This window comes from Leopardus geoffroyi, chromosome E2 (assembly GCF_018350155.1).
Source record: "Leopardus geoffroyi isolate Oge1 chromosome E2, O.geoffroyi_Oge1_pat1.0, whole genome shotgun sequence".
Taxonomy (NCBI): Eukaryota; Metazoa; Chordata; class Mammalia; order Carnivora; family Felidae; genus Leopardus; species Leopardus geoffroyi.
Window position 1 is genome coordinate 9,419,494 of NC_059335.1, and position 112,554 is coordinate 9,532,047.

General features: G+C 53.4%; 4 protein-coding genes across 13 annotated transcripts; 2 read left to right on the top strand and 2 right to left on the bottom strand.

Moving 5' to 3' along the window:
• Positions 1-5,793: 5,793 nt before the first annotated feature.
• On the bottom strand, positions 5,794-28,000 carry ZSWIM9 (zinc finger SWIM-type containing 9). Of its 5 annotated transcripts, none has more exons than XM_045440743.1 (4): positions 27,833-28,000; positions 26,483-26,755; positions 19,314-19,626; positions 5,794-9,097 (listed from the first exon to the last, which is right to left on the bottom strand). In XM_045440743.1, exons 2-4 carry the CDS (start codon positions 26,743-26,745, stop codon positions 6,968-6,970), a joined length of 2,706 nt encoding a protein of 901 aa, XP_045296699.1. In that variant the 5' UTR covers positions 26,746-26,755; positions 27,833-28,000; the 3' UTR covers positions 5,794-6,967. The 5 variants fall into 5 exon arrangements, with proteins under 5 accessions (XP_045296699.1, XP_045296700.1, XP_045296697.1 ...); XM_045440744.1 differs by having other exon boundaries at positions 27,837-27,977; XM_045440741.1 differs by lacking the exon at positions 27,833-28,000 and adding an exon at positions 27,305-27,782 and having other exon boundaries at positions 5,795-9,097; positions 19,183-19,626.
• A 168-nt stretch (positions 28,001-28,168) lies between these two features.
• Positions 28,169-72,394, top strand: LIG1 (DNA ligase 1). 4 transcript variants are annotated; one of them, XM_045440748.1, is made up of 28 exons: positions 28,169-28,306; positions 33,471-33,545; positions 35,509-35,592; positions 36,243-36,378; positions 38,513-38,639; positions 41,073-41,165; positions 42,926-43,027; positions 43,930-44,046; positions 44,240-44,315; positions 47,842-47,922; positions 48,133-48,189; positions 50,835-51,007; positions 51,403-51,569; positions 51,957-52,033; positions 52,777-52,868; positions 53,063-53,162; positions 53,908-53,993; positions 54,746-54,861; positions 57,400-57,495; positions 59,771-59,881; positions 60,444-60,515; positions 62,892-63,036; positions 63,160-63,242; positions 64,452-64,604; positions 66,859-66,912; positions 67,757-67,900; positions 71,920-72,012; positions 72,139-72,394. In XM_045440748.1, exons 2-28 carry the CDS (start codon positions 33,529-33,531, stop codon positions 72,220-72,222), a joined length of 2,736 nt encoding a protein of 911 aa, XP_045296704.1. In that variant the 5' UTR covers positions 28,169-28,306; positions 33,471-33,528; the 3' UTR covers positions 72,223-72,394. The 4 variants fall into 4 exon arrangements, with proteins under 4 accessions (XP_045296704.1, XP_045296705.1, XP_045296702.1 ...); XM_045440749.1 differs by having other exon boundaries at positions 42,929-43,027; XM_045440746.1 differs by having other exon boundaries at positions 28,170-28,306; positions 43,927-44,046.
• Positions 72,395-74,536: 2,142 nt separating this feature from the next.
• CABP5 (calcium binding protein 5) lies at positions 74,537-84,450 on the top strand. Its single transcript, XM_045440751.1, has 6 exons — positions 74,537-74,792; positions 75,707-75,737; positions 76,988-77,131; positions 78,068-78,177; positions 82,134-82,281; positions 83,905-84,450. Exons 1-6 carry the CDS (start codon positions 74,730-74,732, stop codon positions 83,928-83,930), a joined length of 522 nt encoding a protein of 173 aa, XP_045296707.1. The 5' UTR covers positions 74,537-74,729; the 3' UTR covers positions 83,931-84,450.
• Positions 84,451-87,417: 2,967 nt separating this feature from the next.
• ELSPBP1 (epididymal sperm binding protein 1) lies at positions 87,418-108,718 on the bottom strand. Of its 3 annotated transcripts, none has more exons than XM_045440753.1 (7): positions 108,631-108,718; positions 102,631-102,721; positions 96,621-96,758; positions 93,038-93,184; positions 91,158-91,316; positions 89,011-89,175; positions 87,418-87,908 (listed from the first exon to the last, which is right to left on the bottom strand). In XM_045440753.1, exons 2-6 carry the CDS (start codon positions 102,695-102,697, stop codon positions 89,018-89,020), a joined length of 669 nt encoding a protein of 222 aa, XP_045296709.1. In that variant the 5' UTR covers positions 102,698-102,721; positions 108,631-108,718; the 3' UTR covers positions 87,418-87,908; positions 89,011-89,017. The 3 variants fall into 3 exon arrangements, with proteins under 3 accessions (XP_045296709.1, XP_045296708.1, XP_045296710.1); XM_045440752.1 differs by having other exon boundaries at positions 108,569-108,716; XM_045440754.1 differs by having other exon boundaries at positions 102,631-102,716; positions 108,569-108,710.
• Positions 108,719-112,554: the final 3,836 nt, after the last annotated feature.

Sequence of the window (112,554 nt, forward strand, 5' to 3'; positions counted from 1 at the left end):
CTATGTATGTATCTATGGGATTGGGCATGGGTCTCCCCATTACCTCAGTTCTCAAAGTTCTCAGGATGCTAAATAGGGCCAGATCTATGTATACACAGGTTAAGCTTGAGCATAGGAATTCATATGACTATGAGTCCTCATTCCAGAGCCTGTCTCTCTTCATTATTGTGCTAGTGGGAACAATGGTAATTTGTAATTTTTTGTATCTTTAACTTGAAGTTGAAGCAAACTTTAATTTGAATTTTAACTTTAAAATTTTCCCAACAAAACCGGAAAAATCTTAATTAGAAAAAATTCAAAAGCACAAAATGATGAGTCAGATAGATACATCTGAGTGTGTTAAGATTCAGAATCAGAGTCAGGTAATCCGCAAACTAAAAGATGTGAACAGCAGATTATTGTTATAATATACAAAACAAGCATTGGGCATCAATATCCAAAAATAAAACCCCTGGTTCAAAACAGGCAAAAGTTGTGAAGTAACGTTTTGCAGAACATGAACCACAAGGGGCCATGAATCAATGAAAAACATTTCAACTTCTAGGTACGCCCACCTCGGATTCACCGCCCGGCCCTTTTCCATCAGGCCCCGCCCACCTCCGGCCCACGGCCCGGCCTCTTTCCCGCAGGCCCCGCCCACCTCAGATTCACCGTCCGCCCCTTTCCCCCAGGCCCCGCCCACCTCCGATCCACCGTCCGGCCCCTTTCCACCAGGCCCCGCCCACCTCCGGCCCACGGCCCGGCCTCTTTCCCGCAGGCCCCACCCACCTCAGATTCACCGTCCGCCCCTTTCCCCCAGGCCCCGCCCACCTCCGATCCACCGCCCGGCCCCTTTCTACCAGGCTCCGCCCGCCCCGCATCCACTGTGCGGCCCCTTTCCCTCAGGCCCCTCCCACCTTCGCTTCCCGCCCGGCCCCTTTCCTTCAGGTCCCGCCTCTCCCCGGCCCACCCACTCCTGTCTCCGCCCCTAGCCCCGCCCACCGCTCCCGCCTACACATTGCGGGCCCCGCGTAAAGCACTTGCCGCAGGCAGCGCAGCGCTAGCCGCGCTTCCCCGTGCACCTTGCAGTCGAGTGGCGCTTGAAGGCGCGGCCGTGTGCACCACCTCGTGGCTCAGCAGCTTCCACGCGCGCTTGAAGGCTTTCCCGCAGGCCTCGCGGCCAAACCACCCGGCGCGGACCTCAGAGCCGGGGACGAGAGAGCCGGGCGCCTTCACTTTGGCGGAGGCGCGCCTCGGCCGCGGCGTCGGGGACCCGGCGAGGGATCGAGTACGCCCGGTGTTCGTGGCGAGCTGCACCAGGGCCGGAGCCTCCGCCCCGCCTCCTCCGGGCGCCTGGGAGAGGAGAGAGGGCTCAGTCCCTGGTCATCTCCATCCCACACCTGCAGGGCAGAAACCTGCTCCTCCCGCCCATACCCTTTCATCGAATCCCTCCGATGTTGGCTCTATCCGGAAAGTACGTCCAGAATCCGGCTACTTCTCACTCTCTCCCCGGCCGCCTCCCCTAAGCTCAAATCCTCTCTGACCCCAAGCGAGGACGCCTGTTGCCTGTCTGGACCTCCCGCCTCAGTCCTCGACCCCCAGGTAGGCTCCCCAGAGTGTGCCTGTTAACACCTAGATCAGTTCACGTCCCTCCTCAGCCCAGAGCCCTCCCTCATTGTCCCCTCTAACTCAGAGAAATGCCCAAGTCCTCAGCAGGACTCAGGAGGCCCTGCGTGACCCCCCTGTGTTCCCTCTGGGATCTCTCCTCTCTCCCCCTCTCCTGCTGGCTCACTAGGCTCTGGCCACATTGGCTTCAAGGCTCTTCAACGGACTCATTGTCTGGAACCCTCTTCCCCAAGACAGCGGCCTGGCTTCCCCCTCATCTGGGTCAGGTCCTTGTTCAAATGTCACTTCTCACTAGAGGCCTTTCCTCACCACCTATTTCAAATGGAAACTCACGCTACCCTTCTGTCTTGCCCTGCCTGCTTCCTGGCTTTACTTTTCTCCACGGCACTTATCTTTGGATGTGAACCTGGGGCTGCCCGCGTCCACCTTTCGCATCCACGGGGAGTAGAGTCAGCCTGGCAATGAAATTGTCATAGACACAAACAGCTCCCAGAGAAGGCAGGGACAGCTTCTGGATGAACACCTAGATCTAGCTGTGCCTGAAGCATCCCCTCCTTAACTTTTTGGTTGCGTGAGGCAATACATTACCTCTTGTTGCTTCAGCAAGCTTGGCTTGGGTTTTCTGCCACGTGGTAGGCTGAATGATGGCCTCCAACTATATTCAGGTGCTTGTGACTTCGGAAACAAGACTATGCACGTAGGATGAAATTAAGCGTCTTGACATGGGGAGATTATCCTGGATCATCTCGGTGGCTCTAAATGTCTACAAGTGTTCTTATAAGAGGGAGATTCGATGCAGTGAAGGCGACGGGATCAAGGAACCGAGATGCTCCGCTGTTGACTCTGAAGGTGGAAGAAGGGGCCGGAGCCAAGGGTTGTGAGGGATGAAGTTCTAGAAGCTGAGAAGGGAAGCAGACGGCCTCTCCCCTAGAGATTCAAAGGGCGCACAGCCCTGCGAACATCTTGGTTTCGGCCCTAGGGAAACGGATTTCAAACCTCTGAAGTTTGTCGTCATTTATTACAGCAGCCATAAGGAACTAATACATGCCGTTTGCAGCGAGACTCTGAACACAGAGGGATACATACTTGGCATTTATTTGGCGCTTTCTGTATACCTAGGTACCTACTGCGTGCTTACAATAACCCAGCCATCTGCAGGGTAACGGCAGCTCAGAGAGGGCAATTCACGTGCCCGAGGTCACAGAGTTTGGAAGTGAGTCGAGATCTGAATCCGGGAAACTCGGGCTCTAAAGCCGGCCCTCACAAATTCACCCTCACCCGCCTATGGGGGATATTCGCACACCTCTTGCGGCAGTGTTGGAGATAATGCGACTGGCTAGTATTTATTGGATACTTACGAGGCTGTAGGAACGTTCTGAGCAATTCATGGGTATTAACTCACCGAACTCAGCCTATGAGGTGGGGACTTTTATTACCCCCATCTGACAGATGAGCAAACTGAGGCACAGGGTTTAAGAAATATCTACATAAGATCGCACAGCTAGTAAGAGGGAGGGGCAAAACGTGACCCCATGATGTCCCGCCCCTCTGTGATGATGAACCCTCCTCATTTGCCAGATGGAGACCCGAGGGCCCAGGGAGGTGCAGGAATGACTCCTGCACTTAGCAATGACCGGCCTCTCCTGGGCTGGAACCCAGGCCAGGCTGCTTCCTCTGTTGTCAACGTGCTGCCTGACCTCAGGCAAGTCAAGATGTCTCTTGGACCTCAATTTCTTCACTCGAGAAACGAGGGGGTTGGTCTGGATCAAAATGTGATGCTCAGAGCGCCCCCATCGGCATCGTGGGGAAAGGCGGGTGAAGCAGGCTCAAATTTGCGCGTCACCCACAATTCCCGAGTCAGGAGCTCTGGGGGAGGGGACACCCCTCACCATTCAACAGCCTGACTGCCGGCCATGTGCCGTGCACTGCCCTAGATTCTGGTAATAGAGCAGTGACCTCCCTCCCCTCTACTGTGGCCCAGCAGAAAATAAACAAGTAAAATACTAAGTATGTCGGATGAGGGTTCATCAAAACCAGTTGAAATGCACCCGTGTTCATGAACACACCTCGCGCACAAGAATTTAAAATGCGCTATATCCAACAGTTTTTCTTTTGGAGAGGGAGAGGGAGCGTGAGCGGGCGAGGGGGGCCAGAATCTTTTTTTTTTTTTTTTTAATTTATTTTTTTAATGTTTTATTGATTTTTGAGACAGAGAGACAGAGCATGAGCGGGGGAGGGGCAGAGAGAGAGAGGGAGACGCACCATCCGAAGCAGGTTCCAGGCTCCGAGCTGTCAGCACACAGCCCGATGCGGGGCTCGAACTCACGAGCCGTGAGGTCATGACCTGAGCTCAAGCCGGACTCTTAACCCACTGAGCCACTGAGCCACCCGGGTGCTCCAAGAAGGGTGGGAGAAGCTTAAGAGCGCCTGTCTAGTGTCCCCACTCCAGTCCACCCCCCACACGGCCCCAGAAGGCCGTCTTCACCCCAGGCTGATCTTGCCCCTCTCCTGCTCGTGGCTCCCCGGCAGCCGACGCCAGCGACAGCCCCCTTGATAGGCTCCCCGCACCCGCTCCAGCATAACTCTCGAGATACTTGCCGGTGGTCCTTACATTCCAAGGGCAGCCTCTCCTTCTGCAAGTGGGTGCTTAACTCTTCCACCAAGGGGCGCTAGCACCTGTTGTTATGCCCTCTCAGAGCCTCGGTCAGAATCCAACTCCTGCTACAAGGCACAGTTCAAACCTGCTCCGGAGGCACACACTCAACCTGGACCCTGCCCCCTCTTACACACGCAGAGGTCACCCCCAAGCACGGCCCGGATCCCCCCCATACAAACGATGGTCTCTCCCAACCAACTTCACCCCCCTCACCCGGACTCACAATGAACCCGCCCACTCCAACCGCGCGCCTCCCCGCACGGTGAACTCGCCCAGCCAGAGGTCCCGCCTTCTTTCCTTAGCAAAGGTCTTTTAAGCCCCGCCCCGCCCTTCGAACCTGGGTCCCCCGAAGGCCTCCCCTCTTCCAATTGTTTCGACCCGTTTGTCTCCTCCCCCTTTTCCCCCCAGCATTCACCCTCGGCCTCCGCGACAAAGGTCCCGCCCGCCCAAACGTCCCTTCAGTACCCAGGCCCACTTCTCCCACCCCTCTGCTGGAAACTTGGTGTGTCCCGGAGTGGCAGAAGGGAACGGGAATCGGGCGAGACCATTACCCGAAGAGGGGGTGACACAGGAAGGGCGTCCCTGTTTAGGGACCGACCGCGCCGCTGGCTCCCCTGGTGCCTTTCAGATTCGAGCGGTGTCTCCCCAGACTTCGCCACCTCCCTATCGCTGTCCCCTCCCCACTTAGTGCTGCGATCCTCATCCTTCGGGCCAGACGCCCAGCGGTTCGCGGGTCCATTCACGCGCTTCCGACCGCCTCAAGCGCATGCGTGGTGCATTTTCGGAAGAATTCGCTGGCATTTATCGTGATGTTGATCTGGTCTAACAAATAATGGGAGACCCTCCCCATGCAGCGTCACCAAATGTCAACCCACATCTTCTGTCTCTCAAAAAGAGAACGGGAGAGTCGGTATATAACGACAACCAATCACCGGGGTTCTTGGCACGCACTAGAGAGAATAAGGGCGTTATTTTCAATTCTCCAACCAGCTTTGGTAGAGTTAGTATTTAGCCCCATTTTCCACATCAAGAAACTGAGGGCTTGGGGTTCCTGGGTGGCTCCGTTGGTTAAGCATCGGACCCTTGATTTCGGCTCAGGTCACGATCTCATGGTTTGTGGGCTTGGGCCCCGTGTCCAGCTCTGCACTGAAATGGGGGAGGCTGCTTAGGGTTCTTTTTCCCTCCCTCTCTCTCTCTCTCTCTCTCTCTGCCCCTCCCCTGCTCTCTGTCTTTTTCTCTCTCAATAAATAAACATTTTCAAAAAAACAAATGGGAGCCATTGTAAGTGCAGAGGTGGAGGTTTGGCTCGGGGGACGGGGGACTCTCCGCTGTGTGTCCATTGGCAAGTCACTGCAATTCTGTGACTTAATATCCACAGCTGGAAAATGGGCACGATGTCCACCTCCCAGGGTGTTGGGAGGGGGGCGGATCATAGAGGGCATCTCTTAGCTGTCACCCTCAGCGCTGGCTTCATTCCCAGGCTCTATCGAGAGGCTGGCAAGCAGGTCTAGGCCTGACCCCCTCATCCTGGGGCCTCTTCCTAGGACTGAGAGAACCTTCAGTAGCCTCCCACCCTGAGCAGACCCATTGGCCAGGATTCAGTCACGTGCCCCTTCTTAAACCAATCGCTGGCACCGTGGCTGAGATTGGCCTGGGCTAGTCATTTGAGGGTAGACTCCACAGATGTTGGCCAAGTTGTCACCTTGGCATACTGGTCCAGATGAGGGAGGAAGAGGCCCGAGCTGCCAGGGGGAATCCACTCATTTCCGGCCCCTCCATGCCATCTGGCCCCGGGAGGTCTTGTCGATAGAATGGACCGCTGGACCACCTGACTTTCTCTCCAGGTCTGGGCCTCCCCGCCTCCCCCGAGAAGCCAGGAACTCAGTACAGAAACCAAAATAATACTGTTTTATTCCGATCTTGAAGCACAATAGTCCAGACTGTTCCCTTCTCCCACTGGAGAGCCTCCGCCCCTCCCCCCATACCCCTTCCCCCATTCAGTCTCTTCTGGAAATGACCAACCAGAAGGCCAAGGGGATCCAAGCGTCCAGGCTTTGGGGACTCTCAAATCACTCCCCTCTTCCTCCTTCTCTCCCTACCTCCTCTACCTTTCCTTTCCATGAGTCTTTTTTTTTTTTTTTTTTTTTTCCCCTCTGTCCTCCACCCTGGCCTCCTTCTCTCCTGCCTCCCTCTGCTTTCCCCCATTTCTGCCTCTCTTGTCCTCTCTCTGCGGGTCTCCCTGCTAGCTTCTCTCCTCTTTCCTCCCCCCTTCCGTTTGTCTGACACTCCCCTTTGCTTTCTCCTTCACCCCTGCACTCTCTGGACGGACCATCTGCTCCTGCCTGGGCTCTCCCCGTATCCTCGTGTCCTCCCCTCCCCCAGCTTTGTCCCCTCCTTCCTTCTGCCCCCCGTCTGACCCCCCCCTTCTATCCCCTGTCTCATCACACATCTCCTCTCCTGAGGGAGGCCCTCAGGAGCCGTCCTAGCTGCCACCCTCTTCCACACTGTGCCTCCAGGACCTCAGAGACCACTGTCAGCTTCCCCTAGGGCCCAGAGAGGCAAACGGCCAAGGTGAGGTCCCTGGATGACACAGGAAGTGGCCAGAGGGACTGAGGTGGCCTCCTTGGCCTCAGCTCTGTTATCTTTGGGATCGAAGAGCGCCCTCCTGCCCTCACAGCGGAGGGTGGCAGGCGGGGGCCCGATGGGTCAGGGCTCTGGGGCTCTCCCCCAGCAGTCCCTGAGCAGGTCCATGTGGAATAAGGCTGCCCCCGTGAGGAGGCGCGCCGCAAAGAGGTGGCGGCAGGGCAGACGACGGGCGGCGTGGATAGAGCAGCTGCAGCGGGTCAGGGCCCTGTCCAGGAAGAAGTCCGAGGTTCCGTCCTTAAGGGCAAACCCAGCTCCAGTCCAGTGGAAACCCCGGGTCCCGTGCTGCCTGGCGAAGGCCAGCTCTTCGGCCACCAGTTCCGCCAGCTCTGGCCCGCAGGCCGCTCGGAACTTGGCCAGGGGCTCCCAGTCCACCTCCTCCTCTGCGGAGGGGCAGCAAGGCCTCTTTGGTTCCCGTGGACCTTCTTCTTGACCCCCTTCCTGCGGGCTCTCCCCAGCGGCCAGGCACACTCTCCGCGTCCCTGCCCATTCTGGATCGCCTTCACACACAGTTCCCACGGCGGGCCCACACGGGACTCCGTTCCCCAGCCCTAGACACCTCCCTCCTGCACCCCCACACCCCATCCCTTGTTCTCCTCGGCCCTTGGGGCCCACAGACCGGGCTCCCTCTCCGTTCTCCAGGCCTGTCACCCTCGTGTCCCCCAGATGGACCAGAACTACATCTCCCAGATCCCTTCTTCTTTTGACCCCCAACCTCACTTCCCTCTCTTCTCCAACCTCTGGCCCTCTCTGCCTCTCATCTCCCCACTGGGGCCCCCTTTGGTCTCCATTCTCAGGGACCAACTCCCTGGGCTTCTCCACACGGTGCCCCCTCCGGGTCCTGACCTCCAGCCCCCTTCCCTTCTCAGCTTCCAGCTGGGGCCCCTTCCAGTCTCTGGCTTTCAGTCCGTGTGTCCTCTCGTCGTGCAGCTGGGCCCCCCGCCAGGAGCTCCCTTCGAGACTCTTGGCCCTCTCAGGATCAAACGGGGCCCCCCTCCGCTCTGTGGTCTCCAGCACCCTAATGCTGTCACCCTCCAGCTGGGCCGTCCTCCAGGTACACCCTTCCAATGCTCTCGGCCCACCGTCCTCCAACCAGGCCCCTCTCCCTACGTAACCTTCTGGTCCCCAATCTTTCTCGGCCTCCAGCGGGGCCCCCCTCCAGTCTCTGATCTCTGGCCCTCTCCAGTGCTCGTTCTCCGACTGGGACCCTCTCCAGTCTTGGACCTGCAACCCTCTCCCCGAGTCACTTTCGAACTGAGCCCCTCCCCGGTCTCTGGCCTCCACTCCTCGGGCCCACTCCTTCTCCAACTGGGCGCCTCGCCAAATACTTCCTTCTCTCGGGGTCCCTGCCCAGTCCCCGCTCTCCAGGCCCTTCATCCTTTCCTTCTCCACGTGGGCTCCCCTCCCCGGCTCGCCCTCTGGCCAAGGCCCCCCGCCGTCGGGGCCCTCGGGCGCCGCCTCCCCGGCCGCATCGGCCCACTGCATGGCCACCAGGTCGCGGAGGCACTGCGCCACGCTGCGCGAGGGGCTCAGGCGGCGCAGCAGGCGCCGGCGGTGGCCGCGCACCAGGGCGCACGCGTCCAGGTCCCGGGCCGCCTCGAAGGCTCGGAAGCGCACCCACATGTCGCGGCGCGGGGCCCAGTTGCGCTCGAAGTAGTCGACGAAGGCGGCCGGGCCGTGGGCGCGCAGCTCGGCCAGCGCCTCGGCGTAGGCGGCGGGCGACGAGGCGCCGGCCAGGCGGCACAGGCGCGGCCACAGGCCCGGGTCCTCGCGGCCGGCGCCGCCCAGCTCCTGGGCCTTGCTGAAGAGCGTCTCCAGGCCCTGCGCGCGGCAGATCTGCACGCGCGCGCCCGGCAGCAGCTGGCGCACGGCCGGCAGCTGCGCCGCCACCTCGGGCCCGGCCGTCAGGCAGCGCACGCGGCCCTTGACGTCGGGCGCGCTCTGCAGCAGCGAGGCCAGCGCGAAGCGCAGCAGGCTCGGCGTGCCCGGGCGCGCCACGCAGCAGGCGGCCTGGCGCGCGCGCCCCGCGCCGTCCACGCACAGCACGGCCAGCAGGTCCAGCGCGCCCTGCAGCCCGGGCAGCCGGTCCACCAGGAGGATGCGCGGGAAGCGCCGCAGCAGCGCCCGGGTGCGCGACGTCAGGAAGAACACGGTCTCCACCACCGCCTGGTCCTCCACGAACACCAGCTTCACCTGCGGGTGGGGCGGGGAGGCAGGGAAAGCGGTCAGGGATCGCGCGGGGGGCAGGGAGCCCGGCGGCCCCCGGAGCTCGGTGTCCCCGACGGGGAAATGGGAATGCATTCATTCCCGCGTGCAGGCATTTCTTCCTCCGACCGGCAGGCGGCGGTGCGGCGGGGGGGGGGGGGGGGGGGGAATGGTGTAAAAAGGCGACCTCTGGAGGCGGACTGCCCCGGCTCGAGGTCCGGCACCGCCATCTAATAGCTGTGGGGTTTCTGCCCACGGGCCAGCCTCTCTGAGCCTCAGTGTACCTACTGGGGGCTGGGTATTCATTCCTTCCTGCGCTGAGAGGCAGGCTGGGGCAAAGGTTCTCAAAGTGTAGGGCTGGGAGCAGCGGCGCCCGCTGGGACCTTGACCGAAATGCATATTCTTGGGTCCACCCCAGACCTGCTGAGTCAGAAACTCTGACGGCCCCACCATCCGTGTTTGACAAGCCCTCCAGGGGATCCCCACGCGCGCTCCGGGTTGAGAGCCACCGGTCTATCTAGCAATGAAGCCGTAGGCTGCGCAGAAAGATCGCCTGATTTTGAGTCCCGGCCCCATCACTTTCTAACCTTGTGACGTAACCTCTCCGAGCCTCAGTTTCCTCCTTAACCTCGTCGTTCCCTCCATTTCCGCGTCTGGGAACTGCAGACGCGTTCCTTCTTGCTCAGGGGGGCAGGTCCAGCGTGGGGTCTAGAGCCCGCGCAAGGCTGAGACCCTGGGGCCCCCACTTCCTGGCTGTGTGTGGCTCCCGGCCACTTCCCTGACCAACACCCCCTTGGAAGAATGTTACGAGATACTCCTCGCGACGGGAAGGATGAAATGAACGGAAACATTTCGAACACTGCCTGGCACAAATGATACATTCGGCGATACGCGCTCCAGAAATTGGAAGGGCTCTCCAAGTGTTCGCAGTCGCTACGATTATCGCCCCTGCCCCCAAAACCGTGTCCTCCTAAAGGCCCGCTCCGGCCCTCCCTTCTTAGCAAGTACCCCGGCTCTCTCTAGCCACCGTTGGCCGTGGCACTTAATCACCCCGAAGCACGTCACATCTCGACTTGCTTGTTGCCCGTTCACCCTTCCGGAGATGGGAGCCCCACGAGGTGAGGGATGTTGTGTTTTGCATTCCTGATAGTTGAATGGCGCCCATGGCATCAGCTTGCTACCTCCCCGGGGTGGACGAAGGCACAAAGCGTGCAGCGATATCCACAGGCCACGTCTCTGGAGTTCAGGGAAGAGTCTAATCTTGAATCCTGGCTTCGGCTCTTACTGGTGTGGGACCCTGGGCTGAGTTGCACTTTCCTTGACTGCAAAACTGAGGCGATGTCTATAGAATAGGGTCGTGGAGAGGCCAAAATGAGATCATTTGTGTCCAAGGCTTGATGCGGATCTAATCCCGCTATTGTTTCTGTGTCACTTGATTCACCGCAGCACTCAGAGGACGGGGACGCTGCCCCCCTTTCTGGAACACGAATCTCTCTTGGCTTCTGTCACCCTGAAAACTCCTGGCTGTCCTCCTTCTTCCCAGGCGTCTCCTGTTCTGTCTCCTTCGCTTGCCTCGCCCCTCTTCCACTCCCCACTTCTAAATGTTGCTGAGCTGCCTTCCTGTCCTCTCCTCTGCTCTTTCCCGTCTCTAGGCTCTGCCCAGGCGATCGCCTCTGGTCACCCGGCCTTTTATCATCTCTCGGTTGATAAGTCTCAGTTCTGTATCTCCAGGCTCCAGATCCATCCACTGGATTGCCTCTGCAGGAACATGGCCCCTTGGACGTCTCCAGCGCCCTCCAGAAGTGGGCAGCCCCAAGCCACACTCGATGCTCGTTGACCACCCCCACCGCCCCACCCTCGCCCCAACCTGCCCCATCTCTGTTTCATTTTCAAAACTTCAGATCAGATCACCCCCTCCCCTGCTTGAAAGCTTTTCCTTTCCCAGGACTCCCCAATCCCACTACAGGTACCCCCCCCCCACCCCCAGAGTTCACGCCACACTGTGGGCTGGGCGATCTGACCCTTGGACCTCATCTTCTGGTCCCTCTTGTCCTCCTCGGCCTTAGTCACTCTGGGCATCGTCATCGCACAAAAGCCACTGAATGGGGCAGAGGGTTGACGGTCAGCCTCGTCCTGCAGGTCCCTGTCGGTGCCAACCCCCAGCCGCAGGGCCAGGATCTGAATAACTTAGGCACAGATCTCTCCACAAACCGTTCCGCCATCATCCAACCTCTTCCTACAGGGTGGTTACAAAGCACTGCATTGTTCTTAGCTTTCAAGGGGAAAGAAAAAATATCCTCTAATTGAAAAAAAAAAAAAAAAAAGTCTGGTAGAGTCCCAAGGGGGAAAAAAAAATTTGTCTTCCCGACCCAGAAGCCTTATAGTCAGCATCTTAACCAGTGTTCTAATTCAATAAATGTTATGAAAAAGCCTTGTAATCTTACAGCTGATTAGTTACTATCCCCCTACGGTCGTTTTCAACCTACCCTGAGTTTTGACATCATTGCTTGACGATTTATCTCAGCCAATGTTTCAATCTAGAACTGCGCTCTGTCCAACCTGTATAGCCACCTGTAACTATTTAAATTTAAGTGAATTAATATTTGACAACCTATAAAAACTCAGTTCATCAGTCACACTAGACATATTTCACCCTAGCCACACGAGGCTAGTGACTGCTCTCCTGAATGCTGCAGGACATTTGCACCATCATGGAAAGTTGTGTCAGGGGCGCCCGGGGGGCTCAGTCAGTTAAGCATCCGACTCTCGATTTCGGCTCATGTCATGATCTCACAGGTTCATGAGTTGGAGTTCCGCGTCGGGCTCTGCGTTGACAGCTCAGAGCCTGCTTGGGATTCTCTCTCTCCCTCTCTTTCTCTGCCCCTCCCCTGCACTCTCTCTCTCTCTCTCTCTCTCTCAAACTAAATAAAATAAACTTAAAAAAAAAAATTCCTGTCAGACAGCGCTGGTGTAGAAATTAATGCAAAGACAAAGTTGCCCTAAGTGGAACGGGTTTAAAAGAGTGATGTGTTTCTATAGTCTTGAGTTCTTGTCCATCTCTCCTCCGGAGTCAGGAGTAACAGAAAAGTAAATAAAGCGAAATGTATTTGCCAAGAGGCTTTCCCAGAGCAGGCAGGCACTTGGCGAGTTTGAACCTGATCTCCATTCTTCAAGGGATAACTCAGATTTCTGATCTTGGGTTTTCTTTCTAAAGAGGGCACGGAGGCTTTCCTTCCACCCCTGTTTGTTCATCAAATGGCGTTGATGGAGAGTCTACTGTGGGCCCGGCACACGGGCATAAATGAACCCAGGGCGGCTAAGGGTTCCGGACCCTGGAGCCAGGCTGTGGTGCTTCCTCTGACCAGCTGTGCGAGCTTCCTCACCGGCTGTGTGGCTCAGGGCAAGTGTCTGAACTTCTCTGGGCCTCCGCTGCTCGCGCCTGCAAAGGTGGGGCGCACCATCACGTGGGCTCATTTGCACGAAGCATGAAGAGCAGTGCCTGGTCCCAGATCAGTATGTGCTGAGTGTCAGCTGTTCTTATGGGTCCCCGCGCACGGACAGCGTGCTCAAGAGAAAGGCTGATGGGACCGAGGCTGGTGCGGGGACCTCCGAGTGAGCGAGGGCCACTGCTGAGAGGGGACGATCATTTTCCTTCTATTGAAGATAGGGCAACCGAGGCAGTGAAGGATTACCTCAACCCGTCTGGGCTGTCTGAGCTCAGCATATTCCAAAGAAAGGTCTGGCTCTTGCCCAGCTGCTGGGAGATAAGAACGTCCTGCCGGATAAGAGTGTCTGGGCGCCTTGGACCACTTCTAGATAGTCTATGCGAAGACGGGAATGATTTATGATGGGGGGGGGGGCGGACTTGAGCCACACAGTATCATCCTGACCTCCAGAGGGGCTGGAGACCCAGGGCGGCCACTCAGGCAGTCAGGCGCGTCTATGTGGCCGAACCCCAGCAAAATGTCTGGACGCCGGGGCTCCTCGGTTGGCAATACTCCAAGCCCGTAACACATTGTTGCTGGCAGAGCTGAACGCCAGGAGAACAAATGGAAACTCACGCCTGGTGTCCTCCCGCCTCCACCCCACGCGCCTTTTTCCCTTTGCTGATTCTTAATCTGTGTCCTTTTCGCTGTAATAAGCTGTAGCTGGGAGTGTAACAGCGTTGCTGAGCTCTGTGAGTCCTCGTGGCAACTGAGGGCGGCCTTAGGGTCCCCAACTACACCGGGGGAGGGGGGTGACTTGCCCAGGGCCACGGAGCTAACAGGTAACGGGGCTGGGGATCCAAGTCCAGATCCCTGAAATTGTTGGGGGAGAAAAAAAGCAAGGAGCCGAGGGAGACGTGTGGGGGACGCTGCGGAGGGGGGGGTGTGTGTGGCGGCCTTTGCCAAAGGTGGGGGGTACCTCAGTTTCCCCCAAATATGAGTTTCGCTACCAAATATTTACGGAACAAATCTGATGTGCCAAGTGCCAGTTCGGGCACTGAGGGGGGGGGGCCATCAGGACATCTTAAGAGTAGGAGGAGGTGAGGGGCACCTAGGTGGTTCAGTCAGTTGGGCGTCTGACTTCAGCTCAGGTCATGATCTCGCGGTCCGTGGGTTCGAGCCCCCGCGTCGGCACCACACAGGACGGGGGTTTTTCTCTGCCGAGGCCTCACCTCCTCCAATGCTCACACCAGTCCTGTGAAACAGCTACCATTATTACCGCCCCCATTTTCCAGATGGCAAAACTGAGGCACAGAGAGCTTCCGCTGCTTGCCCGGGGTCCCGCAGGCAGTGAGCGGCAGAGCAGGAATTCGCACCCAAGGCGGCGGCTGGGGCCTCGAGTCCCTGTTCCTGCCCACGCTACCCCCTCGGCCTTCACGAAAGCGATCCCGCGGGCCTGGTTCAAGGGCGCGCGGCCGACAGGTGTGAGGACTCAGGTGCGGCCAGGGCGTCATCTCAGACACACAAACAGGTAGGACAGGGATGCGGCCGCCGTAGACGGTGGGTTCCACAGACGTGAATCCCAGAAACCACGGCTCGCGACACCTGCCACCCACACCCCTTCCTCCATGTGAGCACGCGCCCCCTTTTCACACGATCGGAACAGCCCTGGTCTCTAGACTATTCCCGACCTGAGGGAATAAAGATAATAGCTCAATAGCCGAACGTACAGGGCCTCCTGGCTTTCGGGCAGTGTTGTTGCCGGGACGCACACATCCACACGTCCTACGAAGGGGTGTGTGCACTGTTACCCCCGTTCTACGGATGAACACGCGGAGGCCCCGGGGAGCAAGCCGTTTGCACCACAGGGGATGTCCCACAGCTGGCAAGGGGCCCGGCTGGAAGGTGCCTACAGCTCTTGGCACCTAACGGCATCGACAAAGTCAGCGTCTAGCTCTTCGCAGAGCACCCAGAAAGCGGCTGGTCTGGTGTGCCAAGGCTGTGGGGCTCAGGGGACAGGCCCTGGGGGAGCGCTGACCAGAGGCTAAGACGAGCCGCGAGCGGCTCGGTCCGGGAAACACGAGCCTGGGTCCGGGCAGGGCTCTGGAGGACCCCGGGCGCGACGGCCCTCTCTCCGCCCTCGGTCGCCGTGCCAAGTCACGGTGTCCTGGGCACGGGGGCAGGAACGCACCTCCCTGCCACCTTGCAGTCGGGCAGGGTCATGTGACTGGCTTTGGCCAAGGAAGCGGGAGTGGAAGCGACCTGACCTGGCGTGTCCCTTCCTGATACATACGCGGACCGTGCTAGGATGACTCAGTGGGCAGAACTATTACCAAAAAACCATAGCGGGCGCACGGCGTGAGCAGGGAATAAACGTCGGGGCTGCTGCTACTCGAGGTCCGGTCATTGTCACCGCGAACTCCGGGCCGTCCCGACTGACCCAGGTTTAAGATACTCTATCGCTCACCCCCTGATTTTTCTTTTCTACATAGAAACAGATCAGTATGGTACATTGGGACCCTGGCCTATTTTCACTTCTCTCTCGCTCTCTCTTTTAATGTTTATTTATTTTTGAGAGAGAGAGAGAGCAGGGGAGGGGCAGAGAGAGAGAGAGAGAGGGGGGGGGGAGACAGAGGATCTGAAGCAGGCTCTGGGCTGACAGCAGAGAGCCCGACGTGGGGCTCGAAGTCACGAACCATGAGCTCATGACCTGAGCCAAAGTCAGACGCTTAATTGAGCCGCCCGGGCGCCCCTCACCTTCTCTTCTAAAATGAACCATTTGAACGTGCAAAAAGCCCACAGGGTCCAGGGGTGTCTGGGTGGCTCAGTCAGTTGAGCGACCGACTCTTGGTTTTGGCTCATGATCCCAGGGTCATAGGATCGAGCCCCCGTGTCGGGCTCAGCATGGAGCACGGAGCCTGCTTGGGATTCTCTCTTGTGCGCGCTCTCTCTCTCTCTCTCTGTGTGTCTCTCGCTCTCTGCCTCTCTCAAACGTGCACTCTCTCTAAAAATAAAATTAAATTAAGAAGTTTAAAAAGAAAAAAAGTCCACAGGGTCCAGAAATCGAATCATATGAAGCTACACAGCCACAGCCTTCTTCCTCTGCTTTTCCACCCACGCCAACCCACTCGCTGTTCCTGCGTCTGTTCCACCTCCCGGGTGTCTTCTGCAGCTTCCTTCTGTGAACACAAGCCAGCATAGCCATATAGTCTCATTCTCTCCCTGCCGCGCGCAAGACAGCACGTTACGCGCAGTTTTGCACCTTGCTTCGCGGTGTCGTTAACCTCAAAACCGTATCCGAGCGACCTGTTCGGATCGGCTGCCAGAGTCGTTTGCGGCATAAATTCCCACCCGTGGGACAGGGGCCAACACGGTCGTGTGGACAGACATTGTCCAGTTGTCCTCCACTGTGCCCGTAGTGGTTGACCTTTTAGCGTACGTACAAGTAGCACACTCAGATCAACATTCACCTTTCTCAGAAGGCAGGGCACGGGGCGCCTGGGTGGCGCAGTCGGTTAAGCGTCCGACTTCAGCCAGGTCACGATCTCGCGGTCCATGAGTTCGAGCCCCGCGTCAGGCTCTGGGCTCATGGCTCGGAGCCTGGAGCCTGTTTCCGATTCTGTGTCTCCCTCTCTCTCTGCCCCTCCCCCGTTCATGCTCTGTCTCTCTCTGTCCCAAAAATAAATAAATGTTGAGAAGGCAGGGCATACCTGTGAGAGAAGATACCACGTTTCTGTTCCAGCTCCCTCTCTGCCCAGAAAGCCAGTTGGCCTGCTGGTTACCCTAGAGCCTGCCAGAAATGAGGTAATGGAGATGTGACGGAACACCTCAGCCCATCATCGCTGCCTTGGGGCAGATCATAAAAGGTCTTAGCACCTCCCCGGATGAAGCGGCTACGGAAGTCTTGCCCACGAACCGTGGCAGTGGCTTTTGGGCACGCTACTCTTGTCCGGTCCGCTCCCCAGACCGAGCTGGCCACGGCCACTCAGGGGGTCCCAGGCATTTGGCTTTGCAAAGTAATCCCTCCAACAGACAAACAAAACAAAAACAAACCAAAAAAAAGTAATCTCTCCCACAGGAGCTGGCTGGGAGGAGCTACAGAAAAGGAAACAGCAGGAACCAAACTCAGGAGGCTGGAAAACAGATGGACAAGCCGATCGCTCCCCACTCCCCGCAAAATAAAGCCCAAACCCCAAACCTCGTGATTCCTGAACGAGCAACTGGAAAATGCTGAGGACCGACAGCAGCATCTTCAAAAGCAATTGGCAGCGCGAGGCAGGGTGGGGGGTCAAAAAAGACAAATTGGTGGCCGTTTAAGAAGCAGTTAGACCTCTCAAGGTCAAGTTGCCTCTCATCCCCAGGTGGCTGGAGGTTTCTTTTGCGAAGAGCGTAGAACAGAAAGGGCCCCTGGCCTTGCGGACCACGGGGCCATCTGATGAGGGACAGGGCGTCCCAAAGCCCTCTTCCCCCATTTGGTTCCTGGAAGCTGGCAGCCTGACTTTTACCCATCCTCCTCCCTTCTTCACTTTCAAAAAAGAAAGACTTAAAAAAAAAAAAAAAAAAAAAAAGGAATAACCCATTCACTAGTCTGTCTCTTGGTGTTCCAGAACATCTTCCTCATTTCTTTTACAAGTATTAAGGTGGGGGTGCCTGGGTGGCTCAGTGGGTTAGCATCAGACCCCCGGTTTTGGCTCAGGTCACGATCTCGTGGTTCGTGGGTTTGAACCCTGCATGGGACTCTCTGCTGTCTGCATGAAGTCTGCTTCAGATCCTCTGTCCCCCACTCTCTCTGCCCCTCCCCTGCTCGTTCTCTCCCTCTCTCTCTTTCTCTCTCTCTCTCAATAAATTTTTAAAAAATAATAAAAAATAAGCATCAAAGCCAAACCATAGACTCGGGAGCCGACCCTGGTTTAGCCGGGGTCTATGGCAGCTTCCAAACTGGAAGTTAAAAGGACAATCCCTTGACCTTGAAGGCTTTCATCTGTCAGTAAGCTGCTTCTCATGGAGGCAGCCCTACGCAGCACAGGTGTTTCCAGAAAAGACAGCCGAGGCTGATTTATTTGATGGTGGACCGTGGAGGACGGAATAGCTCGGCAAAGACCAGTGGGGTGGGGAGCGCATGTGTGCAAAGCCCCATTTGACAGAGCAGCAAACCGACTTGGGCGCGACCCTCAACTCTCCGGAGGCTAGAACTGATGGGAGGGGGCCCGAGCCTCATTTCCAAACTGGGGAGTAGCCGAGCAGTGAAGAGAACATCCCCGCATCTCAGACGGTGTAGGGCTGAAGTCCAGCTCCCTCATTAGGTAGCGGTGTGGCCTCGGGCCACGCGCTTGCCCTCTCGGTGCTTCAGTTTCCTCGTCTGTGAAACGGAGGTAAGAACGGTGACGTCCTTCCTCCACACGCTCTGGTGAGCTTTCAATGTACAGCCGCTTAGGGTCGTGCTTAGCCCACGGTTAAGTGCCTGACAAATGTTAACTAACGTTAGCACCAGTATCAGGTGTGGGTAGAGCGAGCCCATGCGCACTCCAGTGCAAGCAGGGGAGGGGAAGAGGGAGGGAGGGAGGGAGAATCCCTAGCAGGCTCCGCACGGTTGGCGTAGACCCCGTCGCGGGGCTCGATCATCACGGCTTGGCTCTTGAGCTTAGGATCAAAGCCAAGATCAAGAGCCAGACGCTTAACCGACTGAGCCGCCCAGGTGCCCTGACTTGGGACCTCTTCCCTGCACGAGAGAAAAGAACGGTCAGGGGCAGTACGTCGTCCCCCCCACCCCCACCCCCTTCCTTCACACGTCCACCTCAGCTCTTAAAGCAGCAGAAAGATTTCTCTTGGACAAACAGCTCGCATGCTCCAGCCTCTGAAACTTTACGCGGGCTATTCCTTCTGCCTGGAACTCCCCTGCCTCTGCAGATCGAGTGGGGGAGGGGGGGGGGGGTCCCCGGGAGGGGGGGTCCCCTGCCTCCGTTGTCTCCCCTGTTTCGCCAGCATTTCCTTAGAGAGACCTTCGGCGACCGCTCAAACTAAAACCGCGCGCGCCCTTCCAACTAACCGTCCCTCTCCATGTCCTCACCTGATGCTCCCCGACCCTACTCCTCACTCTGTCACCTCCCTCCGTCACCTTCGGTGAGGAAGCCCCCTCCCTTCTGAGCCTTGATCTGGATGTTTCCACTCTGCGGGCATTCGTCAGACTACGTGCTTCGCGTCTGTGCGTTTTCTACGCGTGTCGTCCAGATTTGCAAAATGTCTTTTAAAGGGCACTTCCTGCCCTTCTGACTCGTCTTCTTCCTAGCCCCAACCCTACTGACATCTGATCACCTTTGGGTGCGACTCAGGACGCGAGGCGAGGGAATTCTAGCCCGTTCCTCTGCAAGGCAGCCCCAGGGCCAGGCGCGGCTATTTCAATCGCAATTAGTTAAAAAGAAACGTAACTTAAAGCTCGGTTCCTCGGTCCTACTGGCCACATTTCAAGTGCCCAATAGCCACGCGTGGCCGGGGGCTACCGTTCCGGGCAGTGGAGAATCCCGCTCCCCCGCATTTCCTTGGGGGCAGGGAGCTCTTCCGGCCCAGCGTCGCGCGGGCGGGCCAGGTCCCCGCGGCCGGGGACCGCGCGTCTTGCGGGCTGCGGCCTCCCCAGCACCTAGCAATAAGCACCTGGCGAATGACCGGCGCGGAGGAATGGATGAAAGGAGCGAATGGAGGAGTGGGCGGATGGATGAATGAATGACCCGCGAGGCTCCGGCGTGGCTGTCCCCCGCCCCCGGCTGCCTCTCCCGAGACCCCACCTTGGCCTCGGGGTCGGTGCGGAAGAGCCCCTCGAGCACGTGCAGGGCGTCCAGGACGCCGTGGTCGCGGCCCTTGCAGTAGGAGAGCAGGCGGTGCACGTCGGCGGGGGCCACGAACTGCTTGGAGATCTTGTTGGTGGTGCGCACGGGCAGGCAGGCGTTGGCCAGCAGGTGGCCCGGGCGGAAGTAGTAGGCGAACTCGAGCGGGCAGGCCGGGTGCGAGTGGGTCAGCTGGCACTCTGTCACCACGAGGCGGTCCCGCAGCGGGCTCAGCTTGACGATGATGAAGGCCGGGCAGCCGGGCTGGGGGGGCCTGCGGGAGGAACGACCACCGCCGCCGTCACATCACCCTCTGCCCTTGTCCTCCTTCTCTGTCTCTCTCTCTCTGTCTCCTTTTTTAAATTTTCATTTTATATACTTTTTTTTTTCTAATTTATTTTTTGAGAGAGAGAGAGAGAGAGCGTGCGCGCGTGCGCGCGCAAATGGGGGAGGGGCAAAGGGCGAGGGAGGGAGAGAATCTTAAGCAGGTTCCACACTCAGCGCAGAGCCCCACGCTGGGCTCCGGCTGGATCTCACAGCCCTGAGATCATGACCTGAGCCGAAATCAAGAGTCGGACACCTCACCCCCCCCCCCCCCCCCCGGAGCCACCCAGGCGCCCCTGACTGTTTTCTAAAATTAAGAATTGTTTCCAGCACAGAGAAGAGAGAGGGCCTCACGATTCCGCCGGTCGTGTGACCTGGGGCGAGTCGCTTCCAGCCTCTGTGCCTCAGTTTCCTCTTGAGTTGAAAGGCAGATAATATGCATGGTGCCTTTCTCCTAGGCTTGTTGTCAGGGTTGAAAGAGTTGATGTATGGGAAGCACTTGGCTTCCCGTGCGCTCAGGGTTTGCCGCGTCTCTACCTACCACGGCACCTCGAGAACCATTTAGCTTATCATCTTTAATCTCAATTTTAAGAAAGGAAACACTGCCATTTCCCATTTAGCAGTAACAACATCGCCAGTGCAGGGCCCCTGTGCACCTGCCCTCCCCCAACAAGGACCCCTCCCTCCTCTGCCCCCCAAAGTAGCCACCTCCCAAAGTGGGTATTTTGCCTTCCTGCGTATGTTTTTAGGTACCCGTAAGCAGCAGGAGGTAGGTTCTTAGGTTCGGAAACTTTGTCTACGTGACGAGGCGCTCCAGCTCACCAGGCATCGAGGGAATGCAAACAGCAACCCGCAAGGACATGCCACTACACGCTGCCAGAAGGACGAAATAAACATGGGCCAGGAGGCGGGGCAGGCCCGATTCGTACTTCTAGACCACGGGCGCGTAAAACCTAAGTCACTTGTGGGACACTGCGTGACACGATCTGGTAACGTTGATCACGGATGTGCCCCTCCGGGCCCCAGGATTTCCACTCAAGCGTGGGGAAGTAAGCAGGGATATATTCCTCAAACGCAGCACTAACCAACAGTAAGAGGGACCAAATCGTTACCGTCCCCGGCAACGTGGATCATCTCCCGAACCCGCCGAGGGAAGGAAGCCCGATGTGAAGGATGATAAAGCACCACGCGTCCCGTTTATCGCGAGTTCAGGGACGCCTGGGTGGCTCAGGTGGGTAGGCGTGCGACTCTTGATTTTGGCTCAGGTCGCGATCTCTTAGGTTCGTGAGTTCAAGCCCCACCTCAGGCTTTCTGCAATTAGAGGGGAGCCTGCTTCAGATCCTCGGTCTCCCTCTCTCTCTGCCCCTTCCCCGCTCCTTGTCTCTCTTTCTCTCAGTCTCTCTCTCAAAAAGTAAACATTAAAAAAAAAAAAAAAAGAAAGAGGGGCGCCTGGGTGGCTCAGTCGGTTAAGCGTCCGACTTCGGCTCAGGTCATGATCTCGTGGTCCGTGAGTTCGAGCCCTGCGTCGGGTTCTGTGCTGACAGCTAAGAGCCTGGAGCCTGTTTCAGACTCTGTGTCTCCCTGTCTCTGACCCTCCCCCATTCATGCTTTGTCTCTCTCTGTCTCAAAAATAAACGTTAAAAAAAAAAAAAAAAGAAATTTCAAGAGGAAAGCCAGACTCTGCTGTGGAGAGATCAGAGAGAGGTCACGACCTCGAGTGGTTAACCCTAACAGGGGGGAGCGTGAGGGGGTTCTTGGCACTGGACGCGTGTATTCCCTTGTTCTGGGTACTGGTTACATATGCATCTTATTTCCGGGAAATTCACTGGGTTGCATACATACGCTGCGTGTGCTTTTTTAAACATGTGATGAAATTAAGGGTCTTGCGATGGGGACGTGATCCTGGCTTATCCAGGTGGGTCCTGTGTACTGACAAGGGTCTTTGTAAGGGGAAGAGAGAAGCAAGAGAGGCAAATCAGAGAGAGAGAAAGAGAGAGAGAGAGAGAGAGAGAGAGAGAGAAATGCTTCTCTGCTGGAGGAGCGGCAAACCCAGAAGAGGCTGGAAGCCCAGGATCACAGGTGCTTCTAGAAGCTGGAAAAAGGAAGGCAGCAGATTCTCCCCAGGAACATCCAGCTCTGCGGACACCTTGATTTTTTAGCCCCGGGAGTCCCGTGCTGGACTTGCGCCCCCTCAGAGCTGTAAAAGCACAGATGTGCATTGTTTTAAGACCCTCCGGTTTGTGATCATTTGTCACGGCAGCAACAGGAAACTAGCCTGAGCATCACATTCTATATATACTTTTGCAACTGGCTTTCTCGGTGCTTTTCCACCCATCAGTTTTTCAACACTGTATCCTTTGGCTGCCCCACATTCCACTCACAATTCTTCCAGCTCTACGTTGGGGTGCTTTGTTTGATTTTTATTTTCATATAATCTCTACACCCAAGGTGGGGCTCGAACTCACAACCCCGAGATCGAGAGTCGCAGGCTCCAACTGACCGGCCAGGCGTCCCTCTAGTTTGTCTCTGGTTCTCTCTTCTTACAAACAACGCTTTGATGACACCCAACTCTCTCACCCGCCTGTGTGTGAAAAGAGCCTGTCTGTCTAGGACAATGGTCCTCAGACTGCAGGGCCTGGCCCCGTAGCTGAAATTGATTTAGGGGGTACAACCAGCGTTGTGAAAAATGAAAGAGAAATGGCGGGGCTGGGGGACAATCAGGGTGTATTTCCCTGATAATAATACTTAAAACTGACATCTGCTTTTGGAAAGGAGGCTCCGTGTTTTTATTCCACGAGGGATGCTGGCAGCATTTTTGGTAGGGGGTTTTTATGTTTGCAGACCAGGGACTGGCCGTGCTTTTTCTGCAAAAGGCCAGACAGTAAATATCCTCTATTTGGTGAACACGGCCATAGAGCCCATGTAAATGCATGGGCCTGGCTGGGTTCCAATAAAACTTTATTTACGAAAAAGAGCTGCAGGGTGCCCCTGGCCAAGGGCCTTGTAGTCTGTTGACCCCGGTGACACAGGCTGTCCAGGCCTTGGCGAGTCATTACGAAGCCTGACTCCCAAGCAGTAAATGCCAGGCGCGCTCCCTAAAACGCTCCCGGATTGTTTCCAAATGGCCCCTGAGAAGGGTGAGGCTCCTCAGCGCAGCCAGGATAAATATTTCAGAACTGTCTCCGTTAAACCAGAAGGGGACCCTCGACACGTTCCTTTCCTTCTCTGTGCAGGAGGTCAAAACCCAGGGAGCCTGCTAGATTGTAAAAGTCTGCCAAAGACGCGTGAGACACTTTGCCTTATTTAAAGTAACAAAAATAACACAAGTTTGGAAAAACTGTAAGCACACCAGTCGTCATACACAAGACACAAAAATGTCCAGCCATCACAGTGGTGTTGGGAGGGACTGAAGGAAGTTTCCGACGTGCGGTCATCTTTGATTGACCAAAACGGCCAGTTCGTGGGGCTCTTAACCCGACACGTTTCCCCCTGGATAACTCACGGGCTTTTTGTGAAACTCTCTGGTCTGGCGTCTTGTGGCCTGAGTGTTTCAGCCCCGAGAACAAGCCTCCCCCCCCCGCTCAAGAGAGGTCACACTTCCGTGAGGCTGTGCATCTCGCCCGAGAACAGCACGTCCCCTCTGGGGTTCCAGGACCTCCCAGGACTGGCTACCGAAGCCTCCAGATGCTACTTTTGCACTTTCTTTACTTTACACCTGGCGGGGGGGGGGGGGGAATAATGCCCCCCACCTCTGAATGTGAACTCCAAGGGGGCAGGAATCTTTGTTTTGCAAACCGCTACCTTCCCAGCACCGAGAATGCCAGAATGCCGGGAGGCGCTCCGTAAATAAATGACGTGGAATGATGGAATCCTGTTGTACGAACCCCCCAGTACCCAGGCAGTCCGCTCGTTACATCAAGCCACCCAGCACCAAGTCCTGCCTATGGTGCCTTCTAACCTCGTCCAACCATCCACGTTCCCTCATCCCCACTGCCACCGGTCTACTCGGTTCTTTCCTTCTTCGTCCTCCTTTGCACCTAGTTACCTCCTACGCATCCTTCACGGCTCAGACTCAGTGTCCCCTCCTCCAGGAAGACTTCTCTGACCATCTTCTGGGAAAGGGGGACAGAGTGGCTAAGGAGACAAAGTCCTGATGTGTGTTCTTGGGACCCTCAGTCCCAGCCTCCTCCCTGGCCTCCCGTCTCTCTCCTCCGGTCCGTCCCCCCCTCCCCTGTGGCCCCCGGAGGGATCATCCTAAACCCAGAGCTGCCCCGGCTCACAGCCCTCCCAGGGCTCCCCCAAGATGAGTCCTGGCCCCTGGACTCAGCCCCGCCGGGCAAGACCCTGACACCATTCCCCCCACATCTGCTGCCCCGTCACACACCAGACGCCCCCTATAGCACCCTGGCCTATGGGCTGCTCCTGGGTTGTGACACCGGACAGGTGCTGCCTGAGCAGTTGGGGGAAGAGAGGGTCTCAGAAACCGTGGGCCCCCAGTCATCATCCCTGAACTGGCTTGCTAATCCCCCCTTCCTCCTGGGCTCCCCATCCCGGGACCATCCTGCTGTCTCCCCAAAGCCACCACCAGCCTATCAATCCCCAGCCCTGCCCCTCCTGTCCCCTGGCTCCCTGTGATATTTGCAGAGCACTGGGGACAGTGCCTGTGCACAGCAAACGCTGCGTGTTGAAGTCACATCCATCCATCCATAAGTGTATAAACAGAGAGAGCCCTTCGAGTTTTCATTTACTGGTCACCTCTTCCAGGAAGGCTTCCAGGAGCACCCCATAAGCTCTCGGACGGAGCTGCCCACTCCTCTTTTATCCCCCTCCCTCCCCCTTTCAACTTCTTCTCTCTCACAACTGCCCTCATTTCCCTTAAAAATAACATTTGGGGGGGGGTGTCTTTGTCTCCTCCATTAGGGTACTCAGCTGCTCAAGCGCTGAGCAAAGTGCCCAGCAAAGAGCGTGCACACAGTTGGTGCTCAATAAGTGTTTGTTACTTGGAGTTGGGTTCTGTTAACGAAGGGAGATTCCAGGATTGGGCCCAAGCCACTCGCAAACTCTGGCGTTCTAGAGTTCTCTGTGATGATGGGTGTTTCACGCTGCTCTGCTTCTGGGTCTGTTTCTACATAGGCAGTGAGTAAACTACCGAGAACAGTAAACTCCCAATAAATGTTTAAATAACTACGGTCAGAATCGCTGTCCGAAGGTGCTCACGTCGTCTTTTGAGCGACGTGCCTGTATTAATCCTCACAAAACCTAGGAGATCGATGCCACGACCTCCTCCACTTTCCAAGGCAGGAGACTGAGACCCAGAAGGGTGACGTCACTTGCTCGGTGTCACTGGCTAACTGCAGCAGGCCTGGGGGGTCGGAGGCTAGGCTGCTGGCTTGAGGCTGTGCTCTTTGACTTCCAGAATAGCTGTCGTTTACCGGGCCGCCCATGTTCCAGGTACCGGGTAAGTGCCTTCCCCCATCTTGGTCTCACGGTAACCTCACAACAGCCCTGTAATACGGAGCCTGTCTTTAAGTGCCCTGTCCTTGCCCATGGCTCTCCAGCCAAGGGTCTCAAACTTATGCACCCACAGGGACCAGGCGGGCGAAACACACAAGCGGCCGGGGCCACGTCTGAGGCAATGGAGAGTGGTGGGGTCTGGGGCAAACCTGAACGCCATCCCCCAGTCTAACTGGAGTGGCCATCTGCCTCGCAGGAAGGTGGGCTCAGCCTCTTCCTGTGTTTCCAGAAAAGCCGGAAACCAAACATTTTATGGGGAATGCTCTGATTTAGAAGTGGGGTCGATTGAAACACCCTTGGCCACCCGGGTGAGTCTCCCGGTTCTCTTTCGGGTGTTTCGCTTGCCCCTCGTGACATTATGTTTATAGGAAACTGTGAGCTTGTTCACATAATGTGTCAGTCTCCCTGTCTTGCCTGAAAGTTCCACGAGGGGAGGGGATGTGCCTGTCCCGCTCAACCCCCGCTCTCCCCAGTGAGGTATCGCTAGCCCCTGTGTGGGACCTGGCCCCGTATTTACGGAAAGCGTGGATGAATCTTTTTCTCTTTGTCCTGTGGCTTTCTCTGCAGCTCAGTCTGGCTCTGGTCTCTTTCTATGTGTCCCAAACCTGGCTCTCACCCAGTTTTCTGACTTTGGCTTGGGTCATGATCCCATGGTTTGTGAGTTTGAGCCCCGCGTGGGGCTCTGCACTGACAGCTCGGAGCCTGGGGCCTGCTTTGGATTCTGTGTCTCCCTCTCTCTCTCTGCCCCTCCCCTGCTTGCACACACACACTCTCTCTACCCCTCAAAAATAAATACGTTAAAAAAAATGTAAGTCTGTAATTTGGGGCGCCTGGGTGGTTCAGTCAGTTAAATGGCCAACTTCGGCTCAGGTCTCGGTCTGGCAGTCAGTGAGTTCAAGCCCTGCATGGGGCTCTGTGCTGATGGCTCAGCGCCTGGAGCCTGCTTTGTATTCCGCGTCTCCCTCTCTCTCCGCCCCACCCCTGCTGTGCTCCGTCTCTCAAAAATAAATAAAGGTTAAAAAAAAAAAAAAAGTCTGTAATTGGAGCCCACCCTGTCACTCACTTGTGTGGGCGCCTTTGTCCTGCCAGCAGACTGGCTGTCTCCCTTTCTCCCTTACTCTCGGCCTCTCTGCAAGGTGTATGCATTTAGCAGTTTTAGCGGGCATGTCTCCCTCCGGGTCTCTCTCCGCGGGGGCTCACTGCCTACTCCTCCCCGTTGCTTCCCCTCCGCCCTTCCCCCCACCCCTCCCCCGCCACCCAGCACCCAGCAAGGGGCAGCTCAGCTCACGCACCCCACGGTGGGCCGGCTGGGCGCGCGCACGTCCTTGCACACGAGCCGCACGTAGCTGTACTTGAGCACGTCGATGAGCGTGTAGAGCGGGGGCGCGCTGGCCCAGCGGCAGCGCGCCAGGTGCATGGAGCTCTTGACGAAGAAGAGTGCCAGCCGCTGCTGGCACCACGCGTCGAAGAAGCGGCTGAACTCGGCCCACGAGAAGAAGGCCCGCTCCCGCAGCTCCTGCTCCTCCTGGCCTGCCGTGCTGGGTGGGGACTCCATCCTGGGGCGCCTGAGGGGAAGAGGGGACGCGTGGATATCAGAGTCGTCCCCATCAGGGTACCCCACCTCCTCCGTTTTCCGCCCGCCTCTTTGGTGCTGGTGCCTCTTTCCAGGTGGGGCCCACGGCGGGATGCACCCCCATTAATATTTATATATGAATCTACGCTCCACCTTCGGCTTTCTCCCATCCCTGCATTATTCCTTGGGACAACTGGAGCCGGTCATCCTGGTCCCTAGTTTCAGCTCTGGCCCCTTCCTCTGTAGATGTGCCCCTAGGTACAGCTGGGGTCCCTCTCCCAAAATGGGACTCTTAAGTTCCGTGGTGGACACCTCCTCAAATGTGTTCCCTCCTTCGGGTTAAGACCTCCTCCCCCTCCTGATGTCTCTCCTCCACTTGGCCGCCACCTGTAGCGCCCCCATTCTTATGAAACGCCCCCTTCTGTCTCCTCTTGGCCCTAACCCACATCCATCTGTGCCCTCTTCTAAAGACGTTCCATCTCCAGATGTGCTCCGACGTCCAGTCACGGACCCCGCAACCCCGGTCATATTCTTCACGCACCTGTGGCTCCCTCCTCCCGGGATGTATCTCCGGTATGCAGCTGCTGCCCCTCTCCCAGAGGTGACCCCATGGGTCGCCACATCCAGCTGTAGCCCCTGCCTCCGAGATGCTCCCATATCCAGATGTCCTCTCCACATCCAGTACGTACTTTGCGCCCACAGGTGTGTGCCCCATTCACTTGTGGCCAATTCTCACAAGTGTCACCGATATTTGTCTGTGGTCCCTCCTGCCCAGACGCTCCCCCAAGTCCAGCTGTGGTTCCCTCCTCCCATTCGCAGCTATCCTACTCCCCAGATGTGCATCCTGGTCCTAGACACGGCCCCTGGTCTTCAGATGGGCTTCATCACCCCAGATGCTCCCCCACGTCCAGCTGCGCCTCCCCACCGGGTGCAGCCCCTCCCAGCCCGCCTCTGTCTCCCCAAGCCCTCCCAGCCCCTCCTGCCGCGGGCCCTCCCATCTCCGCTGTCCCACCCAGCTGTGCCTCTCCCCTCCCCCAGATGTGCACCCTTCCAGCCCCTCCCCACTCACCTACCCGCCCCGGAGCGGCGTCCACCTCCCACAATGCTCCGCGCCGGGGCCAGGCCCGGCCCTTGCTCCCGGGATGCCCCGCGCGGTCTCCCGCCTCTCTTCCCGCCGTGCCACGCGCAGCGGCTTGCCCTGAATCTCCTTTCCCCGTCAGTCACTTCTCGGACCCACAGCTACACCCGCCCACCCCGAGCGAGGGAAAGCGCGGGCCGTTTCCCGTCGTGCTCTGCGGGAGGGCTCACCCCCACTTCACCCCTTTTCCTAGTAGCCTCCGGTCGGGGAGACTACAACTCCCAGCGTCCCCCGGGCGGCAGCGGCGGAGGGGACGACGCCCGGGCCCCGCCCCCCCGGCGCGGCCCCGCCCCCGCCCGCCCAAGTCTGCGCGCGAATTCCGTGGCGCCAATTGAGGACTGCAGTCGACCGCCGAGCGGTTCCGGGTGTGACGCGCGAGACAGCGGCGCGCGGGGCCGGCGCGAGGCAAGTGGGGCTGCTGACGCGGGGCTGGGAGACTGGGGGGCGTAGCGCGTGCCGTACGCTCGGGGCCCACGGCTCCGCGGGGTCGGTCGGCTGCAGAGGAGTCGGCGTGGGAGATGCTCAGGGGGCCCAGAGCGTGGCAGGGAAGGGAGAGCGCCCGCAGCGGGTCGCTTGAGGGGGCGGGGGGCGTCTGCGGGAGAGAGAGGGCCTGGTAGAGGGTAGACGAGGGCCGGAGTCCGCAGGACCGGACGGGGTTTGAGGAGAGGCCTGGAGGGGCGGTGCCTCCGCGGGGGGGCGTGGTCGTAGGCGCTCGAGGGGAGGGGCGGGGGGGGCGGAAATGCTTGGTGGGCGGGGCCATGGAGATTGAATGGCCGGGGAGGCGGGCCCGCCTGGAAGGGGGTGGGGAAGGGGGAGGGGAAAGTTTGTTACTGGGCGGGGCCAGATGCTAGCGGGCGGGGCCAGGGAAAAGGTTCCAGGAGAGGTGGGGTCGGCTTTAAGTGGGGAGGGAATCCCGCTGGACAGAGGTGGGGCAGAGGGAGAGATTAGTGGAAGGGTCCAGGTCTAGGCAAAGGGCAAACGAAGGGTCGGGAACCTTCTGTGTAAGGAGAGGTCTGGCTTTGTGGATGCCTGATGAGGGAGCGGAGCTGAGGTGGGGTTGGCCGAGGCCAGGGAAGGGAGGGGGCCCTGGAGAGAGTAAATCAAATGTCTCGGTGTATTGGGTTTATTGTTGCCCGAAGGGGTGGAGGGAGGGTCAGAGGAGCCTGGGGAGCCGAGAGAGAAGGATGTTGATGACCTTAGGTGAGGGGGCGGCTTGAAGGGTAAGGCGAGGCAGGGGCGCACGTGGCTGGTAGAGATGAGCCTTTGGAAAGGGGAGCTGGCATCTGAAAGCTGCGGGGAACCATTGAGGAGAGACGGTAGGGAATGGGATCAAGGGACATCACTTCTTGGCCCCCTGTCCCCATTTCAGCCCATTTGAAGCTCTCACCTGTTAGTTAGCCTGAGGGAGGCATGAAGGAAAGGCCAGTGGAGTCTAAGTGAGACTTCCTTAATATCCTTTTGTCTTAGGATTCTCTGGGAGTTTGCTAGGCTTGCAGATCTCCCCCCCCCCCCCCCCCCGCCCCCACCTTCCATTCCCAGAACTTCTGATTCAGTGGGCTGGGGTATTGTAAACATAATCCCAGGCGGTTCGTGGAGCTGGCACTCTCCATTCCTGGTATCCATCATTGGCTGGCTATGTGGCCCTGAGCAAAAAGTCACTTTCCTTCTCCTGTCTCAGCTTCCCCAGTCGTCTTTGGGGGACTTTGAGCTGTTCTAAGCCTCAGAGGATGAGAGAGAGTAGCGGATTTAGGGGAACGGTGTAAAATATTTTCCGTGGGTGGAAGGGGGGGTGGTCAGGGGAGCAGACAGATCAGGAGATGTGAGCTTTCAGTAACGAGCAGAGAAAGACTAAACTGTTTAAAGGCCCTTTTATATTTCACTCCTTGCCCTGTGGCTTCCAGGTTTTTGAAAGATCGAAAGATCCTGCTTAGTAATTCTTCAGTAATGATGTTTTTTGTTACCCTGATTTTTTTAAATAAAGGCATATGTGTGGGCCAATGCATTCAGGACCAGGCACCGGTTTAGGTCCTGTGGCCATAATCTGAACAAAGTAGACAAAATCCTTACCTTTATGGAACTCAGCATTTTAGCTCTGCACTGCTGAATAGAGTAGCAACTAGCCACATATAAATATTCTATCTATCTATTTATTTGTTTTGAGAGAGAGTGTGCAAGAAAGTGATCGGGGGAGGGGCTGCTAGAAAGGGAGAGAGAGAATCCCAAGCAGATTCTGCACTGTCAGCACAGAGCCCTACACGGGGTCTCGAACCCACCAGCTGTGAGATCATGACCTGAGCCAAAACCAAGGGTCTGATGCTTAACCGACTGAGCCCCCCCCCCCCCCCCCCCCGCCAGGCACCTGCCACATGTACATTTTTAAATTTAAATTAGAAACATATGAGAAAGTCCTCAGCCCCACTAGCTGCGTTTCAAATGCTTGAAGCCCCACGTGGATAGAGTGAGCTTTTTGGACTGCGTGGGTACAGAACGTTTCTATCGTGCAGAAAATTGTGTTAGAAGCACTGCTCTAGAGAGTGGGGCAAATTCTAATCTATAAGGTCCGGTTGTGCTAAATACTGGGAAGGAGAAGAGGGAGGGGTTAGGACAGCATTCGTGGCAGCGGGATTGACCGTGGGGGATCTTTTGGAGACGGCGCCAGTGGGATTTATGGGTTGATGAGTTTTGGGCGTGAGAGAAAGACGTTGAGTCGTTGGTAACTCCAAGAGTTGGTGGTGGTTGTTTTGTTTTCCTTAATATTAAAAAAATCGCGTAGCGTCAACTTCCTCTTTTTGGCGTATGGTTCTGCCGGCTTTGAAACGTGTCGAATTACCTGACGATCACCGCGCTCAAGACACCGCACGGTTTCGGGGGGGCCTGGGTGGCTCCGTCGGTTAAGCGTCCGACTTCGGCTCAGGTCATGATTTCACGGTTCATAGGTTCGAGCCCGCGTCTGGCTCTGTGCTGACAGCTCGGAGCCTGGAGCCCGCTCCGGATTCTGTGTCTCCCTCTCTCTCTGCCCCTCCCCTGCTTGCGCTCTGTCTCTCTCTCAAAAATAAATAAACGTTCAAAAAATTAAGGAAAAAAAAAAAAAAAGAATAGGTAGCAGTTAAGGACACGGACTTTGGAGCCAGATACCTGTCTTCGGGTCCTGGCTCTGCAACCCCTCAGGCTGTGTGACTTTGGGCAAATTACTCGACCTCTCTGCTTCTCTCGCCTCATTTGTAAAATCACTTTCATCCAGTGCTCAGAGCCAGGCAGGGCGCCTGGCTGCTGGGGGGTGGGCAGGGAGGGCATTTCCCAGAGGGAGTGGGAGGCTGGGTAAGTACAATTTTTTCTTTTTTTTTTTTTTGATATGTCTTAATGTTTATTTAATTTTGAGAATGTGAGCGGGGGAGGGGCAGGGAGAGAGACGGGGAGACACAGAATCCGAAGCAGGCTCCAGGCTCCGAGCTGTCAGTACAGAGCCCGACGCGGGGCTCGAACTGACGAACCGTGAGGTCGTGACCTGTGTCAAAGCTGGACACGGAACCGACTGAGCCGCCCAGGCGCCCCTGGATAATGACATTTGAGTAATTACATGGGGCCTAGAAATTGAACAGGTAATAGATACGCAGGGTTTCACATGAAACCGGGACAGAGGTATGACAGGTCTGGTTCCCACCCTTCCTCCCAGCCGCCTTGGGTGACCCCAGCCACACTTGTTGGCTTCTTGATTATCCTCCCGTAGTTTCTATCTGGCAAATAAAAGCAATACGAAAGAATAAACAGGATCGTATTTTCTCCTGTTTTACAAAATTAGGAGCATGTTACGTACACCGTTCTGCCTCCTTCTTATTTATTATTATTGTTTCAAATGTGACTTAAGTATTCCTAGGGACTCGATCACGTGACTCAGGTCACGATCTCATGGCTTGTGGGGTTGAGTCCCGCCGTCAGGCCGTGCGGAGCCTGCTGGAAATTCTCTCCTTCTCTCTCTGCCCCTCCCCCACCTCAAAACAAACAAACAAACAAACATTTAAAAATATGTCTACGTATACTGGGGCGTCTGGGTGGCTCAGTCGGTGGAGCGACCAACTTCTTGGTGTTGGCTCAGGTCACGATCTCAAAATTCACGAGTTCGAGCCCCACATCCGGCTCCACGCTGACAGCACAGAGCCTGCTTGGGATTCTCTCTGTCCCTTTCTCTGCCCCTCCCTTGTTCATGCTCACTCTCTTAAGTAAATAAAACAAAAAAAATTAAAAGTATATATATACCTAGAACTTCTTTTTACATCGGCAGGTAGAGAGTATCTTCATTCTGCCTTTTTTTTTTTAACTGAAAGAATTCTATAGACTTACAGGAAGTTGTAAAACCAGTACCCCTGTCCTCCCCCAGGGGTGACATATACCCAGAGTCCAATATCAAAACCAGGAAGTTGGCAGGGGACGGTACCGGCAACTAGACCACAGAGTTTGTCCAGGGGGGTGTGTGTGCGTGCGCGCGTGCATTTTGAACCCATGTGTAAATCGGTGTAACCACCACCACGGTCTGGGTGTGGAAAAGCTCCACAAAGGCACTCACTGTGCTGCCCCTTATAGCCGCTCCCCACCTTTTGTCCCTAAGCTCCGACAAACCCCTGATCTCTTTTCCATCTTGAGTTTTGTCATTTGGAGAATGTTGTGTAAATGGAATAGTAGAGTACACAGCTTCCTTTCTTTTCTTCTCTTTTTTGTTTTTGTGTTTTTTTGTTGTTGTTGGGAGGCTCCACGCCCGACACGGGGCTTGAGCTCAGGACCCTGAGATCAAGACCCGAGCTGAGATCAGGAGTCAGACGCTCCAACGACTGAGCCCCCCAGGCGCCCCAGTACAGAACTTTCTGAGATCGGTATTCTCTGCCTGATATTTTGCTCCTGGTTTCTGTGAGCAGTATGCCTTAGAAACTGCTCAGCGGCTGGTTTATATACGCCAGTGGATATAATTTAACGGACTTCCACGTTTCAGGGCCGTTTCGGATATTAGATAATCACCTCGAAACAGTTTTTTTTCCCCTGATTTTAAAACATAACTCCCCTGCAAAAAAAAGACCCAAAGGAAACAAATAAAAACAACAACAAACTGTAGATCTTAAGTATGTGTTCATATTAGATAAGAAGAAAGCTCTGTTCCGTCGAGGAGCCTTCTTATCTTGTTCTGACTTGGAGCTTTTTCTTTTTTGTTTTGAGAGAGAAAGAGAGTGCGAGCAGGGGAGGGACAGAGGGAGAAGGAGACGGAGCATCTTAAGCAGGCTCCACACTCCGCACGGAGCCCAACTCGGGGCTCGATCCCACGACCAGGAGATCATGACCTGAGCCCAAATCAAGAGTCAGATGCGTAACCGACTGAGCCCCCCACGTGCCTCCGGAACTTTATCTTCACTAACAAATCCCACCAGCCAGTCATTTTGGTCCATAAAAACGGGAGTTTCATCTCGGTGGAGGAACTCATGTCTCTGACTTTGTGGGGTTTTCTTCTCTCTGAAAGAAGGAGGGCCGTGTGTTTTGGTCTCTGCACGACCCGTATTCTCACCAACTATTGGGATTTCTGTTTCAGGAACATCTGGCTGGAGAAGAGGAGGAGGAGAGGGGGGAGAGAGAATTCGGACGTCACCATGCAGCGGAGTATCATGTAAGGAAACAACTCCCCCACCCCACCCTGTCTGTCCTCCACTCTCTAAAGGTCTCTGCTCTACTCTGTTTCTGTGCCTTTTCCTGGAAGAACACAAGTCACTCTTCAAATTGGAATTTCCAAGAGTCAGAAGGTAACACGGGGAGCGCGATGCGTAGGACAGTGAGTGTGTCGACTGAGAGTTTTGAGCCACGGGGTTCAGAAGTGCTGACCCAGTGCTTTGCAGTCAGTGGTTCGGCCCCCCAGGGAACAGCCGGCAGCGTCATAACTAGGGGGAAGAGAGGGGGCGCTTCTCACCAGCATCTACTGGAGAAGGGCCAGGCACGCTGCTGGACGACAGCACACAGGGCAGCCCCCGCCACCAAGAACGGGCGGCCTGAAACATCAGTAGGGCCCAGGTTGGGAAACCCTGTCCTGATGCAGGCCGGCCTCGGGGAAACGAGAAGGGGAAGACCTCGGCTTGTGGAGTTGAAACCGCTCGGTTGGACCCAGCAGCCCCAACTCTCTCACTGGGACTCTGAGGGGGGTGTCCCAGTCGGAGAGTGTGGAGGGGCCCCTCCCAAAAGGAGTGGATGGATTCTAGGCTGACCCAGTCCTGGACCCCCAGCCCGGAGACCTGGGAGGTCACAGATCACAGGCTCCGTTCTTCTCACGTGACGACAAATCTGGGCGTAGCCTGTCCTGGGCGGACAGTGTGTCTGATGGCTTTCTTGGCTGGATCGGCTGACTGATTGGCTGCTTTAAAGTCAGCCATTCTGGAACGGGATTTATTTTTATTTATTTATTTTTTTAAGTGTTTATTTGTTTTACTTTGCGCGCGCGCGCGCGTGCGAGATAGAGAGAGAGAGAGAGAGAGAGAGAGAACGAGAACACAAGCCGGGGTGGGGCAGAGAGGGAGGGAGACACAGCATCCAAAGCAGGCTCCAGGCTCCGCGCTGTCAGCAGAGGGCCGGGCGCGGGCCTCGAACTCACGAGCCGCGAGATCATGACCCGAGCCGAAGTCGGACGCTTAACCGACGGAGCCACCCAGGCGCTTCTAGAATGGTTCCTGCACACGGCGCCCCGGGTTTCCACCGTTGACGCCTCGTGTGCCTGGTCCGCCGGCCACAGGAAGGAGCCGGCTCTGGGACATTACTGTTGACTACGCTCCACGCCATGTTCGGGTTTCAGCGGTTTATCCCTTAATGCTTTTTTCTGTTCCAGGCTGCGTTTCGGAGTCCCATGTTCCCTTTCGTTGTCATGCCTCCCCCGTTCCCTTTGGTGTCACTCTGGGGGACGGTTTCTCCGACTTTGTCAGGATGCCTGCAGACGCTCCCCAAATTTGTCCGATGTTGTTGTCACTGGGGTCACGGGCAGTGAAGTGCGGCAGCCTGGCATCACCCTGTAGGAGGGGGCACGGGACATCCCCGGTGACACTGGCCTCCCTCACCCGGTCGGCAGAGCGTGGGCGAGGTGCCTGCGCCAATGGGTTCCCACCATCCCTGCTCAGGACTCCGGTCTCCGGAAGCCAGCCACTCGGGCGAGCCAGTCTCAAGTGGAGAGGGGACGCCTTGCCTTATTTGTCTTCATAAGAGCACTTCACTCTTCTTGACATTTTATATTTAGCGACTTAATATCGCCTCTTTTACTGGGTGTCGACCCCTTGGGGGTGGGGGCTTTGTGTCTGGGTCTCCACTGAATCCCCGGGGCCCGGCCAGGTCCCCGGCGCCTAGGAGGTGCTTAGCTGGTACTTGTTGAAGGAAAATTGGGATGTGTCATGGCTGTCGGGTGTCAGGATGGGAAATATAAGCAGAGCGTCGCCCCCCCCCACCCCGCCCCGGCTGAGCATCACTTTCCTTATCGAAGGGAGTTGTCGCGCGCTGGGACGGCAGTCCGCGTTGGAAGCGATAGAACGGGGCACCGATCCGAGGACCCATTTGTGCTGTATTCATTCCCGTTTTCCCCTCCTCCTGTGTTCCTCTAGGTCATTTTTCCACCCCAAGAAGGAGGGCAAAGCGAAAAAGCCGGAGAAAGAGACCTCCAGCAGAGAGACAGAGCCACCTCCAAAGTACGTAACGGGGCTAGGACGTGGTGAATTTGTTCCTCTCAATCAGGACCCTCTTGGCTCTAAGTGTTTCGAGCCCCGCTCAGAATGTCTCGGAGCCCTAAAGGGAATTTTTTTTGGCTCCGGTAACTGGGAAGTCCAAAGGTAGGTCCAGCTTCAGGCATGGCTGGATCCAGGACCTCAGGGTTGTTAAGGCGGTTGGCAAGTCCGAGAGTCCCGGCAGTAAGACAACATGGGGACGAGCAGTCGGGAGCGGGTTGCGTGCATCAGTCCTACCCCTTACATCCCGTCGGTCAGAACCCATCACAGGGCCGCGCCTAGCTGCAGGAGAGGCTGGGAAGTATAGTCTCTAGCCGAGAGGCCATGGCCTTCGCCACATCCCAGGGGCTTGTGTGACTGAAGAAGGGAGGCCTTCTCTGCTCTCAGCAGGGACTCCCGTCCGCTCCCCAGCATCGCTCATCACAGGAGGTGGGCACGTAGGATGTGGTCGATGGATGGATGATGAAGAGCGTAGGGAAGGAGGCCTCCAGAAGAAGCCCGTTAAATGCTTGAAAGGAAAGGGAGGGAATGAAACTTAGGGAAGGCGCTGGAACGTTCAGGGCAGTATACCCCCTCTCTGCCTGCTGGAACGCCTCCGTTTTCCCACCCTCCAGGGCGGCGCTGAAGGAACGGAATGGAGAGGTGCCTGAGAACGATTCTCCAGTGAAGAGGCCAGGGCGGAAGGCGGCCCGGGTCCTGGGCAGTGAAGGGGAGGAGGAGGACGAAGCCCTCACGCCCTCCAAAGGCCAGGTAGGTTCCCACCCCCCCAGCCTCCCCGCTGTTTCTGGGAGGAGCCATAATTCCCGTCAGCTCCCGGTGGCGCCTGCCCCCCAGGGCTTGTGCGTAAAGAGGGGTCTGTGCACATACGGACCTGAGAGTAATGCACCATACAGACTAAGGGCTCAAAAACAGACGTGCGGTCTCTCCGGAGGTCAGAGGGCTTTTCGTCTTTTCCAAAGACATTTGCTTCCGTCCCTCCCTTGCTTAAAAGTCACTTAAGGGGGGGCGCCCGGGTGGCTCAGTCGGTTGAGCAACTGACTTTGGCTCAGGTCGCGATCTTGCGGTTCGTGAATTCTAGCCCCGCACGGAGCTCTGTGCTGTCAGCGCGGAGCCTGCTTCGGATCTTCCGTCTCTCTCTCTCTCTGCCTCTCCCCGACTCACGCTCGCTCTCTCTCTCTCAAAAATAAAACGTTAAAAAAAAAAAAGTCACTTAACGGGCAGCTGATTAGTAACCTTAATTCCCTCTGCGGCCTGAATGGCCCTTTGCCACATCCCTGAGTATATTCACGGGATCCAGGGAGTAGCGGGGGCATCTTCAGGAGCTTGGGCTTTGCCCTGGGGCTGCTGGGGATCCTTGGACCGGTTCTGAGCAGGAGAGAGACGGAAGAGGTGTTGGGTCACTGGCAGCCTTCACGACACTCCTTTGGGGCCCGTATCCATGAGGGTCCAAAGAGGAGCGGGAGACCACACGAGTGATTTGAACGGAGAGTTTAATACAGAGAATGGTCAACCGGGAATGCGGTTTTCAAGTGGGTGACTGCAGGGGTGAAGGGAGAACTCCCTTCAGGCAGCGTGGGGGTAGTCACCGCAGGATGCAGCCACCACGCCTGGAAGCGGAGAGCCGAAGTTCAGACCTTCAGACGCTGGCTGGCGGGTGCCGGGGTCTCTGAGCTTACAGGTGGTGCCCTGAAGGCCTGCTCAGACCTTTGAGGAAGGGGCACCGGGCGGAGGGGGCTGGTGTCTGTGGGGCGTCACGTCGCAGGCCCCGTGAGCGTCGGAAACACCGTCAGTTGCATCCCGCTGGCGCGGGCCCCGTTCCGGCACCGCGTGATGCAAACAGCGTCACAGAGGAGTGGGAAGGGGGTTCTCAGAGTCCCCGCGTCGTGAGGGAGAGGGGACGGGGTAGGCTGAGAGCTGAGGGGCGATCACTTAATAACTGGCAGGGGGCCCTGTAAGATGAGTAGAGTAGCACTTGAAACCAAGATACGAGGTAGGAATTTCTTTCTAACGAGCACAGAAAGTCCAGGATGAGTGTGCCAGTCTCTCCGTGTCAAAGACCCGGGCTGCGTCTATACCATTACTTTTATCCCTGGATGCTCTTGTCCAAGCCAATGTCGATATTCAGCCAGTGAGAAGGGCAAGACGTTCCTTGGGAAGTGTGCATCATTTTCCCTTATGTTGCCTTGTGTAGAAGTGAGGCTCCTGGCCACACCTAGCTGCAAGGGAGGCTGGGAAGTGTAGTTCTCAGACTCCTGACCAGACCTAGCCACAAGGGATGCTGAGAAGTGAGGTTCTCAGGCTCCTGACCAGACCTAGCTGCAAGGGAGGCTGGGAAGTGAGGGTCTCACATTCCTAACCAGACCTAGCTGCAAGGGAGGCTGGGAGGCGAGGTTCCCAGACTCCTGACCATACCTAGCTGCAAGGGAGGCTGGGAAGCGAGGTTCTCACACTCCTGACCAGACCTAGCCGCAAGGGAGGCTGGGAAGCGAGGTTCTCAGACTCCTGACCAGACCTAGCCGCAAGGGAGGCTGGGAAGTGTAGTTCTCAGACTCCTGACCAGACCTAGCTGCAAGGGAGGCTGGGAAGTGAAGTTCTCACACTCCTGACCACACTAGCTGCAAGGAAGGCTGGGAAATGGGGTTTTTAGTTGGGCCATCATATGCCTAGCTAAAAGTCAAAAGTTCTGCTACTTGAGAAAAAAAGAGTCCATTTAGAAAAATTAGTGTCCGTGATGGGGAGAGTCTGGTACCATGAAATTTCACAGGAGGGTGGAGTGAGGCCCAGGTAAGAGAGGAGGAGGCCTGAACTGGGACTGAACCCTCGACGAGGAGGTGGCCCCTATGCCTCCCCTCACTGTAGAATTGCTCTTTCTTTTGCCTTCCAGAAGCCGGCCCCAGGCTCTCCACAGGTCTCCCCTCCCAGCCCTGTCACGTTTCCCGAGGGCAGCCCTCCCCTCTCCAACACCTCTCCTGCGGGCCTCTCCCCAACGGGGATCCCGAAGCGGCGCACAGGTAAGGACACACAGGAAGGATGCCCCTTCCGTGGCTCCTCTTGGTGCACGTGAGGGTTTCTGCACCAGGCAGCCACCCTCATCCCAGCTCTGATCTTAATGTTGTGGTTGAGAGCATGGCTTCACCATCCGCTGGCTGTGTGACCTCGGGTAAATGACTTACCTTCTCTGAGCGTCGATTGCTTTATCTGTAGGACAGAGATGACCATAACTGGGCATTTACCGTACAGAGACTAAGAGGAAGTAGGCGTAAAGTGCTTGGAATTGGGCCTGGCCCGTAGTGAGGGCTCAGGAAGTGTTGGTTATTCTAACCGTGGTTACGTGCCATCATGGAGGCAGCGCAGCTCACGGCGGGAGCACGGGGCCGGGGCCACGACGCAAGGGAGGCTTGTGGAAGAGAGATTCCCCAAGCCAAGCCCTGAAGGACAAGGAAAAACAAGCAGGGAACGGGGAGGGAAGAGAGTTAATGGAAGGAGGCGGCGGGAAGGCCCTTCAGGGCACCGATGCCCTGGCGTGCTGGAGCTCAGCGCACACGGTTGGGGACACCGAGCAGGGACACTGGAGAAGGTCCATGGGAAGCCGGCCTGTGGAGGGGCACCTGTGTCCCCTGAAGGATCAGGAAGGTCTCGTACAGGGGGAGCACAGGTGAGAGACCCTCGTGTGATGGCAGACGACGGGTGTCACAGGTGTGACACATGAAACTAACAGACCGTATGTTAATTACACTCGCGTACAAAAGCTTTAAACAATTTTATGTTTGTTTTTTTTTTTTTTGAGAGAGAGAGAGTGAGCACGAGCGGGGGAGGGGCAGGTTGGGGACAGGGGGACAGAGGATCTGAAGCAGGCTGTGTGCTGATAGCAGCGAGCCCGACGCGGGGCTCGAACTCATGAACCGCGAGATCGTGACCTGAGCCAAGGTCGGTTGCCCAACCGACTGAGCCACCCAGGCTCCCTCCCAATTTTTTTTTTTAACGAAAAAAAAAAAAGAAAAACAATAGCGGTGGGAATAGGGCACTGTACGTACGCGGGAGCTCAGAACTGAGCCAGCGCGGGGGTTGTGACACCTTGACCTGAGCCTTGGAAAGGGATTGGTGCTGACTGCGCGATGCGGTCAAGGGCAGCCTGTACGGAGGCCTCGGGAGGGTGCTCGGGGGATCGCACACCCTGGAATGTTTCTGGAGAATGAAACGCGCTTCGGGGAGCAGGGAGACCTTGAAGGCAGTGCGCGGGGAGACAGGAGAGCGGGGCTGGCTCGCGGAGGCCCGCACGTGCTGGGCCAGGGGCCCGGGGCCCGGGGCCCGTCCTGGGGGTGCTGGGGCGCCACGGGAGGGCTGCGGGAGGGGGGGGTCATGACGACACAGCTGAGTGGCTCAGGGCTGACGCTGAGATTGGCCCTGGGTTGGGGGGAGGGGGGTTGGAGAATTCTTTTTAGAGGTAGTGACCTCTGAACTTTGCCCCAGAGGGCCACCGAGCAGCAGCACGTGCCAGGGCCCGGAGTTGTGACACAGCGTGGCGTGTCTGGGAACAGCAGCAGTTCGGCGGCAGGGGCGGGGGGCGGGGGTGGGAAGAAAGGGTTATGTGGCATGGGAGGAGTTAGAAGGTCAGCCGGAGAGAGGTGAGGTAGGACAGGGGCCCACATCCAAAGACTCTATCCTGCAACGGCTAGTGGGGAGACACGGGTGGCCTTCTGAGCGAGGAGGAGGACCGTGCTGGCCGCGGCTGAGAGCAGGTCCCTCTGCGGCCACGCGCAGGAGCCACCGGGTCCAGGAGGCCCGGGAGAAGGTGACAGATGGCGATAAAAAAGACTGCAGTTGCCTTTTCGGTGAATTCCTCACCGTGCTTGAGCATCCGCTTGGGGTCTTCTAGAAGCGGCCTCAGAAGTTCCAGAACAAGAGTGCAAATACGAGTCGTTTGTTTTGGGAAGCACAGAGAACACAGACCGTGAGGGATTCAGGGAAGGCGGCCCAGCCGGGAGAAGATGGGCGTTCATGGTGGCTCCTTTGGTTTACGGGAGTCACTAGCGAGGTCCCTTCACGGGACCCGTTGCTTCCTGGCCTCTCGCAGACGTCTGAGGCCCTGGAAGAGCCATCCGGGACACACACTGATGGTCAGGTCTTAGGGGTGCAGGCAGGGCACTGAGAGGGTCTGCTAGAGTCGTCCCTGGGTGCTGAGCCGAGCGCATCACCGCGTCACTAACTTTTGGGGGTTGTTTTCACTCTGCACCGGCAGACGAGCGAGGCACAGAGAAATTAAGTAACTTGTCACACAGCCAGGAGGCAGCACAGCTTGAAGGATGAGGCCCGTCTCGGGGCAGAAGGGGGGGCGGTTCCAGAGACTTCTCCAGGGGCCCCCACCACCAATGGGCCTGAGCTCACTGGGGAGGGGGGCAGACAGGCCAGCGAGGTCAGCCCTACCATGCCGTTTGCCTTCCCAGCTCGGAAGCAGCTTCCTAAACGGCCGATTCAAGATATCCTGGAAGAACAGAGCAAGGATGAGGACAGAGAGGCAAAGAGGAAGAAGGAAGAAGGTGAGTCACCAGGAGGAGGGAGAGAGAGGGAGAGTGTGTATATGGCGGGAATCTGGAAGGGTGGGGGCCTCTCCGATGGGACAGGGTGTTAGGATCCCCGATTTGATGCCTGTGTCCCTGGATCCAGATGTGGCCGTCAGAACCTGCTCCCCCCCCCCCGCCCCCAGCATAGGCGTCACTGTTGTGAGAGCATTTTGAAATCCATTCCTTGGGCCTCTTCAATTTAGTGTTAATTCGTACACAGTTTGGCCCATTTTTATCTTCTGTTTGTTTTGATGGAAAGTCGTTTCCTCTCTATCACGTCTTTTTCCTGAGAGATTTTATCAGGAAGCAGAGATCCCCAGCCTCTCACAGCGCCCTTAGTGTCTCAGTGATTTTTTTTTTTCTGGCCCCCCCCCCCCCCCCCCCCCCGTAACCAGGCCACGACCTCAGTGGCTCCGTCCGTTGAGTAGTTACGTCCAGACGACTGTTTATGTTCTAGAAACCTGGGCGTTGGAGAAAATGGTGCGCGCACATCGAAAGGGAAAGCAGTTATTTTTTTGGTCCGTCCTTAGTCACGATCAGCGACTAAATAGGATGTCTCCTGGCCTCCGCACAATCTCTCAAACTGTGGAATCCGATTGAAGACTGCCCCTCTGGTTTCCTGTTCCACATTGATTTTTGTGCAAAGTTTTTGTTGTTGTTGTTGTTGTTGTTGTTGTTGTTGTTTTTACCACGGCCACCAATGAAAGCCCAGCTTTGCAGAAAGGTAATGCAGGAACTCCAAAGATAGAGGTCAAATGATACTGGAATCTGATACCTCGAGCTAGTAGTTCCTGCAGTCTCCACCAGATGTCGCCATTTCCCCTTGGAACCTTAAACCATCCTACCTTGTGGTGGTGGTGGGGGGGGGGGGGACTTGCAGCTCTGTGCATATGAAATGGGGGGGGGGAATGCCACCATAAAGATCTGATCCATTGGTCATTTGGGGGCCCGTGTGAGATTCTACGAGTTATAGCCTTTGCCACTGCCAGTGTTTGTTAGGCTCAACTTCCCCAGGGCAGACGTGACTTCCTGTTGGCCATTTTTAGTCGGTATCCATTCATACTGTGAATTGTGCGTTTTTAGCCAGCATTAGTGCGTGGGGTCACGGGAGGGCGGGTAGCTTCTTGATACTAAGGCACGTTTTTCTCAAGTTCACATGCTTTTTTTTTTTTTTTTTTTTTTTAATCATTTATTTCTGAGACAGAGACAGAGCATGAGACGGGGAGGGGCAGAGAGAGAGACAGGGAGACACAGAATCCGAAGCAGACTCCAGGCTCTGAGCTGTCGGCGCAGAGCCCGACACGGGGTTCAAATTCGCAAACCGTGAGATCGTGACCTGAGCTGAAGTCGGTCGCTCAGCCAACTGAGCCACCCAGGCGCCCCATCAGTTTAAAAAATTTTTACTTTTTACCCATATCAGGTTATCACATGCGTTTGGGACTCTTTCTGGTTGTATCTTGCGGTGAATAATTCTAAAAGTTGCTAAGACAGTACTGGCTGTTTGTGTGCAGGTCTGGTTGCCCAGGCAAAGGAACACAGGGTTTGGATTGTGTTGGGGGTCCTGCCGTGCTTGGGGCTGACCAAGAACGGACTGTCACACCTCCTGTCACTTTACAGATATGCTTGACTGGCACACAGGAATAGCCGGGGGCTGACTGTCTCGGGACTTGAAATGTCCTTGGGGGAGTCAGAGTGATTCTTTTTTGCCATCTGACTTTTCTGTCTCTTCTCCAAAGCAGAGACCCCAACAGAAAGCCTCACAGAGCCTGAATTGGCCCAAAAGGAAGAGGCAGAAGGGGACCGGCCCACGACGCCCGCTGAGCACTTAGAGACCTCCCGTGAGTTTCCAGTCCTCTGCCTCCAGAGCCTCTGCCCTGGCTCTCTGGCTTTGGGTCGGATGTCTTCGGAGGCCAGTTAATTTTCAACACGACATAGCTCCTCAAATGTGTTGTTTAAATGCAAATTCTAGGAGGGGCGCCTGGGTGGCTCGTTCGGTCGGTTGAACGTCCGACTTAGGCTCAGGTCACGATCTCGCGGTCCATGAGTTCGAGCCCCGTGTCGGGCTCTGTGTTGACGGCTCAGAGCCTGGAGCCTGCTTTGGATTCTGTGTCCCCCTCTCTCTCTGCCCCACCCCTGCTCGTGCTCTGTCTTTCAAATATGAATAAACATAAAAAAAGATGCAAATTCTAGGGGAGTCATAGGTTTTATTACCGTTCTTACGGTTATAATTTCCCCCCTGTGTGTGTGGGTAAAGAAAAAAGCTGGGCATCCTCCAATAAGATATTTGTATCTCTGCGAAATCACAGGTACTAAGTGCTGCTAACTGAGCGGGAATTTATGAAGTTAGACAGTATAGTTACCCTCACAGGCCAGAGCACAAGCCCACAGCTGGGCGTCCGTGAGACTCCTGTGTGAGAAAGGACACCATGGGCGCATTTTGAGGACACAAATCGCATCCGATTTGCTGCAACGGCAGGAGAAGTTTTCTTCTAATCGTGCTGAGATTTCTTTTTACCGCCGTTCATATAACGTCTCCAGTTTCAGGCCAGATGCCGAGCAGAACCCTTAGTACTTGACGCAAAAGCTTCAGGCCCAAGAGGCTCAAAACTTACGCGCGGAGAGAAAAGGGGCAGAACGGGGGCCGTTTTCCACCTGGGGCGTCAGAATGACCTGGGGTTACAAATGAAGTTTCGGGTTGGATGTTGGCGTCTCCAGCTGACCCTGTGTCTCTCTTTAGCAGCCGAGCCCCCGACAGACAGCACCTCAGAGCCTGAGGTGGCCGGAAAGCAGGAAGCACGGGAGGGGGACCAGGCTAAGCCTCCCCCCAGAGCTCCCAAGACGGTCAGCAGTTTCTTCGGTGAGTGTCTCCCGCCCATCAGCTCCCAGCCGCGTGGGGAGGAGGCCGGTGGGCCTTTCTCCGGAGCGCGCCCTGTCCTACCCCTGCCCTACGGAAGGCCTGACCCCTCTCTCCTGGCCTGATGGGCCGAGAGGAGTTGGGCAGTGGGGGCTCTCAGGAGGAAGGGCCCACAGTTTCCTGACTTCATTCCCAGCCCCCCGGAAGCCGGCGACCAAAAAAGAAGGGAAAGAAGAGGGACCTGGCGCCCCTAGAAAGGAGGAGGCCAAAGGGTGAGTTGATATCGACCGTCGAGTAGCGAGGACAGGGCATTAAAGGGAGTAGCGCAGTGGGTCCGAATTCTCTTGATTTTATCCCTGTAAAGATGAGACCGATAATCACGAAAAATTCTTTTAGCTTTAAAAATCTGTGAGTACGGTAGGGCCTGGAGGACTCCGCCGGTTTGGGTGTCCGACTTTGGCTCGTGTCACGATCTCGCAGTCCGTGGGTTCGAGCCCCGCGTCGGGCTCTGTGCTGACAGCTCGGAGCCTGGAGCCCGCTTCGGATTCTGTGTCTCCCTCTCTCTCTCTGCCCCTCCCCGCTCACACCCTGTCTCTCTCTCTCTCTCTCTCTCTCTCAAAAATAAAATAAAAAAAAAAAGCACGCAAAGAATTTTTTGAAAAGCTGTGATTACAGTTAATTCTTCTTTTTTTTTTTTAAAGTTCATTTGTCGATTTTGAGAGAGTGCACGCACGGGTGTGCACGACCAAGGGAGGGGCAGAGACAGAGGGAGAGAATCCCAGGCAGGCTCCGCGCTTGCCAACGCAGAGCCGGATGGGGGCTCGATCGCCCAAACTGCGAGATCACGACCCCGGGCGGAAGTCAGGAGTCGGGCGCTCAGCCGACGGAGCCACGCAGGCTCCGTCCGGTGAACTATTCCGATAAAAATGTTTTGGGGAGTCTTACCAGCAGTTTTGTGCCCCAGTTGAGACGTTGTTGGCGGGAGTAAAGGGCACCGTTTCAGCACGCGACATCACTATGGGAACCGCTGGCTCCTCTTGAACACCTACTGTGCGTCGGGTAGAGCGCTAAAGGTTTCTTTTACGCTGTTGCGTTTCATCTCGCAGCACTCTTGTGGCAGAAGAGGGCGTTGTAGCCATTTTACAGGCATTGGAACCATTAGCCCAGAGAGGCTGCGTTAGCTTCCCTGGGTCACACAGGAAGACGGGGGTAGGGCCGGGCCTAGGACTTGGGTCCCCCTGAATCCTGGGCATGCTCCTCCTCAGTCCTGGCCCGTCTGGCCTTCTGGGTATGTGCGTGTGCTTATGCGTCCAGAAAAAAGTTTCTCTGGCGACATCGGTGGCCTACTGCCTACAAGGCTTTGTATCCTGGCTGGTTTTGTCTTTCCTAAAGTTTATTTTGAGAGAGAGAAAGCATGTGCGTGGGGGCAGGGGAGGGGCATGGACAGAGGGAAACAGAGAATCCCAAGCAGGCTCTGCGTGGTGCCAGATGCAGGGGCTCGAGCCCACGAACCGTGAGCTCCTGACCTGAGCCGAAACCAAGAGTCGGACTCTTAACCGACCGAGCCACCCTGGTGCCCGCATCCTGTTACCTATTTCACGTGATACCGAGATCATTCTTCCGACTCCATTCCAAGCCCGATTACTCGTCCATCTCCGATGGCTGCCTCCAGGAGACAGACAGACGTTCGGGACGTCCAGTTTTTCTCACCTCGGAAATGGGGAGATACCGGTGACCGCACTCGCTTTCATCCAGCGGTCACTGTGCATAGGTTCTGTCGGTATCCCCATTTCACAGACGAGGAAGGTGAGGCCTGAAGGCAGGACGGTATCGTGGAGTGGTGAGAAGTCCCAGCTCCTCCTCGGCCAGCTGTGTGACCTTGGGGAAGTGCCTTAGCCTTTCTGTGCCAGTTTCCTCCTGAGGGTTGGAAACATTTGGCTAGGGCCTGGCCACTGCCAAGCTCAGCAGGTTGTAGCTGCTACTGTTGTTCCTGTTAGTATTAATTTATCGTCGGTGCCTCGCGGAGGTCACGGGTGGGGAGTGAGGCCCGCGCGCTGAGATTTGAACCAGGCGGCCTGGTGGTAGAATTTCTTAACTGCTGTGCTGTCTCTCATAAGAACAGTACGGTCGACCGGGACGACCACCACCTAGGAAATGCTTCCCCTGCGGAGCCCCACGCCCGCCCCGTCCGGCTCAGCCGCACCGCCCCGTCTGTGCATCAGAGTCCGCGCAAGAGCTGGAAAAATTCCCGAGTCTTCTCTCCCAGCCTCTTGTGCCTCCCCAGTTTTGAGGTAGATACAGGCCTGAGGCTGGGGAGTCCGGGTCATTTGAAACACGCTCCCCACAGGGGCGCCTGGGTCAGTCCGTCAGTTAGGTATGTGACTCTTGATTTCGGCTCAGGTCGTGAGCTCGCGTTTCATGGGTTCGAGCCCCGCATCGGGCTCTACGCTTTGGGTTCTCTCCCTCTCTCTGCCCCTCCCACATGCACACACACACACACACACACACGCTCTCTCTCTCTCAAAATAAATAAATTAATTAAAACTTTTTTAAAAAGCTCCCCATAGAGTGCACCAAGGAGGGGGCGCCCTCACCATAATTCCTTTTTTTTTTTTTTTTAATTTTTTTTTACATTTATTTATTTACTTTTGAGAGACAGAGAGAGACAGGGCATGAGCGGGGGAGGGGCAGAGAGAGAGGGAGACACAGAATCCGAAGCAGGATCCAGGCTCCGAGCTGTCAGCACAGACAGACGGGGTTCGAACTCACAAACCGTGAGATCATGACCTGAGCCGAAGCCGGACGCTCAGCGCCCCCTTCACCGTAATTTCTTAACCCTCACGACAACGTGTGATGGTGGGGACTCTTGGGAGCTCCGTGGTACAGACGAGGGCACCATGGTTCAGAGAGAGGAAACTGCTCTTTCAGGGTGACGCGGCTGCTCGAGGAGGGAACAGGGGAGGACAGGAACCCAGATGGGTCTGACTGCACAGTCTGGCCGCGAGCGGCTCCAGCAGAGTCAGAGTGAGGCATTTCCGGAGGCATTTAGAATGGGGAGGTTTGGAACGCCGTCTCTGGGGCTGTGCTGCTTGTCATATGACTCTGTGTCGGCTGCAGCTACTCCCACCTACAAGTATCTGGGAAACCGGGTTAGAAGAGTCCCTAGTGTGGCTCGTTGCGAACAGAGGCAGTGCTCTGAGCACAGTGCCTGGCACTTTGCGGCACCCAGAGACGGCACCCTTTTCCTGCTGTTCCATCCAGAGGAAGTAAGGGAGACGTTGGTTGGGAAACCCGAGGGGGCCCTAGCCTCTTAGAATGGACTGTAAAAAGCAGCCAGATCATGCTGGCCACCCCCCCAGCCACGCTGACCCCTTTTCCATTCCTTAAACGTGTCACGTGCATGTCTACCTCAGGGCCTTTGCACTGGCTGTTGCCCCTGCCTGGAGTGCTCTTCTCCCCGATGCCCAGTCTGCTCACGCCTCAGGTTATTCTGCCCAAACATCTCCTTCCCCACCTTTTCCTCAGATCTAGCGCCTTCTGTCCCACTGTGCCCCCCACCACTTGGTTTTAAATATTTCTTAATATCGAAATTGTTTGCTTCTGTGTTTTGTTTTGTCTTGTTGCCCCTGACTCTCCCACTAGAGCGGAAGCTCCAGGCTCACCAACTTTGTTTTCGTTCCTTTGTGTGCCCTCGTGCCTAGAACGGTGTCGGGTGCACAGCAGGTGCCCCAGAAAGTGTTAGTCGAAGGAGCGGCTCTGCTTTGCCCCAGGCGTCTGATCTCCCCTTTGCCTCCACAGACCCCTGGACCCCTCTGGCTACAACCCGGCCAAGAACAACTACCATCCCGTCGACGACGCCTGCTGGAAGCCGGGCCAGAAGTGAGGCTTCTCCCGCCCCCGACTGCCTTCCTCGCGCCCCTGTCGCCGGGTGCCTCTCCCTGGAGGCCTCCGTTGGCGGGAACTGCCGCGTCCCTCGTGTCCACGTTCAGGGGACACAGGCAGCAGCGTGGAAAGCGTGGGGAGGCAGGTGGACAGACGATGGACAGCGTGGCTTGTATGCACTGCCCCGTGTCTCTCTTCCTCCCCCAGGGTCCCTTACCTGGCTGTGGCCCGGACATTTGAGAAGATTGAGGAGGTTTCTGCTCGGTAATCTGTCGGACCCCCCTGTGGGGGGGGTGGGTGGAGGGAGGGATGCCTCCTGCTGCCTGGTCCCTTCACCCTCCCTCCCTCTCATGGCCATGGCCCTGGGAGCAGCTGCGAGGCCTCTTGGGCCCCAGGCTCGGAAGGCCCCTGCCCCGTGCTTCTGTCTGTTTCTGTTGATCAGAACGAGACGTGGTAGGGGAGAGAACCCAGATCCCTGGGGTGGGGACACCGCCTCCTCCCTATGACATGAGCTCCGTCTACCCGCATTTGGTGAGAAGTCGCCGCAGCCTGGCTGATTTCCTCGCCCTTACCGTGAGGAGGTCCGGGTGTTGGGTACAGTGAGAACCCCACTCCCAGTGAGCACTGCAAGGGCCCCTGGGGCCCTGGGCTGCCTGGGCCTGGTCCCCGTTCCACCCCATGCTGCGCGCCCCCCCCCCCCATCCCTGTGTATTCAGTCAGTGTTGTCAGGGGGCCCACGTCATTCTGGTCCCTGATGCTCCATCAGCATTGTTTCCAGATCTTTCCATGTTGCTTTAAGTAGGTCTCACCCCTTTTAACCGCGCTGTGGGATTCTTTCATTTTCGTACGTCGCGGAGTGTTTAGGCTGTTCCCAGTGCTTCAGCGTGTGTCTTTGTGAACACGGGAGGCGCCTCCTCTGGGGCCCAGAGGGTGCAGGAAGGGCCGGGAAGGCCAGACCTGTGGGCAGTGGAGCCAGTGCCCAGCCCCGGGCGCAGACAGGTCTGGGAGTGGGCCCTGAGCCAGATGCTTCCTGGCTGTGTGACCGTGGGCAGGTGGCCTGACCTCTCTGAGCTTTGGCCTCTGTGTAAGGAAAGTGAAGATCATCCGTCTCGGGTTTGCTCGGAGGGGGTGCCAGAGTGGCACAGCGAGGTGCCTAGTAAGTACTTTTAGGAGGTGCTGTTGGCAGTCACTGAGTTCAGGAGGACTGTGGGTGACTGTCCAGCCCCCATGATCCCCAGTTGGAGGGTTTTACAACGTTTTTTTAGGCTCTTTAGAAATAACTGTCAACTTCGAGAAAAATCGTAGAAATGGCACAGCGAGCCCCCACGTACCCGTGATCAGCTTTCTCTAACGTTGACGTGTTTACGCCGGCAGGGGAATGGTTACCGAGACCGCGATGTCAGCGTTAGCGCGGGCTGTTATGTGACGCGCAGACGTCATTTGTGTCTGGCTGGTTTCCCCCTTTGCGTTGGCTTTGCTAGGCCGGGACCCACCCTGGACCCTCGCCCTGACCCTGACCCCTGCCTGTGGTGCGTGGTCACCCTGTCTCCTTGTTTCCATCCTCGACGGCTCCTCGGTCTTTCTTGGTCCAGCCTCCCCGCTGTGGCGCTTTCGACGAGTCCGGGGACTTTGCACAAGTCTCACTTTGGGTCTGTGTGACGTTTCCTCGAGAGCTGATTCAGGCGGGGCGCCTGGGGGGCTCAGTCAACTGAACGTGCGACTCTTGCTTCCGGCTCAGGTCGTGATCTCACGGTTTGTTGGCTTTGAGCCCCGTGTTGGGCTCCTTGCTGACAGTGTGGCACCTGCTTAGGACTCTCTCCCTCCCTCCCTCTCTCCGTCCCCCACTCTCACTCTCTCTTTCTCTCAAGATAAATCAACTTTAAAAAAAAAAAAAAAAAAAAAAGAAGTTGAGGATTCTACTCCTGAAACCGTTACCGCACTATTTTCTAACTGGCAAATAAAGTCCCATCGTGAGGCTCCGGGTAGACCTCAGTTTGGGGGGCAAGCCGTTCCGCCAGTGTCGGAGCCACTGGTGGGTCCGCCCGTGATGGTCACGTCTGGGGGGTCTGCTCGGCGGGCTTCATGGTCCTCCGGTGTCTCCTCCGTGGGAATAGACTGAGCTCCTCTGTCCAGTTAGGCTGCCTGGATGTGCGCTTAACGAGCGTGCACACGTTCGTACAGACTTCGTGACACAGACAGAGGCGTCGTACTTTTGTTTTTTTTTTTTTAAGCTTATTTTGAGAGGGGGAGAGAGAGAGAGAGAGAGAGAGAGAGAGAGCACAAGCAGGGGAGGTGCAGAGAGAGAGAGAGGGAGAGAGAATCCCAAGCAGGCTCCACGCTGTCCGCACAGAGCCTGATGCGGGGACCGAACTCGCGAGCCCGGGAGATCATGGCCTGAGCCGAAGTGAGGAACGGGACGCCGAACCCACGGAGCCGCCCGGGCGACCCTAACGTGGCCGTGCTTCTAGAGCCAGCGCAGCTTAGTGGCTGGGAGCGCGGGTCCTGGAGCAGACGGCCTCGGGTCACCTCTCGGCTTGAGTCGCACGGGCTCTGTGACCTCGGGCGAGTTCCATGATGGCTCTACGCCTCAGTTTCCTCGTCTGTGCAGTGGGGGTGATAGGAGCGTCTGTGTGATGGGGGAGCCGTGAGATTTCAGTGAGCGGAAACACACAGATGCTTGGAAGCGGCCCCTGGCACCTAGACAGCACTCCGTGCTCCCATCATCCTCTGTGGATGGTCCTCCCCGTCTCCGTCGTAAGCAGGGACCGGGCTCACCCTCCTACCAGCAGCCTGTGGCTGTGCCCGGGCCTGGGCTCAAGCCCTTTGTCTTCTCCTCTCCCGGATCCCTTCCCCCCATTCCCAGCTTTGACCCTAACCTGCCAGCCGCTCACACCCCGTCCCCCCCCCAGGCTCCGGATGGTGGAGACACTGAGCAACTTGCTGCGCTCCGTGGTGGCCCTGTCCCCCCCAGACCTGCTCCCCATCCTCTACCTCAGCCTCAACCGCCTCGGGCCGCCCCAGCAGGGCCTGGAGCTTGGCGTCGGGGACGGTGTCCTCCTCAAGGCGGTGGCCCAGGCCACGGGTAAGCAGGGCGTGTGGTGGCCGTTGGAGCGTAGGGGGCTCAGAGGGAGAAGGGGGAGAGGTGGGGAGCGCGTGAGGGGTGGGAGAGGGGACTCTGGAGGTGGGGAAGAGAGCCGGATGGAAGGGACAGACTGGTGGGGTGCTGGTTCCGGTGAGGGAGGCCCCGCAGCTGGAGGCGGGGCTGGAGGCGGGGCCGCGGGGTTGGGAGGAGGGGCTGGGAAGACGGTGGTAGAGGGAGCAGGTGCCCAGGGAAGCGGCAGATGTGGGGAGAACAACGTGGGCGGGGTCCCTGGGGCTCAGTGTGCATGGGGGGGGAGCGGGCGAGGGGCAGGGTGGGTCCTGTGGGGACCCGCGGCCCGGTGCGGCCCCCTCAGCCCCGGCTCCCTGCACCCCAAGGGCGGCAGCTGGAGTCCGTCAAGGCCGAGGCGGCCGAGAAGGGCGACGTGGGGCTGGTGGCCGAGAACAGCCGCAGCACCCAGAGACTCATGCTGCCCCCACCCGCTCTCACGGCCGCCGGGGTCTTCGCCAAGTTCCGAGACATCGCCGGGCTCGCAGGCAGCGCTGTGAGTGGGCAAGGCGGCCACCCCGGGCCCAGACCCTGGGCCCTTCCCCTAGGGACCCGGAGACACGGCAGGCGGGTGGTGACGGGGGCGGGGGGGGGGGGGGTTCTGGCGGCCGGGTCGCTTCAGTCCTGCTTGTGGGGACTCTCGGGACGGGCAGGGGGTTCTCCCCTTGCCCTTCGACACCTGCTCTGTTCCTACCATGTGATGGGACAGTAGACACTGGCCGAATCAAGGTGGGGACGGAGGGGAGCCGGACGCGGCCTTCCTCGCTGTGTCAGAGCGCGACCGGGCGCTGGGAGTGGGGAGAGGTGGGGGCGGCTCGCTGGCCAGGAGGAGGCGGGGTCCTCACCCCGCACCCCAGACACCCACTGGCCTGCCCCGCCTCAGTCCACAGCCAAGAAGATGGACGTCATCAAAGGCCTCTTTGTCGCCTGCCGTCACTCAGAAGCCCGATTCATCGCCAGGTGGGCATGGGCCCGGGAGGCTGGGGGAGGTGGCAGGAGCGGGGGACTGGCCACGGGCGTCCCCACTAGGCTCTTCTCCTCGAGTCGTCCCGGGGCTCGTGGGTAAAAGGTGCAGTGATTGATTAGCCGTGTCTGCCGTGGCCTCGGCGGGTGCAGGACGGGCCGGGAGCCAAGCGGTCGCCACGACAGTGAAAACAAAATCGTGGTCGTCCCCCATTGTGCGGTGTTTCTCGGGTCCCCGGTGTGGCATGTGTCAGTGCGTCACTTCCTCCCCGCGGCCCTACCGGGCAGGCCTTGTTACCCTCAGCCTGGTCTGCGGGAGGGGAGGCCCAAGGAGGATAAGCCTCGCGCCCGAGACCCCCGGCTCAGAGAGACGCCTGTGTGGGGGACACCTTGCCCATCACAGTCTGTGTCCCGCTCTGCCCCGGCTCGCCCTCCCCGAGCTTCACTGCTTCCCCAGAGGGCATCTGAGGTGAGCCGCAAAGGCCCCCGGGAGGCACTTTGTTCTGCCCCAGAGAACACCAGCGGCCATGGCTGCTACGGCCTGGCCTCAGTTTCCTTGTCTGTTCACTGGGGCTGTGTGACCCCTCAGGTCCCTTCCAGCCCTGAAGATTGTTCTGGCTTTGAGGAGAGGGTTCCAGAGGGTTCCAGAGGGTTCCGGGAGACCAGAGGAAGCAGGCGCAAGGGATAGAGGGCAAGGCGGTGCTGACAAGCCCGCTTGCCCTCGCCTGCTCTCTCCCCAGAGCCCTGAGCGGACGGCTACGCCTTGGGCTGGCAGAGCAGTCAGTGCTGGCCGCCCTCGCCCAGGCTGTGAGCCTCACGCCCCCTGGCCAAGGTGAGGCCCTGCGGCTGTCTCTGCCTGGCTCCCGGGTTAGCCCGGGCTGCCCTCCCTTCCCGAAGTCCACGCCCCAGCTCCTTTCCAGGCCCCTTCCTTCCTTCCCTAGCAGCCTTGTCTCCAGCACTGCCCGCCCTGGGGGAGCCGAGGGGTCGGGCCCATCCCAAAGCCTCCGCTGGTGGCTCTGGTCTTAGATTTCCCCCCGGCTGTCGTGGATGCTGGGAAGGGCCGGACAGCGGAGGCCCGGAAGACGTGGCTGGAGGAACAGGGCATGATCCTGAAGCAGACGTTCTGGTGAGATCTGGGGCCAAGGGCTGAGGGCAGGGGCTGGGGGGGGGGGGCAGCTGGAGGGGCGGGAGGCTCGGCACCGAGGGCTGCTGGCGACGTGGGAGGGGCCGGCGGCTAGTGAGCGCTAGTGACCATCCAGACGGGACTGGGGCCGGACACAAGGCTGGGGACAGAGATTAGGAAGGTGGCAAACGGTGAGTGATCCTGTGACTGACGCGCAGCGGGGTGTTAGCACATACATGGAGTGACGGGGAGGGCTGCCTGGAGGACCTGGCCACAGCAGGACCGTGACTGCCCGGTGACAGTGGCAGGACGGCCCGCGAGCGTCTGCATGGAAACCCTGGGGGCACCCGCTCGGGCACACGGCCGTGAACCCTGCAGAACCGCGGGCCAGGACAGCCGTCTCTACCCTGCCCCCCGCTCCCACATCAGAATCTCCGGAGGCGGAGCCTGGCCTTGAACTTTTTACTCCATCCCCGAGTGCCTTTCACGTGTGGCTCAGGTGGAGAGCCGCTGGTCTCACGACGACAGGGCTGACGGCAGGCCCAAGCCGCGGGGAACAGAGGGATGTGTAGTGACACTGAGGGAGGATCGGGACAGAGACCGTGAGAGTTGGGACCAGGGGAGTCGGGGATGGGAGGGAACAAACAGGGTGACAGACTCACAGCGGCGCATCTCAGAGCCAGAGAACAGGGTTTCCAGGCTGCGGGAGTTCTGGAAGGACACCTGCTCATTCCTGCCCCCGCCCCAGCGAGGTGCCCGACCTGGACCGGATCATCCCCGTGCTGCTGGAGCACGGCCTGGAGCACCTCCCAGAGCACTGCAGGCTGAGCCCAGGTACAGGGCCCTCAGGAGAGGCCACAGCCCCTCCCTGGGCAGAGCCGGCCGTGGGGCCACGGAGCTCGGGGCCGGCCCTCCTGTGGGCCCCACTCCCTCCTCCCAGCCTTAGCTTTCTTCGTCCCCCCGAGAACCTGTAGGTTCCTCTCACCACCAAAATTGAATCCCATTCCCCATGCTGAAGCCCATCTGTTTGTTTGGAGGCCCCGTCTGTATTAGGAGGAGCGTGGGGGAATCTGCCGTAACAAGAGATCCCCCAAAAGTCGGTGGGTCTGGCCACACAGCCTCTTCTTTCCACCCCGTAAGAGTCCAGAGGAAGGCAGGGATCAGGGAGGATGCGTGGCTGGGCTCCACGGACCCCCAGGGGCCCCCGGGGACCTAGGTTTCTGTCTTGTCACTTCGTTTCCCAGAGGTTTTCACCCTAATGTGCGTCACCAGGGATGGCTTGGGTTTCTAGATAACGAGAAGAGGGAGGGAGAGAGAGAAGAGGGGTGAGGATGTGACCCAGACGGCGCGCGTATCGTTACCACACGCATCCTAATCACGTGGCCTTACCTAGCTGCAAGGGAGTCTGGGACTGTCCCAAAGCTGGGAGGCCAGCCCCCGTCCTGCCCCGGGAGGGCGTGTTCTCTTCGCGGTGGGAAAGGAGAATGGGCCCTGGGCCACAACGGGCTGTCTGTGCCACAGACCCCTCCCTGACCCGGGGTTGGCCCTCCCCCAGGGCACCCTAACTCTCGCTCCTCCCCTCCCAGGGGTCCCCCTGAAACCGATGCTGGCACACCCCACCCGGGGTGTCAGCGAGGTCCTGAAACGCTTTGAGGAGGCGGCTTTCACCTGCGAGTACAAATACGACGGGCAGAGGGCACAGGTAGGGGGGTGGACGCGTTCCCTTGGCAGAACAGAAAGTGCCAGAGAGCCGGGGCCTGGGGGGGGGGGGGGGGGCTGGGTCAGACCCGAGCTCGTAGCGGCTCGTGCCAGAGACTTCCACCTTCACGTAGAGGGTGTGTTAACACCCACCTCCCCCGATTATCTGAAAGCCGATTTTATTTGATTAAACCATCAACATTGCCGACCCCCCTGCAGTGGGCGTTCGAGAAATGCCGGCTTTGCACGCGCCCGGCTGGCGGGGGGGTCAGTGTAACAGCCATCACGGGAGGCGTCTATACAGCCTTCTGTGCGGTGATGTAAGGACGTGTCGTGTGACTCAGCGCCAGGCACGCCCGTGGGCCCTTGGTTGGGTCTGTAAGGTCGCTTCTTGGGTCTCTTCCGTCCTGGCGGGGCCAGCCGGGGCCAGCCAGCGTTTGTCGCCTGGATGGATGAGCAGGTGTCGGGCTGACACCGTGTGGTGCTTAACAAGCAGTGAACTTGGAGAGTCAGCATCATCGATCTTCAAAATACAGTAAAACCTCGGTTTTCGAGCATAATTCCTTCCGGAAACTTGCTTGTAAGCCTAGTCGCTTGTATATCAAAGCAAATTTCCCCATAAGAAATAATGGAAACTCAGGTGATTTGTTCCGTGACCCAAAAACATTCATATAAAAATGATTACGGGGGCGCCTGGGTGGCTCCGTCGGTTGAGCGTCCGACCTCTGCTCAGGTCATGATCTCACAGTTTGTGGGTTCGAGCCCCGCGTTGGGCTCTGGGCTGACAGCTCGGAGCCTGGAGCCTGCTTCAGATTCTGTGTCTCCCTCTCTCTCTGCCTCTCCCCTGCTCACGCTCTGTCTCTCTCTCCTTCAAAAATAAATTTAAAAAATTATTACAATACTGCAACGTAACACAAAATAACAAGGAAAATAGAGAATATAAAGAAAAACAAATTAACCTGCGCTTACCTTTGAAAACCTCTGTGGCTGGTGTGAGGGAGACGAGAGAGGGGAGGGTTCTTGTGTAGGACGCCTTTCACTATCACTGTCACTTTCACTGTCACTAATCACTGCTGTCTATGGGCTCCATGGATCTCATCTGAAGTGAAGGATTCCTCCACCCTTTTCTCCTCCTCCTCTGGAGACGAGATGTAGACTTCTTATGAAATCTTGCAATTTCAGTCACTCGCCTGCCTCGTTCGTACTTCGCCATGATTTTTCCTTTTTAACTTCCAGCGTAATCACGTCCTTCTTCTTCCTGCCTTTCTTTTCAGCCTTTTTCTGCGTGGGCGCCATCGTATACGCCCACACAGAGGTTCTTCACTACGGTACAGTAGTGATAAACTCTGGCCATATATTGTATTTCACGTAACTGACAATAAGGCAGCAGAGGAAAGGGTCTATATTCGCAGGCAGCGCGACCTAGAATGAAGCAAAGCATTCCTAAGCTTGTTCTTTTTTTTTTTTTTTTAATGTGTATTTTTGAAGGAGAGAGAGAGCATGAGTGGGGAAGGGGGCAGAGAGAGAGAGAGGGAGACACAGCATCAGAAGCAGGCTCCAGGCTCTGAGCCGTCAGCACAGAACCCGACTCGGGGCTTAAACTCACGATCTGTGAGATCCTGACCTGAGCCAAAGTCAGATGCTTCACCGACTGAGCCACCGAGGCGCCCCTCTAAGCTTACCCTTGTACGGAAAAGCAAAGGACTGTCCATAGGTGCTTCGAAATGACAAAAAATACACCAATGCCAGCTGCGGGCACCTTCCAATATTCTGAAAAACCACTGATTTCTGCCGAACACCGTGGCTTGATACCAAGCACCCGAGCATGGGAGATGATCACAATCCCGCAGAGAAAGGGAGAGAGAGAGACAAAGAAGAACCATTGGCTCAGTTGTGCTCATGGGACGTTCGGCGTCACGGAGTGCTCGTGCTGCAAACATCGCTCGTTTACCAAGTTAAAACTGACGAGAAGTGTTTGCTCGCCTTGCAGAACATTGGCAGAACAAGTTACTCGCAATCCAAGGTTTTACTGTAGGCTGCTGAGGAAGAATAAGAGACCAAAGGATTTTACGGTAGTGACCGTGATTTTTAAGATACGTGCGTATTTTTAAGTCCTGTACGTTACAGCCCACGCCCACACAGCTGTCGAGATCACGTACGTTTAAGGCGGCACATATGGACCGTGACCAGGCTGTTTTAAAATGAATTAACCATAAAATCAGAATGATATTTACAGCTTGAGACCAGGCAAATCCTCTTAGACATAGCAAGACACTTCGGCATCTGGGTGGGGGTTGGATAGGGAGGATGAGGAAGGTGATGGCGGGGTCCAGGGGGCACGGGGCGGGGGGGCTTCCACAAACGGGTGGGAGTCGCTGTTTGGATGGAGGAGATGATTTACTCCGGTCTCTGTACCAGGTCCTCCTCCAGAGCTTCTGGAACCTTCTGCCGGTGAAGGTGGGGTCAGAAGAGAAAAGAGGGGCCACGGGGAGGCAGGGAGGGGCCGGGCTCTGATTCCCTCTCCTGTCCCCTACTGCCACAGATCCATGTCCTGGAAGGCGGGGAGGTAAAGATCTTCAGCAGGAATCAGGAAGACAATACCGGAAAGTACCCGGACATCATCAGCCGCATCCCCAAGGTGGGCGTCTGCCACCCGCTTCCCCTCTGGCAGGGGCTGCAGTTACGGGGGGCAGGGGAGCGGCGGAGGTTTATTACAAGGAGATGGGGGTGTGTTTGGCTGCAAATAACGGAACGCCTGACTCCCAGAGGCTTAAGCAGGTGTGATTTTTTTCTTTTCTCGGGGAGATCGGGGTGGGCGGCCCTACCCAGGCTCAGCTGTGCACCAAAGCCCTCCAGAAACCGGCTCATTTCTGTCTCTGTCCTCTGCTGTCCTTGGCTGATTGGCTCTTCACCCCAACACTCGTCCCCTGACCGCCCCTAGATACCTGCCATGCTTCCGGACAGAAAGACGGGCAGGGGGTTCTGGCTTCCCACTGTTCCCCTCTCCAGAGGAAAGTTCACGCTTTCAGGATACCTCCCACCACCCCCGGCCGACTTGGCTTGGGGTTGCTGTCCCGCACTGGGCCCCGTGGCGCAACAGAGGCCGGGAAAACCGGAATCTCACTCTGACAGGGAGAGGTGGCCGGGACGAGGGCAGAGGGAGCCGGCCCGCACATCAGCCCCGCCGTCAGAATATGGCTGGGCCTTGAGGGCCCCGGAGCAAGGGCTTCTCTGCTTCTGGGGCTTCTTGGGCCTGCTTTGGGAGCCCTTGGTCAAACAGCCCTTCCTGCCTGCCCCTAGTTAATCAGGACGTTGGCACTTTCCCAGAGCAGCGAGGACTGACCTAACAGATTCACAGGCACGGGCGGAGCCCTTGTTAGCTGCCAAGCACTGGATTCTCTAACCCGTTTTACTAGGTGTAGTTTCTTTTCTTTTCTTTTTTTTTTTTTTCTTTCAACATTTATTTATTTTTGAGAGACAGACAAAGACAGAGTATGAGCAGGGAAGGGGCAGAGAGAGAGAGGGAGACATACAATCCCAAACAGGCTCCAGGCTCCGAGCGGTCAGCCCAGAGCCCGACGCGGGGCTCGAACTCACAGACCGCGAGATCGTGACCCGAGCCAAAGTCGGACGCTCAACCGACTGAGCCACCCAGGCGCCCCAACTAGACATAGTTCCTACGAAAGGTTCCGATTTTAGCGTATCTGGCTTGGTGAGTTCGGATAAGGTTATACACACCCACGTAAACATAAAAAAACCTTTCCATGTAAGTATTGCTCCGTGTCGCTTTCCTGTGTCCCGTGCCAAGCCGCGCCCCCATCCGTCTCCCAGAAGCAACAGCCACCGATGCGCCTTTTTGTCAGCACAGGTGGTGTTGTCTATATCAGAGCTTCCTGGGGGTGTTTGGATGGAGCCCCTACAGTTCGGGGCTCCTTTCCCTGTTCCCTCAGCCAGGGTTTACCAGGCGTCTGCTCTGTCCTGAGCCCTGTGCTGGCAGCTGGGGGCCTAGTAGCGTGGACGGGCCCATTAAGTCTCTTCTTCCACCGAGCTTAGGCCTCACGGGGCAGGCGGATCTTATCAGAGCGTCCTGCTCTTGGCCCCGTAGTTCTGTGTGGAGACCTGGGCTCTGAAGGAAAGGACCGCCATTCTGGGAGCCCCTGTAAGAGTCAGACTTGACCTAGGCCCGGTGTCAGTGAGGCAGGCCACCACCGCGCACAGGGCCCCAGGCTGCAGGATGAATGGGGCCACCTGGAGTGGTACGGGAGCGTTCCTCTGAGAGAAAAGAAGTCCTCCCAGTGGAGGTGAAGGACAGGGACAAGCATGCTACGGTGATCGGCATGTGCAAAGGCCTGGTGGTTAAAGGAACATAGCCCACCCACAAAACAGAGAAGCTAGTGTGCTGGGGTGCGGGGCCTGAGGGGGGCCGGGTGAGGTGAGGGGGGGCCGGGGACTGACGGGGACAGCTGTGGTTTTTAGCAGGGATACACTGCGATCTGTTTTGGCATCTGCTAAGAGTCCACTGAGTGCCATGAGGACGGGGGGTTAGGCGCAGGTCTGTGCGGGAGCAAGGAGACCGGTAGGATGACGTGGCCTAGGCCGGACTGGGCTCAGTGAGGGGGTGGCCCATGGGCGGCTTAGAGATTTCGGAAGGGAAATGGACAGGTTCACGGGGACCTGACAAGGGCCGCTGGGTTTCCAGCTTATGGCACCAAGTAGGAAGTCTTAGAAAAGTTCGCTTTTTCTTTCCTCGAGAAGAGAGGGTCTGTGCTCGTACGCGTGTCCATGAGTTGGCATCAGTATGTCGGCGCATCTTGGGGGCTAAAACAGGGAAAGGCCATTTGTGTCCCTGCGTCTGCCTTTTGGCCTCGCCCCCTACCTCTCAGCAGCCCGGGGTCTCCCCCTTCTCCTTTCAGATTAAACTGCCATCAGTCACATCCTTCATCCTGGACACGGAAGCTGTGGCTTGGGACCGGGAAAAGAAGCAGATCCAGCCGTTCCAAGTGCTCACCACCCGCAAACGCAAGGTAGCCCCGGTCGCCCTGAGCTGCCTGCCGCGGTCCCCCGCTTTCTCTTCCTCCCAGCCCCGCCCCGTCCCGTCCCCAGGAGGACGGAGTGTCAGTCGTGATGCGGTTCTTGCGGCCTTTGGCAGGGTGGCTGCCCCAGCTCCAGCCATTGCGTTCTCATCCCAGCATGCTAAAGTACAAAGGGGGAAGAGCCCCTTTCCTATGTCTCTGTTTCATTCTGGAAGATCTGTTCCGGGAGCCCGCCTACCACCTGTACCCCAGCAAACTTCTTTCCTCTCATTGGCCAGAATTGTGTCCTGTCACCAGCATCAGCTGCAGGGGAGGCTGGGAGGGCAGATACCTGTCAGAGGGGATTGAGGCTGTTGGGATGAGCTGAGAGCCGTCACGCTGCAGAGCCTGGGGGCCAGCAGCATGGTCACCCTCAGGGGGGCTGTGGCCCATTGGCTGGAGAGAAGGGGAGACAGTGACAGGTGTCAGCCTCAGGCATGACGGGAGGCAAACCACCCGGGCCCCATCTCACCGGCCCCCCTCCGCCCTTGCTCTCCATCCCGCCCCAACCCAGGAGGTGGACGCAGCAGACATCCAGGTCCAGGTTTGTTTGTATGCCTTCGACCTCATCTACCTCAATGGAGAGGTGAGTTCCGGCTGCATGCCTGGGGGGTGACGGGCGGTGGCATGGGAGCTCGGGAGCCGGCGGTCTGAATTGCCCTCCCGACCTCCACGTCCCCGAGCTGGGAGGCCACGCACAGGTCACGGCTCTCAGGGTGTGGTCCGAGCACCCCTGAGGGTCTCCGAGGCCCTCTCTGGGGAAGCGTGAGACCCTGCCTGCCTTCCCAGCTCCACAGCTGGGGGAGGCAGATCCTCTTCCTGCCCTGCGGCCAGAGCGACACGTCACAGCCGTCTCTGGCCGCGTGCCCTCCTTGTACACAGCAGGTGAACACACGGGAGTCCGGCTCCGTCAAAGGCCCGACTTTAATGATCTCACGGTCCGTGAGTTCGAGCCCTGCGTCGGGCTCTGTGCTGACTGCTCGGGGCCTGGGGCCTGCTTCACATTCTGTGTCTCCCTCTCTCTCTGCCCCTCCCCCGTTCATGCTCTGTCTCTGTCTGTCTCAAAAATAAACAAACATAAAAAAAAAAAAGCCCGACTTTAAAGAATTTGCAAACATGTAAAGTAATGTCCCTCTTTTCATTCGTTTTTTTCTAATATAGGCACATTTTATAAAAGCATGTTGTTGGGTTAACATATTGGTTTTTTGTTTTTGTTTTTTTTTTTACTTTTTTTTTTTTACTTTTTTTTGAGAGAGAGAGACAGAGTGGGAGCGGGGGGAGGGGGAGAGAGAGAGGGAGACACAGAATCCGAACCAGACTCCAGGCTCTGAGCTGTCGGCACAGAGCCCGACACGGGGGCTCGAACTCACAAACAGGTTGTGACCTGAACTGAAATCAAGAGTCGGACACATAACTGAGTAAACCACACAGGCGCCCTGGAGTTATATTTTTTTGAGAGAGACAGAGCGAGAGCGGGAGGGAGACACAGAATCTGAAACAGGCCGCAGGCTCTGAGCGCAGAGCCCGACGCAGGGCTTGAACTCCGGAACAGCGAGATCGCGATCTGAGCTGAAGTCGGACGCTTAACCGACTGAGCCACCCAGGTGCCCCGGAAGTGAATTAATGAATGTTAAGGTTTCTCAGTTTTAATACAGCAACTGCGTTAACATGGGCCATAGTAGCTGATACTGTATCACTTCTATGGTAAATATCAGGGAGAGTAACCCTTTTTTTTTGGTGCACAAAAGCTCTCTGGAGTGAGTCCTCAGTAAACTCCAAGGGTGTGAGGTCGGTGGGGCGCCCGTCAGTCAGGAGAGCTGGCGACTCTTGATCCTGGGGTTGTAGGTTCAAGCCCCACACCCAGCGTAGAGAGTGCTTAAAAATAAGATATTAAAAAAAAAAAGCATGAGGGGATCCTGAGACCGGGACGTTTGAGCACCGCTGCTGCAGGGCACGGGTTAAGAATCTGGAGCCGGGCCACCTGCTGTCACCCACAGCCCAGCTCTCCCTCCCTGGCTGTGGGACCGCAGACAAGTGATTCAACCTCTCTGAGTCTCAGCTTCCTCATCCACGATAAAGAGCTCACAGTAGCTCCTTGCCCCGCCTGCTTCGGGGACAGAGGGAGCCGTGGGACCCAGGCGTGGTGGCTGACGCGTACCGGTGTTTATTCTATGAAATGCGTCGCCATCACCACCATCATCCTGTAGGCAATTAGCCTTTGGCGATCTGGCAGCCGGACAGCGACTGCTTGCACTTGACTCACGAACCAGAGCATCTTTTCAGCCTTTCTGTGACTTACCGGTCTGGCGGCTTCTTGTTAGTCTCTTGTCGGTCTGCAGAGTTCCTTCCCCCGGAGGCCGGTTCGCCCTTTGCCTCGACGGAGGAAGCCGGGCGAGGTCCTGATGCCGAACGCCGGCCGGCCGGTGCCTGAACCACCCACTTTTACGATGCATGTGAAAGATAGCGTTTGGGGGCGCCTGGGTGGCTCAGTGGGTTAAGCGTCTGACTCTTGGTTTCAGTTCAGGTTGTGATCTCACGGTTCACGAGATCGAGCCCTGCATCAGGCTCTGTGCTGACTGTGCAGAGCCTGCTTGGGATGGTCTCTTTCAGTCCTTCCCCCTGCTCTCTCTCTCTCTCAAGTAAATAAACATTAAAAAAAAACCAAAAAAACAACGAACCGTAATCACAACGACAAGAGTCCGTTCTGGCTCCAGCAGGGCTGGGGCCCCGTCTTACGTACCTGAGGGCACAGTACTAACGGCCTCCAGCCCCCTGGGTGTTCTTGACCTCTACTTGAAATTGGTTCGCGTCCTTGGGCCGGTGTGGCTCCTCCCTCTCAGGGCGATCGTCGTAGCCTGCGTGGTGGCTTGTGTGACACAGCATTCCCGTCTCCCCCCAGTCGGGTTTATCCTCTCTCTACTCCCACGGTGACACCCCTTCCTCTCCCTTCCTGCCCCCCCAGTCCCTGGTACGCGAGCCCCTTTCCCGGCGCCGACAGCTGCTCCGGGAGAACTTCGTGCAGACGGAGGGCGAGTTTGTCTTCGCCACCTCTCTGGACACCAAGGACACAGACCAGATCGCCGAGTTCTTGGAGCAGTCCGTGAAAGGTGAGGGGGCCTGGGGCCGGCCGCCGTGTGTCCGCCCTGCCCCGGGCGATTGCCCTGGTGGAAGCCAGCTGGCCGTCCTGAGCCCGGGGCATCACGAAGGCCACGCTTCCCTGTCTCCTTCAGACTCCTGCGAGGGGCTGATGGTAAAGACCCTGGACGTCGACGCCACCTACGAGATCGCCAAGAGATCACACAACTGGCTCAAGGTGAGCCGCCCCGGCTGCCCTTCCCAAGTCTGCAAATCTTGCCTTCCAGGTTTCCGATCCACACCGCACCCTGTTTGAGCGCGGGCGCCTTCCCTCGGTCCCCGCTGCCTCCCGGCGCCGTGAGCCTGAGCGCTGTGGAAGCTGGATGAAGTTTGTGGGCTTAGCGAGTGGGGCCAGTGGGAAGGGAGTCAGCCAGGACATAAATGAGCCGACGTTGGGGGCAATGAGCACTGTGAAGAGAGCAAGTTGAGCTGGGGCCAGCGAGGATCTGGCCGTGCTCTGGGTGATTGGGAAAGGCCTCTCCCGAGGTGACGCTTGTGTGGACACGTGGACGACAGGAAAGGGTCAGCCACATGGAGATCTGGGAACAGAGCAGGGTGGGCGGGGCAGAAGGGCGGGGGCAGCCAGTGCAAAGGCCCTGAGGTAGGAACAAGCTCGGCGCGTGCAGGGAGCACGGCGATCGAGGTGGGAGGTGAGGTCGAGGTGGAGAGCGGGCCCCCGATCACACAGCATGTTGGGGGTCATTGTAGAATACGCTGGGTTTTCCGCTAAGGGTTTTGAGAAGCCAGTGGTGGTTTTAGGCAGGAAGCCCCATGATCTGGTTGTCATTTTGCACAGGACATCTGGCTGGCCGTGAATGGCGGATGGCACGGTGGGTGGGGGCTGCTGGGCAGAACGGGAGCCGGCGGGCAGGAGGCTTGCCTGGAGAGGGGCGGGAGGACTACAGCAGGAGGCCAGCTGGAGGGCGGCCGGCTGGATCGCCCCGTGGGTTTGTTAGCGGCCCGTGGTCCCTCTGCCCCCCCGCCCCCACCCCAGACTGGGAGGGGAGGAACGTTTCCTGTCCTAGGACACTGTTGCTGCTGCATGCCCAAGGCTGAGCCCCTGCCTGGCACTGAGTTAATGTTCCTGGAACAAATGGCAAGTGTTCTCCGTGTGAAAGAGCGGAATGCGCCTCGTCCCAACGGAAAGGGGGGACCCCCGAGGTCTCTGACCTGTCCTCAGTTCTGCTAGCCCTTCCTTAGTTTGGTCACCTCTTTCCCATTCACTCGGGAAGTCTAGAAGCTCGGCCTGTGTCCAGCCCCGGCCTGGTGGTCATCCTTGGTCTTCTCCTGGGAGCTCTCCTGAGACTCCCCCCTCCCACCCACCCATGAGCCTCCGGCAGCAAGGTCCGTGCCTTGTGCCCTCTCACCTCCTCCCTTCCCTCCCCAGCTGAAGAAGGACTACCTCGATGGCGTGGGCGACACCCTGGACCTCGTGGTGATTGGCGCCTACCTGGGCCGTGGGAAGCGGGCCGGCCGCTACGGGGGTTTCCTGCTGGCGGCCTACGACGAGGAGAGTGAGGAGCTCCAGGCCATATGCAAGGTACTGGGAGGCTGGAGGGAAGTCGATTCGACTCAACGTGGTGGGGGCCTGAACCAAGAGGTTCTCGTGGCCTCCCTGTGAAGTGTTATTTTTTTTCCTAGTTTTTATGTGCTGTTTCTGATCCCACAAGGAACTCTTGCTTTGTGTAGAAAAATACACTAGCATAGAAAGATGTAAGGAAGCTACATCAGGTTAGGAATGAGCTATATCTGAGCTCAGCTACAGATAGTGATGACTTCAGAGAGATTTGTTTTTCTCCCACAGAATGAGAAGTCTGGAGGGGGGGCAGGCAGCTCTCCGAGGTCATTGGGGGACCCAGCTTCTCTCGCCCCGCACAGTGGCTTTGTCGTGTGCTTCCAATCTCACCTTCCTAATGTGGCTGCAGGAGCTCCAGCCATCACGGCCATGCTCCAAGCAGCAGGAAGGGGAAAGGCCCCTGAGCAAAGGGATGTTCCACCTGTGTCAGCCTCAGCCAGCAAGCAACTTCTGTTTAAGTGGCATTGGTCAGAATTTTGCTCCCCACGCCATCCACAAGGGAGCTTAGAAAATGCAGTGGCTTCTGTTTTTGTTTAAAGCCACACACGTCATTGACCCAACAAATGTGGGGCTTTTGCCACAGAAACAGAATAGACTTACCCATAATTCCAGTGCCTCGAGGTAACAATTACTAATATTTGAGGGAAAGGCTTATTTCTACTTTTTCAAAGTTGTAATCTCTGTATATGAGGTTTTTTTTTTTTTTTTGCACTTTTTACCCACTAAGGACCTTTTTTTTTTTTTTTTTGCTTTTTTATTATTTCTTTAACATTTATTTCTGAGCGACTGAGACAGAGGATGAGTGGGGGAGGGGCAGAGAGAGAGGGAGACACAGAATCCAAAGCAGGCTCCAGGCTCTGAGCTGTCAGCACAGAGCCCGGACGCGGGGCTCGAACTCACGAGGTGAGATCATGACCGGAGCCGAAGTCAGATACTTAACCGACTGAGCCACCCAGGCGCCCCTCTAAGTACCATTTTAAATACCGTCAGATACGCTTAAGTATCATAGGGATAAAAAAAATAGTAGGGTGTTTGCACTTGTCCCCAGGACTTTCATAAACACGACTTGAATGGGCTAATATAATGCTAAAAATAAAAACAAAACGGTTATTTGAAAACGGGTTTATTCAGAAGCAGCAGAGCGTTGCAGCTTGGGACACGCAGAGAATGGGAGAACCACAGCCGGTCCCCACGAAGGAGAGGAATGTAATTCTTTGGAGAAGGAGGGAGAAGTTGGGAGGGGTTGTTCTGAACAAAAACCCATTGGGGAGAAAAGCGTCCGTTTGCGGGGGGATGACAGAGTCTCACTGGCTGAGTTGCTGGGGGCGGTCGGTCACGTCTTCTGGGATGCAGACTCCCTCTTTCCCTCTGGGGGCCTGTAATTGATGGCTCTTCCCTGTCGGGGATTCTGTTGGGGCCTGTAACTGACACCCGGGGGTCTGTCATTGACAGTGGGGGGGGGGGGGGGGGTCGACTCTGCTTCAGCGACATGGCCCGTGACTGTTGACAAACGCTTGCGGCTGAGTTTTCAACCCGCGCCCCCATTTCCGGAACGAACTCCCTGTAGTCGGCCGGCTACCGTGGGGCCGGTTTTGTTCTGTCCGCTAAACCGATGCTCAGCCCGGGTGACCCGTGGCCGAAGCGGCTTTGCAGTTGGCCGATTATCTCAGGGCCCCAACCCGCCACCACCCTGCGTGAACGCACCTAGCACAGTTTTCCGAAAGAGCTATTGTCCGACAACAGGTAGGAAGCTGTTTCAGGCTCTCGACCCCCAAACGGGACTCCCGGTGGGGAAGTTTTCTACGTGGGGTTTGAAGCCGGCTGTCTGGCTACATTCGCGGGCAGCGAGTTCTGCTTTGGCTGTGCTGAGATTGGAGAGGACATCCCGTTGTGGGGCCGGTGGGGCGGGGAGGGGAGCCCCGGGGGAGCGGCCCCAGGGCCCGGGAGGCCAGGTGGAAGGAGCAAGGGTTTCTCCACAAGGCGAAGGGCAGCAGGTGGGCAGAAGGAACAGAGCAGGGAGAGGGCGTCCCCGCTCCGGGGTCTGCACCCGGCTCCCCACTGCAGCTTCCTCTGCGGGTTTCGTGGGTGCTGGCTAGGCCGGGGGAGGGCGGGGCCGCCGCTAGGCACAGGTCGCCGGGTCTCGGGGGCCGGAGCAGGGGGCAGTGCCTGGCCACCTGCCCTGCGTGCCTGCCTCTCACCTCCGCCGTCTCCCCTGCAGCTTGGAACTGGCTTCAGTGACGAGGAGCTAGAGGACCATTTCCAGAGCCTCCAGGTGGGCAGCGCGGCCTCGTCTCCTCTCCCTGCACCCTCTGGGTGGGGGCAGGGCGCTGGGAGGGGGGCAGTGGGCGGTGGAGCTGGCTTGGGAGCCCCTCGTGTCCAGGTTCGAGTCCCAGCACGGCCGGCCGACGGGATGGGTCATGGGGTCTCCACCACCTTCCCCGCTCCTGCCCCCGCTGATGGGGGATGAGCCCCGGGGCGGGCGCTTCCGCAGGGGTGCCCGAGTTGGCCCTGAGCGGATCCCCGCGGGGCTGGGTAAGCCCCTGGTAATGTAATTGGGACTGTTTGTTGTCGTGGTCACAGGCATCTTGGGGTAGACTCCCCTTTCCGGTGTGCTGGTGTCTCTGCCTCTGTGACATTCTCGCTTCTCTCTCTCTGGGTCTCTGTCCCTGTCTTTGCGCCTTTTATCTTTAATGTCTTTTTAAAAAAAATTTTTTTTTTAATGTTTATTTATTTTTGAGAGAGACAGAGACAGAGCGTGAGCAGGGGAGGGGCAGAGAAAGAGGGAGACACAGAATCGGAAGCAGGCTCCAGGCTCTGAGCTGTCAGCACAGAGCCTGATATGGGGCTCGAACTCATGAGCCGTGAGATCATGACCTGAGCCAAAGTCGGACGCTTAACCGGCTGAGCCCCCCGGGCACCCCTGTCTTTAATGTCTTAACTCGGGTCCCAGGGCCTCTGTCCTTCATTTCTTCCCTTCACCTTTTCCCCCCTGTCCCCACCCAGGCTTTTACGTTAAGGCTTGTCTGTGTCTCCGTCTATCCCCTTTGCCCATTTCCTCACCTTGACTTTGAGATCCAAGACCCTCTCTTCCCCCCATCCGCTGCTGTTCCCCACAGGCCCTGGTGCTGCCCACCCCACGCTCCTACGTCCGGGCCGACGGCGCCGTGGCCCCCGATCACTGGCTGGACCCCAGCGCCGTGTGGGAGGTGAAATGCGCCGATCTGTCCTTGTCCCCCATCTACCCCGCTGCCCGGGGCCTGGTGAGTCGCTGCGGTGCAGCGGGAGGGACCTGGGGGTCAACCTTCCAGATGGGGGATGGGCAGGGGATCACGGAGCCCACACCTGTGCTTCCAGGCTGATAATAGCCAGGAAAGCTTGAGCTTAGGTTTTATTTGGGTGTCAGAAACAAGGTCAAAGTCTCTCTTTTTCTTTCTTTTTTTTTTTCTTTTAAGCAGTTCCCCAGGTTTAGAAAGTAAACGGTGAAATTGCTTCCTTTAATATAATCATCTCCCCTTTGGCTCTTCAGTGAGTTTTAAAAACACGGTTCTTTTGGGTAAAAGCTTATGGCACTTTTTCCACTTCCTTCAATCCATTTTCTCGCTACCGAGGTTTAAAATTCCCTGGGCTGATTTCTGTCACCCGTGGCTCAGTCCTCAGCACCAGCTGTCAAGGGTCAGCGTACGGGGGACACGCTACCCTGTGGCTGGTGCTGGGGTCGCTCTTTGCTTTCCCCTCCAGAAATCTTGAATTAAAAATGGATTTCTTTTGTGATTTCTTCTGGTCCTTCAAAAATGTAGCCAGCGTATGCTTTTATGATTGGGCGTGGACTTCCATTTAAAGGCGAACTCCTATTTTTATTTTTATTTTTTTAAGTTTGAGAGAGAGAGCAAGAGCAGGGGAGGGGCAGAGAGAGAGGGAGAGAGAGAGTCCCAGGCAGGCTCCACACTGTCAAGAGTAGAGCCCGATGTTAGTCATTCTGACAGGTGTGAGGTGGTATCTCATTGTGGTTTGGATTTGTCTTTCCCTGTTGATGATGATGTTGAGCATTTTTTCATGTGTCGGTTGCCCATCTGGATGTCTTCTTTGGAGAAGTGTCTGTTCATGTCTTTTGCCCATTTCTTCACTGGATTCTTTGTTTTTTTGGGTGTGGCGTTCGAGAATTTCTTTATAGATTTTGGATACTAACCCTTATCTGATGTGTCATTTGCAAATATCTTCTCCCATTCCGTCAGTTGCCTTTTAGTTTTGCTGATTGTTTCCTTCTCTTTTAATTTTGATGAGGTCCCAGTAGTTCATTTTTGCTTTTGTCTCCCTTGCCTCCGGAGACGTGTTGAGTAAGAAGTTGCTGCGGCCAAGGTCAAAGAGGTTTTTGCCTGCTTTCTCCTCGAGGATTTCGATGGCTTCCTGTCTTACGTTTAGGTCTTTTATCCATTTTGAGTTTCTTTTTGTGTCTGGTGTAAGAAAGTGGTCCAGGTTCATTCCTCTGCACGTCGCTGTCCAGTTTTTCCAGCATCACTTGCCGAAGAGACTGTCTTTATTCCATTGGATATTCTTTCCTGCTTTGTCAAAGATGAGTTGGCCATACGTTTGTGGGTCCATTTCTGGGTTCTCTGTTCTGTTCCATTGATCTGAGTGTCTGTTTTTGTGCCAGTACCATACTGTCTTGATGATTACAGCTTTGTAGTACAGCTTGAAGTCTGGGATTGTGATGCCTCCTGCTTTGGTTTTCTTTTTCAAGATCGCTTTGGCTGTTTGGGGTTTTTTCTGGTTCCATACAAATTTTAGGATTATTTGTTCTAGCTCTGTGAAGAATGCTGGTGTTACTTTGATAGGGATTACATTGAATATGTAGATTGCTTTGGATAGTATCAACATTTTTTTTTTAATGTTTATTTATTTTTGACAGAGACAGAGACAGAATGCGAGGGGGTTAGGGGCAGAGAGAGAAGGAGACACAGAAGCAGAAGCAGGCTCCAGGTTCTGAGCTGTCAGCACAGAGCCCGACGCGGGGCTCGAATTCACGAGTTGTGAGATCATGACCTGAGCCGAAATCGGACGCTCAACCGACTGAGCCGCCCAGGCACCCCTAGTATCGACATTTTAACAATATTTGTTCTTCCTCTCCAGGAGCATGGAATCTTTTTCCATGTTTTTGTGTCTTCTTCAATTTCTTTCATAAGCTTTCTATAGTTTTCAGTATATAGATTTTTCACGTCCTTGGTTAGATTATTTCTAGGTATTTTATGGTTTTTGGTGAAACTGTAAATGGGATCGATTCCTTGATTTCTCTTTCTGTTGCTTCGTTGTTGGTGAATAGGAATGCAACCGATTTCTGTGCATTGATTTTCTATCCTGCCACTTTGCTGAATTCATGACTCAGTTCTAGCAGGTTTTTTGGTGGAATCTTTAGGGTTTTCCATATACAGTATCATGTCATCTGCAAAGAGTGAAAGTTTGACCTCCTCCTGGCCGATTTGGATGCCTTGTATTTCTTTGTGTTGTCTGATTGCAGAGGCTAAGACTTCCAATACTATGTTGAATAACAGTGGCGAGAGTGGACATCCCTGTCTTGTTCCTGATCTTAGGGGGAAGGCTCTCGGTTTTCCCCCATTGATATTAGCGTTGGGTCGTTCATATACAGCTTTTATGATCTCGAGGTATGCTCCTTCTATCCCTACTTTCTTGAGGGCTTTTATCAAGAAAGGATGCTGTATTTTGTCAAGTGCTTTCTCTGCATCTATTGAGAGGATCATATGGTTCTTGTCCTTTCTTTTATTGATGTGATGAATCACGTCAATGGTTTTGTGGATATTGAACCAGCGCTGCATCCCAGGTATAAATCCCACTTGGTTGTGGTGAATAATTTTTTTAATCTATTGTTGGAGCTAGTTGGCTGATATCTTGTTGAGGATTCATTGGGGAAATTGGTCGGTCGTTCTCCTTTTTAGTGGGGTCTCTGTCTGGTTTTGGAATCAAGGTAATGCTGGCTTCATAGAAAGAGTTTGGAATTTTCCTTCCATTTCTATTTTTTTGGAACAGCTTCAAGAGAATAGGTGTTAACTCTTCCTTAAATGTTTGGTAGAATTCCCCTGGAAAGCCATCTGGCCCTGGACTCTTGTTTCCTGGGAGATTTTTGATTACTAATTTGATTTCCTTACTGGTTATGGGTCTGTTCAAATTTTCTATTTCTTCCTGTTTCAGTTTTGGTAGTGGGACTCCCTATTTTTATTATTATTTATTTATTTATTTATTTATTCATTTTAAATGTTTGTGTATTTTTTTTTTTTAATTTTTTTTCAACGTTTTTATTTATTTTTGGGACAGAGAGAGACAGAGCATGAACGGGGGAGGGGCAGAGAGAGAGGGAGACACAGAATCGGAAACAGGCTCCAGGCTCCGAGCCATCAGCCCAGAGCCCGATGCGGGGCTCGAACTCGCGGACCGCGAGATCGTGACCTGGCTGAAGTCGGACGCTTAACCGACTGCGCCACCCAGGCGCCCCATATGTTTGTTTATTTTTGAGAGAGAGAGCAAGCGAGTGAGAGTGAGCGGGGAGGAGCAGAGAGAGGGGGACACACAGAATCCCAAACAGGCTCCAGGCTCTGAGCCGTCATCACAGAGCCTGATGCGGGGCTCGAACTCATGAACCACGAGATCATGACCTAGGCCGAAGTCAGACGCTCAACCAGCTGAGCCACCCGGGCGCCCTGGGACTCCTATTTTTAAATCGACTTTCTTTTTCGAAAATTCTCACTCAGACTCCACCCTAGACAGTCAGGGTGCCCCGGTGACAAGTGACAGGAGCGGCGTTTATGGAACGTCTGTGCTCACAGGCTCGGCACTCACACGCACGCGTCCTGTCCTCACGACACTGAACATCCCCAGTGTGCGGCTGGGGAAATAGAGCCCCGGGAGCGGAGGTCACTGGCCCGGGGTCACGCAGCTCCTGAGTTGGGAGCTGGGATTCGCACCCTGCCTCTGGTTCTAGAACCTGCACCCCATCTCTGCTATCCTGCCTCTCGGCCCTAAGAATAATAATATAGTAACAGCTGTGGTAGCTGGTGTTTCTTAAGCACCTATTACGCTCCAGGTATGGTCCTAACTAAGCACTTTGTTGCCTCATTTAATTTTTATAACCTGTTGCTTGGCCCCATTGTGTGGACGAGGAAGCTGAGGCCGGAGGGGAGGGAGCGGAGAGGAGACTGGATAGGAAACTGCTGGCGTAGGTGGCCTGTGGGCTAGACCCCGGGAGCGTCTCCATCATCGCCCCCTCCCCCAGGTGGATAGCGAGAAGGGGATCTCCCTCCGTTTCCCCCGGTTTATTCGCGTCCGCGAAGACAAGAAGCCAGAGGAGGCTACCACCAGTGCCCAGGTGAGGCCTCGGCCCCGGTGGGCTTGCCTGGCCAGACCGGCTTCTCGGCGGTGGGTTCTGGAATGGGGGGTGGGGAGGGGTACCCCCCGGGGCTTCTGATCGCCCGCTCCCACCCGCTGTCCTCAGGTGGCCTCTCTGTATAAGAAGCAGAGTCAGATTCAGAACCAGCAGGGCGCAGACTTAGACTCCGACCCCGAAGATTTCTACTAGGCTCCCACCCTCCCCGGGGCGGGGGCATCACCTCTGCTGTTCAGCAAATCCGGTGCCACAGTCGAGTGGGTTTTGAGTGTCAGATGTGTGTGCGCGCACGGGGACAGTTTAAGTTGGGGTCCGGGATTTCACCCGTCGTTTGTGTTTTCAATAAATAATTATTGAACCCCCACCATGGTGTCAGAGTCTGTGTCGGGTGCTGGGGGCGCGGCTCCTGGAGCTCCCACGTGGACGGCGGGGGACAGATGGGAACTGTCTGAACCAGCACCTTCCGGTGGGATTATCTGCAGGGCTGGAAATGTCCTTTATCCGCGTGCGGCCGCCGAGCCCTTGAAATGTAGCCATTGTAACTGAAGGATCAATTTATGTATTTATTTATTTATTTATTTTGAGAGAGAGAGAGAAACCGTGCAAGCAGGGGAGGGGCAGAGAGAGAGGGAGAGAGAGAATCCCAAGCAGACTCCTCGCTTGTCCGTGCAGAGCCGGAGGTGGGGCTCAAACCCACGAAACTGTGAGATCACGACCTGGGCCAAAACCAGCAGTCGGACGCTTAACCGACTGAGCCACCCACGTGTCCCGCTGGTGATGTTCATTTTATTTATTTATTTAAAAAAATTTTATTTTTCAATGTTTATTTATTTTTGGGACAGAGAGAGACAGAGCATGAACGGGGGAGGGGCAGAGAGAGAGGGAGACACAGAATCGGAAACAGGCTCCAGGCTCCGAGCCATCAGCCCAGAGCCCGACGCGGGGCTCGAACTCACGGACCGCGAGATCGTGACCTGGCTGAAGTCGGACGCTTAACCGACTGCGCCACCCAGGCGCCCCTTATTTATTTATTTTTAATTTAAAACAAAACTAAAAAAAATTTTTTTTGTAACGTTTTTATTTATTTTTGAGACAGAGACGGAGCATGAGCAGGGGAGGGGGAGAGAGAGGGGGAGACACAGAATCCGAAGCAGGCTCCTGGCTCTGAGCTGTCGGCACAGAGCCCGACGCGGGGCTCGAACTCACGGACTGTGAGATCATGACTTGAGCTGAAGTCAGATGCTTAACCGATTGAGCCACCCAGGTGCCCCTAATTTAAAAAAAAATTGAATGTTTATTTTTGAGAGAGAGAGAGTGAGAGGGGGAGGGCCAGAGAGAGGGGGAGACACAGAATCGGAAGCGGGCTCCAGGCTCCGAGCTGTCAGCACAGAGCCCGATGCGGGGCTCGAACTCATGAACCACAAGATCATGACCTGAGCTGAAGTCGGACGCTTAACCGACTGAGCCCCCTGGGCGCCCCTGGTGATGTTCATCTTAATCATTTGATCGAGATGGTGTCTGCTCGGTGTCCCCCCTACAGAGCGACTCTCCCGGGCAACTAGTACGTTGTAAGGGGATACTTTGTGCCGTGTAAATAAATGTGGTCGAGCTTGGCCCTTTTTGTTCCTGTCTGTGGGGACTCCTGGTGCCCTGTGTTATGCTAGGTAATCTGTTCTTTCTTTGGATTTCCAAATGGCCCCCGACCTGGCCAGGGGAGCTTGTTCAGGCTGGCGTCCGTGTTCCTTTGCTGTGACCCCACAACGCTGTGCTGGCCTCACGGCCCAAGATTTGTTTCTAGGCGCATCTGCCTGCTGGTCCTGTTCCAGTCATGGGAGCGGCCGTGTCTCCCGGTCTCGGTTCCTTTGAGTGCAGAATGCTATTTAGAAGTCAAGCCCCAGACGCTAGACGTCGTGTAGATGCCGTTTCTCTCCACTCACGCTCACGTTCCCACCCGGCACCCTGGGCCATGCCGCCTCTCTGCGGGCACCTCCTCCTATTTGGATCCCCTCCCGACCCCCGGGGTAGAGACCCTCATTGCCTCCTTGGGCAGTGACACGTGGCTATGACTTCTCCCCCCTCGCCAGTATGGATGCCCACCTCGTTCCTCCCCTCCCTTCCCCCAAATCATTTAGGGAGACGGAAGAGAGAGACGAGCAGAAGCAGCCCAGACAGCACCCTGTTGGTCGCGATGCGTGCCCGCTTCCTGAAGCCAGGGTTCTGACCCAGTCCCTGGGTTCCTGCATCCGCCAGCTGGCCCTCGCGGGTGGCACACAGCTCCCGGCGGCCAGGGCCGTGCCCTCTACGTCTTTACCCGCCCAGAGGCCAGCAGAGGCCCGGCCTGCGGTGAGCGCCCGGAACGTGAATGAAGGGCTGCCCCGGGCTCTAATCCCCGTTTCTGCAGTGATCTTTCCAGTCCTATTCTGGGGATGAGAGGTCAGAGCCTGAGACTGGCCTCCCCCCCTCCGCCCGCCCCATCCCCGCCCGTCTCACTCGAGCCAGATGGGGAGGCAGACACAGCTCTGATCCCCTCCCCAACCCGAGTAGAGATTTCTGATCCAGCTGTCACAGCTCTCGGACACCAGGGGCCGAGGGAGAGGCAGGAAGAGTTGGCGGAGGAGTGACCGAGAAGATAAGGAGGCCACGGGAAGGAGGGGGAGCCGACTTGAGCCTGGTGCCTGCCGAGCCGTCCCTGTCCCTCCATGCAGGTCCCCGTGGGCCCCGCCTGCATCTTCCTGAGAAAAGGCATCGCCGAGAAACAGCGGGTGAGGCGGCAGCACGCTTTTAACCGTCAGGCTTTCAGATGAGCAGCGACTCGGTGGGATTTCCCAGGTCCCAAGCCTGACCCTCGCGGTGTCCCAGATACGGGGGCGGCAACGGTGATTGGAAGTTCTTAGCCGGGTTAGGAACTGGCCGTGGGGGGCACGGATCCTCCGGCCCCGCCGTCGCTGAACGCTGGTCCCCACAAAAGGGATTCTGAGCCTTGGGAGAAAGAAAGGGGTGGGTGGGGTGAGAATCTAGGGGGTGTAGCGGGAAGAGTTCGGACTCAGAACTCAGATCTCAGGCGCCCGCTGCATCTGACCTGCTGCACAGCCTGGAGGGAGTGATTTAAAGTCTCCCCGCCTTGGGAGGGGCTCTGCCCCTAGGAGCTGTGTGACCTCAGGCAGTTTCCTTAACCTCTCTGTTCCTCCGCTTCCTCTTTTATAAAGATGGGAATGCTATTTATTTGGCCCTACCCTGCACCGGGTGGTTCTGAGGTTTAAATGAAGGGACTGTGGACGTCTGGCCCAGAGCTGGCACTCTGAGCACTTTTGCTCTGATTCTAAGCCTCACTGTCTTCTTCTGGAAAAAAAGGGGACTGGATTCCATGGCATCCAAGGCCCCCTTTCAGCACAGTGGGATGCATGTCCGTTCAGGAAGGGCAGAGGGAGAGAGATCAAGATTCCAGGACAGGAGAGAGGAAATGCGAAGCGATGAGCAAGAGGGCGAGAAGCAAAGAGCCGTGGGTGGGAGGCAGGAGGTGAGCGAAGGAAGGGAAGGAAGGGGTGGGTGGAACAAGCAAGAATGGAGGAGAAACAGGAAAGGAGAGGGATGGCTCAGAGGAGGGAGAAGTGGTTGGAGAAGTGGATGCTGGATCCCTGACCCTCTCTAAATTCCCTCTCCCTGCATTCCTTTCCAGGAAAGACCGCTGGGACAGGATGAGATCGAAGGTAACCTCTGTCCCCAGAAGACACCCCATGGTTGTCTGCCACTAAGCTGCTCTCTGTGCATCTCCATGTAGACCCTTTCGTCCCACCTCCCTCTCCTCCCACTTAGCCATGATTTGTGGAACTCATGGTACTTTAGGCACCTCCCAAAGTGTTTAGAAGGCAAACCCATCCCCAAGTGTCTCGGAGATCCAGGAGTGACACATGCATGAGTTTATTTTGAGAGAGAGAGAGAGAGAGAGAGAGAGAGAGAGAGAGAATCCCAAGCAGGCTCCATGCTGTCAGCACAGAGCCCGGCATGGGTCTCGATCTCATGACCCGTGAGATCATGACCTGAGTAAGCCAAAATCAGGAGTCAGACGCTCAACCGACTGAGCCACTCAGGTGCCCCATATGCCTGACATTTTTTTTTTTTTAACATTTATTTATTTTTGAGAGACAGAGAGAGGCAGAGCATGAGCAGGGGAGGGGGAGAGAGAGAGAGAGACAGAATCCGAAGCGAGCTCCAGGCTCTGAGCTATTTGTTAGCACAGAGCTCGACACGGGGCTCGAACCCATGAACGGTGAGACCATGACCTGAGCCGAACTCGGAAACTTGACCGACTGAGCCACCCAGGCACCCCTCCATATGCATGACGTTTTTTTTTTTTTTAATTTTTTTTTTCAACGTTTATTTATTTTTGGGACAGAGAGAGACAGAGCATGAATGGGGGAGGGGCAGAGAGAGAGGGAGACACAGAATCGGAAGCAGGCTCCAGGCTCTGAGCCATCAGCCCAGAGCCCGACGCGGGGCTCGAACTCACGGACCGCGAGATCATGACCTGGCTGAAGTCGGACGCTTAACCGACTGCGCCACCCAGGCGCCCCATGCATGACGTTTAAGGTGAATCAAAACCTATTGGTTTTTCTGCTGGTGGTTTTGAAATTTCCCATAACTTCACCCCCAGAATCTGAGACTCCGGGGCCATCCCTTTGTGGTCTCACGAACCGATTCCACTTGCACATTGACATCTCCATCCACATTTTGTACGTCACCCCTTTTCGAAATTTTGGTTTTCAAAGACGTGTTCCTCGAGAAGTCTCTAGTGGGCACCTCCCTGATCGTTTCAGGGGATGCCAGTCTGCCCCATTGACTGTTTCAAGTCTCCCCAGCCAGGCTGCCCCATTGACTGTTTCAAGTCTCCCCAGCCAGTCTGCCCCATTCACCGTTTCAAGGCCCCCCCCCCCCAAAGTTCTTCTCTCTTCACTTTCAGAGCTTCGGGAAGCATTTCTTGAGTTCGACAAGGATAGAGATGGGTTCATCTCTTGTAAGGATTTGGGGAATCTCATGAGGACGATGGGTTACATGCCCACAGAAATGGAGCTGACTGAACTGGGCCAGCAAATCCGCATGAACCGTGAGGCCGGGGGCGGGAAGAAAGACTGGGGCTGGGGGCGGGCTGGTGGGGGGAATCAGGAGGGATGTGGAGGCTGAGCGGCAGGTAAGGAAGAAGGTAGGCGGCCCTGGGAGTCCGGAAGCCACTGGGAGTCCGAGCAGCTCAGGCTGTACTCGGGGAGGCAGCGTTTGAAGTGAATAAAAACGGTGACCTTAGAGGCAGGATCTGGGCTCAAGGCCCATTTCTATCATTTACTGATTGTGGGTTTTTTTTTTTTAATTTATTTATTTTGGGGGAGAGAGAGCGACGTGGGGCTCGAACCCACGAACCGTGAGATCGTGACCTGAGCCAAAGTCGGACGCTCACCCGACTGAGCCCCCCCAGGCGCCCCGACTGTGGCCCCTTTTGAAAAGTGGAGTCAACCCCCACTCTTGAGTCTCCGTTTCCCCACCCGTCAGGCAGAAATGATGTCACTCCTTGTGCGATTGCGACAAAGGAGGTGACGCAGGTCAGGCTCTTGGTTAGGGATGTAGGTTTACTGCCATCACCACCGGCTTTTCGAGAAGGAAGCCGGGCCAGAATCGCTCTGAGGTTTGCTTCTGGGCACGTCACGGAGGAAAGGAGGTCGAACGCCAGGACAGGATCATGTTCCTATCTGGAAGGGACGTGGCTCCCGTTTAATTCGCACTCCCCCGCGCACAGACCAACAGAGGAGCGAATGTAGATCTGAATCAATTAAGAGATTCGCTCGAGGTCACATGGACAGCTGCTTACTGCCACCCTGTGCACCCCATCCGCCCCGGTTTGGATTAGAGGGACCCTGGGGCCCGGGTTGGCTGAGAGGGAAGGTTCTCAGAAGGTAGAGAGATCAGAACAGGTCTACCTCGAACAGACCTTGAAGGTAATGGTGGCTTAGGCACACGGAATCTCACTTAGACCTGCCTCTTCTGTCCCCAGTGGGTGGCCGTGTAGACTTTGACGACTTTGTGGAGCTGATGACCCCCAAATTGCTTGCGGAAACGGCGGGGATGATCGGCGTCCAGGAGATGCGCGATGCCTTCAAGGAAGTGAGTTGAGAGTTTCGCGATGCTAGAGGTCGTTGAAGAAAGCCCAGGGGTCTACGATTGGGCTTTAAGCGGGGACAGAACCCACCCACCCGATTTTTTTTTTTTAATCATCACAAATAACGGTGGGAGTAAGCAGCCCCTTATCTCAGTCATGCATATGGGGAAACTGAGGCTCGTGGAATTTACTAAATCTTACCCAAGGTCCTGCAGTCCCCTAGCCCATGTTAGGACCTCTCATCTCGCTGTCTGTAATGGGAAGAAGGAATCCAATAACTTGAGATCCCAGAGGGGAACGCAAAGAGATAATCTGGTTTAACCCAGATGCTTAACACATGAGACCCAGGGAGGGTGAGGCGTTTGCTGAAATGCGCTCATCCCCCCGATAAAATGCTTTTTTCAGAGCTTTCAATACAGGCGGCAAAAGTAAAGAACAGCATAGCGTTTGGAAGGAAAGACTTTGGAGCTGTGCAAACGTGGGTTCCCAATCCCAGGAAGATCTCCCTCTTTCAGCTGTGTGATTTTTCTGCCCCAGATTCACATAAAGATCTAGAATTGCATCATCCGACAGAACTGCCTGTGATCTCAGAAACGCTCTGTCCAGGGCCCCTGGGTGGCTCAGTCGGTTGAGCGTCCGACTTCAGCTCAGGTCATGATCTCAAGGTTTGTGAGTTCGAGACCCACATCGGGGTCTGTGCTGACGGCTCAGGGCCTGGAGCCTGTTTCAGATTCTGTGTCTCCCTGTCTCTCTGCCCCTCCTGTGCTCATGCTGTGTCTCTCTCTGTCTCAATAATAAATGAACATTAAAAAATTTTTTTTAAAAAGAAAGAAAGGAACGCTCTGTCCAAAATAGTAGCCACTGGCCACCTGTGGCTGCCAAGCCCTTGACACATGGCCAGTATGACTTGAGGAACTGATTTGTTCATTTTCTCTAATTCTGGTTAGTTTCAGTTCGATTATTTATTTAATTTCCTTTGACATTCAACAGAATATAAATTCAATTTGTTTGAATTTTAAAAAGAAATACACAGGGCGCCTGGGCGGCTCAGTCAGCTAAGGGTCTGACTCTTGATCTCAGCTCAGGTCTTGATCTCAGGGTCGTGAGTTCAAGCCTGCATTGGGCTCTGCGCTGGGCGTGAAGCCTACATAAAAATAAATAAAATAAAATAAAATAAAATAAAATAAAATAAATAAAATATAAAATAAAATAAAATAAATAAATATAAAAAAATAAATCAAATAAAATAAAATATAAAATAAAATAAAATAAAATAAAATATAAAATAAAATAAATATAATATAATATAATATAATATAATATAATATAAATAAAATAAAATATAAAAAATAAAAAAAGAAAAGAAAAGAAAATATAAAATAAAATAAATAAAATAAAATATAAAAAATAAAATAATAAAATATAAAATAAAATAAATAAAATAAAATAAAATAAAATATAATATAAAATAAAATAAAATAAATAAATATAAAAAAATAAATAAAATAAAATAAAATATAAAATAAAATAAAATATAAAAAAAAATAAAATAAAAAATAAAATAAAATAAAATAAATAAAATATAATATAATATAATATAAAATAAATAAAATAAAATAAAATATAAAAAATTAAAAAAGAAAAGAAAAGAAAACAAAATAAAATAAATAAAATAAAATAAAATAATAAAATAAAATAAAATAATAAAATAATAAAATATAAAATAAAATAAATAAAATAAATAAAATAAAATAAAATATAAAAAAATAAAATAATAAAATATAAAATAAAATAAATAAAATAAAATAAAATAAATAAAATATAAAAAAATTAAAATAAAAAATAAAAAAATAAAATAAAATGAAATAAAATAAATAGTAAAGTAAAATAAAACAAAAATAAATATTCAATTCAGTTATTGGGAAACATTTTGTTTGGAAAAACTTGGGCATGTAGATCTACCCTTTCAACTCTAAATTGTATACAAGGTGCATACAGGTCAAGTATTTCCTGTACTATTTGGTGTTTGAATCGAGAGGCACTATCGGTGGTAAAATACACCTGGATTAAGACTTAGTATCCTTGGCTTAAGCATACGTGTGCACTGAGCACATTAACTAATGACGCCAAGTATAAGTACTTACTATGGTAGTATGCTAAGTCTTCCGAAATCCAGTGCGAATTAAAAAATGTAATATAGCTCAATAATTTTTAAAGATTTTACTAAAAAAATTTTTTTTAATGTTTATTTATTTTTGAGAGAGAGAGACAGAGAGAGACAGAGCACGAACAGGGAAGGAGCAGAGAGAGAGACACACAGAATCCGAAGCAGGCTCCAGGCTCCGAGCTGTCAGCACAGAACCTGATTCGGGGCTCAAACTCACGAACTGCTAGATCGTGACCCGAGCCGAAGGCGGACGCTTGCTTAACTGACTGAGCCGCCCAGGCGCCCCTCAAGATTTTATTTTATTTTTTTTTTTTTAATTTTTTTTTCAACGTTTTATTTTTATTTTTGGGACAGAGAGAGACAGAGCATGAACGGGGGAGGGGCAGAGAGAGAGGGAGACACAGAATCGGAAACAGGCTCCAGGCTCTGCGCCATCAGCCCAGAGCCCAACGCGGGGCTCGAACTCACAGACCGCGAGATCGTGACCTGGCTGAAGTCGGACGCTTAACCGACTGCGCCACCCAGGCGCCCCAAGATTTTATTTTTAAGTAATCTCTACACCCAATATGGGGCTTGACCTCACGACCCCGAGATCAGGCTCTACCACGCATCTACGTGTGGGACGCCTGGGTGGCCCAGTTGGTTACGCGTCTGACTCTTGATCTCCTCGCGGGTCATGATCTCAGGGTCATGAGTTCAAGCTCTGCGTTGGGCTCCACACAGGGCGTGAGGTCTACTTAAAAAATTCGCTGTTCTCTTTCACCGTTTTTTTTTTTTTTAAAAAACGTGGCTACTAGCAAATTGTAAATCAGTCATGCAGTTCGCACTGTATTTCTCCTGGACGGCACTGCTCTGGAGGGGGGGGGGGGGGGGCGGGGATCATGTTCCAGGCTGAGGAAGCAGCAGGTGTGGACAGACGCTGGAAGGCAGGAAGGCAGATGTGGGCGAGAGCAAGGTCTTGGAGCTTGGAGTCCCGAGCTGGAGAGAAAGTGGCAGGCGATCAACAAGGGTCAGAGTTGGCGGAAGCAGGGTCAACCTCTTAGGAGTCTGTGCGTCTCGGAACGAGCCAGGATATCATGGAGGGGGATGAGGAAGCCACTGGGCGATTTTCAGCAGGGGATGCGACAAGGTCTGATTTCTGTTTTGTGTGGTTATTTTTTTGTTATTTTTTAAAGTTTATTTTTGAGAGAGAGAGAGAGACAGAGAGAGAGAGAATCCAAAGCAGGCTCTGTGCTGTTAGTGCGGAGCCCAATGCGGGGCTCAAACTCATGAACCCTGAGATGGGGAGTGGGATGCTTAACCGACTGAGCCACCCAGGGGCCCCTGATTTCTGTCTTAAGTGAACAGGAACAGGAGGTCCTGAGATGTGGACCACCATGGGATCCAGAGGACCAATCAGGGGACCGTCATGACGGTCCAGGCAAGAGACGATTGTGGCTTCAGCCGGGTTAGCATCAGCGCGGCTAGACGAGGATGGTTAGCTGCCCCCACCCCCCACCCCACCCCCACGCCCCCCACGCTGGGGAGATAGCCCGGACGAGACTTTCTGTGCGGGTTGGTTAGGGGTGTGCAGCATTGAGGTTTGAAAATAGTTCATTAATTTAACTAATATTGCACCGTGGGGAAGGCACCGTTTGGGGGACCTGCCACGGGGCGGTGAACACGACCGTGAAAATGACCCGCCCTCCGGGAGCTGAGGACATTTTCGAGTGCACGACGGGCGCTTAGCTTAGCTCCCGACCGCTGTGGTTGTGGTCACGGTCCTTGCCAACACCGCGCCTCTGCCCCGAGCAGTTTGACACCAACGGGGACGGGGAGATCACCCTCGGGGAGCTGCAGCAGGCCATGCAGAGGCTTCTGGGAGAGAAGCTCACCCCTCGCGAGATCTCGGAGGTCGTGCAGGAGGCGGACGTGAACGGAGACGGCACGGTCGACTTTGAAGGTGACGTCGCGAGGGGGCAGCCGCCGCGCGGGTGGCTTTCTGAGCCAGGGCTCACTCCAACCTCCCCCGTGCCTGTCCCTCCCTGGCTCACGGGGCGCCTTTGTCGAGAACGAAATGTCCCGTCGGGAGAGTGGACCGGTCACCAGCTGGGGCTCTGGGGTCAGATGCACGGGGTTCAAATTAAAGGTCGTCTCTTACCTGTCCTAGCCACCCAGAGAAGTCACGCGTGACGCTGCTGCTCGTTCCGGGCGGGAACACCCTTGCCCCTTCCCGCTGGCCCAGTTTCATTTATGCCACCGGAAGGTGCTCCCACCCCTCCTCTCGGCGCCCCCTTGTGCCTCCGCCGCAGCGCTGAGGGTGACATCACCCGAGCTCGTCATAGCGCCTCGCCTGTTTCCTCCCCAGGAGGCCCCGGACGGAACCCTTCTTCCCTACACACCCCGGTCCTGGCACAGAGCTCGTCCCACGTGTACCGAGGGATCGGCGGAAGGGAACCCGTGGGAATCCTATGCGGATGGGAGTGGACACCATTTTCGTGGGAGACCTAACAGGGAGGGTCAGAGTCTCATCATGGTGACTCCAGTTCAGGCACCCCAGCATCTAACTGCTGCCGGGGGACAAAAGCTGAGTTCTCGGTCTGATACTCAGGTGCATCCCTGGTGTGACCCCCACCCCCGGCCGCACTTCTGTCCCCACTCTCGGGGTCGCTGCGCTCTGGTGCACAATGGGCGCCTGCTCTGTGTTCTCTAAATCCTGTTTCTCCCTCTCTGACGTCCCTTCCGCTTCCGGTACCTTCCCCGGTGTTCTCCATCCCTCAGGAATCGGCGCAGCTCGGTCTCTGCCATGAAGTGTCCCTTCGTCCTCAGCTGGCCTTATCCCCCATATCTGTTGCCCTACAAAGGCTTCCCTGTCCCCCTCCCTTCAAAGGACATAATCGCCACAGACCTCGCTGCCTTGAGTGGTGGTGGCCTCCTGGGATGTCAAATCCTGGAGGCCGGTCAGGGATGTCCTCTGACCTATCAGCTTGTAATTCCCAGTAGGGAAACTCAGGAGGCATTTATGGCCTGGCTGTTACTGAGGAAATCTTGGCGGGATGCCCGCTGGGTCTCGCCAGGCTCAGGTGTACGAGGGGCATCACTGAAAGTCTGGACGAGCTAAGAGACAGATCCTCGGGCCAGCCCCGCGCAGGGGAAGGACAGATGGACCTCAAGACCTGGGTGGGGCCCAGAAGTTCATGGGGCATGGAGTCACCGCCGAGTCAGTGCGTTCCTTCCGAGGTTTTCCATTCACCGTCCACGTGGCCTCAGGCGCATTGGTCAACCTCACTGGCCTCCGTTTGCTTATCTGGGAAATGGTAGTTATGCCTCCAGGATCGGTTGGAAAGATGAAATAAGATAGTCATAACGATTGTGTAACGCTTCATGGGTCTTGTAAGCATTCTATCGTTTAACCGTCTGGAAAACTTGTGTAAGGTATATGGCGATCCTGTGATTCCCATTTTGGAGACGAAGAAACTGAGGAGCAGAGGGTTTCCCAAAGATCACCCTTGGTTCCTGACACACAGTAAAGGGCTCAAAAAGTGCTCTTACAAATCGGCACCTTACCAGGGGCTTTTCTTTGCAGAGTTTGTGAAGATGATGTCTCGCTGAGGAGGTTCTGGAAGCCCCCGGTCTCTCCCCACCAGGCCGGCATGGACCCCGCACTTGTGGAAGACCAGATCCCCTCGGGCCCATCCAGGAGAGAGGGTGGGAGGGTGCGTGGTGACTGGCCTTGCATTGTATGAGTCGAGGCTGGACCAAAAGTGATGGCTTTGCCCGGATGGCGGGCGGGGTGAGGGGAAACCTCTCTAGAACGAACTAAGAAGCTAGAAATGAGATCAGGACCAAGGTCAGCGCCACCCCACAATTCCAGAGGTTAATGACATCTCGACTTCATGTAACCCCCAATGCCTACACCCCAGCAGAGTCTCTTCCCTGGTGTCCTCTTGGGTCAGACTCTCAAAAAGCTCAGCCCATGGTCCACCCTTCCCCCTTCTTGCTTCAGCTGCTTCAGATTTCCTCGGTTTCTTTCTGTCGGTAAGAGGGAGGCATGCCAATCTTGGGGCTACAAACAGGGTTCCTGGGAAGACCGGGCTTGGAAATGGTTCCATTAAAGAGGCTTCCAAAGTGAGCTTAGTCCATTTTCTTGATTTCCTGGAAGCACAGTCTGGTGGTTGTTGTTTTTTTTTCCCCCTCCCGCCTCCTACTTCGTGGTGTAAGATAACTTGGGTAAAATACTCAGGCCACTGAATTAAACCATAAATCTGGATTACGGAGGTTTAGGGCAAGCTGATCCCCGGGGAATTAATCCCCTGCAAAATGTCATCGTGCAAACGAGAAAGAGGATGGGGGAATTCTCAAATCCTCAGCTCGGCCAGGTGGTGTGGAAACTGTTCCTAGAAGCTCCCTGCCCCGCCCTCCCCGTGTCTGTCTGCCCTGGGTGCTCAGGGCGATTGCCTCTGGTAGGTGGGGAGTCGGGCCAGCCCTCACACCCTGACGCTGACCTGCACCCTGAAACCAGAGGGTCTTTTCCTCCTCACCTCTGCCCGTGGGCAGGACGCCCCAGTAACGCAAGGCCCCCAAAGTACAGGATTCGTGTCACGTCCTTCCACCGAGTTTATTTCACTTTCGAAACCCACTAAGTAGTTGTATGCAATGGGTCATCGGGGCTCAATAGCCTCGCTTTATAGAATTTAAATGTAAAAGAGTGGAACCAGAATAATGTATTTCCTAACTTCTCGCTGTGGCCACTTCCCTTTTGCCCGCCCTTCCTCCCTCCCTCCCTCCCTCCCTCTCCCTCCCTTTCTCCCTCCCTTCCCTTCTGGCACTTTATTTATTCAGTAGTGATGTATGAAGTGCTTGCTGCATACAAGGCCCTCTTCCAAGAATAGCTATCTCAGTGAATGAAATACACAGATCCCCGCTGCCACCCCCCCCCCACCAGGAGCTTACATTATGAAGGGAAGAGACAGACACGGAACAAAATACATGAGTAAATATAATCCTAGTTAGTATGGCAGAAGATGGAAAGAGATATGGAGAAAAATGGAGCAGGAAAGAGGTTAAGGGATCTGGGAATGAGGAGGAGTCCCCAGTCCCGGTAGGGGCTACTGAGCACCAGGGGCATATGGAGGGGAAGAGCACCTCAAACGCAGTGTTGGGTGAATGCAAAGGCCCTGAGGTGGGAATGTAGCTGGCCTGTTGGAGGGATAGCAAGAGGTTGTGGTGGCTGGAGGGGGGTAGGTGGTAAGGAGTCAGAACGGTCAGAGGTTAAACTGTGTGTGTTCTTAGAGGCGTTTGAGGACCTTGGAGGGCTTTAAACAGAGGAGTGACATAATCCAGATCACCCTTAATACGGTTTCTGCCTCCTGTCTCAGCTCTATCCCCTTCCATCCATACACCTGTCCATCCCACTCACCTATTCAATGTGATATTTGCTGAGTCCCTGCTATATGCCTGGCATTGTTCCAGGTGATGGAAATACAGCAATGAAAAGGTACCTGACCTCAAGGAGCTTGTATTCTAGAGGCACGCAATCCCCTGGGATCTTCCATGATGATGGAATGTTCTAGGTCTGCACTGTCCATTCGGGAGCCCCTCACCACCTGTGGCTATTAAGTTTTTGTTTGTTTGTTTGTTTGTTTTAGTATTTTTATGTTTTTTATTTTATATTTGAGAGAGAGAGAGAGAGAGCACGAGCAGGGGAGGGGCAGAGAGACAGAGACAGAATCAGAAGCAGGCTCCAGGCTCCAAGCTGTCAGCACAGAGCCTGACACGGGGCTCAAACTCACGAGCAGTGAGATCATGACCTGAGCCAGAGCCGGATGCTTAACTGACTGAGCCACCCAGGGTCCCCATGACTATTAAGTTCTTGTTTTTTCTAAGTAATCTCTACTCCCAACATGGGGCTTGAACTCATGACCCCAAGATCAAGCATCACACGCTCTACCAACCAAGCCAGGCAGACACCCCCAGAAATGACATTTCTTAATGATGGGCTATCTCAGGTTGGGTTCCCAGCATCCCTCCTCTGAGTATGCAGGAGGTTTATCAAGGAGTGTCCTTAGGTTCGGTACCTGGGGAAGGGACCGGAATGCAAACTCACACATTGCAGCTGAGCCCACAGAAACTCCTGACCTAGCTCTTCTGACTTGTCCCCCTGGGGTTGAACTGGCTGAACTTTTAACCTGCCCTCAGTCAACACTTGCACACAGGCTGCCCTGGGACGAGCATGACCTTGCACGAGGGAGGTTACTCCATAGCTGAGGACATCCCTGATTTGGGACTGATGGCTGACGACTGCCTGCAGACAGCATTGGCCAGAGCTGGGCAGGTCCTCTGCAGAAGGGGGATCCGGGGACACATCTCCATCTCCAACACTGAGTGGCTCAGCAGAGACCAGGGAAGGGGGAGTCCACACAAGCAAGACACCGAGGCTGGAGTCAGCGTGGTAGCTTCAAGAACAGGGCTGTGCCTGGGTTGAGGGGGCAGAGGTGGAAAGTTTGTGAGGGAAGGGAAGTATGTCTGTCTGTCTCTGAAGTCTTGTGTGGCAGCTGGGGGCAGGAGAGCCAGGTTTCCTGTGGCCTGTTTGTATGTGATTAAGGAAGGATGGGTCATCTGGTTGGTCTTGATCTACAGTGGAAAAAAAAAGATCTGCCATGGGATCTTCAGGCTTCTCGAATGTCTCTGCAACCTCATTTCAGACAATCAGATTGGTACCCAATGAGGCTGAATGGTGAAAATCTATTCCTGATGTCTGCATGCAGTGTGGGGTAGGGGTAGCAGTTGCTTAGAGGGTTTCATGAAAGAGGAGGAGGGGGGAAGGGGAGGGGAAACGAACAATAATAACACAAGGATGATTCTGGGCTCACAGGGAAGCAGATTCTGTAATCAATTACTCATGTCTGCCATGGGCATGGGGAAGGAATAGTTGAGGTAGCCTTGCAATGAATTTTCTTTTCCTTTTTTTCCCCCTTTTTTAATGTTTATTTATTTTTTAGAGAGAGAAAGACAGAGTGTGAGTGGGGAGGGGCAGAGAGGGAGGGAGACACAGAATCCAAATCTGAGCTGTCTGCACAGAGCCCGATGCGGGGCTTGAACTCACGGACCGCAAGATCATGACCAGAGCCGAAGTCGGACCCCTAACCGACTGAGCCACCCAGGGGCCCCCTTGCAATGAACTTTCTACCCTATGTTTACTTACTAATTTATTTATTAATGATTTCATAAGTACCTAAAAATGCTCCACCCAAATCTATGGTTTCCAGGAAAGAGATAGCAGGATGCAGTTCCTTCCAAGGGGCCCTTGGGCTGAGAATCTGACCTCCTACCAGGAGATTCACCATGCATTCCAGGTCCCTCACCGAATCCCATTCCAGGAAGCACAAAGGCAGCCCCATGGGGGGTTAACTGTGGGCTCCTTTACTGGTGTTTAGGCCACAATTCCCCCCTCTGTTCTTCACAAAGGACCAAGTGATTAAGCAAAATGGCGGACAAGGTATTTCTAAAGGTGATTAAGCTCGAAAGGAAAAGATGAAGCAGGTTCCACACTTGGTATGTCCGTCTTCCTCTGAAGATGTTTCTCCTCCCCTTGAAAATAGAATCAAAAGCCAGCATTCAGGTGACAAGTGTGCACTGACTCAAAGTGTGATGTGAATAAAAAAGTATTGCATTGGCTTCCAAGACTGAGTCAGAAGAGGAGGTGGCCGAGCCAAGAGTGGTTAGACCTACCCCTGTCCCTCACCTGGCTCATGGCGGCCGATAAGCCACTGAACCCTGAGCACCTTAACCTCACCTCTACTGTATTAGACTTGCTGAAAGAGGGACCCAAAGGAGAGAGTTGTGCTCTGGTGGACAAGAGTCAGAGGCTGGGCACTAAGAATGTTCTTCATTCTAGCCAAGCCTGGGGATGACTTATGGGTGATTTTTAATACCCACCCTGTTAAGATGGTACCCAGAGCCCCAGACCTATTCTGTTGCCTCTCTTCTGTTCCGGGAAGATGATTTTGATGGCCAAGGCAAAATTCGGGAGGAATCACTAAGTTTGGTGTCATCCCTAAGCCACATGCATCATAAGGGCAAATATTGCCAGAAACACCAGAGCCATCCACATATCTGATGAAAGGGTTCTGTTTGTTAAATCCCAGACATCCTGAGTGATTAGGTCAGTGGACCCACACAGGGGGTCTGGGGAGAATACTGAAATCAGAAGAAAAGACTGGAAGGGAGACAGAAGTTGGTCCTGTGGAGAGAGTTGAGGACTTACATGCAGAGGTGGGGGAAGGATCCATGCAACGAGGAGGAGAACTGAACCCTACCTTTTTCTCTGTTGGCTACTCAGTGGGTAGCAGGTCAATAACCTGGTGCATGGCTTTTGGGGCCCAGTGAAGTCCTGGTCATCTCCTTTCAAGGTCATCTTTCCTTCTCACGCCCCAGTTTGAGAAATTCCATTCTCCTACTTTGCACACCCAAGGCTTCCCAGACCTAACACTTGGCATGGCACCTTTCTGGATCCAAAATGGTTCATCCACCTCTTACTAATCTGGGAAGCTGTCCCCGTCCCTCCCCCACCCCCACTTCACCTCATCTCTCGGACAGGGAGCTCACCTTGCTGGCAACCCCAGCGAACCGTGCTGGAAGGGACGGATGTCACCTTCACAGCGGCATTGCCCAGGTATGCTATGCACCTCACCTTTGCATCAGCAGTACACCCAGGTGTGGTCCTGGTCATAGTTGTAAGAGGTTGCACACCACGTAAGGTTGTGCTTCGATCCTTTGCTGGTACAGTTAAAATAATTCTTGTTTTTGTAGTTGAATGGGAAGTGGCAGGGAAAGCCAGGAACCAGTGAAGAAATTCCTAGGGAGTAGAAGGGGATAGGAAAGTGGTTACCCCTGTGCCTTGATGCTGTGGTGAAGGCTTAGACTTCAGAGCCCCCTCTAAAATCAAAACTGGGTCGGGGCACCTGGGTGGCTCAGTCGGTTAAGTGTCTGACTTTGGCTCAGGTCATGATCTCACAGTTCGTGGGTTCGAGCCCCGTGTCGGGCTCTGAGCTGAGAGTGTGGAGCCTGGAGCCTGCTTCAGATTCTGTGTCTCCCTCTCTTTCTGCCCCTCCCCCGCTTGCTCGCGGGTGAGTGCGCGCTCTCTCTCTTTCTCTCAAAAATAAATAAACATTAAAAATTGTTTAAATAAAAACTGGGTCCACATGGCCCATGGGTCTGCTCAGAGACTCCCATTAAAGGAAGGAAATACTGACTTAATCCTAAATGCCAGAGGGGTTTTCTTCCCTGGGAAGCTATTTGAGTTTAGCTCTGTGGGGTGTGGAAATGGGGCACAAGGGCAGCGTGAACACACAAGGGGTCCTGGCAGTGGGAGAGAGGAAGACAGCGTCATGTCAGCAGGGGAGCCAGGGAGGCAAGTGGGAAGCGCGGAGAGGACATCTTACAGGGAGTCGTCTTCATTCACAGATCCTGAATGTGCGAATTCTCCACTCGCTGAAGTGGATTTGGAACCCACATCAATACGGGCCGGGCTTGTGCGGCGCAGCTCTCGAGCAAAACGCGCCTAGTGCTGAAGAGCTGTCCAGGGTCCTGAAGTCCAGGCCGCCTGGGATGTCCTTTATGGGGACCCATCAGGTTACATTTACAGAGAAATGTTCTATTTTTCTTCCTCGTGGGCTTCTTCCCTGATCACCCACCAAATGTACACTTGTTTTCCTTTGTTAACAAAATTATCCAAAGCACACAATTGGGGTCAAAAGATCCTGACCTTATGTCCTCCTAAAGCACTGTCTAAACAGTCCCTAAGGGCCATCTGGTTCTCTAGGTCAGTGTCAGCAAACTTTTTCTAGAAAGGGCCAGATGGTAGTTATTTTTAGCTTCGTGCCTCATACAGCCTCGGTCTTTATATGTGGGCCCTGGGATTTGAATTTCATATAATTTTTGCCCGTCACAAAATAGGATCCTTCTTTGGACTTTTTTCGACTGTGTAGAAAGTTGGGTTGGGGGCCAAGAGAAACATTGGCCCAGACTTAGCTCATAGGCAGGAGAGAGTTTGCAGGCCCCTGCTCTAGGGAAATAGAACTTTATCTGACTTACTACCTGCTATTGATTGGAGGCCCCAACTCTGTAACTTGTAAAAGATTGATACATTGTGAATGATTTTTGTTTGGTAGAGATGCTGATAATTTCTGTCTGGTAGACAATCCCAAAGGTTTGATTGCCCTTTGTGTTATTTTATTTTTATTTATGTATTTACATACGTATGTATGTATGTATGTATGTATGTATTTAAGGAGGCTCCATATCCAACGTGGGGCTCAAACTCATGACCCTGAGACCAAGAGTTGGATTCTCCACCAACTGAGCCAGCCAGGCGTCCCTTGATTGCCCTTTAGGTGTTACCAGATTGGATGGCTAACATAACAATCTTGCTTCAGCTCAGCATTCTTTTCACTGACTTTATGTAGTTCTTAAAATGTCCCTCGAACTGGCTTCGCTATCCTTGTTATTCCCTTATTAGCAATTTTTTTTTTTAAATCTTAGCGTGGATTTACTCTATGTTTGTGCAAGCAAGTACTTAGGTGTTTCACATTTTGAAAACCTTATATTGACCCCTTTCTCTTGGATCTTAAGCGGCCCACATCTTGCCCATCACGCTATCGTATTTTTCATGCTATTTGCTCATCAGATATCCATGAGGGTGGGACTCCGTCTTACTCATCACCACATGCCCACCGCCCAGCACAGTGGCTGGCACACAGTAGGGCTGGAGTCAGTGTTTGCTGGGTAATTGAGTGAAGGAGTCTGCCTATGTCCACCCAGCCCCCTTCCCCATATTACTAGTGTCGGCACAGAGGCTCCACTTCCCGTCCTCATCCATGTTCTCCGTGGTCGGGCACCACAGTCTGTTGCTTTCACTCTCAATGCATTCAAAGATCATGCTATTTCTGTAGACGGAGGGGAAGACACAGGGCTTGCTGAAAGAATTTCCCCCATACTCTGAAAATAATGATGGAAAGGTCACAGGGACAAGAAGAGATAACAAAAAGAGCTTCCATGTATCATGCATCAAGTAGGCGCCATGCTTTATCTCAGGAAAGGCAACACGACATTGAACATGCTCCAGTTCAGTTCCTGGTGATGTTATTATTTCCATCCACTTTGCGTGTAAGTGAGAACCCAAGCCATCAACAACCACACCATTTACAACAGAGTTGCTCTGCAGGCTTCATCAACAGAGTTATCGTGAGATCTAAGGTTAACGTTGGTTTAGGGTTAAGGATACAAGTGATGGATGGCTACGACAAAGATAAAATTCAAGGTTTTATATGGCATTATGGTTTTTTGAGTGCTAAGGGATAAACATAAATAAGGCTTTAGCAGGAATAAGTGTGCTCATGGATAGGTGCCTCACGTGAATTTTCATCTCAATGGAGGCAACACTGCTTGGTGAGGGAGCAGGGGCATCAGAGCCATATGGACTTGTATTCAAATCCTAACTCTGACATCACCTAGGAGTGTGACCTTGGACAGGATTTAACTTTACTGCGACCACTTATTGAATGTGGAAAAAATAGTATCTCATAGGGCTTCTATGGAAACATTCAATGGGATGTGGTATATAGAGTCTAATACAGAGAGGGCTCCCGAATGAATGGAGGTCCTTAAGAAGTTAAGAGTAGAGGCGCGTGGGTGGCTCAGTCGGTTAAGCATCCGACTTCGGCTCAGGTCATGATATCACAGTTGGTGGGTTCAAGCCCCGCATCAGGCTCTGTGCTGACAGCTCAGAGCCTGGAGCCTGCTTTGGATTCTGTGTCTCCCTCTCTCTCTCTGCACCTCCCCTACTCATGCTCTGTTTCTCTCTGTCTCAAAAATAAAATAAACATTAAAAATTTTAAAAAAAGCTGAGAGTAGGGATGCCTGGGTGGCTCACTCAGTTATGCATCTGACTCTTGATTTCAGCTCAGGTCATGATCTCACAATTCATGGAATCCAGTCCTGCATCAGGCTCTGCACTGATAGCATGGAGGCTGCTTGAGATACTCTCTCTCTCCTCTCTCTATGCCCCTCCCTCACTCATGCTCATTCTCTCTGTCTCAAAATAAACATTTTTAAAAAGAATAAGTTAAGGGGCACCTGAATGGCTCAGTCGGTTAAGCACCCGACTTCGGCTCAGGTCATGATCTCACAGTTCGTGAGTTCAAGCCCCACATCAGGCTCTGTGCTGACAGCTCAGAGCCCAGAGCCTGATTTGGATTCTGTGTCTCCCTCTCTCTGCCCCTCCCCTGTTCACACTCTGTCTCTCTCAAAAATAAATAAACATTAAAAATTTTTTTAAAGAATAAGAGTAGGCATAGAATTAAGATGACATGTGAAGCCACTTTGAAATGCAGGTAGGGTCCAGCACTGGGTGAATCCACGTATTGCCAAGTCTAGCAACAGAAATAGTTGAAAACCAATGTCAGGACTGCAGCCCATGGTATTGGTTCTTAGGACAACTAGATTTTCCATGCTGACATTAGGCACTCGGGGGAACATGGCCTTAGGACATTGCTGTCTCCTGTGGTTGTCCTAATGTATTCTCCAAGAACACACTTAGTTCCTAGAAGTATTGCTCTCAATGCTCTGCTCTCCCCCATGCCACCATCCCCTCAGAATGATCATTGCTCTCCCCCACCCGCCTCCCCACCAAAACCCCCATCCCTGCCCCAGTGCCTTACCATTTGTTTCACAGTATTTCCACTGCTGCTTCTCATCAAAGCTGGAGGTGACGGAACACCACAGCTTTCTGAAGAAGCCACCCTCTGTGATGCAGTTGTTATGGTACCTTCCTCGATAGATGAAGGGGAAGATGCATCGTGGGTAATCTGTATGGAAAGGAGTCTGTGAGTGGTTTGACTTTAGTCATTCACAGAACAGTCATTCAATCATCCATCCATCCATCCATCCATCCATCGATCTATCCATCCATCCGTCCATCAGCTACAAAAGTACAGGACAAGCATCAAGTTTTAAAGATATTTTATTCATTCATTTTAATAAGCATGTTGTAAAGAAAGCCTACTTGTGTACTTTCATGCTCAAAGCTTCCCCCAGCAGGGTTCCCAACCTCAACAATGCCGCCCCCCAACCTGCTGAACAAACTTAATATACTCAGTGTCTTAAAAATGAGTCTCTTAGAATCACCAACAGACCTGTAGGAATCAAGTCAAGACAAAGAATTTTGATGGTTTACGACCAACAGGTGAAGTCAAGATCTTGGCATACAAAAAAAAAAAAAAAAAAAAAAAAAAAAAAAAAAAGTTGCCATTACTGAAAAAAAGTCAAATATCAGTGAAGTAAAATATAGTAACATTATCATCCAGGTGCTGGTGCCTTATTGCAACTTTCATAGATTGAATTTCCCACCACAAATAGTACAAAAAATATCGTTTTGGACATTATGTTTATAGTGGGTGGATTTACTCACACTCAGTGAGGGAATCAGGGTCATTTGGAGGTGAGGGAGGGGTTGTCATAGATGAAGGGATGAGGGAAGTCTTCCTTGAGCAGGTGGCACTTGAGCAGAAGCTTGCACAATGTGGAGAAGCCAGCCATGCAAAAATTGGGAGGAATTGAGGTCCAGATAGAGGGAATAAAAGTGGGAAGGGTTCAAGACAGGAAGGAGTTCAGAATATTCAAGAAGCATGACAGCCAGTGTAGCTGGAGCTCATCAGGCAAGGAAGGGAGTGGAAGAAGGTGAGGACAGAGAAGGGCAAGGTCTTATAGAGCTTTGCAGACCAAGGTGAGGTGTCTCCTTCTCCTTCTTCTTCCCTTCCTCTCCCTCCACCCCCTCCTCCCACCTCCTCCTCCTCATCCCCCTCCTCCTCCTTCTTCTTTCTTCTTCTTCTTCTTCTTCTTCTTCTTCTTCTTCTTCTTCTTCTCCTTCCCCTTCTTCTTCCCCTTCTCCTTCTCCTTCCTCCTCTTCCTCTTCTTCTCCTTCTCCTTCTTCTCCTTCTCCTTCTTCCTCTTCTTCTCCTTCTTCTTCCCCTTCCCCTTCTCCTTCTCCTCCTTCTCTTTCTTCTTCTTCTTCTTCTTCTTCTTCTTCTTCTTCTTCTTCTTCTTCATCTCCTCCTCCCCCTCCTCCACCTTCTTCTTCTCCTTCTTCTTCTTCATCTCCTTCTCCTTTCCTCAAGTTGTAGTTTCTTTGGACGTTCCAGATATTAACCTCTTATCAGGTATATTATTTGCAAATATTTTCTTCCATTCCATGCGTTGCCTTATCATTTTATTGATGGCTTCTTTTGCTACACAGAAGCTTCGTAGTTTGATGTAGTGCCACTTGTTTATTTTTGCTTTTGATTTTGGTGTCAAACCCAAACAATCGTCACTAAGACTGATGTCTTCCAGCTTAGCCCCATGTTTTCTTGTCGGAGTTCTGGGGTTTTGCATCTTATGATTCAAGTCTTTAATAATTTTGAGTTGACCCTTGTGTATGGCATAAGAGAGGGGTCCAGTTCCATTCTTTTGTATGTGGCTGTCCAGTTTTATCAACACCACTTATTGAAGAGATCATTCTTTCCCCATTGCATATTCTTGGCTCCTTTGTCATAAATTAATTGACCATATATGCATGGGTTTATTTCTGGGCTCTCAATCTGCTCCATTAATCCATGTGTCTGTTTTTATGCCAATACCATACTGTTTTTATTACTATAATGTGTAATATAGTCTGAAGTGTGATGCTTCCTGCTTTGTTTTCCTTTCTCAAGATTGTGTTGGCTCTTCGGGCTCAGGATATTCTTCTAAGTGTGCTGGTGAGCCATGCAGGAGCACAAGCAGGGAAGTAGCATTGCATGATTTCACATTCCGAAAAGGTTACTTTGACTGATGTGTGGGGAATTGATTTGGAAGGAGGTGGGGGGGGGGATTTGAGGAGCCCAGTTAACAAATTTGGGGGGGAGAACTGATGGTGATTTGGAGAAGGATGGGAGCAGTGGAGGCATCTCCTTCCCAGAAACTGAAGCTAGAATCGATTTTTGAAGGTAGAACCAACAGGCTAATTGGTGGATTACATGAGGAGTGGGAGGGAAAGAATTAGGGCTGTTCACAGGTGGTGAGAAACCCACCACTAGGGGTCCAAAGAGCAGTTCTTAGTTCAGAAGCCAGGGCTGAGGGAGGCGATGCCAATGGCAAACCATCTATACAGGAGCCCTCTGTGATTGGCTGAAAGAGGTTTAATCAGATGCAGGTTGTTAAATCTCTAGTCCTGATTGTGTCTGTATCCGCACTTTGGGCAGAGTTTTGTCTCCTCTTGTGTGTCTTAAGCATGTTTGGGGACCTCTTTTCTAGAAAAAAAAAAAAAAGTCTGTTTCTAATTTTCGGATTCAATTTCAACCAGTAGATCCTGATTTGCATCATTTAAACTAGAGCGATATTTTCAGCTAGAGGTGGTATTGCTTCCAAGTTTGGGTTTTTGTTTTTATTGTTGTTTTTTTTTGTTCCCCACCCCACCCCCAGTGTAATGGGGCTTCTTTGTAGTCATTTTTAGCTCTTATAATCAAAGAGATTCCGCTTGGAGGTATGAGCCTCTGGCCACCTTTTAATATCTTTTTAGGTTAGTTATGATCATGGTGCTTTTTATTATCAATTTACTTTGTTTAATTTCTGTCTTATACTGCAGCTAAGGGATTGTGTTGATTTATTCTGAAATTATGAATTTGGAATAGGTAACGTTATGTATACATTTTATTTCAGTATAGTAAAAGGGTTGTTATACTTATTATCAAAGGGAGCCTTTGATCTAAGAGAGTCAAGAACAGTGATACAAATGAAAAGAAAATCCTAAATATTCAAAATCTGGCTGCTCGTAGGAACAATTAAAATGTCCAACAACAGGATATTGGTTAAAACAAACAAAATGCCTTTTGTCCTGTGCAGAAAAATTAGAAATCATCTAGTTGTCAAAAATGTCTTGGGCTTTGAGAAGCAGCAAACAGAGTCTGTCAAATCCCTTCTCTGTTACACTTTGTTGTCTGTTTTTCCTTATTAATTTAGAAAATTAAGAAAGAGACAAAGAATACAGTGGTTCCCTGTGGCCCTGTAACCTCTCTTTCATTCAGAAAGCCCCATTTTTAACACTATCATTGTCATATTATTAGCCATTGTTAGCATCCCGTATGTGGCCTCCGCACTTCCTATGCACACACACAGATGTCGTAACTCGTCTTCAAAAATATGATCACATTCTACACATCCACACATTCTCTTTTATAATCCATCATTTGAGGAGGTCGGCTGAGGGGACAGCATGGCATCACTCACCCTCCTCCATACAGTACTTCCACTGCCCATCGTAAACGGCTTTTGTCGAACACCAAGGGGACAGACTGTTGGTTTTGATACAAGAGAAGTAAGTAGACCCCTTGTAGACGAAGGGAAACACACATGAATCCTTCTGACCTGGAGGACAGAGACAAAATAGAAGGGTTTCATCACAAATGAATGAGCCAAGGGTGAGTCTCGCTTTGGTTCTCGTGGGCGGTTCTGAAGGTGACACATGCAGTGTTGGCATCCAACTTTCTTGCGACAAATAAGGGTGTGTCCAGTTTACGTGGAGACCAAGAGCACAGGGAAAGAGTCTCATAAATCATAAAGGCAACTGGAATAAATTTTTCCTCCAGACCATTAGAGCACCATCAATGTCACACCAGACACTCTCGGGTCATGACATCACAGTAGGGAATGGAGCGACACACGTCAAATAATGCTGCAACACAGACCAGAAAACAATTTCACATTTCAATGCTTTTTTCAATCCTTCCGATTACACAAAAGAGAAGACTTCAATTTAATGCTAGTATTTCTCTACCATGCCTCTAATTTTTAATAATCTCCCTTTCTAACAACAACAAACAGGGCAGGACCCAGGCTCAAAGCCTTATTGTTGCACCCAATAGAATTTAGGAATAAGATTTCCTTTTCATAGCATTTACTTTTGTGTGCAATTTCTATTTATGGCAAGTTAGTAACGCTTACAGATTACAGAGCTAATGTTAACTATTCTTTAAAGATAAAGGTGTTAAAGAGTACATTTCAAGAAGGTTGGGTAAACGATAGTGCTGGTGGCATGCAGATGTGGCAAATACTGAGGGGTACTTTTTGTATTCCTCTGTGTGAGGACAGGACTTTGTCTTTGACACAACGTATCCTCAGAACCTAGAATCGTGACTTGCTCATAGTAGATGCTTCAGAAAGAACTGACAGAATGGAATGAGCTCAGAAAATGCCACATGAAAGAAAGTTAAACCCATTTCTTTAACAAAGGACTCATCAGAAGGGTCAGTATGCAGATGAGTGTTGAATTAGCAGGAGGCATACGGACTATATTGAGTGGTCCTTTCCCCCCACTCCTCAATAGTGCTGGAGACTAATGGTCCCTGAAACACACCTTTTTTTTATGTTTATTTATTTTTGAGAGACAGAGAGAGACAGAGCACAAGTGGGGAAGGAGCGGAGAGAGAGGGAGACATGGAATCCAAAGCAGGCTCCAGGCTCTGAGCTGTCAGCACAGAGCCTGGCGTGGGGCTCGAACTCATGAACCGTGAGATCATGACCTGAGCCAAAGCCGGCACTTAACCGACTGAGCCACCCAGGTACCCCTCCCTGAAACACATCTTAAGAAATGTTATTCTACAGGTGCTTGGGTGGCTCAGTTGGTTAAGCATCAGACTTTGGCTCAGATCATGATCTCTTGGTTCGTGAGTTCGAGCCCTGAGTCGGGCTCCTTACTGACAATGTGGAGCCTGCTTGAGAGTCTCTCTCTCTCTTTCTCTCTCTGCCCCTCCCCCACTCTCTCTCTCTCTCTCTCTCAAAATAAATAAATAAACTTTTAAAAAAAAGGAAAAGTGGGGCGCCTGGGTGGCTCAGTTTGTTAAGTGTCCGATTTAGGCTCAGGTCATGATCTTGCAGTTTGTGAGTTCGAGCCCCGCGTCGGGCTCTGTGCTGACGGCTGGGAGCCTGGATCCTGCTTCAGATTCTGTGTCTCCCTCTCTCTGCCCCTCCTCTGTCTGAAAAATAAATAAAACATTTTAAAAAAAGGGAAAGAAATGCTATTCTAGCCCACATTGTGGAGGAGAAAGTGAATACCCATGTAAGATAAGGAATCATTTCAACTTAATACCTTTTTTTCGCCCTTTTTTGAGCAGAACTGGGATGAGAACTAGCATTTTTTTATCTACTGGTCCAAGATCACAGCTTTTCTCCCTGCCTTCATCATGTCATTCCCTCCTTCCCTCTTTTCTCCCTCCCTCAAAGACATAATTATGAATACTATGACTAAGATATTCTGATAGGTTATGGATGTGCGTGCATACACGTGTGTGCATGTGTGTGTGTGCTCATGTTCCAAAGATGGTGAGGCAAAGCCTCCATGGACTCACCAAACCTATCTTCTTTTTTCTTTCTGGACTCCTAGCGAGAACCCATTTTTCGGCTGAACAGTTAGGTGGGGCCATGTGACTCAGTTGCAACTCATGGAATGTGGGTAGAAATGAACCCATTTTCCAGCCTCTCTAATAGGTGGGGCCACGTGACTCAGTTGCAACTCATGCAATGTGGGTAGAAATTATCTTCTCCAGCTCCTTGCTTAGAAAAGTCCCCGGTGAACCCTATGCTCCCTACTTCCTCTTCCAGCTGGACATAGAGCAGGGGTTCTCAGTGGAGGAGACATTAGACAATGTTTGGAGACATTTCGGGTTGTTACAACTGGGAGAGGGGCGACCTGGAAGCTGCACCACTGGTTCCTACTGGGTAGAGGCTGGAGATGTTGCTAAACACCTTACCATGCACACGTCCCAGAACCGGGTCATCTGGCCCCAAATGTCACAGTGCCCAGGTTGAGAAAGTCCGAGAAAGAGGACGCTGCAAAGTATGCTGAGGCCCTGTGGGATGGTGGAGCCTCAGTACAGAAGGGGTCTGTGTCTCTGAATCACAACACAAGTGGCTTCCCATGAAACATCCACACTGAAGTTCTAGATGACATGAACCCTACTGAGTTCAGCCACTGACATTAGTCAGCCACTGACTAATACAGATGAACCAGACATCATCTCTGTCTTCAACCTGGAACCTCCATCTCTTGCTCTGGATTAGATTCTTATCCTGTATAATCTGACCTGGGCCATCACAGGGGTGAGGCTGGGAGACAGCAGAAAAGGCAGACTGCCATCTTTGAGCTTTGCCAATGGGCTGAGGCAAGTGGAGGTCCTTAAGTCACATTGTGTTGTCCACCCCTGGCTCTCAGAACTGTGTGGTCTTGGTTGAAGACCAAGTTGAAACCAGTTAATATCTGGAAAGTGTTTAGAAGTGGACCCGGAACATGGCTGTTCCTCGACCAACACTAACTGTCATCATCACCATCACCATCGTCATCAATAATGCTCACTCATGGGCACCACCAGTATGTGTGATGCTGGTGGCGAGGGGAGGGCAGACAGATGCCCCTGTGCACAGGATTAAAATTATCCTTGGGACTTATTAGTACAAACCAACACATAATAGATACTATTAGCCATCTGCAAAGTAATCCAGCAGATGGTCTGATCTTCTCAACTGGGTTAAAATCCTCCATAATCCGGGCCCTGCTGACCTCTCTGTTCTCACTGCCTGATTAACATTTCCTCGACCTTCCTCCACGTTCTTTCTCGGCTTCGGCGTTTGGCTCATGCCCTTCATCCTGCTCTTTTCTTTGTCCCTAGCTTTACTCCCTGCTTCTCATCCATACGACTTGGTTCAGCCTGGATTAATACTCTTCCACATTCTTATAATACTCTGAGATGATCTCTATAAATGTACTTACCGAATATTTAAAGAATATAATTATCTGCTTATGTGTCTATCACTCCCATTTGCTGTGAGCTCTCCCGAGAGCAGGGCATGAGTTTTATTTATTGCTATGTTTCTGGCCCATAGCACAGTGCCTGGCACTCGGGAACCACTCGGCAAATGTGTGTTGAATAAATTAGTCCGTAACTAGGTGCAGAGGAGACTTAGGGATACCAAGTTTCACCACAGGAATACGGATGTGGTCTCAGGAAGGTATGACCAGAAGGAGACACTAACTGGAAAAGCTGGCATTGTTCCTTGTCTGAATAAAATGTGGCTTCTTAGCCTTTTCAGGACTTGTCAGTTCTTTTGAGAACCCAGATCTTCTCTCTAGGAAAATGTCCATACATCCCTGTGGCAGAGACTGCTGTGTGTTCAAAACCAGCTTCATCTTCCTCTCAAAGGTACTGCTAAAAACTACATTTCCCAGACTCCCTTGCAGCTAAGCACCCTGTGAGTTCTGGCCAATGGAAGTGGGAGAAAATGATGGGTATCGCTTCCTGGCCCAAAAAAACAAAAAACAAAAACCCTTCTCCTTCAAGATCATAAGACTCTTGATCCTTGTCTACCAGCTCCATGCAAAGAATCCACAGAGGACCCTGGAACCCTAGGGGATGGTGGAGCCCCACGGTGGAAGGTGCATGGATCCCTGCTAACCAGATGCTTCCCCATTGGACTTTGTAGGAACGAGAAATAAAACGTTTTGTGTTAAGCTGCTAATAGTTTGGAGCTTCTCTGTTACAATAGCTATCCTCACTACCCTGATAAATACACACCCTTTGAAATACGGAGCCAGGGTTTCATGAACTCTAGTGCTAGCCCAGTGACCTCAGCTTAGGAATTTCTGGAATACAGAATGTGGTCATTCAAAAAGGACTTCATGGAATTAAAGGGCATGAAAACAAGTGTTTCTTGAGCCTTATTGAAGGGAGAGGGCTCATCAGGCAGAAAAGGATTTTAATTGTGGAGAATGTTTCGTCACAGCCTAAGTGAACTATGACACAGGATGTCTCTTTGTTCTCCTTCCATGTTTACCATACCATCTTGAGGTGGTTAATTTAGATTCCTAGATGTATTGAGAACGTAGGCTCACATCCACTAGAATGGCTACTTTTTTTTTTAAAGATTTTATTTTTAAGGGGCACCTGGGTGGCTCAGTCGGGCAAGCGTCTGACTTTGGCTCAGGTCATGATCTCACGGTTTGTGAATTTGAGCCCCGTGTCAGGCTCGGTGCTGGGGGCTCGGAGCCTGGAGCCTGCTTCGGATTCTGTGTCTCCCTCTCTCTCTGCCCCTCCCCCCGCTCATGCTCTGTCTCTCTCTGTCTCAAAAATAAATAAAATATTTAAAAAATTTTTAAAGATTTCATTTTTAAGTAATCTCTACACCCAATGTGGGGCCCGAACTCACAAGCTCGAGATCAAGAGTCACACGCTGTACCGACTGAGCCGACCAGGAGCCCCTACTTTTTTTCTTTTAAACAGAAAACAACAAGTATTGACAAGGATGTGGAGACATTGGAACCCTTTTGCACTGTAGATGGGAATACAAAATGGTGCAGCTGCTTTGGAAAATAGTATGGCAGTTCCTCAAAAAATAAAATAAAATAAAATAAACGTAGAATTGCCATGTGACCCAACAATTCCACTCCTCGTTATATCCCGCGAAGTATTTGTAACACCCAATGTTTACAGCAGCATTGTTCACAACAGCCAAGAGGTAGAAACAATCCAAGTCCATCCATGGATGAATGGATAAACGAAACGTGGTATGTCCATAGTATGTATCACACACACAGTGGAATATTTATTCAGCCTTAGAAGGAAAGGAAATTGTGACACAGGCCACACAATGGATGAATCTTGAGGACGTTATGCTAAGGGACATAAAAGTCACAAAAGGACAAGTATTGTTTGATTCCACTTTCGTGGGGGTATGTAAAACAGTCAGATTCATGGTGTCGGAAAGCAGGTTGGTGGTTTCCAGGGGCTGGGGGCGGGGGAAATGTGCATTGTTTAATGAGTACAGGTGATGTATCATGGCTATTGGTTGTACAACGCTGTGGGTGTACTTCTCCTGAACTGTGCACTTCAAAACGGTTAAGAGGGGAAATTTTATGTTCTGTGCATTTTACCTCGATTTAAGAAAAAGAGTGGAAAGGGAGGGTCCAAGTTGCAGTCTGAGGACTCAGTCCATTGGAATTATGGAGCCCCCACCCCTTTCAGTTAACGTATTCGCATTTCCCTACCACGTGCTGAGCACCTCAAAAGGTGCACAGCAGTCCCGGCTTATCCACGGTCTCTCTTTCCATGGTTTCAGTTATCCACAGTCAAGGTGGTCCAGAAGCAGATGACTCTCTATCTCCTCCCTACCTGAATCCAGGAATCTTTACTTTGGCCCATTCGTTCTTTCCGGTTTCCAAATCCTCCCCAACATTGCCCAGTACCCTCACCTCCACTTGTCTCCCAGATGTAGAGGAAGGTCATCCATCCCAGCAGGTAACTGGACCATTGATTCATCGCAACTGGCCTCTTCTTTCTGGACTGAAGGAAAACAAAAATTTTGCTCCCGCGGGGCCCCTTCCTCTTCCACTAACTGCCAGGTTGGGTGTCATGCCCTTTTACTTTCTATCCCCGGAGGGCAGTGAAGAGTAACTCCCTCTTACAGGAAAGAAAGATGTGCTGTTCTCCAGAGACACAACAACCCAGGGCTGGAACTGGTGACCTGGTTTTGTCTTGAGGTTCTGCTTCTACCACTGCTTCTACTGCTGGCTACGAATTTTTTTTTTAATATTTTTTTAAAGTTTTTATTTATTTTTGAGACAGAGAGAGACAGAGCATGAGCAGGGGAGGGGCAGAGAGAGAGGGGGAGACATAGAATCTGAAGCAAGCTCCAGGCTCTGAGCCGTCAGCACAGAGCCTGACGCGGGGCTTGAACTCACAGACTGTAAGATCATGACCTGAGCTGAAGTCGGATGCTTAACCGACTGAGCCACCCAGGCACCCCTGGCTACAAATTATTAAGTGCCTACTATATGCCACTTCTAACAACCTAAGGAGCAGGGGTGATTATTTTTGCTTTACAGTAGAGTGAAAACACGGTTTGGGAAGTTGAGTAACTTGCCCAAACACCACAGATGGTAAGGGACAGATCTCAGGTTCCACTGCAGACCTGTCTACACAAGTTTCAGAGTTCTCAAGCTTCATAAACCGCTTCCCTCCTATGGGCCTTTGTTCCCTCGCCTGCAGAAGTGTAGGTTAATAATTCCTGCCTCCGGGAGAGGCTGTGAGGGTCCAATGAGATGCTGATGTGAAAGGGCATTTCCATTGTAAATTGTTAGTTGGGTTTATGAGTAACTAAGGCAAAGATCAAGGCAGCTCAGGAAAGACATCAGATGGCCCCAATTCTTAATAACAAATCTGAATGGTCCATTGGGGGAAAAAAATCCCAAAGCCATCGATTCAGGTCCTTGAACAGGTAGGTGGCATTACTGAGCACCCGCGTCTCAGAACACACTCTCTCACTTGCCTTCCTGCTACACATTGGAATGTCTTTCTGATTTCTCTTGTTATTCTTAACCACAGCACCAAGCCCTAAACTTGCTTTTTCCTGAGTGATATCTCATTCATTCACTGCCCACCTACTCATGGCTAACTGCAGAAACTAGCTGGTCCTGACCGAAATCCTGACTCCACCATTTACCACCTGGGTGACCTTGGGAAGTTACTTAAGTTCTCCAAGCCTCAGCTTCCTCCTCTAAAAAAATGGGGATGCTAACCTTACTTACCACTTAGGCTTGTGATGATGATTAACTGAGATCATAAACAATAACAGGTAATACTCATTGAGTGCTATACACTATTCTAAATTCGTTATGATCCTGACAGTAGCCCAAAGAGGGAGATACTAATATAATTCCCATTACGCATTTGGGGAAGTTGAGGCACAGAAAGCTTAAGCATCTTGCTGAGGATCACAAACTTCATAAGTGCTGGGGCTTTTAGCTGAACCCCAACAACCTAACACCAGAGACTGGGCTCTCAGCTGCTGTGGGACACTGTCTAAGTAGTCCAGAAATGTCCACCCAAATCCTTGTTCATACCAGAGCTCTCCAGGCAAACTTCTGAATGTCAAATTCTATTTTATTCTCCCCCCTTTTTTTTATTTGAGAGAGAGAGAGTGAGAGCTGGGAACACGGGCAGAGGGAGAGAGAGAATCTTAAGCAGGCTCCACACTCAGCACAGAGCCCAACGAGGGACTCGATCCCATGACCCTGGGATCATGACCTGAGCTGAAATCAAGAGGCAGATGCTCGGGGAGCCTGGGTGGCGCAGTCGGTTGGGCGTCCGACTTCAGCCAGGTCACGATCTCGCGGTCCGTGAGTTCGAGCCCCACGTCGGGCTCTGGGCTGACGGCTCAGAGCCTGGAGCCTGTTTCCGATTCTGTGTCTCCCTCTCTCTCTGCCCCTCCCCCGTTCGTGCTCTGTCTCTCTCTGTCCCAAAAATAAATAAACGTTGAAAAAAAAAAAAAAAAGAGGCAGATCCTCAAGTGTCTCCCCCAAATTCATATGCTGGAATCCTAACCTCCAAGGTATTGGCATTAGGAGGTGGGGTCTTTGGGAGTGATCAGGTTATGAGGCTGACACGTTATGAATGGGGCTAGTGCCCTTGTAAAAGAGACCTCAAAGAGCCCCCTCGCCCCTTCCGCCACGTGAGGACACAGTGAGAAGATGGTTGTCTACCAGGAAATGGGATTTTACCAGACCCTGAATCTGTGGGTACCACAGTCTTGGACTTCCCAGCCTTCAGAACCACGGAAAATAAATGCTAAGACAATGCTCTTCCCCACCCCCCAATTTGTCACCCCAACAGTAAAGCTTTCTCCTCACTAGCATCCTATCAGTCATCAAACCCTGTGGCTTCTGCTTCCCGAATGGCTTCGTGAACGCATCACCTTCTCTCTGTCTCTCCTGCTCCTGCAAACTCAGGCTTTCACCTTCTATCCCCCAGATGGTTGTCACTTTCCATCACCGATGTCCTGGCCTCCAGGCTCTCCCCTGTCCTGTCCACAGGGGTCTTGGTGCTTGCTTTCAAGCATTCATTCAGAAACAAATATTTCCTGAGCTTGTACAATGCGTGGGCTGCAGGGTTAGGGGATGAGAGACAGCAGAGTGGGAGACAGGCCTTGCCCCTGCCTTCATGGGGCTGGGCTGCCTGCAAAGGAGGCAGACAGGAAGGGAATAAACCAGAGACAAGCATGTGTCTCTTACTCATGATCACGGTGACGAAGGGGAAGGACCAAGGCTACAGACAAAGAGTAACTGGGGCAAGGTGACAGGAGGCCGGCGAGGCTCTTCCAAGCAAATGACTTGTAAACAGACCCTCAGGAAGAGTGGGATGTAGGCGTGAGGGGAGCCAGGGGAGGGGGTTTGGTGGCTCATCTGGGCAGGAGAGGCAAGATGAGAGAAAAAGCTGACATGTATTTAAACAACAACCAGAACAGGTGCGAGCAGGGAGGAGCGAGGCCCAAGAGGTACTTGGCGAGGCGGATGGTGCTGGACCCCTACAGAGCCTTCCTTAGATTCTAAACGCAAACAGAAGCCACTGGAGAGATCAAAATGGGGACAAGTGGCATCCATTAACTCCCACACACTTCTCTGTCACTTTTATAACACAATCCACAGTCCATACCGCGGCCTTCCCCTCCAAGCTCATTCCTTATCACTCTGTTCTCCCTTGATCTGCCCCAGCGGCACTAGGCTCTTCGCTGTTTCCAGCACAGGCTGAGCTAACTTACACCTCAGGGCCTTTACACTTACTCTCCCCTCCACCTGGATGCTTCCCCCCAGGTATCTACATGGTTTGCTTCTTTGTGCCACGAAGGACACCGTGCAAATGTAAGAAGTTGATAAGGACCGATAGTCTGGAATGTTAATGAGCCTACTTGGATCAAGCCATGGATATTAATAGAAAATATTTGGGGGTGGTTCAAGACCATGACTGAGCTGTGAAGTGAGCCTCAACAGCCAGACACCCACGTCTGGAACATTCAAGTGAGGACCAAGTCATTCCTTGATCACTGGCACATTCGAATGCTGTGGAGGACCTTTTATCCTGGGCCGTGGGGTAGTTGGGGCTGGCATCCTGCCACTGTCACAAGATTGTTGGCTGGTAAGATCTCTGAGAAGTGGGAATGAACAATCAAGGATAATTGCAAGACTCCCTATTTGAATTTTTCTCCATAGGTGTACACGATTTCATAATTAAAAACAATAATTATGCAAGGCACTTAACAGCTCACTCATCCTTAAAATGGGAATCATACCTATTCCACGCATTTGTTGGAAGGACCAAATTAAACAAAAGATATAAAATACTTAGTACGGTGTCTGCTATAAAGGAAGATCGCAATAAATGTTGGCCATTAATGCTAAGGATGGTGATGACTGATAATATTGATGATGATGATAGTAACATCCAGTCTTCTCTTCACCATGCTAGGCTCTCAGTAATTAATTCATTAAGTAAACTTATCTTGGAAATGTTCTGATTTTCTTCTTTCCTTTACTTTTTGTTATTTATCGTCCTCCAAACTTTTCGGAAAATGTTATCTTCTAGTAAATGCTTTCCTTGCTTAATAATATTCTTCATTGTTAATATTGTTTTCATCTATCTTTCTGTCACCCACCCATCCATCCTTCCATCCGTCCATCCATCCATCCATCCATTCATCCATCTTTTTTTTTTTTTTTTTTTAACGTTTTATTTATTTTTGAGACAGAGAGAGACAGAGCATGGACGGGGGAGGGGCAGAGAGAGAGGGAGACACAGAATCGGAAGCAGGCTCCAGGCTCTGAGCCATCAGCCCAGAGCCCGACGCGGGGCTCGAACTCACGGACAGCGAGATCGTGACCTGAGCTGAAGTCGGACGCTTAACCGACTGCGCCACCCAGGCGCCCCCATTCATCCATCTTTTGACCCATCATCCATCTTTTCATCCAGCCTGCCTTCCTTCCATCCTTCTATCCATCCATCCATTCTTCCACCATCCACTTTTTGTCTATCCATCCAATAAGTATTCTAGAACCTTGCCATCCATGTAGAACTGGGGCAACTACCAAGAGGAAGTGGACATTATTTCTGGCTTCAACAGTCAGAGATGGGACATAGGCACAAATATCTATCACCCAACATGGGAAGTGAGAACAGCCACACCAGGTGGTATGAAGGTGCTGAGAGGGTCACCAGGAGGCAGCTTAGCCTACAGCCTCAACTCACTGATTCTCTTCAGCAAAAAATGTCACAATGGAGCCATGAGAAGAGAATGGCACCCAACCAACCCAGGTTCAAACTCCACCTCTCCCATTTATCTGCTGGGTGGCCTTGGGAAGGTCATTTCACCTCTCCAATTTCCAGTTTTCAAGTTCTCATCTGTGAAGTGGAGATAAAAATCCAACTATGGAAGCTATTGTGGGAATTATAGGAGCTCATGGGCCTAGGCATTTGGAGTTTAGTGTGGCTTGAAAATACTGAGTCCTTCTGCTCCTTGGCAGCAGATGTCTCCAAGTGTGGAACAAAACCTCAGTGTGAGACCCCCTCACAAACATGCAAATGTACCTCTTCTATTATGCATTCAGGCTGTCTTTGGAGGGAGCAATGACAGGACCTCAGGAAGATCTCTGAATCTCAGCTTTCTCCTTCATGAAACAGGCAGAGTGAGCCTTACCTTAGAGGAATGGTGCCAAAAAATATTCATGGGACCATGAAGATAGTAGCTGACTACCAGGAATTTAATAGGCAGTTTGTCCAGGTTAGTTCTCTTTTCTTCCATCTCTTTTCCCCCAAAGTTGGGGTACAGGCAGCCTTCCATAGCATTACATTGGTCAGACGGTCTGGCTCCACCTACGCCTTTGAGTTTCTACAGAGAAAGGAATCTGCCCCCACAGCCTCCTTCCCCCCTTTCCCTGGCCTTTCTTTCACAGAGCTCCATAACTGCACCCTCCAGTATGGCGACCACCAGCCACTATGGCTCTTGAGCACTGGAAATGTGGTGAGTTCTCATTGCCCCATGTTGTAAGCATAAAATACTGGGATCTGAAGAGGAAGTATGGAAAAGCAAAGAATGTGATTATCTCACTAATTTTTTTGTGTGTTGATCATATGTGAAATGATAGTATTTTGGCTATCAAGGTTCAACGAAATACATTATTAAAATAAACTGCACCTGTTCTCTTTTTTTTAACGTGGCTACTATGAAACTTACAATGATATTTATGGCTTACGTTTTATTTTCTCCAGGAGGCAATGCTGTTCTAAACCTTCCTTCCTTGCTGTGGGAGCTCCCAGGTCCCGCCTCTCACACCCCTCCCAAGTTTCTAGGTTGAGGTGTACCTTTGAGAGAGTCCTTCTTGGCCCTAGCTGTCTCCACGAGCCCTCTTTAAAGTTCTGCTCACCAAATCTCTGGATTATTTGGGGACTGGCCCGACTGTTCTGGCCCCAACCTGTCGGTAGGAAGACACCACAGCTTCCCCAGAGAGGGTTTTCTGCAAGTGATTACAATCAGGGTGGTTTGGATGAAATAGCCCCATGGTTAATGATGCCCCAAGATGAGCTCATGCATATCCATGAGGCCCATAAAATTCAATCATGTGTTTATTAATGGGATCTTTCAGGGACGGGGTCATGGGCAAGAATATTAATGAACAGAGAAGAAAGTGCCCCTGGATATGAGGCTACCAGGAAGTGGACAGGTTTTACCTGAATAATGAAAAACGAAGAGCCCTAGAATTTTCCAGTGAGAAAGGAAGCGTGGGAGAATCAAAAACACCAGCTCTCTGAAACACGTCGTCTAATCTTTCCTCATTTTTAAGAAGTTTATTTGTTCATGTTTTATTTGTGTTAATGTTTATTTGTTTTTGAGTGAGTGGGGGGGGGGCGGACAGAGAGGGAGACACAGAATCTGAAGTGGGCTCCAGGTTCTGAGCTATCAGCACAGAGCCCCATGCAGGGCTTGAACTCACAAACAGTGAGATCATGATCTGAGCCAAAGTCAGTCACTCAACCCACTGAGCCATCCAGGTGTCTCTAAAAGTTTATTTATTTATTTTGAGAGAGAGAGAGAGAGAGAATACACAGGGGAGGGGCAGAGAGAGAGGGAAAGAGAGAATCTCAAGCACTGTCAGCGCGGAGCCTGATGTGGGGCTCAAACTCACGAATGGTGAGATCGTGACCTGAGCCAAAATCAAGAGTTAGATGCTTAACCGACTGAGCCACCCAGGTGCCCCTAATTTTTCCTCATTTTTAAATTCTATCCTACCATTCTGAAAACTCTGTAAGAAGTCCACAGCCCTGTCCTGGTATCTTTCAGGATTGACACCATAGAGATTTACCAAATATTGCAAGTGATCACAGGTAGGACTCCTTGGTTTTACAGATGAGGAAATGGAGGCACAGATGTGCCCAGGGACTTGCCAAAAGCCATATAGCAAGCAGGCGGGGACAGTGGGACTTGGAGCAGCTGAGATTGGGGTCTCATTTTATTGTCATTTTGGTGTCAGTTTCTCATTGCATAGGTTTGGGAGTTTTCTAGATAAGAGGCTTTGAGGTCTTCGTTTCCTGGCTTGGCAGCCTCCTTCCTATCATCTACTTCCTGTCTCTGCCTGCTTCCTGTCATCTACTTCCTGTCTCTGCCTCCTTCCTGTCATCTGCTTCCTGTCTCTGCCTCCTTCCTGTCATCTACTTCCTGTCTCTGCCTCCTTCCTGTCATCTACTTCCTGTCTCTGTCTCCATCTGTCCTTCTTTCTCTGTGTCTTGGAGATCCACTCTCTCCCAACCTCTTGTACCATCTTTCTTCCCCCTCTCCCTTTTTCTTCCCACCCTGTCTGCTTTTTCCTCTTATCTCCCTGGGTCTCTGGGTTTGTTCTCTCTCTGTGTGTCATTCTCACCTGAATGTCTCACTATGTATGCATACATATGTATACACTTATGGGCATGTATGTGTTAGTGTCTATGTGTGTCCATAAATATGTGCATGTGGCTCTGCCCCTCCTCTTTCTCTTTTTTTTTAGTCCAACAGCCTGCCTCTCTTTCTTCCTCAACTGCTCCTTATTTTTTAAATTTTTATGTTTTTATTTTTTTCTAATTTTTTTCAATGTTTATTTTTGAGAAAGACAAAGCATGAGTGGGGGTGGGGTAGAGAAAGAAAGAGACACAGAATCTGAAGCAGGCTCCAGGCCCTGAGCTGTCAGCACAGAGCCCAATGCAGGGCTCAAACTCACGGACCATGAGGTCATGACCTGAGCCAAAGTCAGAAGCTCAACCGACTGAGCCACCCAGCCGCCCCTTTAATTTTTATTTTTTTAGAAAGAGAGCACATGCATGAGTGATGGGGAAAGGGGCAGAGAGAAAGAATCTGAAGCAGGCTCCATGCAACCCAACGTGGCACTCGATCCTGCAACCCTGGGATCATGACCAGAGCCAAAATCAGGCTGTCAACCAGTTGAGCCACCCAGACGCCCCTCAACCTATTTATTTTAAAATAGGAATGTGTATTGGAATCACCAGAGAGCTTTTAAGAATACAGACTCCCGGGTTCCAGCCTAGACCTATTAGCATTTGTATTTTTTTAACAGCTTTATTGAGGTAGAATTGGGCATAGTTTACTGTGAGATTACAAGTTTGGAGATATGCATACACCTGTGAAACCATCACGACAATCTAGGTAATGACATCACCTCCAAAAGCTCCCTCCTGTGTCTTTCTGTTTGTTTTTGTATTTGTGTTTTTGCTTTGTGTGTAAGAACACTCAACATGAGATCTACCCTCTTTTTTAATGTTTTTTTTTTTAATTTATTTTTGGGAGAGAGAAAGCATGAGAGGGGTGGAGAAGAGAGAGAGACCTGAGAGAGAAAGAATCTGGAAAGCCATCAGTTTTGTATAAAAAATTATTTATTAAGAACTTTCAAGGGCGCCCGGGTGGCTCACTCGGTTAAGCGTCTGACTTTGACTCAGGGCATGAGCTCACTGTCTGTGAGTTCGAGCCCCGTGTCAGGCTCTGTGCTGACAGCTTGGAGCCTGGAGGCTGCTTCGGATTCTGTGTCTCCCTCTCTCTCTGCCCACCCCCCTCAAAATCAATAAACATAATAATAAAAAAAATTTTTTTAAAGTACCGACTCTCTTAGCAAAACAATAGTGTGCCAAAGACCAACCACTATGTTGTGGAACATATTCTAGAACTGCCTTATCATATTTTGCTGAAAGATGTTCCAAAAAGGAGATGAAGTGGTTATTGCACATTTGCAGGCTACATACACAACAAAGACACTGGACACAGTATCTCCTGGCACCCTGGATCACAAAGGGAAAACCACCCACGGCTGCCACCACCTTGCAGAGACGGTCATCCGGGTACAACAGAGGCGAGGATGTGACAAATTGCTGTGCTCCGAGATTGGAAGTATTTCTTGGAGGGAAATGTACAGTTTCAAGTCCCAGGAAGAAGAGAGAGTGGTTTTCATGAAATAAGTGTGTGGATGCCGATAGGAATCCCCAGATGCCAACTGCATTGTTCCACGGGAACATCTGTCGATCCAAGATTTGGGGATAAACTTTCTCAAGTGACTGTAGGAAGCAGTGTATGCAGACCCCAGTGTTAGAAATAAGCAAAAGCAGCCACTGTTCCCAATTAGAATTGGAATTCAAAGCTCTTGAGTAGGTTTTTATTTCATTTATTTTTTTTATGTTTATGTATTTTTGAGAGTGAGAGTGAGAGAGCACAAGCGGGGGGAGGGGCAGAGAGAGAGGGAGACACAGAATCCGAAGCAGGCTCCAGGCTCTGAGCCATCAGCACAGAGCCTGACGCAGGGCTCGAACCCATGGGCATCGAGATCATGACCTGAGCCGAAGTCGGACGCTTAACCGACTGAACCACCCAGGGCAGCCTGGTTGGCTCAGACGGTGGAGCGAGTGACTCTTGACCTCGGGGTTGTGAGTTGGAGCCCCACACTGGGTGCAGAGATTACTTTTTTTTTAAAGTCTTTAAAATTTTTGAGAAGTGAACATAAAATCTATTGTGCAACAGCAGAAGCCACCAGTTAAGAGCCTCTGATTTGCTGGCTCTTGACATTTTGGTGGCTGTCATTTGAGGCCAAGCCTTTCTTTTGTCATTTGTTCCAAAGGAAATCCTCGTCTTTACTGATGAGTAGAAAGGAGGCAACATGATGGATGTACTTTCAACTTAAAATATTAATGAAGGGGTGCCTGGTTGGCTCAGTTGGTGAGTCTGACTCTTGGTTTCGGCTCAGGTCATGATCTCATGGTTTGTGAGTTCAAGCCCCGCATTGGGCTCTGTGCTGACAGCTGGGAGCCTCCTTGGGATT

What these genes read in the sequence shown, in the direction of transcription:
- LIG1 (XM_045440746.1), top strand. An exon ending in TCATCTACCTCAATGGAGAG is followed by an intron (nt 60,516 to 62,891) that starts GTGAGTTCCGGC and finishes CTGCCCCCCCAG; the next exon opens with TCCCTGGTACGCGAGCCCCT. An exon ending in CTTGGAGCAGTCCGTGAAAG is followed by an intron (nt 63,037 to 63,159) that starts GTGAGGGGGCCT and finishes TGTCTCCTTCAG; the next exon opens with ACTCCTGCGAGGGGCTGATG.
- ELSPBP1 (XM_045440753.1), bottom strand. Translation starts at nt 102,697, where the DNA reads ATGAATCAATGGTCCAGTTACCTGCTGGGATGGATGACCTTCCTCTAC. An exon ending in GAAGTACTGTATGGAGGAGG is followed by an intron (nt 93,185 to 96,620) that starts GTGAGTGATGCC and finishes CTTTCCATACAG; the next exon opens with ATTACCCACGATGCATCTTC. An exon ending in GAGCCTCTGTGCCGACACTA is followed by an intron (nt 89,176 to 91,157) that starts GTAATATGGGGA and finishes TCTACTCCCTAG; the next exon opens with GAATTTCTTCACTGGTTCCT.
- CABP5 (XM_045440751.1), top strand. Translation starts at nt 74,730, where the DNA reads ATGCAGGTCCCCGTGGGCCCCGCCTGCATCTTCCTGAGAAAAGGCATC. An exon ending in TGCGCGATGCCTTCAAGGAA is followed by an intron (nt 78,178 to 82,133) that starts GTGAGTTGAGAG and finishes TGCCCCGAGCAG; the next exon opens with TTTGACACCAACGGGGACGG. An exon ending in CGGCACGGTCGACTTTGAAG is followed by an intron (nt 82,282 to 83,904) that starts GTGACGTCGCGA and finishes TTTTCTTTGCAG; the next exon opens with AGTTTGTGAAGATGATGTCT.
- ZSWIM9 (XM_045440741.1), bottom strand. Translation starts at nt 27,478, where the DNA reads ATGGGGCACACACCTGTGGGCGCAAAGTACGTACTGGATGTGGAGAGG. An exon ending in CCGGGAGGAGGGAGCCACAG is followed by an intron (nt 26,756 to 27,304) that starts GTGCGTGAAGAA and finishes TCTTCCCCTCAG; the next exon opens with GCGCCCCAGGATGGAGTCCC. An exon ending in CCGCGCCGGTCATTCGCCAG is followed by an intron (nt 9,098 to 19,182) that starts GTGCTTATTGCT and finishes CCCCACCCGCAG; the next exon opens with GTGAAGCTGGTGTTCGTGGA.